The following is a 144,179-nucleotide window of genomic DNA, read 5'->3' on the forward strand; positions in this document are numbered from 1 at the left end:
TTCAGGGCATTCCGTTTCTTAAGAAAAACGTTTAGCAGTGTCAAACACTTGCACGCAGCATTTACTAAGCCTCTGGAGACGGATTAAAAAGAGACTATATTTCTAAAACTTTTTGTTCAGTTCAATAACATTTCGTTGATTGCAGAGGAAATATGTTTTCTCTCTGGCACTCAAGAGATGCATCAGCCAAGATGTGTGATAGGATCACTTCACTCTTTAGCCACTACAAAGCGTGTCAGAGATAGTGTGTGCTCTAACCAGCCCGGATTCACAACCTTGAGTCAATTTGAATTCCGCTGTATGTCGACTAAGAGTCGCTCAGTATTACACAGTAGGGAGAAGTCACCTAATTTTTTGAGTACACACAACTTTTTGACAGTACTAGCTATAGTATGAGCAGATAATCAATTATCCCTCAGTTTGTGCCCTGTGTTTTCCTCCTGACTCTGGTGCGCTGCTTTCATTAAGAATTAGCCACAGAAGCACATTTGCATATGAGACCTTTCATTATGATTCAGTAAGTGTGTGAATATAGTTAAAAATTGAGAGGCGATAATATTTCTAACGTATTACAAGAAGGATTTTCTGAAGTCATAGACAGTATTCTTGACAAAGAATGCTGTGAAGACAGTGTGGTTAAGCCAAGTTGTGTTGAGAAGGAAAAACGATGTACCTTCGTCTGCCGACAAGACTTGGTTGTTTCATGCCCTCGGGAAGGGTGGACTTTGTGTCTGTTGTTAAGACTCCAGCTCGGACGTCATCCCTGTCCTAGTGACAACATCCAGGATATCAGACACCAGTTATTAGTAGGGCGTCATACAGAGTACATGCACTATGTCCCTGCATTTTTATTTTCTTGGTGAATAGTCCTAATCCGCGACTTCGTAAGTGATTTTTGATAAGCAAGGAAAGATACTATACGGCCCAAAGTAGCGCTTTTGTAACCTTCCCGATAGTCCCACTTTCCCCACAGACGTCAATACCTCTAACAAGGTAACTTGCCTGTGCACGCTCAAAATTTTTTTAATAATTTTCATAAAGTTTACATGGCTCTAACTAAAAAAGGTAAGTTCTTAGTAGAACGAAAACTGCGCATCTAGAGGAGTGTTTCCTGCATATTTTGATATACACTTATTCACATTAGTTCTCATATTGACTGTACTACAATTTTTTGTGAAGATCAGCAAATTACATTTTTTGTTTGCCGGTCCGTGCTTGGAATCTATGCACTGTCTATCTTACCTGGATGCTTGAAACTTTGCGTACACATTAACAACACGTCTGTCTAAAAAAGTAGACTACAATCATGACATTTTAGTTACAAATTTTTATCCTAGAAATATTTATACATCATAATTAAAATTTAGGTTAATTTTTGTAGTTATTCAGTGTGTATTATCCTTCCTGCTGGTAGGACGTTAGGACCTGTAGTGTACTTTCCTCCAAACCTTTAGCTTTTTGATATTTTTTAGTTAAAATAAGCATGTCAGAAAATTTAATTCCTGGGACATTCACTTCAAAATTATATTTGATCTATGACTCACCTCTGTTGTTCCCAACACATTTCAGTTTCGTCTTGGTTTACATGTTCCTCATCTTCTCTCTTTGTTTCTCCTTATTATTCAAGCTTTCTAGCTGCCTCAACTACCTCTTTTCAGATCTGGCCACTATGGAATCGATTGCCACAAGTGCTTGCCTAATATTGAAACCAGAATATGTTACTAGCAACTCTACAACTTCACAGCATTACAACAACAATTATTTGGAGGCATAATAACTTTCTAGACTAACAAAATAGCAACACAACAAACTACAGAAAAGCTCATGAGCAAAACAACATTCGAAAACCCAAGATATGCAAGGGAAAACATAACAGCATCGCAAAGTCTGTCTTGTAACAGGGCTGCCAACTCTAAAATAGTAAATCCTTTTCGAAATGGATTCTAATGACAACATCTGACGTGTGAAAGCAGCCGGAACAAAGACGTAGCCACATTTCAAGAGATCTTGAACTTAGTTTTTAAATACCTTCCAGACTACACTTCAGTTATTTTAACTACTATTTCGTTAAAAAGAACTATTAACATCTATTTAACATGAAAAACAAAATATTGATTTTTTTAACGGATTCACAAGCAAGTGACCTTAAAGCTCCTGGGCTGTATCTCATTTCTCAGTACTTGGAGATATAGTCTAATACTAACTTCGAACGGAAAACTCTTCCACGATCAACGATCATCACACGGGTTGCTTCAAAATGTTGTCATCTACGACAAAAATTGAAGTTTGTGGTGCTTCGACAGTTGGAACAGATTTGGTGACAGCACAGCGGTCAGGTAATGAGTACATACTGTTATCCATTGAATACTGTTTGTCGACTTCGGTAACCTCCCCAAGAGGTCGATTCCAATCTGTTCTTGAATTTACAGTAGTCACAAATAATCTCGCGTACAGAGCTTTAGACACATGGCAGCTAGGGGATCGATAGTTCCTTACTCTTTTTCTGCGTAACTCCCGTGAACGTGTTTACCTTCCACGACCACAGGGGGAAAAGGATGTTTAGTCAACCCTATGTTTTGGCCGAGTGGGAAAGTTCTACTTGGCTACTTCTACTTGCGGGTCGTTCCTGCAGCACAGGCCTGGTGGTTAACTTCGAAAAGCCTGAAGAAGGAAGATTGCCAAAGTGGATCAGTTTGGGGCACACGATGTCTAGCATTATGAGACTGTTACTCCAGGACTATCACAAAAAAAAAGATTATTTGACATGAGTTTCATGATAAAAATGTTTCTGCGCGTCTCACCGGAAAACTGCCACTGAATATTCACTTATTGCTGCTTGCCATGGTTAGTATCTTATGTGTGTGTTTTCAGTTTTATTTGTTGTGAGTGATGAATGGTATTCATTTTTATTGTTATTACCTAAGCTGAGGCCGTTTTATAATCATTTTTTTCTTAAGTTACATGATAATTTCGGAAGAGCCAGTGCAGAACATAGCTTCTGCAGCGTTTAACCATAACTTTTTTTGTGTACAAATGTTTCAATCCGTGTAACTGGCTTTTCCTGTGTTTTGGTAACCAGGTTCTTATCACTTATTTAAAATGGCGATAACGTTCTAAATGCTTGTTTTTAAGTCTATTTCTTCTCTCTGATACAGTTTTGCATTACCTGTTAATTGTAATTAGTATTTCAAGGCTCCACTGGGCTGGTTATGTAACGGCCTGTGAACCAGAACCACTTCGTCAACTTTTTAAAGTAAAACTTGTTTAATTAAAAAGTTAATAAAACCGTTTTATTATTTATTAATGTTACAGATATTGTTTACCTTGAATGAAGTAAATATACCTTTTTGATTCAATGGGTACATACATTTCTCAAGAGATTGTGTGTTTATATCTACGATCTAAGACTAAGCTAATAATGACTTGTGCTAATATCCTGGTCAAAACTATTTCTAGCACCTTGTTACTTACCAATTCTCTGCTTATCACTCTGTATTCATTCTTTTCAACAACAATCTTTCTGCATAAACTTCAAGAAGACGGATTTCATATAGCACTGTGTCGAGCCTTAAAGTCTCGTCACGACCGATGAACGTGTGTAATACACTATTTATTTACAGGACAGAATTCCTCACAAAAATCGAAGAATAATGTAACAGGGGAGTGTCACTTCTGAGTTTTGACATGAACAAGTGCGCAGTGATGTATGGGACGCAGTACTGTATCAGGGCTACCGTAGTTCTTAAGAACAAGACTGCCCAAGTGGTCTGGTCAAGCAAGCAGTACAGGAGAACCTCGCTAATCCAGCCTCGGATGTTCCGACCCCCACCTACTCCGACCATCACATTTCCGGTATTTGTTTGCTCTTGTCGATGACACATCGTCTGCGATGTGGATCGGTAGACAGCTGACCGTTGATAGACGTGGGAGTTCGATGAGTTTCAGTGTGAAATAACTTGCTTCTAACTCGATCAGTATGTGTTATTTTGGAACCATAAATTACGGACAGTTTTTTTACATATTAAAGGGTGCAAAACTAAAATATGGCGCGATCTAAACGTAAGCATGCAACGCTGTCTTAGCGGAAAAACTGAAAGCGCACGAAAGATTAGACAAAGGCGGGTCTCTTTAAAACACTGCAATTGGGGCAGGGCTTGAACAATAATTGCTAAAGATTGGAGAGAAGATAGGAGAACTCATGAAAGTCATAAAGTGATAATTGATGATGACAAATGACTGAAAACACGCAGGACTTTGAAGAAGCCTAAAAGTGAAATTTTAGACAATGTTTTGTGTGTGTGGTTTGAGCAGACGAGAAGAAAAGGAAGTTCGTTATTTGGATCAATCATAAAAGAAAAGGCACTGTTTTTTCAGTGAAAAATTAGACGGAGACAATGAAAATCAAAAGATTACAGCGAATGAAAGCTGAATACAACGGTGTAAAAAACGACATGATATTCGAAATGTAATCGTTTTCAGCGAGAAATTGTCTGCTGACGAAACAGCTGCCAATGAATTTGTTCTGAAATTTGAAAACTTGGTTAAAGATCTTAAGCTGATCCATGATCAAGTGTATAACTGGCTTAAACTACGAAATCCTGCCTCCCTACAAGAAATCTCCCTGCACAAAATGAGTCAGTTGTGTATCACTTCCATACTATCATAAGGTACACGCCCAGTTCCCAAAATTTCACTCACAGCAACATCATCTTACCGTTTGATACAGAGGTATTTTACAGTACAGGCATTACAGTACATTAAACTTTCGTGTAACATGCTTTCGTATGTCGAGGTTTTCTTTTAATTTATTTTTTGTTTTAACACGGAAGAATATTTCAGACAATTAGATCCAGGTGAAAATTTAAGCTATACTTTACTGCATTGTGATGTTATGTATTGTGAAGTGTTCGTCTGATAATCCGACCTCTTTGCGTTCAGATCATGCTCCCAGTACCCCAGAGGACGGATTAGCGAGGTTACAGAGTGAAGTAGCATACGGGTGTGGCAATATGGAGGAATAAAGTGAACACAGCCTGTAATGGTTCTTTATTTACGTGACCATTACGGCACTCCAACCCCAGTTCTCGATACCAGTAATATCGTACTACTTTTCTGCGAAGTAACAGACATATTTTTGTGGCAATATTCACATTTGTTTTTATTAATGTGTAGGTACTCCAATGTATCGATATATTACAGTCATATGGTTCTTGTGTGTAATCATTTCTGTGAGACTGTCATAATCTTTGACTTACTTGTAATCGTTTTGGCGCGAATGCGCACAGAGCAGTCTTTGTTTCACTTTGCAGAAGTTAAGTTGTTATTTCGCTTTGTAAAAGAACAGTCAAGTCTTGTGTTTGGTTAAAGTGGAAATTAAATATATGAAGATTGATACCAAACTGTTTTCTTGATGAAGTGACAATTAAGAAGAAGTATACGTGAATTTACAAGAAGTTTAATAAAAATGTGGATCGTGAACACCAAGTCAAACATTATTTCTACCATACCATTGTTCTGATCTGGAATTGTTTGATCATTAAGAATTTCCTGAAAAACGCATTTGTTAGATCTTCAAATAATGCTAAAATACAGATCTGGACTTTCTAGCAGTCAAAGTGGAATCACCCTAGAATCAACAAGATGAGCCATAACAACTTCGACGAAATCTACGTGGAAATCCATTCAAGATAAGTTCGAAAATTAATGACTTTTTTACAGTGACTTCATTATTTCTGACGATACCATCCACAGTCAATAACTTTGTTTTTGCTCCTTAAAGCGAACATATGCTGCGTGAGCAACATTATTAATCTGATTTCTAACCTTCTTTGCAAGTGGTGGTATTGTTAGGAGCCCGATTACTGCGGCGAACACAATTGGCATTTGGGCCCGACCAGTAGCTCGAAAGAGAGCTCCAGCTGTCCATGTGACTTCTTGCGGTTGTTCGCTGACGGAGGAATGCCGACATAAATAATTTCGGTTAGTCGAGTAAATGTTGCCTACATTGACTGACAGCCATTCCTGGATTCGAAAATACTACACATAGATTATTAAAACTATCTGCAGCATCGTTAATACCGTCCTTGGGCTACGTTTATCATCAGAGAATGAATCAAGGCACATTTCCTGACTGGGTAAGTACACAGTAGCAAGGTAAGTAAATCATCTCTTTTCACAGTGCTTGCTCTTTTTTACAGTTTCTTGGAAAATGGTCCACAATAAACAAGATGTTACTTTGCTGGGAAGAACCACGACTCTGCTAGCCTCAAAATACTTAACAAATGGAGCCTTATCAACGTTAATTAATGAGAATATCGCTTTGGTATATTCAGTGACCTAACCAAGACTTAGAAGATTCTGCAATTTTAAACCATTATCGGCAGCCCTCTTATACGTACAGTAGCTTCATACCATGCATCTGAAGATCACATTGACAAAAGAGTGAAACGAAACCTAAAATATTCCTACCGATCACTTGTATAATGATCCCTCAACGAACGATGGACCAGGCATAGTACTCTAGGCTACAAACTGTACCATACCGGACGCTTATCTGACGACAACGGACACCACTACAACTGGTTCATAGTAGACCGCTTGAATACTGTGACAAATACTTGTATTATGCATTGTGATATAACAGGAAGAAACCTGACGGTATCAGGAACAGACGTTAATTGTCACACGGTAGTGAAACTCTCTATGAGCAGCTGGTTAAAAAACTTAAATGGAGTCAGTACATAGATAAACTGGTCTAGAAGCTCCGCTTGACGGATTTTGCAGTTTGACTGTGCTAATTTGAAGATATGGATGTCATATTTGGCTGTTCTTGAACTTCTCAGTTTTTACAGAATTAACTTCATGGACTAGGCAGCTGAAATCGATGATATATTTATTCAGCAGAAGTGATAAGGTATACACACCATAAAGTATATAACTGCACCAGTAGTAGCTCGTTACCAAAACAAATGGTGATGCACTTTGCTCACCAACAAATTCATTAACATAGGAGAGAAAATCAGCGCAGTGTTCAAATTTTTTGTAAATCATTATATAAACAGATCGCTCATTCATGTCATGACAGCATCTACTGGTAAGAACACCAAAACTTGTACACAAAATGAAGTATTATTTAGAGAATAAAATAAATTAAATTTAACTGTAACTCTGTGTGCGCAAAATGTAATAAGTCTGCCTTTTCAGTAGGACCGATATTAACGCTGTTCGATTATTTATCTGCATTTTGATGTGGTGGTGATCACTTTTACAGAAACTCCATTCTTCTTTCATTCGTATTTGGAAAATTTTTAGTCACTCTTTGATTGAAGTTAACAATTTCTAGGATGAGATCTCGTTCAACAGAGAGCACTGCGGTTGCTGATAGTCTTTCTTGGTCCGATACTATTCCGTAATTCAGTTGTGAAAAACAACGTCCTGCTTCTTATATAGCCATTGTAATTTTAATGATCGCTTTCAAGAGTTTCACAGATCGTATTACGGAGTGTTATCTGTTATGTAACAGAGTAAACTCGAAGCTACCCACATACTTTTGAACTCTTACCTTCCATAAGTAACAGAGAGCACCTTTCTAAGTTCCTTTGCTTCCAAAATAGAACAGCATTCAATAGCAGTCTTGAAAGAAGTCTATGGAAAACTGAAAGTAAGCGGAGAATTTTTCTGACAGAAAACGAGAGGCTGCAACTACGTGTTTTTCTTTCGCCTCTTATCTTACAAAATGACATACTTCTTTTGCCTCCTGCAGTAGATTACACATCACTCCTCGATTTACGTTCACCCTCTTTGATTAAATGCTGTGCAAATCTAATTTTCTTTCACTTCACAAATGTTTGTAGTTTAGCCCTCAAAACTGTCAGCTAATTTTCTGCATAAGTTCGGTCAATATCCCTTTTCTGTAACTGACAGATAATTATTTTATGGAAAATCGAGAGCTAGAAAATGAACCTTTCACCTTTTACAATCTTTACTAAGTCACAGGCTTGTATGATAGCGTTTTCTTTACATAGCTCTTATTACTCATGCACTTGATAACATCTTTGCTATATTCGAAAACAATATTGACCCTCATTGACTGGAAATTCCGTCAAGTAAACACTGAACGTGGCAGTCTTTTTTTTCGCGCTATTTCGTCAAGAACTGCTGTCCTTTAGGGGATGGTGAAAAAAAAAGCTGCAAGTCTCTGAAGTTTCACTTGCACATTGTTGTTAACTGAAGTGGTTTTAAGCTTAATTCTGTTAGTTGGTATAAGAACGATGTACCAAGCATCTGGAAATTTTTTCTTAACGAGAGCCTCCACACCAAGAGACGAATCACTCGTGACAACTGCACCATCATAAGGTTGTGCTGCTATTTAGTGTGGACAGCTATCCAAGTTGTGGTTTATCTGCTATCTAAGATGTACGTTCCCAAAAACTGGGCATCACGCATTTCTGGTGATATGAACTTTTTTTTTCACTTGCTGCTCTGTTTTAATGACCCGCCGTCTGATTATCTTACGGTACGTCTTTTTATTTCTTTATTTTATTGTTTCAGCCTCTTGGCCGCTACGACAGGCTGCGAGGTCCGACTGTGGTCCCATTTAGGTTCACGCCGCCTCCTGGCCCTGTCGCACCGTTGCCCGAGCCCGCCATGTGGAGACGGGTTGTTCTCGATTTTATTTTATTTTATTTTATTGCAGCATTTTAAGACTCTAAAATTTAATACAATTGAAATCGGAAAGTGAAATACAAAATATTGATGCTTAAGAAGAATTAAAAAAGAATGTAGGAAAGGGTAGAGTGTAGAGGTTACCACCACCTGGTTGTGGGTGATGGCCACCCTCGATTCCCCTATCTATGCCTACTTCTCTACTACCTACCCGATTTTATAAATATATACAGTTCGGTGCTTGATGCTCATTGGTGTGATTAGCCTTTGCACCTGTCTTGGACTGTTCTGTACTTGTGGGGTGTGCTGAGTTGCAGGGTGCCACTGTCAGTCATCAGCGTGAGACGCCTCAAGTTCCACTTAATTGTCAGAGTCAGTTTCCGTATCAGTGTTAGTGTCTTCGTGACAGGTTATTTCACCGCTGACATCCATCCTGTGGGCACTGTACTGTCTTTCTATACTGGCTCACCTTCCATACGGTCTGTTAGGAAGATATTCTTTATACATCATCTTAGACGTTTCGTCAGCCAGTGTGTAGGCTCCCCGGTGGTCCTGGTCGCCTACGGTGGACTGGAAGCCGAGTGGTGACCTCTCCAGTTGTCAGGATGCTAGGAAATGACTGTGGACGTGTCAGAAACGCCAAAGAAACATTATTAATTCATGACACCTTTATTCCTGCCGAGTACAATGTGGGCGGCGTAACACAGGCTGGCTGAGCTTGGTGATATCAATGATCTTCCCCGAGTCCTCGCTGACTCGGAGCGATGACACCAGCTCCAGCCGCACCAGTCTTGCTAGCGCAGCGCCGCGTGCTGTGACGTAGCGGTGGAATGCCCTTACTTCGGCCGCACGTGGCTGACGGCGCCCGGCTGGCCGGCCGACTAGGCGGCAGACAGCAGGCCGCTGCGTGTATGGAGGCTCTGGGTTGGAGTCCCAGCGCTGTCGGCACGAGAAGCGTTCTCGTAGTGTGGAGTGTACTCTATCCCACCCCGTCTTCTTCCCTGCTCCTCCTGGTGGCTCGTCCGCGGTGGACGAGCGGAACAGGCTGCAGTCCCCCTGATCGTCAGCTCACCCGGTTGTGACGGCAGATGCACAGGGCCTAGGCGCCGCATGATCTCGACGACGGCTCATTGATGTGGTCAGCATTGGCGGCGAGTGAGTCTGCTGCGAGGTCTGCTAATCCTGGGTTGATGATTGACAGCAGCAGCAGAGAGGACCAGAGCTGGTACTGTCCCCTCACGTCGGCTGCTGGATGGGCCGACCTTACTGCGACATCTCCTTACTAAAGATTAACGTGTCTAACACCGAGCTGAGCGCTACGCAGCATCCCAGTACACATCTAACTGCAAGTCTAACTGCGAGTGCCTTGTTGCTGTCAAAGCTGGCGTATTTAAAGGAAGCACGAGCGACGTCCGGACGTCATGCTCGTTTGTAATGAACGCATTCGTTCCACTTATACTGCTGATTCATCTGTCGTACTCGCCCATTAGGTGTTCTTGCGACAGAGTTACGTGTTGTTACGGCAGACTTACGTGAAGTTATGAAATGCAGTACAGTTGACGCTATACCTCTGCCTTACACTCTCCGAAAGTCTCTGTCTAACACAAGCCCGCGTGCTAAGCAATTCTTTCTCGCCTGTTGTGTGTAACCAGGCCACTGCCCCCGCGTGACGACACATTCCGATACATGTGCAATCCTTTTACCTCTTGGCTAACCTACAGCCTCTGGCTCTCAGAATAGGCAATGAAACTTTGACAATATTCAACGTTTCCAACTCTTGAGTATTGCCGGCCGAAGTGGCCGTGCGGTTAAAGGCGCTGCAGTCTGGAACCGCAAGTCCACTACGGTCGCAGTTTCGAATCCTGCCTCGGGCATGGATGTTTGTGATGTCCTTAGGTTAGTTAGGTTTAACTAGTTCTAAGTTCTAGGGGACTAATGACCTCAGCAGTTGAGTCCCATAGTGCTCAGAGCCATTTGAACCATTTTTTTCTTGAGTATTCCGCAACACTACAATTCTGCCCACTGGTCAGTATTGCGTGCAGTGTGTTATTTATGTTACTCTGGTTTACGTGCAGTGTATGTCTTCTTTCTGTGCGCTGCTTGCAGAAAAAGACAGTGTGTTTATGGGGACCTTCTTCTCTGCACATGCAGCTAGTTGTCTGTTGCAGACTCACACGACTCAAGTGCGTGGGATAGGGGCTGTGACCTGTGAGAAAATGCATCATATCGCGTCTGGGAGCGATGTCTTTTCGTTTTAGTATTACCCTGGTATCAGGGAAGAAATTGTGTACTCGGCAGCTCTTATCACTATTGTCCCACTCACCCCGCTCTGAGTTGGCGTGTTGTTTCATGTGGTGCAGCAGTGATCTGCTGAACCCGGTCTGGTCTCCCCATCCTAAGCCAGTATTTTGGTGCACGGTATCTGATAGTTACGTCTATGGGGAAGACCCCTTTCGCAGAGCATCGTGCATCAATCGACGTTGTGCTGAAGGCCCCCCATAGTCGAAGCAGAACTCTTCTTTGCTCACGATGTACGGTAGATCTACTGGTGGACAGACTTAGTCTGTAGGCCCACGTACTAGCAGTGAAGCATAGTACTGACTCGAAGAGAGCGCAATGGTATGTTCGTGCGACTGACAAGGGTAGTCCTTATTGATCCGAATTTAATCTTGCCAGTTTATGAAGTATTTTTTCTGTTTTGTCTGTGCATCTTCTTATGTGTTCATGAAGGATCAAACGTTCGTCGATGCTTACTCCAATGTAGCGAGCTACTGATGATCTTTTGACGCTATGAACTAACAAAATCTTTCAACTCGTCTTCTGTTAGTGATGTACCTTTATGCTATAACCACCTGATAAACACAGGCTGCATCACTGGTTTCGCCAGCTATTGCAGCCAAAACGTCCACACCCTTTATTTCCTTTCTAATTTCCTCTTAACAGTCTTGAAGTATGCGTTGGCATACATTCTGGATGGCTTTTAAACCTGTTCCTTCTTCTATATGTGATTTCAATACAGAGTCTAATTCTGGACTAAAATTAATCGAGGCCCGAAAATGGCAAAGATTCGAAGATGACTCTCTCGTATCCTCTGAGGACAATGCTCCACAGAAACGTATACAGTTAAGAATTATACTTGGTATGTACCTATTATTGTGAACTTTTATTGCGTAATGCCACGGTCGTCCTGTACCCACTGTCTAATTAGGTAGCTATATCTACATTCCCTAGACTTTCCAGATTCAAAATGTAATTCACATGAATTAAAGAGAGGTCATGTTTCCCAATTTTGTCGTGGAGGTGTTGAATGTCACAAATTGTATGTTTAGTCCACGAAAGCTCTCCTCCAGTTAATAAAGAACGAAAACAAAACAAAACGTTTTTCTAATAACATCTACACAGCCACCAATGCTTGCCTGCTGTTCGGTTCGGAGTTGAGTTTTGTGTTAAACAATAATTTTCATTTTGAGTGTCTGTGAAATTCTTGAAGTAAGAATCGCACTACCTAGCTTCATGATTTGTAATTTTTCTTCAAACTCATGTAAATGGAATGGTTCAGAGAGCGAGGAAATTACCAGATTACTTACTTCACATATTCACCTCCTACATAGCACACGCTAAAACTACGGACGCAACGCACTGGAAACAGTTACTTGCCCGCAGCTAAACGTAAACTGGTAAGGAGGTGCGAGAATCCCGCATTGTTCTAAGATCTGACAGGACCGGGTCTCTTCGGAAGAGTCGAGGCCCTCCTTCTTAGGCTGGCAGGTTGGCTCTGGTGGAATGTTTATACCCACAAGAAACGTATACAAGTACAGTGATGCCAAGCACTGCCTCCATTCCACTCAATCTCTCTCCCCTGCCCCTGAGACACCCAAGTCTTCGTTTGCAATCGCAATGCAATTCCAACTCGCCGTCGGCATATTTCCGTCCCACTCGGCTGCGTTCCGCGTTTGGAGCCCGCGCATTTCAAAAGAGATAAATGTTGCACTGCTTGTATAGAAGGCTCAGATATCACAGTTGAACAAAATTACTTTTGGGGGTACCGAAAAAGTGCAAACCTATACAGGAACCGCCCCTGCACTGAACTCCATGCACGGTTTCCTATAAAAGCCTTGTAATACAGAGACTACATTTCTTATACATTTATTCCTTAATGATATTGACTGCTAAAAACAGAAATTAATTTTAAATGAACAGTCTCTGCACCGTCACGATATGTGAAGTAATAAATATTTTTGTGAATTCTTTACCTGTTTGTGTAGAGTTCAGAGAATACTTTGGAACAAAGGTCACCAACAAGATGGTATCATATGTAAATCAAAATACTGAAAATGTATACAAACATGAAATGGTAGGGCGTCCTGAAAAGTAGAGCCTCCGAATTTTCAAACTGAAACTGTTAAAGGCTTTTTAAATAAAACAAGGGTTATTAACATTCTATACGTTTATTTTTCATGTCTTCATATTTGCAGCCCTCAGCCAGTAGAGGGCTCAGAAAAGCGGCACATAACATGGTGATGTGTAACTATGTCGGCGAGAGAGAAACAGCGTGCTGTACTCGAACTTAGAATTCGAAGAGCTTGTCCACACATGAAGCACGCTCTCCATCAGTATGAAAATGGCAGTCCACATATGAGCGCTGCAACATCTGCAACAATTCGATGCCTTGTTTTCAGGGTCATCGATCATTCTCCATAAAGTCCCAACTTGGCCTCATTCGATTTTTGTCTCTTTCCAAAATTTTAAGAACACCTTCGAAGACCTCGCTTTGATAGTGATAAAACGGTGCAAGCAGAGATCAGGTGGCTCTGTCAACAAACTCAAACATTCTACAGTGACGGTACCAACAAACTGATCTCTCTTTGTAAGAAATTTGGCCACCGCCAGAGTGACTATGTTAAGAAATAAAAATGTAGACATGAGGAATAAAGACGTAGACTGTTAATATTGTTTGTTTTATTTAAAAAGTTTTAAGAGTTTACACATAAAACATTCGGACGCATTACTTTTCAGCACACCCTTATAAATAAATTAAGAACACATCTTGTTAGGAATTCTTTCTACAGATTCACTCATTATTTAGATTTAGGGACGGAAAATTACTGAACGCTGCACGACAAATAGCAATATTCAACTTAACTGTTACCTGTGATGAATAACAGTGTGATTATGAGGATACTAAGTTCGTAATAAGAGTTAAATGCAGCTATTTAATATAACTGAGAAAGCATCTTAGTTTTCCAAAGTAAAAATACTCTTGTCAACTTCATGATGTTACATTTAGCCTGAGTACGCACAAATAGTTGATAGTAGTTTAACCACAGGTAATAATTAATGCAGCTTTTTTATGTATACGTCGGCTCTTTGTATTGCAAACTGTCTCACGAATATTACTGTCAGTGAAGAATGACTTCAAGGAAGAACACCAAGATATGTTAATGAGGCAATTAAATAGCAGAAACTTAAAAAAAGACAAAAATTCTTTTAATAAAGTCAGAAACCATGTATTTGAGATTAAATTTAGATTTAAATTTGTGAATAAATAAATTTGTGCTCTTGCTGATACTTTGACCATAATTCTGCACGCAGCCACTGAAAAATATTGTTAGCAGAATCTTTTGTCATTCTGATGGATCTGTCGAGGGCAAGTTCCGTACATATGGCTGCCTGAATAGTTGGTAACTTCTGTGGTTCTGGTCACGATGATTGTGTAATGTTGCAGGAAGGGATCTTCGGTTTGCATGGTGCTGTGGACATGAAACGGCTGCTTTCACTGTTTTTCTCTCCATTAATGACGGAGTTCGTGATGTCTGTCGCAACGACGATGTCGCAGAGCTGCGTCGACCACGTTGGTACTGCAACGAAGAGCATAGGTAGGTAAGTGTATGTGCAACGTTGATATTCAGTGTAGAAGCGCACAGACAGTCAAAACCGTTAGAATAGATTAACAATGATCAAAAAAGTTAAAAATACAGCGCATATTTGTCTGTGACACACCGATGCCTAGACGTTATTATCTATTTGGGAAGTTTTCCGTGTTCTGACGGAGCATGAATATTGTAGTGTGACAGTGCGACAGAAAAGAGGAAACTGGCTCCATAATTTACTCCCTTTTAATAGCATCACAGGAGTCTTAGAGTTTAAAGTCTTCATCCTCTGACCGATTACCATAAAGAGTGTCACAAGTCATTACTTGATCGGTTCAGAAATTTTTGTTACAACCCGACAGTGCAGCTCAATCTGTTGATAACGTGCTATAAAACATCACCTTGCGTTCCTCTACCGGCCACATACTGACGATGAAAGTATTTACTACTTCCGGAGTTAAAACAGCTCTCCCTCCTGGTCCAGATAGGTTATAGAATTATGGAAACCTTTTTATGTTCACTTTATGAACATTTTGGAAATCCTAAATTTCTTCTATAGGAATTCACAAGAATTCGCGAACCGATTTGCTTCGAAAGTTCGCTTTTTCTGTTTATCTGATGGAATTACATTTTTATTGAGACGTATGAGTCTCAACTTTATCTTCGATAACGGTAGAAACTGAAGAAATGAACTAAAATTTGTGCTGTTGCTAGAAATTGAACACAGCTCTTCTCCTACGAGGTACGTGCGCTATCCATTACAACACCAGTCCAGTACGAAAGCCACCCCTGCAACGGCTACCATGGTCTAATGCCCTCCGTAACAAAATCTTCAGTTAATGCCTTCAGCCTATTTTCCTCTTCTCAAATCATCAGTGTTGCTGGAATATCACCCTAATCACCACATAACGGGGAAATGCTGCCTTTACCTCAGGTGTGGGTGATGAACTGATTGATGGAATTACACATTCCTCGAGAAATATGAGTTTCAATTTTATCCTCTGTAATGATAACAGCTGAAGAAACGAATTAAAATTTCTGATAGGGCCGGGACATAAACCCAGCTCGCCTTCATACTATGGAGATGTACTAACCATTACACCACCATAGACGTATGACTGACAAGAACTGAAGTTAGAACGAACACTAGACAAGGGTAGTCCCTATAGCTACGTTCCACGTAGTACTATGGTGATACAAAGGTTAGTATGTCTACCTGGTAAGTAGGAGAACTGGGTTGAAGTCCTGTCTGGGAATAAATTTTAATTCATTTCATCAGCTTCTATCATTATCAGCTTTCTCTGTTCGTCCATGAGATCCAGATGGTCGCACATAACGGTGCGCGAGTTGATGATGTGTTCTTTCATTACCAAAAGGCTTTTGAAATAGATCGATACTGTCGATTAGTGAATAAAATGCAAGCTTACGAAACATCGGACCACCTCTGTGACTGGATTCAGTACTTTCTGGATGGCAGAATGGAGCGAAATTGTCAGATGTAAAAATAACTTTTCGAGTATCCCAAAAGAGTGTTAAACGACCTTTACTGTCCACAATATACGTAAATGATGTGAGGGATAACTGTGGAATCTCCGTTTGACTGTTCATGGATGGCGCTACAACATGTAGTAAAAACGAGACGTTAGAAAATTGTTACGAAATTCAGGAAGACCATTAGAGAACCAATGATTGATGCAGGGACTGGCACAGCACTCTCAAAATAAATACACTTCACATATTGAGCTTAAATAGTACGAATCAGCCACTAATTTTCGCTTTCACTAGTAGTGATAGCTCAAGAAAAACATTAAGAACCTCATAATAGCCGGGAGCAGCTTCTCGGAACGACCTAATGGCGAACGGGCACATAAAACTAGTAAGAAACGCACATGCTAGGGTGAGATGCATTGTAAGAATCACAAGGAAATGTAATTCAACCACCAAGGAAGTGACGCACAAAACAATTTTTCTATCCGTTCTTTTGTACTGCTCACCAGTCTAGGATAGCTATCAGTGGAGATAAAGAAGATCCATTTTGTCCTGTGTCCGCTTTGCAGAGAGCGTTGCAGGGATTAACTTCCAGCGCCAGTAGAAGATAGTGCCAGAGATGCGTACCAAACAGTCAAGCAGCATGTTATTTCCTCCCACACACATTTCTCGAAACGATCACTACGAGCAAATAACACAAATTAGGTCTCATAGGGAGACTTACCGACAATCGATATACTAGCTGATCAGAAATATTAGAACACCGCGAACAGGCGGAATCGACCACCTAAGGACATCACACAACACCCAGTCATCACGAGGCAGAGAAAATCCCTGACCCCGCCGGGAATCGAACCCGGGAACCCGGGCGCGGGAAGCGAGAACGCTACCGCACGACCACGAGCTGCGGACAACAGCAGAATGGGTCGATCAGGAGAGATTAGTGATTTCGAGCTTGGACTAGTCATTCGATGTCACCTGAGTAACAAATACGACGATGACAGTTCAACTCTTCTGCAGCCGCCGTAACCGACTGTTAGTATGTGACTCAAGTGGAAACGCGAAGGAACAACCAACACTTGGCAGACCGATGTACAGACGGACAGAACCATCGAGCATTGCCGAGGACGGTTGTCAAAAATCGCGTGAAATCAGAGGAAGATATCACGTGTGAGTTCCCAACTGTTACTAGCTGTCCAGTTAGCACAATCACAACGAATAAGGAGTTAAAAAGAATTTGGTACAGTGGTCGTGCAGCTCCTCATAAGACACACGTTTCTGTAGTCTGTGCTGAGCGACGCTTGAGATGGTGGAAAGAAAGACGCCGTTGAACAGCGGATGATTCGAAACAAGTGATTTGGAGCTACGAGTCAGGCCGTACACTGTGGAAATCCGGTGGAGGGGTCTGGGTTCGGTGAATGCGTGGGTAACGTCACCTGTCATTTTGTGTAGTGTCAAGAGTGAAGTATAGAAGAGGTGACGCTACGGTAGAGGAGATTTTTCATAGTTAGGTTGTGGTCCACTCATTGCCCTTAACAGTCGCAAATTGTAAACGGATATGCATAACATTTACAGAATTGTGTACTGCGTACAGTATAGTTCGTAATTGATGTTCTATCAGCATGATGATACACCCTCTCATCAAGCAGCATCTGTGAAGCCATTGTTTTGTAGAGAAAACCATACCTCAAGTTTACTGGCCTGCACATATTCCTGACCTCACCCTAAGTGAACACCTTTGGCATGAGTTACAACGTCGAAGTCGCTCCAGACCTTGTCTGGTCTCGGCTTTTGAGGAAGAACAGGCTCCCATTCCCGAACAAACATTCAGACACTTCATCCAAAGCGTCCGCAGCAGAAAGGTGAACACACTCGGTATTAATGTCCACTAATTGATGTCCAGACACTTTTGACGAGATAGTGTAATCTCCAGCACCGTTCACGAAACGAGCAGGAGATGGGAGAATTGCTCGCGCCACCAGAAGAATCTTCCACCACAAACAGTGAGGTCGCTTGCGGGCTACAGACGTAGCTGTAGAGCGATGTAACGTTTGCGTCAGTATCGCACGACGATCGAAAAACTAAGCGACAAGCTTGACCAGTGGTTCTTAACATTTCTCTCCTGGAAAGATGGACAGTCTACCTTAGATGGCCAGCGCATTCGAAGTCTACCTTAAATGCAGAATTTCTGCTGTGTTCGAAATACTGGTGGTATCATTGCTGGAGAAAAGGGACAGTTATTACACACAACAACTTCATAGTAGAGTATCAAATTTTCTTCTGCTCAGAAGAACTTTTAATTATTTGACTGAAATCTCTCAAAATTTAATTTTTTAACACAATATCGTGGATTTCATATGACGAATACATTTTAGTAAAATTTGACATTTTTAACAAATTGTTAATCATTGTGAAAGAAATTAAAGAAGTACTTTAATCAGCTAAATAATTAAGAGGTAAGTGGTAGGCAGAATAATAAATCATAATGTATAGTCTGTGCCGAATCGTTTTGAGGAATGTCTAGTCAGAGCTCTAACTCCCAGCTTGATGACTCCTAGATAGACGTAACGGCTTGTGAATTTTGAAATATTAACCCTTTCAAATTGTTTCTAAAATCATTTTCGTACTTATATGTGTTTCTTAGCCTATTCTGGTCTCATTCTTAAACCAATCAGAAACCTAGGTATGGTTTTTATCGTTTATATGGATATGTATTATCGCACTTTTCACTAGGAAATCATATTCACGTACCACTTTGACTGTTAGTAACTACGGTAAAGTAAACACGGAACGCACAATGCTCGCCTTTTCAGTCCATCGCAGCTTCTAGCAAAGAAAACGAGAGAGAGCCAACGCCCAGGCTGAGAACGACTGGGTTAGACCACATCTGGGTGAAACGCTAAACATTTAAATTGATCAATAGCTACGTAGCATCGTCTACTATGACTTCTCGTGCCTCGGCAGATGAGCTTGTGATCCAGTGTAGATATAGACAAGTAGCACCGTGAGTTACTAATACTGAATATCTGTTTCTGAAGCAGAATTTACAAACGGTTGTAGCTATTTACAAAAAAACGTGGCTGGACATGGTTTTGACAAAGATTAGCAGGAGCAAGAATCTCTGAAACTGTCCCAAGATATTTGCTGGTAGCTCGAGAAACAGCAATAGGAATGTAAGAAATGACGTATAGAAATTATAACGGCTTATGTTACGAAACTAAATTAGCTTGTAATGTGAATCTATGTACCGTAGAATTTGTGTCCATTGAACGGAGCCTAAGGAACGATGGCTTTCAGATGACCTTGCTGCGTCGTATCTCCATCAGCCATCTGTGTTATGCCTTCGTCAAATGCTGTATTCTCGATGCCTTCCTTGCTGTCTGCTTTCTGTGCTCTTTCTGAAACGAAGAGAGATTAGAGGAAGTATAATGAATACGTTTCTTAAACTTAAGTAGGTATGTATTGCTGATATGTATTGCTGACAGTGACAACGTAGAACTTGCAATGACGATGTATAGTGCAGTATATCACGTGAACTTCAACTTTCAGAAAAATCGGTAATAGCACGGGTAACATGTCAAGAGTGGTAAAACAAGAAATTAATTATTTTAAATAAACCAGACATGTTATCAAACTACCTGGATGTCCAAACAAACCGTAATCCTTATTTATAAAATGTGTTTCAGTCTGGAACCGTGTGACCGCTACGGTCGCAGGTTCGAATCCTGCCTCGGGCATGGGTGTGTGTGATGTCCTTAGGTTGGTTAGGTTTAAGTAGTTCTAAGTTCTAGTGGACTGATGACCACAGATGTTAAGTCCCATACTGCTCAGAGCCATCTGAACCATTTTATAAAATGTGTTCATTGGCACAATAGTGTATCTGTAGAACTTTTTAACAACTTATAACGTCATTCGAATTTCTCAATTATATTCTTTTTTTTTTACTTTCAGCGTCTTTATGCTGTCTGAGAGCGGTAAGAGAAAGATTTCATAGCCAAAAGAAACTCTTCTGACATCCGATTCCATGGAGTTTAGTAATAAAACAAAGGCATCGGAGTTGACCCGACATACACTCCTGGAAATGGAAAAAAGAACACATTGACACCGGTGTGTCAGACCCACCATACTTGCTCCGGACACTGCGAGAGGGCTGTACAAGCAATGATCACACGCACGGCACAGCGGACACACCAGGAACCGCGGTGTTGGCCGTCGAATGGCGCTAGCTGCGCAGCATTTGTGCACCGCCACCGTCAGTGTCAGCCAGTTTGCCGTGGCATACCGAGCTCCATCGCAGTCTTTAACACTGGTAGCATGCCGCGACAGCGTGGACGTGAACCGTATGTGCAGTTGACGGACTTTGAGCGAGGGCATATAGTGGGCATGCGGGAGGCCGGGTGGACGTACCGCCGAATTGCTCAACACGTGGGGCGTGAGGTCTCCACAGTACATCGATGTTGTCGCCAGTGGTCGGCGGAAGGTGCACGTGCCCGTCGACCTGGGACCGGACCGCAGCGACGCACGGATGCACGCCAAGACCGTGGGATCCTACGCAGTGCCGTAGGGGACCGCACCGCCACTTCCCAGCAAATTAGGGACACTGTTGCTCCTGGGGTATCGGCGAGGACCATTCGCAACCGTCTCCATGAAGCTGGGCTACGGTCCCGCACACCGTTAGGCCGTCTTCCGCTCACGCCCCAACATCGTGCAGCCCGCCTCCAGTGGTGTCGCGACAGGCGTGAATGGAGGGACTAATGGAGACGTGTCGTCTTCAGCGATGAGAGTCGCTTCTGCCTTGGTGCCAATGATGGTCGTATGCGTGTTTGGCGCCGTGCAGGTGAGCGCCACAATCAGGACTGCATACGACCGAGGCACACAGGGCCAACACCCGGCATCATGGTGTGGGGAGCGATCTCCTACACTGGCCGTACACCACTGGTGATCGTCGAGGGGACACTGAATAGTGCACGGTACATCCAAACCGTCATCGAACCCATCGTTCTACCATTCCTAGACCGGCAAGGGAACTTGCTGTTCCAACAGGACAATGCACGTCCGCATGTATCCCGTGCCACCCAACGTGCTCTAGAAGGTGTAAGTCAACTACCCTGGCCAGCAAGATCTCCGGATCTGTCCCCCATTGAGCATGTTTGGGACTGGATGAAGCGTCGTCTCACGCGGTCTGCACGTCCAGCACGAACGCTGGTCCAACTGAGGTGCCAGGTGGAAATGGCATGGCAAGCCGTTCCACAGGACTACATCCAGCATCTCTACGATCGTCTCCATGGGAGAATAGCAGCCTGCATTGCTGCGAAAGGTGGATATACACTGTACTAGTGCCGACATTGTGCATGCTCTGTTGCCTGTGTCTATGTGCCTGTGGTTCTGTCAGTGTGATCATGTGATGTATCTGACCCCAGGAATGTGTCAATAAAGTTTCCCCTTCCTGGGACAATGAATTCACGGTCTTCTTATTTCAATTTCCAGGAGTGTATTTAAGTTGTGACAAGAATATTTTTGCTTAAAGTACGGTAAGTGACAGTTTTGTAGTTTCGAAAACCACTCTTTCAAGAAGATCATTAATGACACTAAAATTCATAGTGACCGCCGCGCGGTGTAGCCGCGAGGTCTGAGGCGTCTTGTCACGGCCCGCGCGGCTGCCCCCGTCGGAGGTTCGGGTCCTCCCTCGGGCATGGGTGTTTGTGTTGTCCTTAGCGTAAATTGTTTAAGTTAGATTAAGTAGTGCGTAAGCTTAGGGACCGATGACCTCAGCAGACCTTACCACAAATTTCCAAATTTCCATAGTGATCTTTATTCATACTTCGTATGTCCAGTTATTACTGAATACTATAAATCAGAACTATTTAACTACTGAGCAACATTTACTTTCCATAGTAAAGGTATAAATATTTGTTAAAAGTGTATTGCTTGCGTCTGTATTTGGCTTTGATTTGGCGGTCGTATAATCATCCCACTATTGTTTACAGTATTAAAAAATGGTTCAAATGGCTCTGAGTACTATGGGACTTAACATCTGTGGACATCAGTCCCCTAGAACTTAGAACTACTTAAACCTTACTAACCTAAGGACATCACACACATCCATGCCCGAGGCAGGATTCGAACCTACGACCGTAGCAGTCGCGCGGTTCCGGACTGAACGCCTAGAACCGCTAGACCACCGCGGCCGGCGTTTACAGTATACATTCTCCAAATTTTCGTCTTGCAAGTACACTATTTCCGACATACATAATCACCCCCTTCCACTCTATCTCTCTCTCTTTCTTTTACACACACACACACACACACACACACACACACACACACACACACACACACACGCACACACACACATACACACAGTTTTTATGTAGGATGTTAAAGTGGGTTATTCTGATTGAGTCACCCACTGTCACACCTCCAAACGTTCTCCACAAAGGAAGTTCGGCAGTAGTTTGAAACCCGAGACGTCGGCAATATATAGAAGAGCTGCGATGCTGTGAGGTTTCTTACTCAGCAACTAACCACGTGGACTCTTGTTTATTTGTTACTGCTTATGAATAGAATTGTGAAATGCTAGATTTAGATGGGTTATAAGTGTATTGCTCACATTACGTTATTTCTGTTCGCAGCCATTTTTCGTACTTTATCGTATTTAATGGAGGCCTCCGAAATGTTCATAGGACGGAGAGGATGATTCTCGTTCATCGATTACATGGTAAGACGCATTGTTTGTGGTAGCTGTTAATAACATGTGAACACATTGCGTAACTATTGTAGCACTTTTAGCATTTGCAAGAAAGAATTCTCAAGTCACTAAGACTACAAAGCATCCTCATTTATACTCTTGTACATCTGCATCCATACTCTGTAAATCATTGTAAAATTCAGGACACTCACTGGCACGAAACAGCACAGTTCAAAGAGAGTTATAGCTTCCTTCAGTGGAAGATTAATTTTGTTGAATAAAGCTCCTAATATGGATTCATTCATTAAATGCAAGAAAGTACAGAAAATGGATGCAAACAGAAACAAAGAAGAATAAAAGCAATATACTTACAGTGCATTTAAATCGAGCAATTCATACACGAATTTGTAAGTAGTAACAAATATACGTAAGTCTATAGAACACAGTGCTGTGAAACCAGGTTATATTTTATGCTAAACAAAAACAAGTATGGTATCATTTACCCTAACAAGTATTACGGGTGCGGCCAAGTCCGCTACAGTACGAGTAATGTATTGCAATTCAGCGTGCAATACACACAAGAAGTCGCAAACAGAAACACGATGTGATGTAGCCAGCTTCTGTTTATTACGAAAGAAAAACAAATACGGAATACTTTGTAGATCCTTACAGTGAAATACGGTGCGGGTAACAAACAACACGATACGATACAGAAGAATATTATTTTACTGCTCGTTTGAATTGCAATAGTAAATCGCGTGTGCACGATGTACATTCATAGAGCGTACTAACTATAAACACACAGTCAGCTCCTTTTTTTACGTACATGGTCAACACCACAGAGTATAGCCTACTGCACATGTTCTCAACATCAAACCGGGCTAGTCACGTGAGTTTGTGACGACGCCTACAATTTGTGGTAATAGCGAAACTTGAATATTAGACGTATTTGTCTTGTTTAATAGTCATGTCTATATGTTTGAGTTTTATTTATAGCTATGGCATTGTATTTTCGTTCCTACAGATGTAAAGAGAAGTATGTGAAAGGAGAACCAGTTGCTTCTCATAGGTGTGTACAACAAATGTATTGCTGTAAACGTCATACTGATATGAGGCACTTTATATATTTAAAAATATCGAGGCACTGTATTTTAAAGTATTGTAAGGGCGATTTCTGCGTTTACGAGACAAGAACTAAATAAATTTGTAAGAGTGTTTGAGTAAACTGCTTGTCAGTGTATACATATTAATGCTATGTGAATATGCAAGTATAATTTATAGGGTGACAGTCTAGTTAATTTTCTCCAGTTTATGAAGGTTCTCAAACCCTGTGCGTATATAAGTATTTCTGCATTAGACAGTTTCCAAAGTCCTAATCAGTGCCACTCTAACGTAGTTAATTAGAACAGATTCGAGAATGTGAATCAGTACAATAGAAACCGTAAAAAAGAAAAGAAAATTGTTGGCTACCACCTCTTATTTCTCCAAAATTCGAGCTTTGATCTTGTGGTTTTTTTTTTGTTGTTGTTGTTTTTTTGTGCATAGCGTGTCATATTTCTCTTTTCTGATGACGCGGCGAGGAAATGTTATGGATATATTACTTTTCTATAAAAACAGAAGGGTAAATGAAGAAAAACTGAAAATAATAACAGAGGAGTAAGTGGTGCAAATCGCTTACCGTATGTAGTGTAACAATTTCATGGTTACTAATACGTTGCTTTTCCGTGACACTTCGGCAATGTCTGCAGTGTCATTGTTTAGTAATCAATTAGGACAGAAGTTCAGCCCATATAAAACGTAAAAAATACTGTTTGCCTTCACTTCTTATCCCATTACTCAAAAATCGTAAGCCGGCCGGGGTGGCCGAGCGGTTCTAGGCGCTACAGTCTGGAACCGTGCGACCGCTACGGTCGCAGGTTCGAATCCTGCCTCGGGCATGGAAGTGTGCGCTGTCCTTAGGTTAGTTAGGTTTAAGTAATTCTAAGTTTTAGGGGACTGATGACCTCAGAAGTTAAGTCCCATAGTGCTCAGAGCCTTTTGAACCATTTTTGAAAAATCGTTAATAAAGTGCCATGGCACTGTGGCGAAAAGCACAATACTATTGCCTTTCACGTCTTCAAGCGAACTTCAGTTCCAGATATCAGACTGTTAAGATGTCTGTAAAACGTGTGTACAAAGTTTCACGTTACTTCTGATGATCTGTCTGTAGTAGCAAAGTTACAAGACTGAAAATTTGCTAAGCGTTATGTAGGCTAAAATATGCCGTACCAAAATCACGTGACGTGAGCTGCAGGGGATGTTGCAGACAGAATTCTCGTTCTGTGCATCCGAATGCTCGCTCCATAGATACTTATACTCTATGGTCAACGCCAAAGATAGTGCACTGTGGTGCAAGATTGATTGTACGTGGTGTTACGCAATAAGGTTTCCCCCCAACTTTAAATCACTCACTAATAAAACGAGATGGTGAAGGACAGAAGAACTAGCAACACTGCAAGTCACCTGGCAGCCCAGCAAGATCGTGTTACCGGAAATCTCTATATGAATTTCACCCCCACTTTGGAACCTTCTTTCATTTTTTGTCTTACCGAAAGACCGAGGTTAATATTACATTGTTGGTGCTACCGATGTTCGCCAGTCAATGGTTCATGGCACTCGTCTCCCTAAAAATGTATATAAATCGAAAAATGCTCTAAGCCCTCTTAGAGTCTGAAATATATTCTGCAAAACTGTGCGCAACATCATTCGCAGCTGATACTGGACTACCGATGTTCACAACATATTGGGAACACAAAACCACTGTTTCACGGCTGTGACGTTACAGATCAAAAGAACATTGTACCTGCCTTTCTGGCCTGCTACCTGTAAATGCTATTACGCAGCGCTAATATTTGTTTTTGTTCTGTCCGAAGTGTTGCGTGTTGTCTTTTTATGTGCTCCTTTCGGAAATGGAGTGGACAAGAAGCACAGCCTATGAACTTGTCACACTCTATGGGGCAGAGAAGTACCTCTGGAATGTTCGAAGACATAGCTATAAAAATAATAAAACAGAAGCTTGACTCCTTATAAAAATTGGTGCGTTGCTTGGCTCCAGTAGCAATGACTTACATAAAAAATTCTAATTTCTTAATACACTACTGGCCATTAAAATTGCTACACCACGAAGATGACATGCTACAGACGCGAAATCTAACCGACAGGAAGAAGATGCTGTGATATGCAAATGATTAGCTTTTCAGAGCATTCACAAAAGGTTGGCCTGCACCTACAACGTGCTGACATGACGAAAGTTTCCAACCGGCTTCTCATACACAAACAGCAGTTGACCGGCGTTGCCTGGTGAAACGTTGTCGTGATGCCTCGTGTAAGGAGGAGAAATGCGTACCGTCACGTTTCCGACTTTGTCGGATTGTACCCTATCGCGATTGCGGTTTATCGTATTGCAACATTGCTGCTCGCATTGGTCGAGATCCAATGACTGTTAGCATAATATCGAATCGGTGGGTTCAGGAAGGTAATACGGAACGCCGTGCTGCATTCCATCGGCCTCGTATCACTAGCAGTCGAGATGACAGGAACCTTATCTGCATGGCTGTAACGGATCGTGCAGCCACGTCTCGATCCCTGAGTCAACAGACGAGGACGTTTGCAAGACAACAACCATCTGCACCAATAGTTCGACGACGTTTACAGCAGCATGGACTATCAGCTCGGAGACCATGGCTGCGGTTACCCTTGACGCAGCATCACAGACAGGAGCGCCTGCGATGGTGTACTCAACGACGAATCTGGGTGCACGAATGGCAATCCAGGTTCTGTTTACAGCATCATGATGGTCGCATCCATGTTTGGCGACATCGCGGTGAACGCACATTGGAAGCGTACATTCGTCATCAACATACTGGCGTATCACCCGACATGATGGTATGGGGTGTCATTGGTTACACGTCTCGGTCAGCTCTTGTTCGCACTGAAGGCACTCTGAAAAGTGGACGTTACGTTTAAGATGTGTTACGACCCGTGGCTCTACCCTTCATTCGATCCCTGCGAAACCCTACATTTCAGCAGGATAATGCAAGACCGCATGTGGCAGGTACTGTACGGGCCTTTCTGGATACAGAAAATGGTCGGCTGCTGCCCTGGCAAGCACGTTCTCCAGATCTCTCACCAACTGAAAACGTCTGGTCAATGGTGGCCGAGCAACTGGCTCGTCACAATACGCCAGTCACTACTTTTGATGAACTGTGATATCGTGTTGAAGCTGCATGGGCAGTTGTACCTGTATATGCCATCCAAGCTCTGTTTGACTCAATGCCCAGGCGTATCAAGGCCGTTATTACGGCCAGAGGTGGTTGTTCTGGGTACTGATTCCCCAGGATCTATGCACCCAAATTGCGTGAAAATGTAATCACATGTCAGTTCTAGTATAATATATTTGTCCAATGAATACCCGTTTTGTATCTGCATTTCTTCTTGGTGTAGCAATTTTAATGGCCAGTAGTGTATGTAGTGACCCCAAATGATAAGTCGTTTGTGTGGAAACATGTTCTGGAATCGGCCCTGGCTGTTGTTAGCCCCTTCAGTTACGTGTTGGCATCTTGAAATACTACAAAATGGTCGACCGAACAGTTCCTTTCAAACGTTCAAGAGAATAAAACATGATCTCCTACCGGCGTCCACCGTACTCTGACATGACAAGTATGCGATTTCAGCGTTACAATATCACAGCACCTGAAGTTAGCGTTGGAAGTGTTAAAGAGTTAGTAAAACACAATATTTTCTCTATTATCTTTAAAGTTTCCAACCAGAATAATTTGAGAATGCGAGTTATCCGAAAGAGTATCAACTGTCTGTATCTGCCCTCAGTTGATGTATGAAGATGAGAATAAAAGATATTATGTAGTTATGATCTGCATGTGTATCTAATAAAGTTCACAACAAAGTAATCACATAAAAACAAAAACACATGGCATGACTTTAGTTTGGCCCTGTGTTTCAGGTTTCAAGTATCACAGTGATGACATTACAACAATTTACTGGTTTCCTTTCATATACGGTAATGCAAGACATTGAGTTATGGCTAAATGGTAGTTGTGCTGTAAATTCGTAACAATATTTTCTTATCGCGCCATGTGCCATGTGGTGGATGTACAACGTTCTCCGCTTTTCAGAACTCACCTGAGGGTGGCACGTTCCACGGCTGCTCATCAGTGGTGGTGAACACTGCGTAGAGTAAGTACGACACGGTGGCCACTGCAGCCGACAGGTAGAAGACGTTATTCCAAGCTGTCCGCGTTGGCTGTAGGCAGATATTTTTCCTGTTTTATTTTTAGCCGCTGGACACGGGGCCCAAAGAGATCAGATTGCTTCAGAAAGAAGTTATCTCCTTAGTTCCATGTTCTGATTTCGAGATCGTCTCACAGAAAATACAAACATGTGTAAATCAGCAAAGTCTTATGTCATTGCAATTTAACTGGTAACCAGAGTATAAACACAACACTACACTACGTGCACTCATCACATAACATGACTTGTATTTCATGGAAATGTAAGAATTTGAAATCTGAAAAGATTTTTCACCAGCAAATACAGACATTGTCATTAGTAAATCTTCTACACACCTCAAACTACTTAAGCAAGTTGTATTTAGAGGTCTCTTAAACAGATTCACAGAAATTCATACTTAGTGCTGCTGTTACTTAGTGCTGCTGTCTCTGACACATAAATGAATACAATTTTAAAACCCATTTTCAGAAACATAACGACTTTTTCAGATTTGATGAAGCTAAAAAACCAGTTACAGCGAAACATAAACGAAGCAAGATACAGTGCTGGAATAGCTAGCCAGCTTGATGTACTGCATACTTTAGAGAAGAGCTGGAAACTGAACATCTTTGAAGAAATGATAATATTCATCAGTTCCCAGAAGCCTATAAACTAAATCCTAAACCAAATTACAGAGGTCAAGGGCTCATATTTCTTCACTAGCTTCAAATCAATACAGTTAAAAGAGAAAACACAAAAATGAACAATTTGGAATAATCTCTACTCCAGATATCTTTGTAATTCTTTAAAATAATGTTTTTACTGTCATTTTAACGGTAGACTGGCTCAGCCTCTTTTATCGTAACATATTTCGTCGACGAACATCGGAAATGATGACAGAAAAATGAGCAGAAAACATTACAAGTAACTGATATATCGATAGTGAAATCGAAACAAGCTTTGTTTTGACCGCCATCCTATATCTGTTGCCCAGGAGTGTTGAGTGTGGTACGTGTTAACTATCCCTTGCAAACCTAGGAATAGTGGTTAAACAAGCCCCGAGGAGCCATAGCAATGAATATAAATGAACACACAGGAAGACAGCCGTTTCGTGTGAAGATAAAGAGTGATTATTAAAAAATTAACATTTAAAGTGAATATTTCCTGAGATTAGGCTACCCTACTCTTTCTCCACAAGATGGCCACAGCACATGCCAAGACTGTAACAGAACACGTTAAGTATCTATTAGTAATTTTGTTACATGTCTTTATGCCACTGAAGCCTGAAGACGAGCTTTATACCTCGAAACATGTTTCATTAAATATTTTAAGTATCTAACAATTTCTGTAACTAGTAGTACACTCTGAAAAACTTTTCGAAGTGACAGTTTTTAATGCATTTTTTACTTTTTATTGTAGTAGTTTCTCTAAAGATGCTCTTTTATAGAGCAGGAGGAGTTTTCCAAAATGCATTATTTAGTTCTGTCTTAAACTGAAAATCATGTCGTCTGATGCAGAAACAAAATGCGGGTATGATCAAGTGATTGCTTTTGCTACCGCCAGATTACCTCAACAAACGTTACTACGACCTCTCTTCATTGTTCACGAATTTTTTCCCGGTTGTTAGATTAAACGCCAAATCCTTATCGCCCAAGATACCGTCCCATCTTACAGAGACAGAAAGCTGGTATTCCGAAAGTCGACATTTAGGACCACCACTAGAAGGAATTAATTCGAGATATCCAAATCAGTTGCGAACTGTATTCGAAATCGTATGTCACAAAAGCGATCCATGTTTGATAACTGTGAGGTTTTGACTTCAGTTTAGAAATGTAATCAAAAGAAAGAAAACATTCTATTTTATTCTTTTTGTAGCTACTTAGAGAGGCATCAGAATCCCATTACAACTAACTTTGGTCTTAATGTGCAGTTTATTCAGTGGAACCAACTGTTGAACTAATAATAAAACAAATAATAAACCTTTCAAGGCTGCACACAGTTTCGTGTCTAGCCGGAAGTGGTAATAGAATATATATATATATATATATATATATATATATATATATATATATATATATATATATATATATATATATATATATATATATATATATATGGATACAAACTGTCACCTAAATTTATTTTTCTTCGTAGTCATAAATAACAATCATTTAAGATTTAAGTCTCATTAAGACTAAAAGGCCAAAAATCTGCAATTAACGTCGTATGAATTTATTCTCTCACTTCATCGTTTTCTATTGTTTGTGTTAGTTTAGTGAATTTACGCTATCTTACCTTTTATGAAGAATATATCAAGTGTTTTTATAAATGCTTTAGGAAGCATTTGTAATCTTTCCACGCAATTTTTCATCTGGAAACTACAGACTAAATGATATTTTTAGTCTTATCTATTTTGATGATGAAATATTTATCTTTCTTCTTTTTCCTGGCTTGTACCATACCTTCACGGGGTCGGCATGTTATTCTGGATTTGGCTACGTTAGTGGCAGAGCGTAGTCACATTACCTTATCACCAGCCGATCCCCTCTGGGACTGAATTTGTGTACCTCATCTCTTTGCGTCTAGTTTTATTTCATGTGAAAGTGTGATAACGTGTTTGAACTCCTTGCGAGTCATGTGACTGAGGTGAGACGTGGGTACCAGTCTGGTATTCACCTAGTCGGATGTGGGGAAACGCCTAAACATCAGATCTAGGCCAGCCAGTACGCTGGCCCTTGTCGTGAATCTGCCTGACGGATTCGATTTGGGCCAGAATCCCGGAAACTGCGTGCTAACACGCTCAGTTATCCGGGAGGGTATTTATCTTCTCTAAGTGTATCTTTATGCAGGTGTTGTTCATTTAGTGCAGTAACGACATAAAAGTTTCTGAATTTTTATTCCCTGTTGCTAACCATATAATTTAAACTACATATAAAAGCCGATTACACTCATGTACTTTAATGGCAGATGTGTATATGAAAGTAGTTGAAATCTCAATTTCTAAGAGATACACAGTTTTCACTCTCCTCTAAAATTTAGAAAGAACGGAATTCCGTTGTTATTTTAGTTACAGATTCAGTTCTTATCTGCGTGCGGAACGACCTTCCTGGAGTCAAAATGTTTAATTTACTAACTATTTAAAGTCTATTAACTATTTAATTCTACTAACTATTCTATTAACTATTTAAATTCGAGTAGTCGAAGTGTAGGTATTTTGATCACTGTGGATATGTGTAATGTAGACTGGCCCTGTCGCTGACAGTAATCTTTTCTTGCAGATTCGTGAATAATTACATCAACATGTTGCGATCTTTCACCGTTCAAGGTTGCCCTCATTGCTCGTGTAGATTGCTGACACTCTGGTTTCCTTGTCACTTCTCAGACTAAATCTGAGTTTAAACGTGACTTCAATTCTTTGTGTGTACTCTTAAAGAGCGAACATTAACAAGCTATTCTCAGTCAGCTCCAAAACGTCCTGTTGTCTATTGTATCGTAAAAGACAAATCGGAGGTGAGTTCTGTACATTTCTGCCTGTTTCGAGAGCATTTTTTCAACATATAATTCATGTAAGATGTTATAGTATTCCTAGCACAGAACACTATGCTCCAGAAGTTTAAGGAAATCAAATAAAAGAGATGTATACCTCAAAGAATGTTGAGTGGCAGAGATAAGGAATATTATACATGAAATTCGGTCAGTTTCTATCTTAATTGTAATTCGATACTCAATTTGGGATTGTCATATAATGAGCAGAATGTACAGGGTTAAAATTAGGGCAGAGAGCTGTGCCAACTGTCCATGTTCGCCAGCCGGTGTGGCCGAGCGGTTCTAGGCGCTTCAGTCTGGAACAGCGTGACCGCTACGGTCGCAGGTTCGAATCCTGCCGCGGGCATGGATGTGTGTGATGTCCTTAGGTTAGTTAGGTTTAAGTAGTTCTAAGTTCTAGGGGACTGATGACCTCATATATTATGTCCCATAGTGCTCAGAGCCACTTGAACCATTTTTTGTCCATGTTCAGCCAATATAAGCACATCAAGGTGGTTTCCACTCTATTCACCCCGACACTTCTTCAGTGAGCCTGTCGAAAGCAACACTGCCTATGATTCTATATATTCCTGAAGCTGTAAGTAATAAAATAATTTTGTTGAGTGGTCCTGTCAAAATGACACTATTTATGCTTTAATTACACTGCCTGATAAACAAAAATAAGCACCCGTAAGGGAAGGAGGAAACGAAATGAAACTTCGAGAGATGAGAGGGTGCATGATATTATTTCAGTGCTTACAAAGTCGAAGAAAATTTATAAAGATGTTGGCAGTAAGTGCCAACGGATCAGTATAAAGTTAAACAATCTCTGGCCTGGACGCATGCACTGATTCGGTTGGGAGGGGTGACATCAAGTCGTCAAATCCTCTCCCGAATCAAGCAGGCCAACAACTGCTGGAACTGGTCTTTCATACCCCAAATACTGGCAATGGGACATCCATGGTGATCCTACGTGTGTTCTATCGGCGACAGATCTAAGGATCTTACTGGCCATGGGAGTAACACAACATTATGCAGACAGTTCTTAGAGACATGTACCGTATGTCGAAAAACACTGTCCTGTTGACAAATGGCACAACAATAGTATCGCATGAGCGTAAATGCATGAGGATGTAGGGTGTTGGTGATCTACTGTCAGAGTTCCCTCTGTACCATCAACCTTGACCTGATGGATGCCTATCCAATGATGCCAATAGTAACACTGCTGTGCCCCTCCAATGCATGGGAAAAATAGAACCTCTTCCCATTTCGCCGGCATACTCGCTATTGATGCTCATCTGAGGTAGTGCAGAACAGTGACTTATCGTCAAGACAGCTGGTATCCCAATTCTCAGTCAGAGCCTTTTACATAAGCGGAAACATATTCCCACTTTTTGTGCTCCAATTTGTTACAAAAATTTTATGAAAGTGTCGTCTCATGCCAGAGCACTGAACTCATATGATTCCTCGTGGATAAGAACAAAATTGGGTGAGAGGGGGGGGGGGGGCAGGGATTAACTAAGTTGCTTGATTCAACCTCCCTCTACCTCTTATCCCCTCCCTACCTTGTGTGAGCTTGCCACATGCTCAAAAACTGCTGATAGAAGCTGAGTTAGCTATTTTGGCTAGTTCTCTCACTGCCCATCTACATGGGCTGTGGTTGGTGAATGTGGCAGATGCGTGACAGGGCACTGGCACATTCTGTAAAATGTACGACGACACACACAGTACCAGAATGGATGAGTCAAGCAGGGTCTGTACCTCGGCCTCAATACTCTGGATTTTTCTGTCTGGTGTCATCTCAGACAGAACGATAAAGTTGAAGAACGATAAATCTGAAGAACTTCAGCAGTGAACCGTATTCTTGTCAAGATCTATAAAATGGCCTGGGGGGTGTTTGAATGAATTCGTAACTCACTGCAGAGACACAAGTGCAGTATTGAATTCAAATGCAAGAATGACACGACAAACACTTCGTTTAAGAGTTTGGTATCACGTATTGACACCACGCATGGGCGTCGCAAAGTTGGCAACGGAATTGCAAGTCTCCGTTATAAACTAATAACGGTCGCATGAGATTTTGTGGACCCAGTGGTGCGTGCCTACTGAACTGCGCATCTAGTGGCCCCATACAGTGAGTGCCCTATGCTGCCGCGATATAGGACGGCCAGCAGCAACCGCTCAGCCTACTCACACTTGAAGCCTCTTTGCTACATGAAGCCAAACAGACGCCACGTAGTCACAGCTCCAACGCCATCAGCTTCAGGGAGCCTCATACTTGTTGACATGGACATTGCTGCCCTCTGTTTCTTGCTGCATTATCAGTAATGAATCTTCGTGTGCTTGGAGAAATACAAGTTAAGTAAATCTTCTATCTTGTTCACTAATCAATTCTATCCAGCTTTGCTACGACGACAGTTGCTGCACCGCTCTCTAGCCCACCCTTCCTTGCCGTCGTGAATGAAGTCGTACACAACAAACAGGTTCGAGTGTACAGCAAACCGTATCTTGTAGGAAGCTGACTCACTATTGCATTTTTTGATACTGTAGACCATTGCTGAAATTTGAGCCGATATGGGTGCTCAATCGAAAAGTTTGGGTTTAGAATACGTCTGTACTAACTACTGAAGTCACTGAAGGCACTCGTGGCTAGTAACCACACATTCTCGATTATCTCACAAACAGATCTTTTGCTGACTTACAGTCACTGGAACCGTTTTGATTGTGTTATGATCATGTAGCTTCCCCCATGCTTGTATTAACTCTGTATAAATAACGTAAGTTACTACGGCGTCAGTCGCAATACATTCGCAACGGAGCCAGAAGAAAAGAACACGGCCGATTCCATATTCACACTTGTTCAATCCGAGATCGTGCTCCATCTCTCATGAACACGACTCTAGCCTTCCTCTCCCCCCCCCCCCCCCCCCCCCCTCCGAAGCCACAGAAAAGTGCACGATACCGGACAGTGTTTAGCTTTGCCTCCAGTCTAGTCCAAAGACTGTGCAGACTAACGACTTACGTTGGCGTTGGTGAAGGCGCCGACGATGTAAGGGACTGCGATGCCCGTCAGGTTGGCGAACATGTTGATGATGCCGACGATGGTGCCCGCGTAGTTGGGTGCTATTATCTGCATGTTGAGGTAGGAACTCGTGCAGTCAGCGGCGCAGAATCCGCTGAGAGCCAGCATCGCGATGACGGTGGCGGCGTCGCAGCCCACCAACGCCACCACGACCAACGCCGCTCCGGGCACCAGCGTACCTGGCAAAGAGGGAAGCAACTCCTCTGGTAGTCCCTTTCGTGAAGAAGTAAATGCTATATTATGTTATGGTATATCTTGTAAAACAACGTTAGTGAAAATTTCTACACCGGAATGGGCAAATGTGCCTGAAATAAATCATATACGGTCTATTTGGTAAATGAGGCAACTCAGACATGAAGATAACTCCAGAGATAACTCTAGGGGGAGTCGTGGGATAGTTGCTTTTGACAATATACAGGGTGAAGCGAAATTCGCGCACTCGGGCTTCGCAGTGCGACCCCTCACATGCCAGCGATAAAAAAAGTCTGTCGCGGAACTTCGTCTGGCGAGTATATGCGGCAGAAAAAGGATGTTAAAGAGCGGCAATCTGGCAACACTGTAGCAACACGTACGATAACTACCTCCGACTGGACAGTTCAATCGTGCTGCACAGTTGGCGCAGTAGCATGCAGGAGATCGAGGGGTCAACCCTGGGTGGGGGTGCATGTTTTTTATTTGCTAGTTTCATTCTGCTTACTCAATGGAAAAACTGGTAGAAACCGATCCCGGGGAATATCAATTTGGATTCCGTAAAATGTTGGAACAGGCGAGGCAATACTGACCTTAAGACTTATTTTAGAAGAAAGATTAAGGAAAGGCAAACCTACGTTTATACCATTTGTAGACTTAGAGAAAGCTTTTGACAATGTTGACTGGAATACTCTCTTTCAAATTCTAAAGGTGGCAGGGGTAAAATACAGGGAGCGAGAGGCTATTTACAAAAAAATGGCTCTGAGCGCTATGGGACTTAACTTCTGAGGTCATCAGTCCCCTAGAACTTAGAACTACTTAAACCTAACTAACCTAAGGACATCACACACATCCATGCCCGAGGCAGGATTCGAACCTGCGACCGTAACGGTCGCGCGGTTCCAGACTGTAGCGCCTAGAACCGCTCGGCCACTCCGGCCGGCGGCTATTTACAATTTGTACAGAAACTAGATGGCAGTTATCAGTGTCGAGGGGCATAAAAGGGAAGCAATAGTTGGGAAGGGAGTGAGACAGGGTTGTAGCCTTTCCCCGGTGTTATTCAATCTGTGTATTGAGCAGCCGGCCGAAGTGGCCGTGAGGTTAAAGGCGCTGCAGTCTGGAACCGCAAGGCCGCTACGGTCGCAGGTTCGAATCCTGCCTCGGGCTTGGATGTTTGTGATGTCCTTAGGTTAGTTAGGTTTAACTAGTTCTAAGTTCTAGGGGACTAATGACCTCAGCAGTTGAGTCCCATAGTGCTCAGAGCCATTTGAACCATTTTGTATTGAGCAAGCAGTAAAGGAAACAAAAGAAAAGTTCGGAGTAGGTATTAAAATCCATGGAGAAGAAATAAAAACTTTGAGGTTCGCCGATCACATTATAATTCTGTCAGAGACAGCAAAGGACTTGGAAGAGCAGTTGAACGGAATGGACAGTCTCTTGAAGGGAGGATATAAGATGAACATCAACAAAAGCAAAACGAGGGTAATGGAATGTAGTCGAATTATGTTGGGTGATGCTGAGGGAATTAGATAAGGAAATGAGGCACTTAAAGTAGTAAAGGAGTTTTGCTATTTAGGAGCAAAATAACTGATGATGGTCGAAGTAGAGAGGATATAAAATGTAGACTGGCAATGGCAAGGAAAGCGTTTCTGAAGAAGAGAAATTTGCTAACATCGAGTATATATTTAAGTGTCAGGAAGTCGTTTCTGAAAGTATTTGTATTGAGCGTAGCCATCTATGGAAGTGAAACATGGGAGATAAACAGTTTAGATAAGAAGAGTGTAGAAGCTTTCGAAATGTGGTGCTACAGAAGAATGCTGAAGATTAGATGGGTAGATCACATAACTAATGAGGAGGTATTGAATAGAATTGGGGAGAAGATGACTTTGTGGCAAAACTTGACAAGAAAAAGGGACCAGTTGGTAGGACATGTTCTGAGACATCAAGGTATCACCAATTTAGCATTGGAGAGCAGCGTAGTGGGTAAAAATCATAGAGGGAGACGAAGAGATGAATACATTAAACAGATTCAGAAGTATGTAGGTTACAGTAAGTACTGGGAGATGAAGAAGCTTGCACAGGATAGAGTAGCATGGAGAGCTGCATCAAACCAGTCTCAGGACTGAAGACCACAACAACAACAACAGTAACAACAACAATTTCATTCTGACATTTCAGTAATATAAACCGTTTCTTATGTCATATGTACCGTAAATTTACAACATTTTGTAACGCTGAACACAACAAATACGTGGTTAGTCAAATAACAAATAGACAATTGAAACAATTAATGGGATCGTGGTGATAACACAATAATAACCGAGTTTGGTCATTATTCGCAAAGCACGTTGCTAGTCCTACTGGTAACGTAAGCTCCTAACGAAACGTAATGAATCGGAACGTGGCAAGAATAATAGTTGGTACTAATCTATGTGACCATTAGAGGAGGCTACAAAGAAAACGGGTTTCGCTTCTACTAGAGGAAGTGGTACGAATAACTATGAACCCACGACGTGGAAAGGGCATCTTTCAAAGCTGACCAATGTTCCATTTCTACGATTGTCGTATGTAAGTGCAAATGTTTTCCAGAGGACCCGCTGCAATCACTGTTGACGATTAAGATGCAAGATACCATACCACTTGGACTACATTTGTTAAATATAAAACATATTCTTGAACCCAGGGTCGAACCCTCGGCCTCCTGCACGCTAACCCAAAACGCTACCCACGGTACCAACTGTACAGCACAGGCTCACTTGTTGACACAGCTAGTTACTATACTTGTGGTTACAGTGGTGCCACATTGCCACTCTTTAACGTCCTATTTCTGCCGGATGTACTCGCCGGACGACATTTTGTGACAGACATTTTGTGTGGCATGTGAGGAGTGCGCGAATTTCGCTTCACCCTGTGTACAGGGTGAGGCAGCTGAGACAGGTCAACCGACATATGTCCAGAATGAATAAATATATCGAGTTGCGGTTTTCACCGAGTTACAGAGGACAACCTGGCGAATTTCCTGGCGTTTGCAAGTAATTTTTATCGTTTGTAGTCGCCCAATAACGACACCGACTTTACTTTCTTTCAATTGAACTATATGATTTTTTTTCTGTGGCAGCTGAAAGAAGCTTCTAAGAGAACGACATAACATGTGTGGGAGTTGATCAAATAGTAATGAGATAACAGCGCCGCAAACCAATGTCCCGCCGTCAGGAGAAGAGGTTCCACAAACATATGTCCTGTCATGCCAAATACACGCAAGTATGTAACTCAGGTATGGTTCATTTGTTTATTATCAGGGCTGACATACCAAATGCTTAAAATGTTGAGTATTGCTACAAGCCATAAAGCGATTCTAGAGAAACAATACTCGTTTTTGAGTTTCATCAGGAGTTAACGTTAACACAAGCGTGCGTTGTAAGGCATTTCATGCCTTCGGGAGTTGTCGCTGTTTCCTAGTAGAGCTCTTGTTTTAATTTTAGCCATAGTTCAGAGTATATAAGAGTTAAGTCTGGTGAGTAAGAAGACCATTTTGCGTTTCCTGAGCGGACAGATCCAATATTCTCCAAATGTTTTCTTAAGAGGGTCTGTCAGCGCATGCGCGAAATGGGAGGGTCATCCGTCATCCCTTGGTACCATACTGACTGCCTTATGACGAATGAGAGGTCTTCCAGTAACTGCAGCAGCAGCATATCTTACGAACTTGAGATACTTGCGTCTATTTAGATCGCCAGCAATAAAACAGGGATCAGTTGTGCGGGTCTTGAAAAACTCGCACCAAGCACTGACAGACCAAGAACGTTGTTTTTATAGACTTCTTTGAGTTAGCGTGGATTTTCAACTGACGATTAGTACATGTTGCCTATGGCTTCCTTAAACAAAATTTTACATAGATATGGAGCATCACTTTGCACTTTACTCTGATCACATACGGGGAGCTATAAGCAATTTTGGAAGAGATTGCCATGAAGCTGCAGATGCAGCGAAATGTGATGTGAAGTGGCTGACATGCGATGGAATATAGTGTTTGCAGAACACTCGTTTGGTTGATCCCTACTTTCGAGATGCCTCTTAGTGGCATTTGCACTGTGTGTTACTACTGCTAAAATTTCGTTCACCACTTGTTCTCTTTCCTTGTCGTATTTTATTCTCCACACTTCCAGTTTGTAGAACTTTTTTTTTTATAATGACTGCAAAGACATACCGTGAACACGTGGCACGACCTGGATACTCTTCAGCATACAATCGCGCCGCTGCTCTAACAGTTTGGCGACATTCGCCAGAAACGATATTCACTTTTTCTACTGTCGTATACATTGTGAATGTCTCACCAGCTTTGCGAGCAAGTCATCTAAGACAGCAGAACACACACTGATGGACTTCAAAGGTACAGATCAACACAAAAACCATGCGTGAGTTAGGTGTTAGCTTACATTTGGTATAATAGGGCAGACGTTCGTGGAACCTCTTCTCCTGACGGCGGGACAGTGGATTGCGGCACTGATATCTTGATATTGTTTCTCCATATTGCCCTCTATAACTTGGCAAAAACCGCACATCGATATATTTATTCATTCTGGATGTGCTTTAGATGGCCTGCATTAGCTGCCTCACCTCGTATATATTGTGAAAATAATTATCTTACGACATTTCCTTGATTTACACCAGAACTTATCTTCACGTCTGAAGATGTCCATCATACGCCAAATGGGTCGTATATGGTTATTTTCAGCCTTCAGTATCTAGCGGATAACGTCAGAAACTCAGTGGGGTTGTTCGTGAATGACGCTGTAGTGGACAGTGATGTCTCATTACTACAGAATTGTAGCGAAATACCGGAAGATCTGAAGTGGAACGATGTTTGGTACAGAGATCAGCATGTGACCCACAGCACAAACAAATGTAAATTGCGCGTAAATAGACGGAAATACCCGTTATTGTTTGATTGCACGATTTCTGAACAATCACTAGAAGCAGAGACATTCGTCAACTGTCTGGAAGTATGCGTTTGGAGCTATTCAAAGTGGAACAACGAGTTAAAGCTAAAAGTAGGAAAGGCAGATATGAGATGATTGTCTGGAAGATTTCTGAGGAAGTGTAATCATCCCACGGAGGAAGTAGCTTACAAAAACCTATTTATATCTGTAGTTCAGTACTGCCAGTCAGTCTGACAGGACTGATAGAGGACGCAGAAAAAATTCAAAGAAGCGCAGTGCTTTTCGGCACAAATCTGTTGAGCAGGCGCGAAAGCGTCACGCAGTTGCTCATACAATTCCAGCGCCAGACGCCAGAAGAGAGGATTCGTGCACCATGTTGTAATTAACTATTGAAATTACGGGAACTTATGTTTCTAGCAGTGAACCAATATACTGCTTTTTCCTACGTATGTCTCGCGAAAAACTATGAAAGTAAAATTAGAGACAGCCGAGCTTTTCGGAGGCTTATCTACTATCGTTGTTCTAGCACGCCATTCGCTATTGGAACAAGAATGAGAAGAAGCGACAGTGGTAGACAAAGTACCCCCCGACACACACCAGTACGTAGCTTGCAGAGTGTAGACGTAGTTGTAGAGGAGGTTGTAGACTTGTACCTTCAGTCCACTCCTCCGGAATTGTGTCTCAATGGTGATGGCTGGGACTTTCAGGGCCCCATCATCACGACGCAATGGGGAACCGTGTGCTATGTGTTTATTGTCCCTGATTGTTACTATACATTGATAGATCCAGGATAACTAGGAACAAAATTATGAAAGAAAACAGCATTGCTAATATCTTGTCCATACTCCATTACAGCTCTGAACATCGCAATAAAAAGATTATAGAGATATTCTGTTTCGAAAGTTTTGAGTGTTTTAGTAACACAGAACTTACCCAGCGCATTTATTATGCGAAAAGTCCAGATTCTGGATACAAATTCCTTTCGGAGCAGGAAGTTAGTAAACCACACAAATGCCAAACTTCCAGCTGTACCAGTGATGTGGGGAATGGCCGATATGATTCCATTCTGTTAAAAAAAAAAAAAAGAAACAGTCGCACATAAATTCATTTGTAACGTATTTATAGAGGGAACTACGATTATAATTTCCTTTTAGTTAGAAATATTGATCATCAGACAACAGTATATGCTTTATATACTCTGACAATGTGGCCGAAGTGTTTACATATGTGAATGGAGTGGTGTTTTGCAATGATTACATTTCCGTAATTCAGAACAAATAAGTAGTTCTTGTTTTCCTTTTCATGTTTTACAGTACGAAGTTTTATGAATTCAGTAGTCATTTGCTCAGAAACGTCCCAGAATTTATCATAGTACTATCCACAATCAATAATGAATTGTAGGGAATTGTTTAAAATGTAGCCTAGTGTTAGCCTAGTGCTGTCCAATGGAGAACCTTTCAGATTTGAAACCGATAACAATTCAGTTGTGAATAATTCATCTAATAGCAATAGCTAGCTGCCGTTTTAATTACAATAATAAATTACTTATGCTTTTTTGTTATTTTTCAGCCGGCCGAAGTGGCCGTGCGGTTAAAGGCGCTGCAGTCTGGAACCGCAAGACCGCTACGGTCGCAGGTTCGAATCCTGCCTCGGGCATGGATGTTTGTGGTGTCCTTAGGTTAGTTAGGTTTAACTAGTTCTAAGTTTGTAAGGTTGTTGCTTTATTTTGCTATGAAAGCGGTACTGAAAGACAATAAAAGCGGGTTAAAAGCTGTGAGCTGTCTGGGGAAGTTAACCGTGCATTACTGCACAACTGTTTCACCAGGTATCTAGTCTAGGTTTACCAAATTCCCAAACAGACTAACATTAATTATAATCTTTTAATAGTCATACAACAACCGGTAATATATATATAAAAAAGAGAATTTAAATAAAAAGAAAGAAATCAGTTTATATTTGGAAATTTATTTTAAGATTGATCATTGAAATTTCAGCATATTAAACTCGATGCATAACTAAGCTGGTGCCTTATTTAGGATTGTGAAAATGTGAGATTGTAATCTTATGGAACACATCAAATATGGAGCCAAGATTGGGAGACTGCATACAACACTGCATTCATAAAATAACACACGAAGAACGTTGAAACATATGCAAGAGGAAATTAACCACAACCAATCGATTCAATTTTCACCCAAAGAAACTACATTCGTAGCACAATCCTGTCCGTCATGTAATTACCACACACTGGCATACTAAATTCATACTAACTCTCTGTGAAATCTTCCCAAAAAGAATAGCTGAGGGCTACTTTGATGATTACACCACATGCTTCACGTGGTCAACTTGGTTTACACAAAGCGTATAACTCCACAATAATTTTGATAATTAAAATAAATTAGATCGAAAAGCAATTTACAAAAGAAAAACCTCGAACTGGTTACTAACGTCTTACTATTAACCTTATGGGTCAAACAGTTATATAAGCGCGTGGTACTGGTCTCGCAAAGTACACCCCACGTGGGTTGAACATAAAGAAAAGTTGCTATATTGAAAAATATTGTCAAGACGAGACGTTATAATCACACAAGCATTCGCATTTAAGATTGATCTTAGTTAGAATTACTGATCAACAGGTGGTTCCACTTTACTCACAAAGTAGTGACAAGATAACATTAGATATTTTAGAGCTAAACCTGAAATAAAAGTGATTAAATTTTCAGTTAGGCTGAACTTAAGAAATCCATTGTCCTACGGACTTAGCAGACACGCGCTTACCCGGAGATCTTACCACTTCAGACGCTCGCCACGGGCAGACTGACTGGTCCCTTCCTGGGGGGGGGTTCTCAAATACTACAAACGGAAGTGGCCAGAGGGGCAGCTTCCTATACCAACATGACAACGGACGGACAGGACCATACTAAGGATAGAAACCTCTTTGCTTTTAGAAAGCGTAGCTACCTGTTCCGACGTTGGTCCTACTGTTCTCTAGCAGACAGGCTTGTCTGCTACCCTCAAGCATGCAACTAGAAATACATTTGCTCATTCATCCTCTCACACAGAAGGGGAGGGGGATGACAGTATCTTATCATATACAGTATATAAAAGAAAGCTGATGTAGGTTCCGTATGAGACTGTGTGACACGAATTACATATATACTGTGTTTTAAAGTGTAGTAGTGTGACAGATCGTTCTCGTTTATGTGTAAAAGTAACACGTTGCACTACTCAGTCTCCTCCCAGATAGTCAGAAACGCCACAGTAAATTTAGAAGAGGAATTTATGCCGTAAATGGCAACATATTTCAGAAATTAACATGAAAGGAATCCAACAGAGACCTTTCAAGTTCTAGGGGACTAATGACCTCAGCAGTTGAGTCCCATAGTGCTGAGAGCCATTTTTTTGTTATTTTTCGGCTGGGCAGGTGTGATGTACCTTTTGCATTTCTTGGTTTTATGTTTTCGTTTTCTTTAAAGAAAAAGACAAAAGGTGAAGCGGTAGCCCAGCGTACAGCCTGCGTCTACCGTCATGTATTTTTGATTTTCAAAACTTAAAAAAACATGTTTTTCCTGTTCCTCGATAAGAGGAAGGACTCGCTCTCTGCTAATGAACGAAGCTCAGTGGTAGCCATTTTGGGTTGAGAGAATAAGTAAAAAAGTCTGTATTTTTTTATGTGTGTAGAAGAAATAATACATTCATATTTCGTTAGTGAAAAATTGAGTTATTATCCCAAGTAGTACTGTAATATAGAAGAATTCAAGAAACCCACCTGTCTACTTCGGAGCTAACACGTAGATCCGATTACAAAAGGAATGATAGACACGTTCAAGATTTTGTAGGTGGATAGGGCGACCGGACGTAATATTATTAATTGGTAAGCATAAATCTACAGCAATGGAAAGACTATTGCGTCCATGGAGAACTAATATGAACTAATATGAACCCATTTACAGGCATAGCGCAGCTTATTGTGCTTGTCCGAGTGCCGAAAAATTAATCTCATTATTTACATATAGCGAAACATTTATTATGTATTTTTTATTATTTTATGTAGGGCGCTCCAACCAGCTTAGGCTTTTGACGATCTAACCCGCTAAATGTACAAAACTTTGCACAAGATCCCTCAGGAGGAACAAACATCCAAAAGTTCAGTCTGTCAATGTCAGGCCGAATAACTGCTTGCATAAGAGTCAGAGATGAACCAACGCGTTATTGACTCGTTCACTTTTTGAAGCTATTTCTCTTAAATAATAATTTTTTTCTGAAATTGTAATCGGGCTTAGAAGGCTTATTGTTTGGTCTACGATCTGAGCCCGCAACTGGAGTGACTATTGTACGTCATTGCGCTGTGGATCTCGCAGATTTTGTGAGACTATTCACTCTACTAGTTGTCCACATTAATCACGCCTGTGTTCAACTTAAATCCTTTCATTCCTCCATTAGTTTCTAATTGCAGAATGGTATTCTGCATCTCGTTTGCTGTTGCTGTTGACGGTGGCAAGATAGAATGCAGTATGCAGGCAGTTGTTGTTGTTGTCTACCTGCCAAGACAGGCTCTTGCTAGATGCCTCGGTTTGCGGCGTTTAAAATATTTGACGTCACAGAGTGAGCATCGGGCCCCCGAGAAATACGGGGCCTGCAGCGAACTTGTGACGTCACACTAATCGGCTCGTCCGCCGCACTTCACGAAGGCGTTGCTCCCTGCAGTGGCCACGGCAAATCAATATGTAATTGAACAGGTACCCACTAACTTTATCATGTGCTATCGAGAGCTTGTACGCACGTAAACGCGCAGTTAAGAAGTACTAAACTCGTCTGTAATAGTTACTCGCTCCCCCCTAGAGACGGCTACTGGCACTCTTAAGAACTGCTGTGTCACTTGTTGTGACGTACATGCCACGGCCTGTCTTTCTCGTGGGCCTCGGTGGGCAGTGACGTCGTCGACGCCTTGAGCCTCAATCTGTACGTTATGTGGTTGTACTCTCTTTCCTGGTACACGTAAACGACAACGTGGAGGAAACGTTTGGTGGACTTCCGCTCGCTTTGGGACACAGTGACAGAGAACAAAGCATTGCCGTTAGAGCGTGATTATCAGTGATGAGTGCGATGGATCGCTAGCTACCGCACTAACTACTGAAACCCACCCCTTCAGACTACCGGACGATCGGCGCCCGTTAAATCAGAAGATGAGAGGTTAATTGGTTGCCACCAGCTGATTGCAGAACGCAACAGCGACTGTCACTACGAAGAAAGTCATACCACAAATATCATAAGACGTAGCTAGCGTTGATCATGTTACTCAGTGACATTTGGCAATTTTTGGCACATTGCTCATGTTTGGATGAAATTAATCCAACAACCATCGCATTAACTCATCTAACAGGAGCTATATGTAGAATAACATCACGGATTAATGACTGTATACAACACATCACATTGTTTACAGGAAGAAACACGCCGGCCGGAGTGGCCGTGCGGTTCTAGGCGCTACAGTCTGGAACCGAGCGACCGCTACGGTCGCAGGTTCGAATCCTGCCTCGGGCGTGGATGTGTGTGATTTCCTTAGGTTTGTTAGGTTTAATTAGTTCTAAGTGCTAGGCGACTGATGACCTCAGAAGTTAAGTCGCATAGTGCTCAGAGCCATTTTTTGGAAGAAACTCACTTGTTTATTGAGCCTTGTAAGTCAGGGCTGAAAGCTAAGCTCGTTTGCTTTCATTAAATTTGAGAGTATTTGCAAATACATAGGTCTGCTGACCGTAATAGTCAGTCAGCATACCACAAACATCACAAAAGCTCCAGCCACTGGGTCCGGGAGTGGATGCAATTTGTTACTAGGAGACAGTGAAATTGCTCGCTGACGTTCAGTGTCATTTATTGGATTTGCCTTGCAGTGAAGAACAAAACGACGTAAATAAATCTCCCAGCTCTCATTTGCGTCATCGAAGCGAATGACTGAGGGGGAGGCAATCATTCTGCAATTGCAGACTGTTGTACGTTTTCCAGTAGCTATTCTACTGTTGGTATTGTAATTACCAATGCCTTTCTTGCTGCTGCTGCTGTAGCTGTTACTGCTATTGCAGCTGCAACTGTTGCTGCCAGCTCCAGCAATCCATGACTGACGCTTCACGTCGAATAGTTACACGGTGAGAAAGTGCAAGTGATTCAGAGAACGCTAGCACTCGTTGTTAAACAAGGAACTGAATGGCAGTCTGAGTGAGACACTAGAAGCATAGCAAAGTGGGTTTATAGTATACTTCCATGCATTGGAACAGGCTCAAACTGCGCGACATTGCCCCCACTCGAGGCATAGTACTCCTGTTAACAGGTCACGGTCCAAATCCTGAATATTTGAATCGAGTTGGATGCGGTAACACACCAGTCGGTGAATGTGGAGAGGAAAGTTCCGCTGATCATGTCGTTTTCAGTTGCCCTCATTTTCAGGCACAGGGAGACTGCAGACAATCAGACTACCATTTGCAAACAATTGTGATAAAAATATGTGGACTGCAGTTTATGTGATTGCACTTAGAATATCTAACTACTTCCAGTCTGTAAGATCAATTTGGACGCTCTGAATATCAAAATAACGTCAATAGATCACGGGAGAAGCGTTTCCTCCATTATACACTCCTGGAAATTGAAATAAGAACACCGTGAATTCATTGTCCCAGGAAGGGGAAACTTTATTGACACATTCCTGGGGTCAGATACATCACATGATCACACTGACAGAACCACAGGCACATAGACACAGGCAACAGAGCATGCACAATGTCGGCACTAGTACAGTGTATATCCACCTTTCGCAGCAATGCAGGCTGCTATTCTCCCATGGGGACGATCGTAGAGATGCTGGATGTAGTCCTGTGGAACGGCTTGCCATGCCATTTCCACCTGGCGCCTCAGTTGGACCAGCGTTCGTGCTGGACGTGCAGACTGCGTGAGACGACGCTTCATCTAGTCCCAAACATGCTCAATAGGGGACAGATCCGGAGATCTTGCTGGCCAGGGTAGTTGACTTACACCTTCTAGAGCACGTTGGGTGGTACGGGATACATGCGGACGTGCATTGTCCTGTTGGAACAGCAAGTTCCCTTGCCGGTCTAGGAATGGTAGAACGATGGGTTCGATGACGGTTTGGATGTACCGTGCACTATTCAGTGTCCCCTCGACGATCACCAGTGGTGTACGGCCAGTGTAGAAGATCGCTCCCCACACCATGATGCCGGGTGTTGGCCATGTGTGCCTCGGTCGTATGCAGTCCTGACTGTGGCGCTCACCTGCACGGCGCCAAACACGCATACGACCATCATTGGCACCAAGGCAGAAGCGACTCTCATCGCTGAAGACGACACGTCTCCAATCGTCCCTCCATTCACGCCTGTCGCGACACCACTGGAGGCGGGCTGCACGATGTTGGGGCGTGAGCGGAAGACGGCCTAACGGTGTGCGGGACCGTAGCCCAGCTTCATGGAGACGGTTGCGAATGGTCCTCGCCGATACCCCAGGAGCAACAGTGTCCCTAATTTGCTGGGAAGTGGCGGTGCGGTCCCCTACGGCACTGCGTAGGATCCTACGGTCTTGGCGTGCATCCGTGCGTCGCTGCGGTCCGGTCCCAGGTCGACGGGCACGTGCACCTTCCGCCGACCACTGGCGACAACATCGATGTACTGTGGAGACCTCACGCCCCACGTGTTGAGCAATTCGGTGGTACGTCCACTCGGCCTCCCGCATGCCAACTATACGCCCTCGCTCAAAGTCCGTCAACTGCACATACGGTTCACGTCCACGCTGTCGCGGCATGCTACCAGTGTTAAAGACTGCGATGGAGCTCCGTATGCCACGGCAAACTGGCTGACACTGACGGCGGCGGTGCACAAATGCTGCGCAGCTAGCGCCATTCGACGGCCAACACCGCGGTTTCTGGTGTGTCCGCTGTGCCGTGCGTGTGATCATTGCTTGTACAGCCCTCTCGCAGTGTCCGGAGCAAGTATGGTGAGTCTGACACACCGGTGTCAATGTGTTCTTTTTTCCATTTCCAGGAGTGTATATAATGATAGACACATGAAAATTTAATTAAGAGAAACTATATAAAAAGACACACATGCGCACACACTCTACCCATGGGTTTCGTGGAATACGTAATGCTTTCAAATACCAGGAGCGAGATTTTCATATTTTCCCTCTCACAAAGTTATTGCTACGGAAAAAATGAAAAGGACATTATAACATGTAGTTAAATTTGGTACTGGGATGTGAATTTTTCGAATGATTGAAGAAACTGTACAAAAGTGAGCTTCAAATGCTTTTTTCTTGAGTTTTTCCTTGAGTAACCCGAAAACAATGAGCTCCAGCGAAAATGTAACATAGTACAAAATAAAAATACATTACATTTCCTAAAAAAGTTCCTGTTTATTTTTTCTGTAGCATTAATAGTTTGCATGTACTGAGCGAGAGAATATGAAAATGTTGTGTGTGGTTTTGCAAGGGATGGTGGGTTACATAAAACCTATCGGTAGGGGCACCTGTATCACCCCATATATAAGATACATTTAAAAAAAGAAATAAAGAACGAATGCTATGACCACTCACACAGGCGTGCATAGACTCGCGGATGCCGAGGTATGCACATAACAGTTGAGCGATGGAGAATAGTGTAGCAACAATAGGTTTAGAGGTAACTGTATTTGTTTTTTGTCGGCGAAACTTAAGTTATACCGAGGCTGCCAGTAAAATATCTACTAAAAAGAGCTGGAACGTGTTCACTTGGAGCTAAGTTAATTCGTTTTATCTTACGCTATTTTTTAAAGATTCTTATTCTCAGTATTATGTTTTATTTCTACGTTAATATTACCAATGGCTGCTGTTAAAATAATGTATTGTTGTGTACGCAATATAAAACATTGTAGGTCACTATGATAATCTAATAGGTACGATCTATTTAGTTCCCTGATAACAAGTCTAAGATTCGTACCAACAAATTTAATTGAACTGAACTCAACTGAACTGTCTTGGCCACCAAATAAACCCGATGGAACACATTTACCAACTATAAGGTGCCAGCTCCGCACCCACAAATCACCAGCCCGTAACTTACGGGAGTCGTGTGGCGCGTGCATAGGCATCTGGCACTATCCGGAACCTGCTAAGCACTTGTCGAGTGCATGCCGTTCGTAATGTATTCCGTTCCATAGGGTGAATCAACACGATATTAAGCACGTGGTCTCAAAATATTCGGGATCATCAGCATTTTCCAATTGTTTCTGCAAACTGTTGTTCTAAAGGCACGTTCCAAACCACAGCTTTTTATAGAGAATATGATCTACGGAAACTGGAAATAACTATCTTCACTGAAGTATTTAGTTCCGATTTATCACTATATTCCTTGTATAGTTGTGATTTTCTTAGTGTTACCGTAATTATCTTCTTGTCAACTGTATTGAGTTTTTTTTAATTTGATGTGTGTTTTTGCTTTCGCTGGACGCCACTGTCCAAACTCTAAACACATTTAATCACATACTAATACTTAAAATTATTCTCTAAATATATAATAACAGCAATATTTCTAATGCAGCTGTTATTTTCACTACTTTCTCTAAATGCTAGACTCTAAAAAATAATACCTACTGTAGGACAGAAAACGCAATATGTGACATACTTAATATACTGAGATTAATAAACTCCTTTTGAAATAATAAACATTATTTTATAATTCTGCGTTACCCCCTCAACTACCTTTCTTATTTCTTATACGCTACGCATCCACTTCTCGTATTCTGACTTTAAAACGGGTAAATTGGTATAATTCTGCGTAGCAAAACTTGTTTTCTGGTGGTGTGGCTCCTGGCAGAAACCGAGTTCTTTCTTTTTCACCGCAAATATTGATCACATTCTATGTTAGAGCTATTAGTTCACATCTCAACAAAACAATTAATTCAGACTTCTAGAATTTCTTGCTCGATTATAATACCCTTAGCTTTGTTTGTAAATCTTACGGCAAACTTTTTTTGAGAAGGTCAAACGCCCTAGCATTGAATCTTTATTACTATAGCTTACTTTGTGAGCTATGGCAAAAATAGTATGCAGACACTAACGCTTCGGATGTCATAATGCAAGACTTGGGCGAGGTACAGCGGTATCGACGTTATCAGCAAGTAGAAACTCATGTCGGAAGTGACCATGACTGCGATGAGAGCCCAGATAGCTGGAGTCAGCAAAATGCTCTTCCACGGCACGGGAAGATTTGTCTGTAACAGCAAAGAAGAAACATTTTTCAGTTAAAGTAACGAATATGTTTGCTTTGTAAGTAGTGCGGCTATGGCGACTTTGCACGTCTGGTTGCCTGTCTGCCAGTGGTAGTAAAATATATCCCTCTCTCTGACACACACACATATATTTAGATCTCTCAATCGCGACCCATTGATTTGCAAGACATTGAAACGAAACAACCAATATGTACCCAATAGCTGCCATCTTGGCAATGTTCAAAATCATCCAAACGATTTCAAGCATTGGGGGTATGAATTAAACAACGCCTTCAGTCACCAGTTTTTCTTTTTTTATTAACTACACGATGCATTTGCGACCCTCTGGGTCATTGGTCAGGTGTAATTTGTCTTAATACAGGTTTTATTTCTTCTTTTGAATGAGGTGAAATGCATAGTCCTGTCACGAAAAGGTTCAATGTTAGGTTATGAATTTCATAATTCGTACACTGAAAATATGTGCAAAATAGTAAAAAATTAACAGCGTAAACTTACCACATAATCCAAGGAAAGCATATTTAACGTTTTAGCCCCAGCAAACCTTCTTTCCTCTGTCGTTTTAGTACATGTCACTTTAGCCAAGAGGCACATTCGTACACACGTTTATAAACACTTCACAGATGTTTTTGTACATTGCGTTGTCAAAGATGAATTTATTCGTAGTGCTAAAGATATAACTATTAAACAATTAACATATGCAAGATATAGCTTTAGAATAGGTCTTTAAAATTATTGAAATAACTATGGATTGCGAAATCTGTTTGTTCATTGAACATAGATTCTGGTTTCTTTTGGTTTTGTGGAGGTATATCTCCAGTTGTTCTAACAGGCTTAGGGTCTTACCATTGGCTTCGTTATGTAGTATTACCAAATTGTTTTCTAGACTGTTGATGACATGTTTCGTTTCCAAGATATGTTGTGCAATGACTGATTTTTCGAAATTCTTGAGCGTGAAAGCATTTACACGTTCTTGAAAACGGGTCTTGAAGTTTCTGCCTGTTTTCCCTACATAGTTGGCAGGACAACTGGGCCATGATACTTTGTACACTTCTCTGTTGTTGTATGTTTGAGTATTTGATTTTACGTTATGCATGAGTAAGTTTCCTAACTTATTATTGGTTGAGAATGCAACTGTTACATTTGTTTTTCTGAAAACGTTGGCGATTTTTTTGTTATATGGGGCCCAGGAATGAGATGCTGGCGAATATTATCTATTCTTTCTCAGTGCGTCCATTCGTTGTCTTGCTTTTGTGTATTTGTCTGCTTAACTTTTCAGTTGTTTAGGCTGTGTAGCCATTGCTTATGGCAGTGCACTTTGTTGTACCTGTCACATTCTTGGCGGTGCTTTCTTGTAAATCAAGGGAGTGTACTCTGTGTAGCATGGACATAAATGCAGCATGTTTAATTCATACCTCCAATGTTTTGAATACAATCACGTTTTAAGCTGCAAAATATAGATAAAATTAAATTAGATTTCAAATATTTATCAAAAACACACAAACACACACACACACACACACACACACACACACACACACACACACACACACACACCTTTATCCACATTATTTACCAAAAATACACACACACACACACACACACACACACACACACACACACACACACACTTGTATCCACAGATTGTGTATTATTTATAAAAAAAAAATATGCCAGTTTCTTCTAAATTGTGTAAATTGGGATCACGTTCAAAAGTAACCGAATAATCTGAATTTTTGTCATTACGTGCGTAAACATAATACACTGGCGGAAAAAAATCGCAACACCAAGAAGGAGTCGTGCAACAGTATAACGAATGTTGCTAAGCGTGTTTCTACATCTGAAAAATCATGACTATCCAAATTTCAGTCGTGTAAGAGTTGCGCTAGGAGCGGCACTATGAGTATGCAAATCACGTTTACTTTAAATACATGCAGTAACGGTCATGAGCATTAGTTACCTTTGAGGTTGGACGTAGCGAGTTGATGTTAATCAAGAACACGTTTAAGGCGACAAAAATGCTGTTATCAGCGTCTTTACGAGTTTGAGCGAAGTCGTGTAATAGTGCTACGATAAGTTGGATGCTGCCTCTGAGATACTGCAGAAAGGCTTGGCAAGAATGAATTCTGGCAGCGTTGGTCACGAGTATGTACTGTATCAAGATGACCGGGCCCCATACAGCCACATTGGTGGTACCAGGGGTGTGTGTAATATCCCTTGGCCCGTGCTCGCCGAAGGAAGAGATGGGTTCAACGACCTTCCTACAGAGAAAGTTTTCTCTGATAAATAGAACTCATTTCACTCGCAGACAATTATCTAATGACCAAACGCGAATGGCAGTGTTCCAATTCGAGAAAATCCTATAGAAGTTTTCTTTCTCTTATATTTCAAGAATTTCACAGGCAAGTGTTGGAGTCGCCAGCTCCTTCTCCTCCACAGAAGTAACTTGTCTACGTGTACGAAATTACGTACGCTATGGGCATCGTCGACGCCGATAGACATAGCGTTCTTCACAGACATACAAACAGAGACGCTACACATACTAGTTCAGTAACAACGAGTATAACATTACCAGCTTGAATACATTAACTCTTCTTTTGAGCAGTGAAATGATATAAAAATGGATGATCGTCGTGTTAGGCATATGGCTCTGGCGCGCCGTACTGCACCTGCAGCGCCAATTTCAGCGGCAGTTGGCATCACAGTGACACAAAGAACAGTTACAAATCGGTTACTTCAAGGTTAGCTTCAAGCCAGACGCCCTGTAACGTCGATTCCAGTGACCACAGATCACCGTCAATTGCGACTTCAGTAGTGCCAATCAGAGCTCCTTGGAGGGCAGGGTGCAGCTCTATTATGTTTTCTGATGAAACCCGTTCTGCTTCGGTGTCGGTGGTGACCATGTGATGGTCAGGAGACCAGTTGAGGACCTGCAAATAACCACCAACCTGTGTGTGTTAGACACTGGAACAAACACTGGTAGCAGTTACTTCTGTAAAATATCTGGGAGTATGCGTGCGGAACGATTTGAAGTGGAATGATCATATAAAATTAATTGTTGGTAAGGCCGGTACCAGGCTGAGATTCATTTGGAGAGTCCTTAGAAAATGTAGTCCATCAACGAAGGAGGTGGCTTACAAAACACTCGTTCGATCTATACTTGAGTATTGCTCATCAGTGTGGGATCCGTACCAGATCGGTCTGACGGAGGAGATAGAGAAGATCCAAAGAAGAGCGGCGCGTTTCGTCACAGGGTCATTTGCTAAGCGTGATAGCGTTACGGAGATGTTTAATAAACTCAAGTGGCAGACTCTGCAAGAGAGGCGCTCTGCATCGCGGTGTAGCTTGGTGTCCAGGTTTCGAGAGGATGCGTTTCTGGATGAGGTGTCGAATATATTACTTCCCCCTACTTATACCTCCCGTGGAGATCACGAATGTAAAATTAGAGAGATTTGAGCGCACACGGAGGCTTTCCGGCAGTCGTTCTTCCCGCGAACCATACGCGACTGTAACAGGAAATGGAGGTAATGACAGTGGCCCGTAAAGTGCTCTCCGCCACACACCGTTGGGTGTCTTGCGGAGTATAAATGTAGATGTAGATGTAGGACCTACACCTGCAGTTATGGTCTCGGGTACGATTTCGTATGACAGCAGGAGCACTCTCGTAGTTATTCCACGCACCCTGACCGAAAATCAGTACGTAAATCTGGCGACGACGTGTTGTAACGCTCGTCAGCGTTAGTTACCTTTGAGATTGGACGCTGATGTTAGTCAAGAATACATTTAAGACGACAAAGACGCTACTATCCTCACCTCAGTAAGTTTGAACGAGGTCGTATAATAGGGCTGCGTTAAGTTGGAGGCTCCCTCTGCGATACTGCAGAAAGATTTGGCAGGAATGTTGCCATTGTACATGATTGCTTGCAGTGGTGGTCACGAGTACGCATGGTCTCAAGATGACCGTTCCCCAGACGGCCATTCATGAACAGCATACTAAGGATGTTTTCCAACAGGACCACGTACGCTCTCATGCTGCTGTTGTAGCCCAACATGCTCTACAGAGTGTCGTCATGTTGCCTTGGCCTGCTCCATCATCAGATCTGTCTCCAGTCGAGCACATATGGGACATCATCGGACGACAATTCCAGCGTCACCGACAACCAGCACTAACCTCCCTGTATTGACCGACCAAGTGCAGCAGACATGGAACTCCCTGAAACTGACTTGCGGCACCTGGACAACATAATGCTTGCATGTTTGCCTGAGTTTATTAATTACCAAAATTTCACATTTGTAGTGGCTTATCTGTACTTTCATTAACCTCTAATCTCGAGCACACTGGACTCGCATTCTGGAGGACGACGGTTCAATCTCACCTCCGGCCATCCTGATTTAGGTTTTCCGTGATTTCCCTAAACCGCTTCAGGCAAATGCCGGGATGGTTCCTTTGAAAGGGCACGGCCGACTTCCTTCCCCGTCCTTCCGTAATCCAATCAGGCCGATAACCTCACAGTTTTGTCTCCTCCCTCAATCCAACCCAACCCAACTCTAATCTCGCAACGTTAATCGCGTGAATATGTTACCTTGACACATGTATTCCCAGATTTTCATTACTCTGCATTAATTATTTTTGGTAGTGCGATTTTTCCCCGTCTGTGTGTATTGAGAATACTGCTGTAAATTATAGTGTTTTCATGTCAAAGACAGTGTAGGCATGCAAAAGTATTTTATCTCTCACTCTCATTGTTTGTGCCTAATAGTGTCTCAGATTGCAGCAATTGTGAACGCCCATATATCGCTCTCAGAACAATAACGAAAAATGCAAGGAAAAATAAACACTCAAATTAAATATTTCCGTACCTAAATTGTTCTACAAAATACATAATGATTGTAGAGTATCACAGTGTGATTTTCACGACTAATACGTCTACAAAAACGCATTAGCAACACAAAAATGCTATGTTTCTGTCAAGTGGCACAACATTAAGGCCTAGCTGAGGCGATGCACCACAATGAGCCAGACCAACCAAGCCAGTAACTGCACAAAATACACCTTGGCTTGAATACGATGCTAAGCAGACCAGCACATAAATAAATAGGCAGACTGAATTACTGTCAGCTACTGGAAGAATGCAGTTAATGTGTGGCACTAAATGCGTGACTGTGGACTCAGATTAGTTGTCAGAATCCTACTTCCATGTGTAAATTAACTGCATTATTTTTATACTACAGTACAAATCTCATGTGGCTAAATTAAAGCTCTAAGCAGACAGTTAATAGTTCCTCCTAGGCTATAAGCACACATTGAATGGTTATGTCACTGTGATTACCATACACAAATTATTCTACATAACTCATGTCTAACTAAAATAACTTATCAACTACTCAAAGAGTGCAGTCAATGTGCAACCTACCCTTGACGCCTAAAAACATTAACTCTCAAATCAAATGCCACAATACTATTTCCATACCTTAATTGTCTGTAAATATACAGATATTGATATTCCTATCTATGTTACTGATGGTACAGAGAAGGAAGTTTCATTACGTGTTGTTCTTCTGTAAAGCCTCAACTCAGTATCACGATCTTAGGCGATAAAGCATCATATTCTACACTAGATAAATGTAAGTGGCTATATTTCCTGAAACTTCCTGGCAGATTAAAACTGTGTGCCCGACCGAGACTCGAACTTGGGACCTTTGCCTTTCGCGGGCAAGTGCTCTACCAACTGAGCTACCGAAGCACGACTGACGCACGGTACTCACAGCTTTACTTCTGCCAGTACCTCGTCTCCTACCTTCCAAACTTTACAGAAGCTCTCCTGCGAACCTCATTCTGGAAACATCCCCCAGGCTGTGGCTAAGCCATGTCTCCGCAATATCCTTTCTTTGAGGAGTGTTAGTTCTGCAAGGTTCGCAGGAGAGCTTCTGTAAAGTTTGGAAGGTAGGAGACGAGGTACTGGCAGAAGTAAAGCTGTGAGTACCAGGCGTGAGTCGTGCTTCGGTAGCTCAGATGGTAGAGCACTTGCCCGCGAAAGGCAAAGGTCCCGAGTTCGAGTCTCGGTCGGGCACACAGTTTTAATCTGCCAGGAAGTTTCATATCAGCGCACACTCCGCTGCAGAGTGAAATTCTCATTCTGGCTATATTTCCTGTCTATAATACGTTTCCTTGATCCAGAAAAAAGGCTGCATTTATGAACCACTGGTGTCCTACGCACCGATGACACATTTTTCTACACTTCAGCTTCATATCTGTACTAAAAATGATGCACTTTGACGAGATCTTTATTGCATTATAACACCTAAACTACATATGTTGGTAACACGCAGAGACCTTCGTAATGCACGTAATGCGAACGTAAATATAGCCAAATACAATAGTGAAACAAGGCTCCGCACAGAGATGAATCTTCCATATCCGTTTGCACCACAGGTCTCTGAACACGAACGAAAATTTGACCTTTGCAACAAATTAAAATGATCCAGTTTTCTGCTTTGCATGAATGGCCTTAGGCCGAGCTAAATCGAAGTCCCTCGTTCACTTCTATAACAACTTTATACGGTTGCAGTCAGTTTATCGGTGTAGGTGGTACATGGCTAGTAAATCTGCTAGTGTGGTGAAATCTCGTCAAATCGGCCAATACTAAAGGATAGGTAGCGTCGCTGAGAAGCGTCCGTGAGCCTTCTGTCTCTGACGTTGTTCCTCATGATGTGACCTATCGCCCCTATGGCTGAGACAAAGACTTTGTAAAACCCTGTATATGCCAAAAGCCAGCGAGAGGGAACTTCTTAAAAACCTGCCTGGCAAACCCTGCACAAACATGAAATGGCACTTGCCGAAGGGCTGAAAACTGATTGCGTCAGTCAGCATTTCGTTTAGGTTATGTACATTTCATCCTGAACCAAAATTATTATTTACGTATTTTGACGCACTTCCATAAATCCAAGGAGTGTAGTTCCGAGGTACTTGCTGATATTAAGGCGACAAACTCACTGAAACGAGTAGAAACGGTATTTATGTATGAGGCATCCAAACCAAACTGACTCTGTCACCTTGTATCTGGCACCTTCCAAGTGGTATAATGAAGAGCACGCAAATAAAGCTTTTTGGATGACGCGTTAATGTTATCTGCTTATATGCTGATGTAATATTTTCACATATACCATGCAGCTGCTAAGCCATACGAATGTCAATGGGTGAGGATCTATTAGTGAAAACAGTACCTGTCAATTCAAAACGTTGTTAACTGCTTGTATGACGTATTTATGGTGAAAAAATAATTTATTTGTCATTGTAACGGAGTGTGCAAAATCACGGTAAGGGACGTTCCGTTAGGAGATGTGCCCTCCGTTACACCCAGAAGTTGCTGTTAGATGCAGCCTACAGCGCGGATGTAGCTACGATATCTGAGCAGATTGGTTTCTAGTTCGATTCCCCGTCTGCCAGGTATTTTTCTTTGGTACGAGATCTGGAACGGCTCTCAGCCTCATGATGCCAATTCAGAAGCTACTTGAATGAGAAGCAGTGGGTCCACGCCAAGAAAGCCGACAACTAACTGGAGAGCGATGTGCTGCTCCCACACCCCTCCATACTGTATCTGAATGACGTCACTGGCAGAGGATGACACGGCGGTCGGTCTATGCCGGTTGGTATGTGCCAGAATGTCGAGCTGTTACAGACAATTAAGTGATAAACTTGGCAAGTGATAAACTTGATCCACTTTGAAAGTGGGGGCAGTGTATGGGGAGATTACACAAGAATGCAGGTATTCGAGTTCAGCAGGATGGATCTCAATTACACTAGAAACCGTGTTTCCACACGCGTCAACTGCAACATGGCAAGACCACAAGTGCCGATGAATGGACGTCACCTTTGCAGGTACATATGTGGCGATTAATGGTGTACTGTGAATCATATCACCACTGACTTGATGTCGGAGCTTCAGGAACCAATTTATCCTACGACCGTACTGACAAGAAGACCAAACAGAAAAAGTATTTTTATAATTTTTGCTGTATATGGTTTATGAAGCTCGAGAATAAAATACCAATTTTCTAATGTCAGCAAAGTGCATCGATACAACAGACAGCACTGATGTCTCGCTGCAGTTTGCAACAACAAAAACACACCCTCTCTATCAGCTCTGTAGCGCTATAACACGGAATATAGGGCTGAGCATGGACTCACTCTGTTCATGACCTCCAATGGAGCATTCAACATCATCTACCTAAGAGAGCAGTGCTATTCAAGTCTCAGATGGAAGTTTGCTTTCGTAAATGTTGAACTTGTGCTTCAAAATAAGAGTTTGTAACTGAGTGCATCAAGTGATGCTTTAGTGTTCGTAGATAGGTGTATATATTCGACACACTCCTATGTCAATTGATCGTATAAAGTTAAGTAAATCTTTCTATCATTCTTGTAATAAAGTGAACTAACGTTTCTTATGTTATCGTTCCAATCCGCCATCTCCCAGAGGAATCAAAAACCCACAGTTATACCAGACGACTGTAGTTCAGTCAGGGTATAACAGTGAGTTAAGGATAATTCGAAAAAGACATCACGCATCATTCACGCTTGCTATGGTGCCCTATGAGAGGCAAATCAAGACCAGTTGCGAATAAAAAAAATGGCTCTGAGCACTATGGGACTAAACATCAGAGGTCATCAGTCCGCTAGGACTTAGAACTACTTAAACCTAACTAAGCTAAGGACATCACACACATCCATGCCCGAGGCAGGATTCGAACCTGCGACCGTAGCAGCAGCGGGGTTCCGGACTGAAGCGCCTAGAGCCGCTTGGTCAGAGCGGCCGGACGGACGGATCACATCAACAGTGTTATGCCCTCACGCCGTGATGCACCGTGGGAAGGTTTTGGAATCTGATCCAGTACACTGGTATAAAGTCAAGTGATCAAGAACCCTAAGCCGCCTCCCCTGCTACCTTTACTGCCCAAAAACTGGTAGTGAAAATTTCTACCTCCAACAGGATTCAAACTGGTTGCCTCTGAGTCGACAGCCATCTACATCACTGGCATTCATCAGCAAGCTCTGCTAAGGACCGGTCTTATCACACTGAGCTAGCTGATCAGACATACATCGGAAATAATGGGTGGGGTGGGTTTTAACCGTATCAATGGGTTTTGGGCTGTGGGTGAAAAATCAGTGTAGGCCACGCTGCGCGTGTACCCATACTTTGTTCATCCAATAATTGAGAATGAGAGCGCTTAGTGACCTACAACAAACTTTACGTCAAATTTCAAATCATCACGAAGCTTTTTTTTCTCATTGAGAACCCTCACAAAATGGTGAAAGGCAAAAAGTTTATCACTCACTACATTTCTGCTGTTCATGCAGTAACACTGCCATATGAAGCATGACGTTTTAATTTGTTGCTTCTTTACTGCTAACTGTATTCGCCACACATTTTTCAGACAGCATTCATGTATACCACCAGATTTACCTGCAAAATTAAAACATTTTACGACGTATAATTTAGGAGACAGAACGTTTGCTTGAAAAGGAAACTGCAAGGTTAAATTCGATAGAGACAGAGGTGAAATATATGGACAAGTAAACCTGTAATATGTTAAATCTATGTGAAATATGTTTGACATATGTGTAAACGGGTAAAAAGCTTACACTAAATCGCTGGAAATTTGGTAAACATGTTAGTTACCATCGGGAAATAAATACTGTGCGGGCAGGAACGACCAGCCTCCAATTGGGGAGGAGGTGATGACGTGGAAAGTGAAGGAGACAGATGGGGGGGGGGGGCGGGAGGAGGAAATGGGCACAGGTAGGGGAAGATGAGGAGATGGCCAGAGGGAGGGCAGAGGAGGAGGTGGACAAAGAAAAGAAAGAGGAGGAGATGGACAGTGACAGAGGGGAGGAAGATCTGGGCAGAGGTGGGAAGACGAAGAGATGAAGAAAAGAGGAGGAACTGGACAGACCGAGGAGGGAGGAGAGGATGAACACAGAGAGGGGAGCAGGATATAGACAGGGAGAGAGGGAAGGAACAGATGGATAGAGTGAGGGGGGGGGAGGAGGACATGGACCGAATGCGAAGGAGGAAATAGACAGAAGGAGAAGGAGCAGATGGGCAGAGAGAGGGGCGGAAGAGGTGGACAGACAGTGCCGTATTGAGGAGACAGACAGAGAGGGGAAAGAACGAGATGGACAGAGAAAAGGGGAGGGAGGAGATTGACTAATAAAAACCTGGAATAAATCCGTACCCAGGCAATGCTGGGTACTCAGGTAGACATTAGAATAAGACTTAACGTCGTCATAGTAAAATCTGCTCACACGGTCGGAGACCTGCCGTATCTGTGGAACAGCAAATGCCTGTTCATTTGAAGAGTGACAACTGGCTGAGTTCGCCAGAGAGCATAGGGTGCCTTCCTAAACGTTGCTGGTTGGCGTCTCGATGCGCGAGAGGGTATGTTACCGTAGATATTCAATTGTTATTGCCCTAGTTTTGGCTTCATTACATTTCATCGTTTGTACTCTTCTCGCGGTAGAACACGTACCTGCCTGGCATAAACATTAGTAATACTACCAATTTTAGGATCGTATATAGACCACAACTGAAGTTTTCATCGCCCTTTCAGCAAGTGAAGCCTCCTAGCTATCTTCTTTACTTGAAAGAATTATCGTTTCGTCATTGTACATTAATACTGAAATATATAGATGCATATTACAACTCCACAGCGAACAGTAGCGAGAAGCAGAACGGAATATCAGGAACGTCCGGTTCCGTTGAAAGAAAAAGAGATTCATTTTTCTTGGTGGCTGATTTTGCTGCGGACAAGTCTGGATATGATAGAACCTAGGAATTTTTGAGAACCGAAGGCAGTTAACTTCCTGCCTCATGTCCTCACTGTACATGCACATACCGAAATCTTTGCAAAAGATTAGCAGCAGCAGAACAAAAGCAGAAAGAATGCAACAGAGCTGTGACAGACCAATGGATATCTAAGAACACCCTTGTCTGGAAGAAAAAGATGCCAGACTCGCATCCCTCTAGAGAACTCTGCTGAAAAAAGACGTCTGTAAGAGTGGGAAAAGAGGTGGCACATGTCTGAGTAATATACTTGCTGACTTATTTTAGCGTTACCAACACTTTGCAGACTCCTGAATAAGTCTTACTCGTCCTGCCTTTCGGGGTAACTTGTCTTTTGATGAGTTGTGAAAATCAGACGCAGACAATCTGATGTCTTGCGAATCAGATGCTAATTCAGCAAAAGAATGTAGCTGCCAGCCATCATTTGCAGCTGGTCAACAGTTGCAGTGGGTGATTAACGAGGTTCTATTTCCATTAGACGATCATTCAGCTTATGTGCTATGGGACAACCGTTTCCCATTACCGTACCTGAGCTGCTACTGTCTCTTCACACAAACAACATGATGATTTGCAAGCACATTACAATAAGCAGCTTAAATCTCTTCACTAGATGCACAACCATGTTAATTACCACTCTGAAATGGAAGGTTCTTGTATAGGCACACATCTCGTTTCGCTATGTAGTTCACATATATTATACGTATTGTTTGATTATGTCCATGTAGTAAACGCACTTTTTAATTATTTGGTCTCTGATTACATTTTTCATTCATGCAGGAAGTTGTAGATTCAAAACTATGTGTAGTATATTTGCATATGATACTTAGCTCCCAAACAATATCAAAACCTTATTTTAATCCACTACATCTGGTACCCTGTGTAGACCCAATATATTCAATATAGCCCGCATCTCGTGGTCGTGCGGTAGCGTTCTCGGTTCCCGGGTTCGATTCCCGGCGGGGTCAGGGATTTTCTCTGCCTCGTGATGGCTGGGTGTTGTGTGCTGTCGTTAGGTTAGTTATGTTTAATTAGTTCTAAGTTCTAGGCGACTGATGACCTCAGCAGTTGAGTCGCATAGTGCTCAGAGCCATTTGAACCATTTTTTATTCAATATATTATGTCACTACATGTCGGCAAGACACTGCATACTGCATACTGCTGGAAGCTAAATAGCTGCGTAATTCTTCGGTGGCAGTTTATACAGTTACGCAGCTCTCTATGCACCCAATTATCCAGTACCTATGTTAGTAGAAAATTTATGCAGTACGGCACAGATATCACTTTGGAATATAACAGACAGGTATACACAGAAATGTGCATTCTATGGGTGGGAACATATCGCAATTGGCATTTCATTTACTGTCATGGCCGTCTAACTGGTTTCCAATTCAACGCATTCTGTCGGAGCTGAGGAAAATACTTCAATTAAGTTATAGCATGTCGTAACTTAGTCTTAACTGAATATTTTACCAATACTTCCTACTTACTTATCGGCGTGGTACTTCTCGCTACTATCAGCCATCGTTGCCGCCAGCCATCTTGCAGAGGAAGCCTCCAGAGGAGGCAAGGTGGAGTGTCGCCTATTTGAAGGAACGGAAATCTATGGCAGAGTGTGTGCGTTTGTGTTACCTTGGCAGCTGAATTTATCGTAGCCTCGATGTAGCTGCGTTCTACTGGGTCGATGTACGGGTGCTGTGCCGGAGAATCCGCAGCCTGCAGGAACCAAGACACACTCCACAGCAGGCCGGCGGCTCCAAAAATGTAAAAGGAAAGCGGCCAGCCAATCATTGTCTCGCACAGAGCGCCCGTCGCCGCCATGGACACCAGGCTCCCAACAAATAACCCTGTTAGCAGACAAATGTACCAGTAACCAGTAACCGAGGCTAAATCTCACTGATATCACTGTATGATCTCTATAACGGCCTGGTCAGCGTAAGATCCACTAGCCAATTAAAATAAGACAGTAAGTGATATAACAGTGTACCCCGTCGATCCAGAAAGTTTCAGGACTAGATTAATAAGAAAAAGACAAAAGTTAAGACTGCGGTTTCATACTTCTACATAGCCTCCTCTCACTTGAGTACAACGCACAGAATGGTCATAAAATCTAATGAAACCGCCAGAAAAGTTCTTTTGGATGAGGTTCAACTCGTTCATCACAGTGGTTTGAATGACTGTCATATCGTCAAAGCGTTGTCCATTCATGCGAATTTCTGCACTTTGTCGATTTGTGGTAGGTTCTTAATGATAACAGGCAACGGGCTTGCCTTAGTGGATACACCGGTTTCCGTCAGATCATCGAAGTTAAACGCTGTCGGGCGTCGCCAGGACTTAGATGGGCGACCATCCGGGCCGCCATGCGCTGATGCCTCTTTTTCGGGGTGCACTCGGCCTCGTGATGCCAATTGAGGAGCTAATCGATCGAATAGTAGCGGCTCCGGTCAAAGAAAACCATCATAACGACCGAGAGAGTGGTGTGCTGACCATACATCCCTCCTATCCGCATCCCCAGCTGAGGATGATACGGCGGTCGGATGGTCCCGATGGGCCACTTGTGACCTGAAGACAGAGTTCTTATTGATAACACGAAGTCTCTTCGCCACTGAAAATTTATCCAGAAAAGAATTCCAGTGACAAAAGACAGAATGCAGACTATAAGGAACTCTTTACTGGAAGTAATTGTCGCCAATGTAACATGATGCGGCAACTAAATGAACAGACAAGTAGAAAATAGAAGCTATTGAAATGAGGTGCTACAGAAAAAACTGAAAATTCGGTAGGGGATCAAAGGTGCATTTTCGATGACCTGACACTCGAAATGGATCCTAAGGGCAGCAACACACTGGCCCGCCGACCGCCACGGTAGGCGGGCGACGTCGCTGGCTGCAATGCACTAGCCAGCCAGCCGCCATAGAACACGGCGCGCGGTTCTGCGATTTCCACGGGCTACAGCACACTGGGCCGCCGAAGGCCGACGCCGCTTCGATCGAAATACGGCGGACGGACGGAACTGTCATTTTTTTCGGGTTGCTGGAAATAGTGAACCAATATGAAAGCGTCCGCGGAAGGTGCTGTGGCCATTTGACTTTTGGTAGGTCGTCTGAAGAAGAAAAGACGCCGTAGAAGCAGAAAACACATACACTGGGTCATCATTTCCTGCGTAAAAGAAGTAGCAAAGGAACTTTTGTTGCCTTTTACAACGAGTTAAGAAACTATGAGGACAATTCATTTAATTGCATCAAAATGTCAGCATCTTCGTTCGTCGCACAACTTTTCAAAATTAGAGGAACAATAACTGGAATGTCAACAATGTTGCCTTCGTGTATAGGCCCTGAAGGAAGGCTGCTGGTAACGATCAGGTAGGCATGTTACTATTCTATTTAAATACTTTAATATATAAGATGAACATCAACAAAAGCAAAACGAGGATAATGGAATGTAGTCGAATTAAGTCGGGTGATGCTGAGGGAATTAGATTAGGAAATGAGACACATAAAGTATTAAAGGAGTTTTGCTCTTTGGGGAGCAAAATAACTGATGATGGTCGAAGTAGAGAGAATATAAAATGTAGACTGGCAATGGCAAGGAAAGCGTTTCTGAAGAAGAGAAATTTGTTAACATCGAGTATAGATTTAAGTGTCAGGAAGTCGTTTCTGAAAGTATTTGTATGGAGTGTAGCCATGTATGGAAGTGAAACATGGACGATAAATAGTTTGGACAAGAAGAGAATAAAAGCTTTCGAAATGTGGTGCTACAGAAGAATGCTGAAGATTAGATAGGTAGATCACATAACTAATGGGGAAGTATTGAATAGGATTGGTGAGAAGAGAAGTTTGTGGCACAACTTGACCAGAAGAAGATCGGTTGGTAGGACATGTTCTGAGGCTTCAAGGGATCACCAATTTAGTACTGGAGGGCAGCGTGGAGGGTAAAAATCGTAGAGGGAGATTAAGAGATGAATACACTAAGCAGATTCAGAAGGATGTAGGTTGCAGTAGGTACTGGGAGATGAAGAAGCTTGCACAGGATAGAGTAGCATGGAGAGCTGCATCAAACCAGCCTCAGGACTGAAGACCACCACAACAACAACAACAACAACTTTAATATTATAAGGTATCGTTTAATTAAGTACATAGATCAACAATGAGAATGTTTTCATTGAAACTTAATACTGATTGTTCACATTATTACACATGTTAAACTATTCGTAATGTTCACTTGCTTGGGAATGACCCGATATATGAGATGAAGTTGCTGGAAGTCTTACGTCTGTTACATTTTCGTATGTACACACATCAAAAGAAGTTTTGCATCACCTCGGTTCCGAGAGTCCCGGAACCTGTACAGATAATTGTATTAGAGATCAACACAAACATCATTTCTGCCCCTTTTATTGCTAATGAAAACCACATATTGCATTTTGTACCAACATACAGCGAGACCTTCAGAGGTGGTGGTTCAGTTTGATGTACACACCACTACCTCTAATACCCAGTAGCACGTCCTCTTGTACTGATGCATGCCTGTATTCGTCGTGGCATACTATCCACAAGTTCATCAAGGAACTGTTGGTCCAGATTGTCCCACCCATCAACGGCGATTCGGTGTAGATCCCTCAGAGCGGTTGAGGGTCACATCGTCCATAAACAGCCCTTTTAATCTATCCCAGGCATGTTCTATAGGGTTCATATCTGGAGAACATACTGACCACTCTAGTCGAGCGATGTCTTCATCCTGGATAAGTGATTCACAAGATGTGCACGATAGGGACCCGAATTATCGTCCATGAAGACGAATGCCTCGCCATTACGCTGCCGATATGGTTGCACTATCGGTCGGAGGATGGCATTCACATATCGTACAGCCGTTATGGCGCCTTCCATGACCACCAGCGGCGTACGTCGGCCTCACATAATGCCGCCCCAAAACAGCAGGGAATCTCCACCTTCCTGCACTCGCTGGACAGTGTGTCTATCGCGTTCAGCCTGACCAGGTTGCCTCCAAACACATCTCCGACGATAGTCTGGTTGAAGGCACATGCGACACTCATCGGTGAATAACGTGATGCCAACCCTGAGCGGCCCATTCGGCACGTTGTTGGGCCCATCTGTACCGCACTGCTTGGTGTCGTGGTTGCAAAGATGGACGTCGGGAGTGAAGTTTCGCATTATGCAGCCTATTGTGCGCAGTTTGAGTCATAAACACGACGTCCTGTGCCTGCACAAAAGGTATTATTAAACATGTTGGCGTTGCTCTCAAGGTCCCTCCGAGCCATAATTCATAGGTAGCGGTCATCCGCTGCAGTAGTAGCCCTTGAGTGGCCTGAGCGAGGCATGTCATCGATAGTTCCTGTCTCTCTGTGTCTCCTCCACGTGCGAACAAACATCGGTTTGGTTCATTACGAGACGCCTGGGCACTTCCCTTGTTAAGAGCCCTTCCTCGCACAAAATAACAACACGGACGCGGTAGAACCGCGATATTGACCGTCTAGGTATGGTTGAACCACACACAACACGAACCGTGTACCTCCTTCCTGTACCTCCTTCCTGGCGAAATGTCTGAAACTGATCGGCTGTCGGATCCCTCCGTCTAATAGGCGCTGCTCATGCTTGGTTGTTTATATCTTTCCGCGGGTTTCGTGACATCTCTGAATAGTCACAGGGACTGTATCTGTGGTACAGTATCCACAGTCAACTTCTATCTTCAGGAGTTCTGGGAAACGGGGTGATGCTAAACTTTTTATGATGTGTGTATTTGTGTAGGTAGTTGACGGCTGCGCAGTATTTATGAAGTTGGTATTCCGTAGACAGTTCTGTGGCGACGAGTTCTGTTGATAAGGAGTATCCATGATCACTTTCATATACTGATTTTGGTTATTGCCTTTAAATGCTCAGGTACTTGTTTAAAATCATTCAACAATGGCAAGGGAAAATGGCGGTGAAGATAATCGCCATTTTTTGGTAGAATTTCCTTCAGTATCTCTATGTTCTCAGTTTCTGTGTATTTAGCCATTTCCTTTTACGGTCTTGATGACTGCACTCTGATGTCTCAAGTGGTTCTCCAGTCGGCTCAACTTCTGTGTCCATCTGTCCTACTTTAGTTGAACTGAAACTGTCAGCATATTACTTCGTGCAACAACGTATGCAAGAAACATGGCCTGGTTGCAGTAGAGCTATATGGATTCAGTGTAGCACCAGTTCGACTTTTCAGATTGCTGACTTTCCGATATTCTCTCCAAAACTAACTCGCAGATATTTCCATTTCTTTTGCAGCGACAGACCTGGAAAGTTATGTTTTAGGTGCTTGGGTTCTGGATGCTCTTTCGCTGACATTCACTTCATTTATCGCTATTGAAGATCTATAGTCCGCGAAATCTTACAACAAGTTTCTCAAGCGATATGGATCAAGGTGCCTTCCCTAAACGACGACAGAAATTTGGTTGGATATAGCTGAAAACTTTGAATCCAGAGCAAATTTTCCTCATGTAGCAGGAGCTATAGACGGGAAACATCTCCGTGTAATACAACCAGGCAACACACGATCGCTTTATTACAGTTAAAAAATAAACGTTTTTGTAATAGCTTTAATGGTACTGTATCACAGAAATTATAAATTCATACGTATAAGGAAAAAATAGCGATTCGTCGGTTTTGAAAGTTTCGTCCTTGTTCAAACAACAAATGAATGGAAGTTTAGGATTACCTAACGATTAGGAAACAGAAAGGCATTCGAGACGAAATTCTGTATTTCTTTGTTAGTGACGAGGCATTCAGCCTATCAGAACATGTTTTATGACGCTGTGCAGGAAGTAATTTAAATAAAAGAATATTTAATTATGTGCTAGCAGAGCACATAGATACATTGAAAGCACTTTTAGCACTTGTGCTCAAAAATGGTGAACGTTACATCGACCTCTAAATGTTAACATAAACTTGACAAACATACTTCGTTCTTAACATTCTGCAGAAGTTTACACCGAAAGGAACAGTGTTAATTTCGAGCAAATTTATACTTGCCATAAGAAGGTTTGGAGGATATTGAAAAACAGCTCAGAGAGGAAACCGATCGGTTATTCACATCAGAGATGAACTACCAGATTACTTTGTAAATGTCAATCCACTGCCGTGGCAAGATCGATATGCTTAACATCTGATGTAGCAGGTTCAAATACATGTAAAGTAATATAATGATGTTGCAATAATGAAGGTTGATCAACTTACCTAGCTTTTTCTTTTCATCTTGTGACAAATACCGGGTGATCAAAAAGTCGGTATAAATTTGAAAATTTAAAAACCACGGAATAATGTAGATAGAGAGGTAAAAATTGACACCCATGCTTGGAATGACATGGGGTTTTATCAGAACAAAAAAAAGTATTGCTAGACGCGTGAAAGATCTCTTGCGCCCGTCGTTTCGTGATGATCGTGTGCTCAGCCGTCACTTTCGTCATGCTTGGCCTCCCAGGTTCCCAGACCTCAGTCCGCACGATTATTGGCTTTGGGGTTACCTGAAGTCGCAAGTGTATCGTGATCGACCGACATCTCTAGGGATGCTGAAAGACAACATCCGATGCCAATGCCTCACCATAACTCCGGACATGCTTTACAGTGCTGTTCACAACATTATTCCTCGACTACAGTTATTGTTGAGGAATGATGGTGGACATATTGAGCATTTCCTGTAAAGAACATCATCTTTGCTTTGTCTTACTTTGTTATGCTAATTATCGCTCTTCTTGATCAGATGAAGCGCCATCTGTCGGACATTTTTTTGAACTTTTGTATTTTTTTGGTTCTAATAAAACCCCATGTCATTCCAAGCATGTGTGTCAATTTGTACCTCTCTATCTACATTATTCCGTGATTTATTCAGTTTTCAAATTTATACTGACATTTTGATCACCCGGTATTTTCCTCCAAACATGTCTACTATCTCTTCCCACAGTTTATACTATGAAATTCTGCCACTGTATTTGTTCACTTTCATACTCCAGATAGCTGGATGATTTTCCACTTCGAAAACAGTTTCTCTGCGTCAAAATGCATCACAGCGCGATCGTGGCAGAAGTCAGGCGCGAAACGAGGCAACGTGTGTTGTCTCCTGTGCGCATCCATCGAAGCCGAGAGAGGCGCCACCGTGTGGCAACGCGTCTGTCGAGTTAGCACCGCCCGCGCGTTTAAACGGCAACCAGTGCTGCCTTTCCTGTTACACTACAGAAATCGACAGCCGCTTACCCGCCAGCCGACGCGGCATGCGGCCAGTGCTCAAAAAATGGCTCTGAGCACTATGGGACTTAACTTCTAAGGTCATTAGTCCCCTAGAACTTACAACTACTTAAACCTAACTAACCTAGGGACATCACACACATCCATGCCCGAGGCAGGATTCGAACCTGCGACCGTAGCGGTCGCGCGGTCCCAGACTGTAGCGCCTTTAACCGCTTGGCCACCCCGGCCGGCGGCCAGTGCGTTGTTGACCTAAGGATAAAACCATCACGACAGATGAGACTGGATCAGACGACCTATGAAACCAATCAGACAACTTGATTAAAAGAAGAGATCGTTTGACAGGAGATCAAGGCATCTAGGAATAGTTAATTTGTTAATTAGGGTAATTTCGCGTTTAGGGATGGGGGAGAGGATATATTATATCTGTAGACCAAGGATTGACTACAGAAATCAGTTTCAATTTGATTTAGGGCACGGAAAAGAAGAGAACTGAACAAGGTAGTTTTGTGTGGAGAGTTGCATAAAACCAGTGTTTGGACTGAAGAACATATCACCAACGCAGCACATGAACAGGCTGAAAAATATCCTTTGAACGGCAATGTTAAGCGTCTGTTGCTGATGAGATAATAATTGTCATGCGATACCTTTGCGAATCTCTCTCTCCGTTAGACACACTCGAGAGAAACCATCTGCTGTTGAGATACGACTGTCCTATTGAGGACATACTCCATAAAAAAAAGCCCGCAGGTTAAAATAGCATAATATTTACTGAAAGCAACTTACATAACAATTCTGTGACACTTACCTAGGAAAATAATGGAAAACAAGCTCCTTTCGTGGTCTGGTGCCCACCTGCAAACAGTCGTCTGTATAGCTGGTATTATGCCACCCTTGAAATCAAAAAACGTTTTTTATGTTCGATATCAGAGACGGATAAAAATAAGTAAGTGTAAAACAAATTGTTGGTGATAAAGTGGCAGGATATCGAAATACTTTATTATGTAACAGCTATATGTAAATGGAACTACAATAAACCCAAGACCAATCTGTTTCTCAAAAACGGTCATAAGGGATAGTCTTGAAGTTTTCATTATCGTCTCTAAAAAACTAAGTTTCATCATCTAGAACGAGTCGTAATTAGAGTTAAATAATTTAAATTCACGTGTCTACAAATATAACTTTCCCATTCGAATCTTCTTTTGTGGTTGCATGCTAATGAAGTTGTATATTTTTTGTAAGGAATCTCTCATTTGTCTTCATGGTTAGAAGGGAGAACGTTAGACATCTTCCCTGCCCAGATAACTGTAATCGTTTCTGGCCGTCAATAATGGAACTTCTTCCTTAGTATTCAGCAACGCTATCAACTTGGTCGGTGAGGTAGTTGTAACCAGAATGAAACTGCACTAGGTGGTTAGACGTGATTAGTTGTAGACTAACGATATTTGCATTCCTAGATGCATGGGGGTTAGTATGCCTCTGTTATCAGCAAAAATCACAGATCTGAAAAGGAAAATTTTTAAATTTTATCATTACTACTGAAATGGATGTTATCTTCGTTGATGGTGAACTTCACGTGGACAGAAATAACGAAGTATTTCTTTTGTTACAAATGTCCCTCTTAGGGACTAGCTCCAACATTACGAATAATCGAAAAAGAAAAGAATCAGTTAACCTTCCATTAGCCTGTGGTCCAAAATGGATGACAGGCTAATGGTTATCCTGTCCCCGCATTCATAAAGTGATACACAGACGTGCACAAAGTAATCCTTCCAGCTGTTCGCATGATTTGCTTCGAACATTGATCCTGAAAACACCGGCCTACGCTGGTCCATATTGATAGTACTCCAGTCGTTCCGCAAGGTATGACCGATCAGGCAGTGACCCTCACCATTACGCCACTCATCATTGTGACACGATTTTGCTATTTATACCATGCACTGCTAACAAAATATCTTGGCAACTGAAAAAATGTATTTGCTGATCGACATCGTAAAAGTGTTGCATATAATATCTAAGAAAATGTCGAACGCCTCTCTTATTTACTTCTTCTGTCTAGGTCTTCCTAACATCAGGTTAACGTTAGGAAATACTGGTTGATAATCCAAGATATACAGAGAGTTTTGAAAAATAACTCATTCAAATTCCTGCAAGATGTAGTATTGGTCAAAACAAGAGGAAAACTTCCTACAATGATATGTCCAGAAACCCATATCTGTTGAGACATGGGTCAGTCTGCCCCCTCATTCTCTTCTGTCTGTTGCGCAGAATTAGACGCTGTAGGCAGTAAGGTTTGGAGCCGCCACGCATCCTGACACCTGCTTCGCAGTAAATCATTCACTCCTTCAAATACATTTGGTTCCATGCAGACTGCGTCACGTATCTTGATCGCATGTCTTGTAAGGCCATTACTCTGTCAATGGGTTGCGTACACATCGATGCCTTTAAATGTCGCCATAGCCAGGAACCCAACAGGTCCAGGTCCAGCGAACGGGAAGGCCGAGCTTCCAGACCTTCCTGACCAGCTCATCGTCCACGAAACGGTGATGTGCGAAAACACGATCCGTAAAAAATGAGGTGATGACTTGTCGCGCACAAATCACAGTCGTTGTCTTTCTGTAAGAGCAACGTTCTCTAATAACGCTGGTTATTCATCAAGCAGAAATCGGTGATACACAGCACATGTTAATCTGTTTGGTAAAGTGTATGGTCTAATAAGTCTTTCATCGACACTTTCTGTCCATACATTGATACTGAAGCAGTCCTGATGCCTCACCTAATCCACTGGATTTATGGCAAGGGGAACATTTAAAGGTGCTGGTGTATGTCCAACTCATCGACAATATGCTGACGTTACAGGAGCGTGCGACGCAATGTGAGTGGAACCAAGGGTATCTCAAAGACTTGGTAACTCACTGCAAAGAAGGGCTGCGAGACGTATGAGAACCACATGCAGCCTGCAGTGTCAGATTCTACGTCATAGACAGATGGGAAGGAGAGAACAGAGTGGTGCATATCTCATGACCTAATGGTTTCCGGACTTACAATTGCAGGAACTTTTTTCCAGTTTTGACGAATACTACCTCGTGTAGAAATGTATAACATTTTTTAAACATGTAGGACATTTAATTGTAATTTAGATCACGTGATTTTTGCTACTATTGTTTTGAAATTGTATATCAGTATATTCTAATAAATAACTAGGTCTATAATCAACGACGTAATTGGTATATACGGCGTTCATCAAGTAAACTAATATAGAGAAGGAAAAAGTACAAATACCTGAGCGAGTCCCTGGCAGAGCCTGTTAAAAAACAGTACATAGTAGCCAGCCCACGCTGACTGCGGTGTCAGAACCGCCAGCAGAGACGAGACAAAAATGCCGACCAGCAGGACGACCTTACCACCGAAACGGTCAGCGAGCACACCTCCTGGGATGTGACCAATCGTGTATCCGTAGTAGAAGCCTGCGAGGATCTCTCCTTGCATCTGCTTGTCCCAGATGAATTCCCCATCCTGCAATTGGGATATGATATCTGAAATGCGCATTTCGTAATATCAATGAGAACTCTACTGGCGTTTGACACGATGTGAACCTACATAAAATATGTTTATTTTGCGTCGCAGCCAGAAACAACAAGGCCGGTAACTGCGGCGAACCAAGTAGCGCGTGCTTACCAAGAGCGACGCAAAGTCGACCGCCGAAAACACGTTAGAGAGCCAACGTTATGACTACATGCAACGTCAGCTCACATTAGTACTGATGTGCACAGCCGCAATCGTCTTAAGCAACAACACACACAATCATAAATCAAAATTTAAAATCCAAATCCAGAAAGTGATGTTATAGTCGTATTTGGGTATCATCCTAATTACTAGAGATGAAAAGCTTGTAAGTCTATTTAGTTATCATCTGAGGTATGTCTTATAAGTCTGAGTATGGGACTGTAATTACCATATTTGTGTCAACAGCAAACACTAACTTTTCAACCATTCTTCAAAGACCTAGGAAGAATTTTTTGTCGATTAAAAATGGGCTCAGATGTGAGCATATTAGGACCCACCAGTTATGTTCCCCCTCTCTGATATTAGTTTCATGCCTGTGAAACAGCCTGTAGTGAGACCATCTGCTTTCAGTTTTGAAGATCAGACTCCATTCATGAAGAGAGACATCTATAAATGCACTGATTTTTTATTTTGTCAAGCAGAATTTGTGGTCCTACATCCATGAAAAGTGATATCTATAAATGCATTAATTTTTTTTGACAAGCAACATTTGTGGTCTACACAATTACAGTTTTGGACAAGATCACTAAATATAAAAAAAGGGTTCTGCATCCTGTTTGACTCTTCTAGGACTTCATTCCTGATATCTTGTGTTGTCTGTGGTGAACCCTTCACGAAAGGCAGACTGAGAGGCAGTTAACAAGTTCTGCTCAGTTAAGTGGGTCAGTATTCTGTCACAGCCTATCCCAATTATATAGTGCGATAGGTATATGCAATACAAAGGTGATTTGCTTATCTTCAGTTTACTGAATGAATATTTAAGTCTATTGGTATGTATGCACTGAGTTTTTGATTCCTTGAAGGTAATCCTAGGCACCGACAAAAACATGGAAACATTAACGTATGTTGCACTGTAGATAGATATTTACATGGTTGTCAATATGTATAGTATTACATTGTATTGATTCTTGTTTTATAGCACTCGCTATGGGATAACGTAGGCCCAAGATATATCGTGTTTGTTACATCACACCTTTGACAGTGGTGTGATAACATTCTCAGCGGTGATTCATGGGAGAGTTGTGCGGTGGCTTCACAACAGATGAATGACACAGTTTCGGCCTTTCCGAAAACATCGATAATGATGATGAAATTACGTTATTAGTGTCTCACCAGACAATGAAAGTAATAGACATGTTCAAAAACACGATAATGGAACTTTTCAAAATGATTAAATACATAAAATTCAACAAAGAATGTAGGCAGTTAGTGCTGATACCTTCTTTTTTTCTGCTTTCCTTGCGCCTTTGACCCGCATTGGCGCTAGGTCTGCATGGTTATTAAAGGGTTTGGCATGGTTAGTTCAAGGCGTGGCCGCTCGTCCTATCTGTCGTTACCCCGTTGCAACCCAGGACGGAATATTTGTACCTCACGTGCCTGTGTGGAGTGCTATTCATGTGAAAGTGGGTGAAAATTTTCTAAATGTTTGTGAATCATGTAACTAAGATGGGATTAAGGCACCAACACAGTATTCACCTAGTGGGGGGGGGGGGGGGGGGTGAGAAACTGTGTAAAAACCACATCCAGGCTGGCCGGCACACAGACCCTCGTGGTTAAATCGGCAGGCGGATTCTGCCTGCGGCCAGTTCGCCACCTCTTCACATAAGCGGCACTTTAACACACGTGGCTATTCAGGTGAGGTCGGCAGTTACTTGTGATTCCAAACTACATCAACGTCAAACTAGGATACTGAAGTAACTGTACAAGGATGTGGAACGAAAAACGGAAACAGTGTGGTTACATACAGAAATAAAGCCGTTATATAAGAGGAAATACGTTTTAAACAGCTAACTTTTCTTTTACATAATTTTACAAATTGCCCACAGGAAGAACCTTAACACATCAAACCTTGAGTGGGAGAAAATTCATGGCATAGTTTGTAAGGAGCACCGCAACATCTGTACAAAACTAAACAGCAATGAAAAATCTGCCACAGGTCACAAACCAAACAAACTCCTAGACAAGGAACTAGTGACATATGAACGTAACTACACATGCATAACTCTAAAGAATAAGCTATATGACTCAAAAGAATAAGCAGTATAAAAAGGAAACTGTCAGAAAACTGGGAAATAAACAGAGGCAAATAAAAGTCACACAGGTTTCATTAAAAAATGAATGCATTGAAGAGAACTCTTCAAATTTTCACAGAAAACAACATTGCACAACTGAACAAAGACCCAAGAAACAATTCCACAACAAAATGAATGGACAGTTAAAGAGGACACATTTCTTACTGCCAGAATATGAAAAGAAATACGTACATCACCTGTGCCGCACGGAGTGGCCCCGCAGTTTTAGGCACCATGTCACGGATTGCGCGGCCCCTCCCGCCAGAGGTTCGAGTCCTCCCTCGGGCATGGATGTGTGTGTGTGTGTGTGTGTGTGTGTGTGTGTGCGCGCGTGTGTGTGTGTGCGTGTGTTGTTCTTAGTATAAGTTAGTTTAGTTTAGTTTAAGTAGTGTGTAAGTCTAGGGACCGATGACCTCAGAAGTTCCCTTAGCAATTCACACACACATTTGGACATTTGAATATCACCTGTATGAACTGCAAACCCCCATATTAAGATCCCAACTTACAGCGAACAAGGAAGATGTTCAGTGACACCTTTAGTTAACATTGTCAACAGCCTTGCATACAAACTATCTCACAAAGTCAGTCAGTTTCTAAAAGAGTATTTCCTATAGGGGACAAATTGTACTGTGAGAAAGAGTGCCATACTAGTCACCGACATAAGTGATATAAACATTACAGATGATGTCCGTTTTTTATCACTAGACATCAGAACCCTATATTCCAAAATAACTATTAAAGAAGCCATTGCAGTAATAAAGAAGCAATTGCAGTAATAAAGAACGATTTAGTCAAGGACAAAAAGTCTCCATAAGCTGAAGTTATTCAATTTATAGAATTACTAGAGCTAATACTCAACTTCAGTTACTTTGCATTCAGTGGTAATATTTATCAACAACCACATGGGCTAGGGCCTCTGTACTACGAAAGATTATAAAAGTGATACCTTAATATTAATCAAATGCGTCTCCAATAACACCAATAACATCATAAATTTGTTGAATACTGTACACAAAAAAATTTAAGTGTCGAACACAAAAAATAATAACATTAATTATCTAGATTTTCGCATAGGCGATCACAATAGGCCCAATTTCAAGATACACAGAAAAAACACAGATTTCAGTATCACGATTCCTGCCACATCCTGTCATCCACATATACACAAAAAACTGCATACAAAACAACGGTACGTAGATCAAACAAAATTACATTGAATGAGGACGACAGTTTGTTTCGTATTCTGTGGATGATTTGCCAAATTAATAATAATATAGAATGAGTCGTTTTACATTCACGTTACATTTTCAAATGTAACTATGGCTACATACTTGCAATCTACGATCTTTTGACATCATTAAGCAAATTTCAATGGCTAATGACTTTACCAGACGAATGATAAATGAAATGCAGAAGCAAACAGAAAAAATTAAATAAAAATCGTTGAAAGGAATCAGTAATACAATCAGATGTATGGCGTGCATACATATGTAGCGATAATTTTTTAAAACATAGCTAACCTACTTAGGTCACAAAGTAAAAGTAGCTTTCTTCACGAAAACCATATTACAACAAAAGTATTGTACACCTTGAACAATAAAAGAGGTAAGTTTTTTGACACAGGAACATACAAAATCACATGTAGAAGTTGTTCAACCTGCTACATAAGGCAAACTGGTAAGAATTGTCGCATTATATGTAATGAACACATCAACTGCTACATACATAACCGGTTCACCAAACCCTCAATAGCAACAGATACAAAAAACCTGTAGGCACATTCAAAAACATAGAAGAAGGGCTTAAAATCCTACACCACTCCCAGAAATCGTATATAATGGATTTAATTGACGAGCCGCGATTTTTGCACGCGACAAAATGCAGGGGGGGGGGGGGGGGGGGGGGGGGGAAGGCGGATACAATCCTCAGTGACAAAGTAGATAGTGAACAGTCAATATTTTCAAATGTTTCTCTTGTGTATAATAACAGCAGTAAATTCAATAAATATTTTCATTTCTTTATAGACTCTAAACATTTACAACAAAATACAATATAAAGCACGTAATACAATAAATTTATGGTTATGTAAATAATGTAACCCACATTCACTGTAACACCGCTAATGTATCCGAACTCTCTGTGATTTTTTTTTCTTTTGTCATCAGTCTACTGACTGGTTTGATGCGGCCCGCCACGAATTCCTTTCCTGTGCTAACCTCTTCATCTCGGAGTAGCACTTGCAACCTACGTCCTCAATTATTTGCTTGACGTATTCCAATCTCTGTCTTCCTCTACAGTTTTTGCCCTCTACAGCTCCCTCTAGTACAATGGAAGTCATTCCCTCATGTCTTAGCAGATGTCCTATAAACCTGTCCCCTCTCCTTATCAGTGTTTTCCACATATTCCTTTCCTCTCCGATTCTGCGTAGAACCTCCTCATTCCTTACCTTATCAGTCCACCTAATTTTCAACATTCGTCTATAGCACCACATCTCAAATGTTTCGATTCTCTTCTGTTCCGGTTTTCCCACAGTCCATGTTTCACTACCATAAAATGCAGTATTCCAGACGTATATCCTCAGAAATTTCTTCCTCAAATTAAGGCCGGTATTTTTGCCATAGCGAGTCTGCTTTTGATGTCCTCCTTGCTCCGTCCGTCATTGGTTATTTTACTGCCTAGGTAGCAGAATTCCTTAACTTCATTGACTTCGTGACCATCAATCCTGATGTTAAGTTTCTCGGTGTTCTCATTTCTACTACTTCTCATTACCTTCGTCTTTCTGCGACTTACTCTCAAACCATACTGTGTACTCATTAGACTGTTCATTCCGTTCAGCAGATCATTTAATTCTTCTTCACTTTCACTCAGGATAGCAATGTCATCAGCGAATCGTATCATTGATATCCTTTCACCTTGTATTTTAATTCCACTCCTGAACCTTTCTTTCATTTCCGTCATTGCTTCCTCGATGTACAGATTGAAGAGTAGGGGCGAAAGGCTACAGCCTTGTCTTACACCCTTCTTAATACGACCACTTCGTTCTTGATCGTCCACTCTTATTATTCCCTCTTGGTTGTTGTACATATGTATACGACCCGTCTCTCCCTATAGCTTACCCCTACTTTTTTCAGAATCTCGAACAGCTTGCACCATTTTATATTGTCGAACGCTTTTTCCAGGTCGACAAATCCTATGAAAGTGTCTTGATTTTTCTTTAGCCTTGCTTCCATTATTAGCCGTAACGTTAGAATTGCCTCTCTCGTCCCTTTACTTTTCCTAAAGCCAAACTGATCGTCACTTAGCGCATTCTCAATTTTCTTTTCCATTCTTCTGTATATTACTGTTGTAAGCAGCTTCGATGCATGAGCTGTTAAGCTGATTGTGCCATAATTCTCGCACTTGTCAGCTCTTGCCGTCTTTGGAATTGTGTGGATGATGCTTTTCCGAAAGTCAGATGGTATATCTCCAGATTGATATATTCTACACACCAATGTGAATAGTCGTTTTGTTGCCACTTCCCCCAATGATTTTAGAAATTCTGATGGAATGTTATCTATCCCTTCTGCCTTATTTGATCGTAAGTTCTCCAAAGCTCTTTTAAATTCTGATTCTAATACTGCATCCCCTATCTCTTCTAAATCGACTCCTGTTTCTTCTTCTATCACATCAGACAAATCTTCACCCTCATAGAGGTTTTCAATGTATTCTTTCCACCTATCTGCTCTCTCTTCTGCATTTAACAGTGGAATTCCCGTTGCACTCTTAATGTTACCACCGTCGCTTTTAATGTCACCAAAGGTTGTTTTGACTTTCCTGTATGCTGAGTCTGTCCTTCCGACAATCATATCTTTTTCTTCACATTTTTCCTGCAGCCATATCGTCTTAGCTTCCCTGCACTTCCTATTTATTTAATTCCTCAGCGACTTGTATTTCTGTATTCCTGATTTTCCCGGAACATGTTTGTACTTCCTCCTTTCATCAATCAACTGAAGTATTTCTTCTGGTACCCATGGTTTCTTCGCAGCTACCTTCTTTGTACCTATGTTTTCCTTCCCAACTTCTGTGATGGCCCTTTTTAGAGATGCCCATTCCTCTTCAACAGTACTGCGTACTGCGCTATTCCTTATTGCTGTATCTATAGCGTTAGAGAACTTCAAACGTATCTCGTCATTCCTTAGTACTTCCGTATCCCACTTCTTTGCGTATTGATTCTTCCTGACTAATGTCTTGAACTTCAGCCTACTCTTCATCACTACTATATTGTGATCTGAGTCTTTATCTGCTCCTGGGTACGCCTTACAATCCAGTATCTGATTTCGGAATCTCTGTCTGACCATGATGTAATTTAATTGAAATCTTCCCGTATCTCCCGGCCTTTTCCAAGTATACCTCCTCCTCTTGTGATTCTTGAACAGAGTATTCGCTATTACTAGCTGAAACTTGTTACAGAACTCAATTAGTCTTTCTCCTCTTTCATTCCTTGTCCCAAGCCCATATTCTCCTGTAACCTTTTCTTCTACTCCCTCCCCTACAACTGCATTCCAGTCGCCCATGACTATTAGATTTTCGTCTCGCTTTACATACTGCATTACCCTTTCAATATCCTCATTCACTTTATCTGTTCATCTTCAGCTTGCGACGTCGGTATGTATACCTGAACTATCGTTGTCGGTGTTGGTCTGCTGTCGATTCTGATTAGAACAACCCGGTCACTGAACTGTTCACAGTAACACACCCTCTGCCCTACCTTCCTATTCATAATTAATCCTACACCTGTTATACCATTTTCTGCTGCTGTTGATATTACCCGATACTCATCTGACCAGAAATCCTTGTCTTCCTTCCACTTCACTTCACTGACCCATACTATATCTAGATTGAGCCTTTTCATTTCCCTTTTCATATTTTCTAGTTTCCCTACCACGTTGAAGCTTCTGACATTCCACGCCCCGACTCGTAGAACGTTATTCTTTCGTTGATTATTCAATCTTTTTCTCATGGTAACCTCCCCCTTGGCAGTCCCCTCCCGGAGATCCGAATGGGGGACTATTCCGGAATCTTGTGCCAATGGAGAGATCATGATGACACTTCTTCAATTACAGGCCACATGTCCTGTGGATACACGTTACGTGTCTTTAATGCAGTAGTTTCCATCGCCTTCTGCATCCTCATGTCGTTGATCATTGCTGATTCTTCCGCATTTAGGGGCAATTTCCCAACCCTAGGACAAGAGAGTGCCCTGAACCTCTACCCACTCCTCCGCCCTCTTTGACAAGGCCATTGGCAGAATGAGGCTGACTTCTTATGCCGGAAGTCTTCGGCTGCCAATGCTGATTATTTATCAAAATTTAGGCAGTGGCGGGGATCGAACCCGGGACCGGAGACGTTTTGTTTATGAATCAAAGACGCTACCCATGGACCACGGACGTAAACCATTTCGTCGTAATGTCTCTGTAACATATTTTGATTTCAGAAAGAAACAATGTAAGTAATAGTTTACACACTTGTGGCATTCTGCGTAACAGAGGAGGCACAGTAACTGCAATTAAACAGACAACTACACTATTCCCAACATTAGCACGTAAAAGAACATCCCAAGATTTTGTGATGTCAGTACAACTCAAACAGACGATTACAGTGCAACAGAGGCAGAAAAACACGCTTGCAGATATCACACAAATGACTTAGGTCAACAAATGCACTCGACAATCTGAATAAATTCTCGAAATGCATAGTACTGAGCATGAACAAGTATGTAACTGGTGCAGTGTTTTATTATTTAGATACTTAACATGGTTACAGAATTTCCAAAAACATCGATTATAATGAATGAAATTAAGCTATTATGTCTGAATATGATTGTTTCTTAGTGGATGGAATATTTTCTGTCACTGTGAAGATGTAATCAGTGTATTTGGCGCCCAGTGATCTGATTTCTATCAGACCAACATTCTGAGGCCCCAGTTTCATTTGGGTTGCTATCTTTGTTTGTTGTTTGTTTAATAATGTTCCAAACTGTTTTGGCCTAATTGGTGAAATGTTTTATTTTTTTTATCATAGGGCACGAGTTTTGCTTTTCGAATGACAGGCTGGAGGATTCTGCAGTTCCTGTGTTAATGGAGTTTCAAATCCTGGCTGCGGGTTGTCCTCTGAATTAGACAGAGCGCTCGCTTCTTACCCTTCATATTTTAATCCCAGAAGTTACTCGTCTCTGGTCCTTGCCTTCTTACAGTTTTGTCCTTACTTGTTCGGAGTGGAACAGAATTCTGAGTGTTATAGGAAAATGTTAAGATATATTTTAATTTTCAATGCACATTTTCTACTTCAGAAATGTCTCCCCAGTATTCTCCCTGTAATTTCTCTACCAAATCATAGTTTATGATTATGTGATACAGTTCTTTTCTTCTATGATTTGACATTTGAAAATAAAGTAACTGAATAGTATTTTTATGACTAAATCACTAAATGACGTTGGGTCTAAAACCAAGCTGTCGATCAACACTTCACAGCGTCATACCATTGTAAGGTTGAGCCAGATAGTAGGGGATTCTATCGTTATTTCGAAAGGTTAATTTCATTCTCTTGTTATGGTCAAGCATTAGCCAGCAGCTTCGGCTGCCTGCAGTTTTCTCATCCCGCGGTCTGACAACAGCAAGTCAGCACCGAGGTGGGCAATCTCAATCACGCGCCTCCCTCGTGTGCTGATCATGTAACGCCACCTAGGCTATGCTGATCAGGTCACGCTTCGGAACTTTCCATGCCGCCCCCGCGGGTGTCTCCGCTTCTGACCAATCAGGGCGGAGGAAGCAGTGTGGCTGTACTGCATGTACCCTGCCTCCCGTCGGCGAGACACTCTCTCTCCGGGCGCCTTGTAGCTGTGAACACCACCTGCCTCTCCCGGTGCTGAGGTGCTGTGGACTTCGTTTCTGTTGCTACCACGCCATACAAACTTGTCCGAATGGCAGCCACCACTTTTCAATAACTTCACCCAAGTTTGATGTGAACTATACATCGCCTAGCACTACACTCTGGCTCACCCTCACCTCCCTATGCCTGACTCATGTTGCCCATTTGAATGCATTTTCTGCCAATAAATGGCCTCGTCACAAAAATTGTCCAAATGATTTATTTCCGCCCACCGCCTTAGCTGCTCCAGCGATCCTGAACACAATCATCGTAGGGAATTTTACAGTGAATAATTATTCATATATGATTCAGAAACCTGGAGTATAGCTAAACGTAGAGAGGGAAACTACACTTCTGGAAATGGAAAAAAGAACACATTGACACCGGTGTGTCAGACCCACCATACTTGCTCCGGACACTGCGAGAGGGCTGTACAAGCAATGATCACACGCACGGCACAGCGGACACACCAGGAACCGCGGTGTTGGCCGTCGAATGGCGCTAGCTGCGCAGCATTTGTGCACCGCCGCCGTCAGTGTCAGCCAGTTTGCCGTGGCATACGGAGCTCCATCGCAGTCTTTAACACTGGTAGCATGCCGCGACAGCGTGGACGTGAACCGTATGTGCAGTTGACGGACGTTGAGCGAGGGCGTATAGTGGGCATGCGGGAGGCCGGGTGGACGTACCGCCGAATTGCTCAACACGTGGGGCGTGAGGTCTCCACAGTACATCGATGTTGTCGCCAGTGGTCGGCGGAAGGTGCACGTGCCCGTCGACCTGGGACCGGACCGCAGCGACGCACGGATGCACGCCAAGACCGTAGGATCCTACGCAGTGCCGTAGGGGACTGCACCGCCACTTCCCAGCAAATTAAGGACACTGTTGCTCCTGGGGTATCGGCGAGGACCATTCGCAACCGTCTCCATGAAGCTGGGCTACGGTCCCGCACACCGTTAGGCCGTCTTCCGCTCACGCCCCAACATCGTGCAGCCCGCCTCCAGTGGTGTCGCGACAGGCGTGAATGGAGGGACGAATGGAGACGTGTCGTCTTCAGCGATGAGAGTCGCTTCTGCCTTGGTGCCAATGATGGTCGTATGCCTGTTTGGCGCCGTGCAGGTGAGCGCCACAATCAGGACTGCATACGACCGAGGCACACAGGGCCAACACCCGGCATCATGGTGTGGGGAGCGATCTCCTACACTGGCCGTACACCACTGGTGATCGTCGAGGGGACACTGAATAGTGCACGGTACATCCAAACCGTCATCGAACCCATCGTTCTACCATTCCTAGACCGGCAAGGGAACTTGCTGTTCCAACAGGACAATGCACGTCCGCATGTATCCCGTGCCATCCAACGTGCTCTAGAAGGTGTAAGTCAACTACCCTGGCCAGCAAGATCTCCGGATCTGTCTCCCATTGAGCATGTTTGGGACTGGATGAAGCGTCGTCTCACGCGGTCTGCACGTCCAGCACGAACGCTGGTCCAACTGAGGCGCCAGGTGGAAATGGAATGGCAAGCCGTTCCACAGGACTACATCCAGCATCTCTACGATCGTCTCCATGGGAGAATAGCAGCCTGCATTGCTGCGAAAGGTGGATATACACTGTACTAGTGCCGACATTGTGCATGCTCTGTTGCCTGTGTCTATGTGCCTGTGGTTCTGTCAATGTGATCATGTGATGTATCTGACCCCAGGAATGTGTCAATAAAGTTTCCCCTTCCTGGGACAATGAATTCACGGTGTTCTTATTTCAATTTCCAGGAGTGTATTAACATTTGAAAGAAGAGCAATGAGGAAGATATGGGAATCGGTCTTAGATAAAGGAGAATAGAAGAGAACGAGGAAATCTACCTCTTGATGCAAAAACCAACAATCCTACAGAACTATAGAGCATTAGAATCCAGTGGGTGGGCCGTATCGCACTTACATCAAATGGAAGGTAGCAGAAGAAGGCACTTGAGGGGAAACCGAACACCAACGCTCCATATGACGCAAAGGAAGGGCTGGATGGACGACCTGGCAAAGGAACTGTCAGCCCAAGGGTTGAAGAGAAATCGAGCACAAAACAGAAACGAATGGAGGCAGTTTGTTGTAGCGGCGCATAGTCTGCAGGGCTCGTTATCGCTGGATATGTATGTATGTTTAGTAATCCAAAACTGGATTTGGACAACAATGGTGCCCTCGATAAATACTATCAGACAGAAAATCAATATTAAACTCTCCATAAATAATAATTGCTTAGGTAAGTTATTAAAAGTGTAAATAGTTCCTTTTTGAAGCTTCAATACATCTTGTGGGACTGGATTTGAACAACAAAGGTGCCCTCAATAAATACCGTCCGATAGAAAATCAACATTAAAGTCTCCACAAATAATAATTGCTTAGTTAAGTTATTAAAACTGTAAATAGCTGTTTTATGAAGCTTAAAAACATCCTGTGTGTACCCCGTAAACTGCTGCTGCTGCTACAGGCTTATGCGTCTCTTGGTCCATCATTGTGGCACAGCATTCAGAGAGTTGTTAAACACAATGTTCATTAATCTTCAAGGGTTGGGACATAACTCAGTTTTATATCGTATGCTATTGCCACCCCTTTCTTATTTCTAGTTGTGCAATAGCACGATATCAGCTTGTATCAAGGGTGTGGACATGATACGGGAAACAGCAAGTAAAGCGTTTCTGGAAACGAGAAGTCTTAACATCTAACAAATGTGTTCCCTGAATTTTTTTTCTGGAGTAAGGTATTACATGGTAGCGAAAAGTGGACGATAAACAGTACAGAAGCTCTTGAAACACGGTGCTATGGAAAAATGCTGAAGAATATATGGATTAATAGGATAACTAATGAAGACCTAGAAAATCGAATTGGGTGAAAAGAAATTTAAGGTACAACTTCAGTGGAAGATAGGATCGACAGATAATCCTGATGTATTGAGGAATAGTCATGTTGGTGACGGAATAGTGAATGGTGAAGGGAGGAGATGGGGGGAAGGGTCAAAAATTGTAGAGGTAGCCCAAGGTTTGACTATAGTAATCAGGATGAGGCAGATGTAGGCTGCAGTTCCTATGAACAGATGAAGGAGCTTACAAGGATGGACTACCATGGAGAACTGCATCAAACCAGTCTTTGGACTGAAGACCACAACAATGACATCCATTAATACGTGTCTGCTCAACTTCAGTGATTCCGTCTGATGTCCTGATACGCACAAAAAGTACGCTGTGCTTCCAGTTAGGCATTCGTTTTTCTGTATGTATGAGAGAAGTTCACCTTTCTTGTTAACGATGCTTCTAAGTTTCCGGTAGAAGATAATAAATGCATTTTCTTTAATGCGTGTGGCTTTCTGCAAGCTGCAGTATTTTTCGTTTTTGCTAGAAACTATTTCAGCTTTAACTCCGCCTATACTGAATCTCTTTCTTTCGGATAAAATAAGTCGAAACTTAGAGTAAGTTGAAACTTATTCTAACAGCCACTAACATGCTTCCGGAAACGAGTGGAAAACAAACTATACAAGATGCCCAATGACTAGCTGCTAGATTCTATATGTGCTTTGCGAACCGCCTCTTAATTGTGACTAATAGAAGACAATAACAGCGCAGATTGAATACGAGTATCTAAGATGTGACTACCCCTGCAAAATAACAGAAACCGTTGGAGATATGTAAGTTCCCTTTGACTCATCAAACCCCAGAAACGTAGGTGTTACAACGCTGGCATAGATTAGAGAGGTGTTGGTCGTGTGGGTGGAACATTTTTCTGCACTCTACTGAATTTGTAGTGTCTCGAACTGTCTGTGAATTTGCTGCCGCTGCTGTTGTTGTTACTGCTGTTGTAGTTGTTGGTGTTCCAATATTAGTTGTTGTTCCGACAATTCAGTAATTAAACACGCTCGGGCAGGAGTTGCTCGTCGCCATGTTTGTATCGGAGCCTGACACAAATTAAGATGGTCACTGCCTCCAACCATGTAGCTTGTGGATATCAAGACCGATGCAAAGCTGATGGCCGGAAATAACGTATAGAGCAAACGTTATAACTGCAACTAATGCGTTCTCAAATCAGTGGCTACGCACAATGGCAGAAACGTCTTAGGCAGCTCAGGGTTCAGATACAGAAAATAAGGTTGAGGATAATAGTTCAACTTCAGAACACAAAAGGGGGGGGGGGGGGGGCTGTTACATTGTTACTAACCCATCGTAAACTTTACTACTTCATATTTTACTCAAAGGGCATTTTAAGTTACAGTTTATGCACCAGTTAATTTCAATGTCTACAGTGGTACTTCAAATAGAAAATAAGTTCAAAATTTCCTGGTTTATACCATATACAGACGATACTAGATTGGAGAGAAACTCGAGTTGGTACCAACTGCGAGGGCTTAGTAATCTAGGGTTAACATAAGGTCAGTGGCGAGGTACGGACTGCGGATCCGACTGCCACGCAGGATATTTTATTACCTGCAGTGTATCAAATGCAAACCGGTTGCGACTCTTCGCAGCGACCTACGGCCTCGTGGCTGCCACAGGCGGAATTATCTGTTACGCAGATGCTATCCCCGCTACTGTCTGAGTCAATTTTCACGTTGTTGAAGTGGATGGCTGTTAATCTGTATGGCCACATTTCGCGCCCAAAATAGCCTAGGGGACTGACCGCCTTCCGTAATGAAAAAAAAAAAAAAGAAAAGGAATTTCCGAGTGAATTTTTCACGGAGACGATTGGATAGGTGTGTTGCCACACATGAAAAAAAACACTGACGTCATAACGATGTAGAAACAGATCGAGAGGAAAAGAAATAAGAAGTGGTCATTGTTTCTGGCTGCTATGCAGGCCCCCGGGTTCGATTCCCGATACTACTGGGTATTCTTTCTTGACCTCGTGATGCCAACTGAGGAGCTGCTGGAGTGAGAAGTAGCAGATTCAATGTCTGAGAAACTTACAACGGCCGGGAGAGCCGCGCCCCTCCATATGGTACCCGAAGGACGACTTTGGTACAGACTGGCTGAATATCCCGATAGGGCCAGTAGATGGAGCTCTAGCTTTAGTTTTACATTCAACATAAATATCCGAATTCTCTGAAAGATGTTGCAGGAGTATGATAGCTTCTGAAAGCATCTGAAAGCGCGATTCGATGAAACGGTATTTTGAAAATATCTTACAAATGCAAAACAAGATCAATGGAACACAGCCGGATTAAATTAGGCGGTGCTGCGGGAATTAGAGTATAAATGAGTCACTGGGAATAATAGACAAGTTAGCAGTAAAATAACTGATGATAGAAGTAGAGAAGATTTAGAATGCAGATTAGCAACAGACAGAAAATAATTTTTGAAAAGGTGAATCTGTTAACAGTGAATAAAAATTTAACTGTTAGGAAGTGATTGGACAAGGTATTTATTCAAAGTGTAGCCTTAGGGAAGAAAATTTTGAAATGTTATGGCGTACAACAATGACGAAGACTGGATCGAATAGAGAGGTATTTTATTGAATTGAGGCAAAAAGAAAATTACGGCACGACTTCTCTAAAATAAAAGAACGGTTGATGCGACATATGCTGCGGTATCGAGAAATCGTCAGTTTGGTAAGGGAGGAATTTTGGAGAACAATAACTGTAAAGGAAGATCAACGCTTGAATCCAGAAAGCAGATGCATATGGATGTAGATTGCAGTTGTTACACAGAGATGAGGAGACCTGCATAGGATGGAATAGCGTGGAGAGCTGCATCAAATCGGTCTTATGACACAAGATCGCAGCAAAAACTACCTCTTAATTGTTTTCCAACACAGGTTAAAATCACGCACTAATGTGCTAACCTAAATTTTAAAGGTCAAAGAAGAGAAGGTCTTTCATGCACATGTTCACCAAACTATTTTGGATTTTTTCAGCTGTTTCGGTAGATCCACTGTCATTGTGAGAAGTACAGTTTCTTCCAAAAAACAAGGTCTACACATCAATGCAGTAATGAGATTCTCTGGGAACTGAGATGTGGTAGCCTGACTTCACTGAAGAAGCTTTCTACACAATGGGACGAATATAGGCTCAATCGTATGAACCCCCTTTTCTTATCCATATGTAGGCAGAATGTATTCGTGATGATCATACAACATTTCAGGTATTATGGAGAGGGGGAAATGTGCCCCTTTGAGAAGAAGAATTCAGATCCGAAAACGGTTTAGTTGCGGGTTAACTTTTGTAGTAGAATACAAAAACTACAAATCACTGTTTGTACGACGCAGTTACATGATTGATTATAAACGTTGTTGCCAACATTTGAGGGAAGGAACCCCGTTAATATATCATGAGGGATGGCTGCAACCCCATGAACGTCCTGCGGCTGTGAATGCAGGCCCATCTCTTTAACACGGCTCACTGACTTCTATGCACAGCACACATGCGACTGCGAGGTTCTCCAACCACAGCCCCCTCCCACTCCCAGGACTCAATCATATGTGCTCATAACCCCTCTTTACCGCAAATGCGAAATTAGGTGCTAGGAAAGATATAAGCAGATTAACTGCTTTGTAAAACAAATACTTTAAGTTGTGAATCACAGCGTACTTGGATATTATAATTTTATTGGAAACTGTATGATATAAAAATGTGATGTACATTATGTGGGAGAACCCATATGAATGTACTCCTACGGTGAAACCGCAACTGCCTGGAATGCAACTCGTCTCCCTCTGCTTGCAAACATTGTGTCCATTTCTGAAAAGTTCTAAATATTTCATTAGTCTGTTTATACAAGTTGGACACCAGAATAATCTAAATCCAGCCATAATACTGCTCAAAGGCCGAATATTACATGTACATAACGCTTCTACAACATGCTAATGTTAGTAAAATCGTCTTGTCTCGTCGCAAATCCAATTGCTTCCAGTAACTTCTGCTCCTATCTGTATTGTTTGGTTTGCACAGGGTATAGACGGAAAAGTCAAAATATTACGCTCGGCATCTTGACCGTCTAGGCTTACCAGCTTCTGTCCTACAAAACACAGAATATGTTTTGCAACATATGAATTTCAACATAATAATTCCATCTTCTTCCTTCGGCATAGGAATGGGCCGTTCACGTTTCTGTCGATATACAGAATGCGGGACGTAAAACCGCCTCGTCGTACGCAACGATAATGTTCCAGTTCGTGCGTGCAAGTCAATAATAATGGAAAACCAGAAACGTTGTGCGAACAGTCGCGTACGAACTAACCATTTTCTTCTGATGTACGGACACTGTACGGAACTTTTTTGCTGTGTAAGACAGCTGCAGCCGCAGCCAGTGAAACTTGTCGAAACTAGTTGAGAAAAAGGCCTCGTTGTGAGAAGTCAGGTTAGTGTGAGTGTGTGATAATGCTCTATTCGTTAGACCACCACCTGCCTGCATGCCAGAATTAGAGAGGTAGGTGCAGGAGATAATGACAAGAAGTCCTCGTAAGTCAACCAGGAGATTGATTCATCAGGTTCATGTGAGTGAGAGAAGCCGCAGACGTGCTTTGAGGGGACTGTGCAAGAACTGAAGGAGTCTGCTCTACAGAACAGTGTGCATTTCTGTTCATGGCTGTTGATAAATGTTGCCAGTGGTGTCTTGGACCCACTAAGGCTCATCATGAGTGACGAGGCGTCGTTCCATCTGTCTGGGTACATAAATTCCCAAAACAACCGATATTGGTCGACAGAAAATCCAAACGTGATCCACCAGATATCCTAGCATGACGAGAAGATTGGTGTTTGGTGTGCCATTTTGTGCTATTTCCGCCATACGCGTTATGGGACCCATAGTCTTTGAGACGACAGTGAAGAGTATCGAGTATTTGGGAATCCTGGACGAGTTTTATTCGCACATGACAGAAGAGGACCGCCAGTTGTGTTACTCCCAGCAGATCGGTGCAACATGCCACACAGCAGCTGCTTCATTGCCTCGTATGCATGAGACGTTTACGCCAGACGGACAATCAGCAAAGACTTGTGACCTCCTCAGTCATCAAACTTGTCCACTTCTAACTTTTACTTGGGGGAGTGTTAAAGGGAAGAGTATACGAAACAAATCCACACACAATTTAAGAACTCAAGACCAGGATCCAGGATGTCATCAATAGCATCACAACACAAAAACTGATAAAGGTATATATGAATCTCCTCAAGAGTGGCCACATGTGTGCTGAAGGACACTCTCAGTACCTACTTTGATGGTGAGTAATCATATTCAATATATTACATTTCATTTTGTGTTCATGTGTTGACTTTACGGGCCAGTTTTACGTACTAAGCTATTCGTCTCAGATAATTCCTGGAGCATTTAGTATTTCGTAATTCTGTTTTCACTCAAATAAACTGTGGAACAGTCCTCACGAAATAAGGTATAATCTACATAGCTATAATAATTACAGCCTTCTCTGAGCCACGGATGTTATGGAGATGGGTTGGCTTGCGTGGCTCCTTGACACAGATAACCGTACCGTAGGCGGAACCGCAGCTGAGGAGTTGCTATGGTTCCTGAAGAGGGACACAGCCTTTTCATTAGTTACAGGGCCAACAGTCTGGATAATTGAGTGATTTGGCCATCTAACATCAGCCAACATGGCCCTGCTATGCTAGTACTGCGAACGGCTGAAAGCAAGGGAAAACGTCTGCCGTTATTTTTCGCGAGGACATGCTGCTCTACTGTACAGTCAAATGATGGTGGAATCCTCTTGAATAAAATACACCGGAGGTAAAATAGCGTTCCGTTCGGATCTCCCAGTGAGGGCAATCACGAGGGTGTCGTCATCAGAAAAAGCAAAACTGGAATTCTATGGGTTGGAACATGGGAGGCTCGATAATTTAATAAGGGAAATGGATAGACTGAAGTTAGATATAGAGGTAATTAGCGAGAGAATTAGCGATGTGTATGGGAAGGGAATTGGGTACAGGTTTACAAATACAAAATCCAACAGGAGTATTGCAGGAGTAGGTCTAATAATGAATAGGAAAGTAGAACTGTCGGTAATCTTCCATAAACAACACAGTGAATGCATTATCGTAGCCACCACTGGCACTAAGCCAATACGTACCACAATAGGACAAGATTATACAGGGTTCAAATGGTTCAAATGGCTCTGAGCTCTATGGGACTTAACATCTGAAATCACCAGTTCCCTAGAACTTAGAACTACTTAAACCTAACTAACCTAAGGACGTCATACACATCCATACCCGAGGAAGGATTCGAACTTGCAACCGTAGCGATGGCGCGGTTCCAGACTGAAGCTCCCAGAACCGCTCGGCCACACCGGCCGGCTTACACAGGGTGTCCCAGGAGAAATGGTCAATATTAAAGAACGACCATTCGAAGAGAATATGTCTAATAAACAAGGGCTCTAAAACGCGTATGTTAAGAATTATATCCACTTGTTCATCTTTGCTACTGTGAAACACTTCTCTTCTATTGGACAAGTGCTCGTAGCTCTTAGCGTATGCATTTTCTAGCCCATGTTTACTAGGCTTTTTGCTTCCAACGGTCATTCCTAGGATATCCCTGTATACTGATCATTCCTCCTGGAACACCCTTTATGCCTCCTGGAACACGCTTTATGCCTACTAGGTGATGAACTGTAAGAATATATGATGAGATAAAAGAAATTACTGAGAGAGACGGAAATTGAATTGTGTTGAAAGAATGAAACTCTACAGTAGGAACGGGAAGAGAAGGAAAAAATAAAAGAACATAGATTGGAGGAAAGCAATAAAAGAGGAAGCCACCTTGTAGAATTCTGCATAGAGAATAATTTAATCATCCATAGCACTTGGCTTAAAAATCACAAAATGTACGTGGAAGAGGCCTGGAGGTACAGAAAGGTTTCAGGTAGACTAGTAATGGTAAGGTTCCGAAACCAGCTTTTAAACTACAAAACATTTCCAGGAGCACATTTGGACTCTGAACATAAATTACTGGTTTTAGAACGGCAGGTGGAAATCAAGGCGATGTGACCTGGACAGGGTGCAAGAGGTAGAGGTTGTTTGGAATTCCAGAGCGAGCATTAGGGCATCAGGCAACGACTGACTGGAAAGAAAGTAAGAAACATAAAACATAATGAATGGGGAGAGCCAGGAGAGATGAAGTACTGAAGATGGCTGATCAAGAGGCGAAAGTACAAAATCCAGTAGAAATTCTTGGATAACGTACGAGATACTGGATCTAATTGACGAGGGGAGATAGTAAAAAAATGTTGTCAATGAAGCGGGCAAAACTGTGTGAAGACTTCTAAAAAATGAGGCTGACATGAAGTGCACAATGGCAAAGATAGACTGGCTGTACGGGAAATACAAGGATGTAGAAGCATACATAGCTAGGGAAAAGATAGATGATGCCTGTAGGAAAATTAAAGAGACTTTCTGAGAAAAGAGAAGCTTTCAACCGTCTCCTTCTTTCCTGCTGGTCAAGTGGCACATGAAAGAGTTTGCATACAAAATGCGAACAATGCTGGGATAACTTATTCCAGAGGTTTTTGCAGTTTCTGTGGAGCCACATATGGGCTACAAGCAACAGCTGCCAGAACAGGTACGAGGAGCGTTCAATGGGTAACGCATCACTTTTTTTTCTGAAAGCAGACTGATTTCATTCAGAATTACAGTACAGCATACTATTCCCCACTCTTTTGGCTACGAAAGACCAGTTTCAACGTAATCACCATCAGGGAGGTAATTGGGCTAGGATAGTCTGTGCAGCTGTGATTGCCACAATACTATGTTGATATAGTGGTCAGCACATCTGCCTAGTAAGCAGGAGACCTGGGTTTATGTCCCATCTGGAGTACAAATTTTAATTCATTGCTTCAGCTTCTACCCTCACGGAAGATAAAGTTCTGACTCATAAGTCTCCAGCAAAATGTAATTCAATTACAATCTCCGTTTAATGCGACAGGCTTACCCCACCTTACTAGCAGTGCCTGTATGCCTGCATGGTACGACTCTGGTGGCCGACGTTGGAGACAACGTCCTACTACATCAGAACCTCCACACCTGTCAGGTACTGCTTCCCACAGAGTGTATCCTTCATTGGGCGAAGCAGATGGATGTAATAATGTGCGAGATACGGGCTGTATGGTGGACTGGGAAGAACAGTTCAATGTTTTGTGAGTTCCTCTTGGATGGGAAGACTAGTGAGGGGCCTTGCATTGTCACGGAGAAAGAGAAGTTCATTTGGATTTTTGTGACTATGAACACTCTGAATCGTTTCTTGAACTTCCTGCGGGCAGCAAAATAGACTTCAGACATAATCATTGCACTGGTGGACGAGAATGTCAGCACCACCAACAGAGACGTCCAGTTGTGCAGCGAGGTGTTGTTCCATTGTGATTCGGCGATCATCTCGAATGAGAATGTCCGCACGTTCCAACATTGTAGAGTCACAAATGTGTGCGGCCGGTCCGCATGCGGGAGATTGACATGTCTGCTCGACCTGGTTATAATTATGGTAGGCGCCTCGCCCATCGACTCGCCATGCTTCCGCTCACTACCAGGTCTCTGTAAGCATTCGCGAAAGCCTATGAATATCTGCGATGTTCTAGTTTTCTGCCAAAAGGAACTCAATGAAAGCTCTCTCCTTGAAACCCACCTCCGTTACAGGGGCCATTTTGAAAGCGGAATATAGCTTCGCTACCAAACGGAAGTTCTTGAAACTATAGGAGCTGAAGCGGGAATATTCCACGATATCCCACAGCAAATTCCGCCTTTTTCAGTCGAAATTGCCCGAGAAAAACATATGTTGCATTTCTTACTGAACGCCCCTCGTAATTCGTTCGCAGCGCTCGTTGCAGGCTTGCACCTTACCTAGCATTCCAGTAAACTTCCAATAATTATTCTTTGCACGTTGGATGAACTGTCGCTTTTGATCGATATCATCTGCTGGGACACTTTTTTGCGTGCAACTTAGCTGTTCTCATAGAGGTCCTTCTACGTCTACCTTAAATAAATAATGCATCTAGTTTCTGTTGGTTTGGAAGACTTTTTTTAACTATCCAGCTCTCGCCGCGCGAAGTGGACTCGCGGTTTGAGGCGCCATGCCACGGATTACACGGCCCCTTTCGTCGGAGGCTCGAGCCCTGCCGGGCATGGGCGTGTCTGTTGTTCTTAGCATAAGTTAGTTTAAGTTTAAGTAGTGTATAAGTCTAGGGACCGATAACCTCAGTAGTTCGGTCCCTTAGGAATTCACACACACACACATACAGCACTCGACGCATGTGAATGACACAGACTGAATGTGAGCTATAGTTCCTCTGATGAAATAGTTCGCGGGTGAGCTGCCGGATTTTAGCGTCCAACGGGCTCAATACATCAGTAAACGACCAAGTTGCCTTTATACAGTTCCTCTGTGCCCCTTTTCAAGCCGCTATTATTTCGGTGTAAATATGATTCCTGCTTATCCGACGTAACGATTTCCTTATTTGGGTATCGAGTCAAGAATTTAGGCGTAAGACAGCAATCGGTTTGATGTTCAGAACAGATAAATCCACAGTTCTAATTATTAAAGCTATTACTAAAGCTACTCCGAAACTAGTAATCAGATTTTCAAGCGTGAACCGCCATTGGATTCGTATCTGTTATAACTACGATACTATCAGCAGAAATTACTATAATTCCATTTGAAACGACGAAGTTGATACCGATGTCTCTTTATTTAATATACAGTATACGTTCAAAAGTATCCGGACACCTTTAGCTGCTTCAGTTCGGAACCGCGCTGCTGCTACGGCTGCAGGTCCGAATCCTGCCTCGGGCATGGATGTGTGTGATGTCCTTAGGTTAGTTTGGCTTAAGTAGTTATCAGTCTAGGGGACTGATGACGTCATATGTTAAGTTCCATAGTGCTTAGAGCCATTTGAACGATTTTGAACACCTTTACGTAATGCGGAATAGATCACGTCACGAGCAAACCCGGTATAATAAAAGGTTGTCAGACATATACATTTATAAAGTCTGGAAACAAGTAATGGCATGCATACGTAAAGACGAATTATAAACTCAAGCAAGAAGATTGAACGTAAAACATCAAGTGTTAAGACTTCATCCAAAATTGAAACCTAAGAGTATCCGGTACTGAAGCTCAATGGAGGACCAGTAACAGCAAAATGGAGAGCTCACTGATTTCCAATGCGGGCTATTCATCGGATGGCAGCTGAATAACAAATCAGTCAGGTACGTCTCAAGTCTTCCATACCTACCCAAGTCGACTGTTGATGATGTTACTGTGTAGTGAAAACTTAAAGAACGAGCACAGCTAAACCAAGACCGGCAGACTTTATTCACTGATGTAGAAAGGCCGTTGAGCATTGCGTAGGGTTGTTGCAAGACATCGCATGGCATCAGCAGAAGACACTACTCACGAGCTCGCGTGAGCTTCCAGCGGTCCGTCTAGTGCTTTGACTGTGCGTAGGGAGATAAACCGAATGGGATACATTGGCAGAGCACTCCTCATAAGCCACACAAGTCTGTAGTCAGTGCTAAACGATGCTTTTGGTAGCGCCAAGACCGTCACCGCTGGCCAGTATATCACTGGAAACGAGTGATTTGGAGTGATGAATCGCCAGTACCCTTTGGAAATCTGATGTAAGGGTCTGGGTTTGGCAAAAGCCTGAAGAACGTTACATCTAATGCCAACAGTCATATACGGAGAAAGTGATGTTATGGTATCGGGATGTTTATCTTTGTTAGGGTGTGGACTCCATATTGCGCTTAAGGAAACGCTAAATGAGGACGTATATGGACACAGTTTACAGCACACTGTACTGCATATAGTAGAGGAAAGGCTCGGAGCCGATGGTTGATTGCATCAGCACGACAGTGCAAACTATTAATATCCACAACCTATCAATGTCCACTAATACGTCTCCAAATACTCCTCATCAGACAGTGCAGCAATGAAAAGGAATTACGTACTTCTGGCACTTCTTCTGGGAGAAAACAGAATCACACCATAAACTGTCCAGCAAATAATTCCTCCTAACCACTGCGCACCCTGTTTCACAGCTGCTTGCTGTTCCATAAGGCATCCTGCCCTCAACACGTATTTATTTCCCTGACCTAATCTTTCCACAGAACGCGGGCTCGTTACATACCTGTGCAAACGCTTGCTTCCTAATTTCCAAACTCTATTACATCCACGACTCTCATTACAACAGCACTGTAAGAAACAACGTCAAGTTGCTGATAACCTCCCAAAAACATGACCTTCCATCTTTTTCAACCATACTTCAACTTTTTTATACCATGAACAGATGAATATTGCGACACACAACTCTCTTTCACCATAAACAGCGGTACCAGTCTTACTTTCTCAAACAAAACTTATTTGTATATGTTTTCAGTCCTGTATGTCAATCTCTCAATCTTACGAGGGTTGTCCAGAAAGTAAGTTCCGATCGGTCGCGAAATGGGAACCACAGTGAAAACCAGAAACGTTTCATTTGGAATTGTTAGGTTCACCTTCCACCTACTTCTCTAAATAGTCGCCGCACCAAGTTCGAGTGGTGTCGTAGTGTTGTACTGATTTTCCAATATCCTCGTCATAGAAAGCAGCCGCCTGTGCTTTCCGCCAGTTATCTGCACTGGTCTGCAGCCCATTGTCTGTGGAAAATTTTTCTCTTGGCAGCCAGCGGTTCTTGTGAGCAGAGATGAGACTCAGGGGGAGCCAACTACGGACTGTATTGTGGGTGATCAAGCACTTTTCATCGGAAACTCTGCAGGAGAGTCTTCACTGCCCCTGTAGTGTGCGGCCGAGAATTAGCATGTAAAAGGAATTGCTCAACAGTTGTGTTATGTGGGCTACATGACACAGGCGAAATCTCTAACCAGGCCCTCAAACTTGGCGGGAGACGCTATTCCCACGCATCTTTAAGCGCTCACTGTTCACTCAAAACTGAAAAGAGCGACGCCACACGTTCGACGCTCATACTAGAGTCACTGCCCAACACACCTGTGCAAAGATGTACCGAATTTTTCCAGTGGTTTCCATTTCGCGACCGATCGGAATTTACTTTCTGGACAACCCTCGTACTTTAGTTCAATTTTTAAACACTGAAGAAAAGTACGACTATGAACTAGACCTGTAAAATATTTGAGATGTAAAACAGTCCTGCATTTGGATATCCATGTGGGATCTACTGAGGAGGAAGTTATTCATTAAGAGAGCCGAAGGTTTGATGGCTATCAGATACCTAATAAAGAACTTTTTTTCTGAGTCATCGGTCTTCTGGTTGGTTTTATGCGACCCGCTACGAATTCCTCTTCTGTGCCACCCTCTTCATCTGAGAGTAAGACTTGCAACCTAAATCTTCAACCATTTGCTCCATGTATTCTACTCTGTCTTCGTTTACAGTCTCTACCCTCTGCAGCTCCCTCTGGTACCATGGAAGTTTTTCCATGATGTTTTACCATATGTCCCACCATTTACCCCTTTCTTCTTATCAGTGTTTCCGTATATTGCTTTCTCGCTGACTGTGCGGAGAACCTCCTCATTCCTTATCAGTCCACCTAAGTTTCAGCATTCTTCTGTAGAACCACATCTTAAACGCTTCGATTCTCTTCCGTCCCGATATCCCAATAGTCCACGTTTCACTACCATGCAATGCTGCGCTCGAAACGTACACTCTCTGAAGTTTCTTCCTCAAATGAAGCACTATGTCTCATGATAGTAGATTTACCTTGGCCACGAATGGCCATTTTGCCTATACTAATCTGCTTGTTATGTACTTATAGCAGGGAGGACATAAAACCTAAGATAAACAAAATCTAATCGCGGAGAAGAGAAACTTATGGCAAAACTTGAGGGATAAATTGTTAGGTAATAAGAAGTGGTCAGTGTGGTAATGGGAAGAAGCGAGGGTCGGTAAAAATTGTAGAGGGATAGAGGGAGGCCAAGCGTTGTCATAGCGAGCAGATGCAAATAGGTCTAGGTTTCACTAGTTAATTAGAGAACAAGAGACTTGTACAAGCAGTATCAAATCACTCTTCAGACTGGAGCACCAACAACAACACGAATAAAAAGCGAAATTTGCCTACCAATTAACAAGATATTCTGGGTGGGGGTGGAGGGTGGTGGGTAGTCCTTCCTCCTGTCGACGAAGACGATAAAATATGTACAGAGATAAAGTATTTGTGTGGAACTGGCACAGCCTGGGGTCAGAAATTTGTCGTCAAACCATATACACTACTGGCCATTAAAATTGCTACACCAAGAAGAAGCACAAATGATAAACGGATACTCATTGGACAAATATATTATACTAGAACTGACATGTGATTACATTTTCACGCAATTTGGGTGCATAGACCCTGAGAAATCAGTACCCAGAACAACCACCTCCGGCCGTAATAACGGCCTTGATACGCCTGGGCATTGAGTCAAACAGACCTTGGATGGCGTGTACAGGTACAGCTACAATGCAGCTACGACACGATACCACAGTTCATCAAGAGTAGTGACTGGCGTATTGTGACGAGCCAGTTGCACGGCGTCCGCAGCACGGATTTTCTCTGCCTCGTGATGGCTGGGTGTTGTGTGATGTCCTTAAGTTAGTTAGGTTTAAGTAGTTCTAAGTTCTAGGGGACTGATGACCATAGATGTTAAGTCCCATAGTGCTCAGAGCCATTTGAACCATTTTTGAACCAGTTGCTCGGCCACCATTTACCAGAAGTTTTCAATTGGTGAGAGAACTGGAGAATGTGCAGGGAAGGGCAGCGTTAGAACATTTCCTGTATCCAGAAAGGCCCGTACAGCACCAGCAACATGTGGTCGTGCATTATACTGCTGAAATGTAGGGTTTCGCAGGGATCGAATGAAGGGTAGAGCCACGGGTCGTAACACATGTGAAATGTAACGTCCACTGTTCAAAGTGCCGTCAATGCGAGCAAGAGGTGACCGAGACGTGTAACCAATGTCACCGCATACCATCATGCCGGATGATACGCCAGTATTGCGATGACGACCACACGCTTCCAATGTGCGTTCACAGCGATGTCGCCGGAACCTGGGTTCATCCGAAAAAATGACGTTTTGCCATTGGTGCACCCAGGTTCGTCGTTGAGTACACCATCGCAGGCGCTCCTGTCTGTGATGCAGCGTCAAGGGTAACCGCAGCCATGGTCTCCGAGCTGATAGTCCATGCTGCTGCAAACGTTGTCGAACTGTTCGTGCAGATGGTTCTTGTCTTGCAAACGTCCCCATCTGTTGACTCAGGGATCGAGACGTGGCTGCACGATCCGTTACAGCCATGCGGATAAGATGCCTGTCATCTCGACTGCTAGTGATACGAGGCCGTTGGGATCCAGCACGGCGTTCCGTATTACCCTCCTGAACCCACCGATTCCATATTCTGCTAGCAGTCATTGGATCTCGACCAACGCGAGCAGCAATATCGCGATACGATAAACCGCAATCGCGATAGGCTACAATCCGACCTTTATGAAAGTCGGAAACGTGATGGTACGCATTTCTCCTCCTTACACGAGGCATCACAACAACGTTCAAGAGGCAACGCCGGTCAGCTGCCGTAAGTGTATGAGAAATCGGTTGGGAACTTTCCTCATGTCAGCACGTTGTAGGTGTCGCCACCGGCGCCAACCTTGTGTGAATGCTCTGAAAAGCTAATCATTTGCATATCGCAGCATCTTCTTCCTGTCGGTTAAATTTCGCGTCTGTAGCACGTCATCTTCGTGGTGTAGCAATTTTAATGGCCAGTACTGTAAAAAAGAACGGATTTCAGTCCCTGGTGCTGGTCCAGCAACGGAGATTCAGCATCCTACTCACCTTGCGGCCAGTGGGATCCTCGAGCACCACCTGCTCTCCTGGACAGGCGTCCGGATCACGGACCAGCTGGGTCCCTTCAGCGGCCTCTCTCTCCCGCAGCGCCGTCCCGTTGACCATGTCGACAATGGCCACCGAGATGTTGACGCGCGTCGCGTAGCTGATGCCCATGGCCAGCGTGCTCAGCACCAGTATCGTGTAGCGCGTCTTCCAGAACCCTAAAGCATATACCATTCCGACTTTGATCGAAATGAGTCGCTGTTCTGCAGTACTTCTGCATTGCTTAGTCTTTCACAAAGCTCGAATCATTCAAGCCAGACTACTGCCAATTAAAATTGTTTACCAGTAGATCGTGTTATGCCTCGTGTAAGAACGAAAAACAATTCGAAAGCGAAAGAATCGAGATTTCCCAAGATAGCGGTTTGCTATTTCACAATATTCTTGCAGTAGCAGTAATTCAAGCCTACATATTCTCCATTTTAAAAGCGTTTACGCAAGGCAGTTATATTATGCTTATGGTGACAACTCACTCAAATGACCAATTTTACCTAATGTATTGGTTCAAATGGCTCTGAGCACTATGGCACTTAACTTCTAAGGTCATCAGCCCCCTAGAACTTAGAACTACTTAAATCTAACTAACCTAAGGACATCACACACATCCATGCCCGAGGCAGGATTCGAACCTGCGACCGTAACAGTCGCGCGGTTCCGGACTGAAGCGCCTAGAACCACTCGGCCACCGCGGCCGGCCCTAGTGTATTATAGGCGTAGCCTATTAACAGGAACAATTGGGGCCATAGTGCTAGTGTCAGTACTAGCTAATTGATTTCACTTGTTTAATATTAATATAAACTCCGTCCACAGGGCCATCTAGAACCCATTGGTACTGACTAAATCTCTTGCAGTAAGACAGTCTTGTCTGCAAATTTTTTATCTCTTTATTGCCATTGACGCGTTTCGCTCTTGTGGGGCACCTTCAAATTAACCTTTTTTTTTTGGTCATCAGTCTACTGACTGGTTTGATGCGACCCGCCACGAATTCCTTTCCTGTGTTAACATCTTCATCTCAGAGTAGCACTTGCAACCTACGTCCTCAATTATTTGCCTGACGTATTCAAATCTCTGTCTTCCTCTACAGTTTTTGCCCTCTACAGCTCCCTCTAGTACAATGGAAATAATTCCCTCATGTCTTAGCAGATGTCCTATCATCCTGTCCCTTCTCCTTATCAGTGTTTTCCACATATTCCTTTCCTCTCCGATTGTGCGTAGAACCTCCTCATTCCTTACCTTATCAGTCCACCTAATTTTCAACATTCGTCTATAGCACCACATCTCAAATGCTTCGATTCTCTTCTGTTCCAGTTTTCCCACAGTCCATGTTTCACTACAATATAATGCTGTACTCCAGACGTACATCCTCAGAAATTTCTTCCTCAAATTAAGGCCGGTATTTGATATTAGTAGACTTCTCTTGTCCAGAAATGTCTTTTTTGCCATAGCGAGTCTACTTTTGATGTCCTCCTTGCTCCGTCCGTCATTGGTTATTTTACTGCCTAGGTAGCAGAATTCCTTAACTTCATTGACTTCGTGACCATCAATCCTGATGTTAAGTTTCTTGCTGTTCTCATTTCTACTACTTCTCATTACATTCGTCTTTCTCCGATTTACTCTCAAACCATACTGTGTACTCATTAGACTGTTCATTCCGTTCAGCAGATCATTTAATTCTTCTTCACTTTCACTCAGGATAGCAATCATCAGCGAATCGTATCATTGATATCCTTTCACCTTGTATTTTAATTCCACTCCTGAGCCTTTCATTTATTTCCGTCATTGCTTCCTTCCTCGATGTACAGATTGAAGAGTAGGGGCGAAAGGCTACAGCCTTGTCTTACACCCTTCTTAATACGACCACTTCGTTCTTGATCGTCCACTCTTATTATTCCCTCTTGGTTGTTGTACATATTGTATATGACCCGTCTCTCCCTATAGCTTACCCCTACTTTTTTCAGGATCTCGAACAGCTTGCACCATATTATATTGTCGAACGCTTTTTCCAGGTCGACAAATCCTATGAAAGTGTCTTGATTTTCCTTTAGCCTTTCTTCCATTATTAGCCGTAACGTTAGAATTGCCTCTCTCGTCCCTTTAATTTTCCTAAAGCCAAACTGATCGTCACTTAGCGCATTCTCAATTTTCTTTTCCATTCTTCTGTATGTTATTCTTGTAAGCAGCTTCGATGCATGAGCTGTTACGCTGATTGTGCGATAATTCTCGCACTTGTCAGCCCTTGCCGTCTTCGGAATTGTGTGGATGATGCTTTTCCGAAAGTCAGATGGTATATCGCCAGACTCATATTCTACACACCAACGTGAATAGTCGTTTTGTTGCCACTTCCCCCAATGATTTTAGAAATTCTGATGGAATGTTATCTATCCCTTCTGCCTTATTTGACCGTAAGACCTCCAAAGCTCTTTTAAATTCCGATTCTAATACTGCATACCCTATCTCTTCTAAATCGACTCTTGTTTCTTCTTCTATCACATCAGACAAATGTTCACCCTCATAGAGGCTTTCAATGTATTCTTTCCACCTATCTGCTCTCTCCTCTGCATTTAACAGTGGAATTCCCGTTGCACCCTTAATGTTACCACCGTTGCTTTTAATGTCACCAAAGGTTGTTTTGACTTTCATGTATGCTGAGTCTGTCCTTCTGACAATCATATCTTTCTCGATGTCTTCACATTTTTCCTGCAGCCATTTCGTCTTAGCTTCCCTGCACTTCCTATTTATTTCATTCCTCAGCGACTTGTATTTCTGTATTCCTGATTTTCCCGGAACATGTTTGTACTTCCTCCTTTCATCAATCAACTGAAGTATTTCTTCTGTTACCCATGGTTTCATCGCAGCTACCTTCTTTGTACCTATGTTTTCCTTCCCAACTTCTGTGATGGCCCTTTTTAGAGATGTCCATTCCTCTTCAACTGTACTGCCTACTGCGCTATCCTTTATTGCTGTATCTATAGCGTTAGAGAACTTCAAACGTATCTCGTCATTCCTTAGTACTTCCGTAGCCCACTCCTTTGCGTATTGATTCTTCCTGACTAATGTCTTGAACTTCAGCCTACTCTTCATCACTACTATATTGTGATCTGAGTCTATATCTGCTCCTGGGAACGCCTTACAATCCAGTATCTGATTTCGGAATCTCTGTCTGACCATGATGTAATCTAATTGAAATCTTCCCGTATCTCCTGGCCTTTTCCAAGTATACCTCCTCCTCTTGTGATTCTTGAACAGTGTATTCGCTATTACTAGCTGAAACTTGTTACAGAACTCAATTAGTCTTTCTCCTCTTTCATTCCTTGTCCCAAGCCCATATTCTCCTGTAACCTTTTCTTCTACTCCTTCCCCTACAACTGCATTCCAGTCGCCCATGACTATTAGATTTTCGTCCCCCTTTACATACTGCATTACCCTTTCAATATCCTCATGCACTTTCTCTATCTGTTCATGTTCAGCTTGCGACGTCGGGATGTATACCTGAACTATCGTTGTCGGTGTTGGTCTGCTGTCGATTCTGATTAGGACAATCCGGTCACTGAACTATTCACAGTAACACACCCTCTGCCCTACCTTCCTATTCTTAACGAATCCTACACCTGTTATACCATTTTCTGCTGCTGTTGATATTACCCGATACTCATCTGACCAGAAATCCTTGTCTTCCTTCCACTTCACTTCACTGACCCATACTATATCTAGATTGAGCCTTTGCATTTCCCTTTTCAGATTTTCTAGTTTCCCTACCACGTTCAAGCTTCTGACATTCCACGCCCCGACTCGTAGAACGTTATTCTTTCGTTGATTATTCAATCTTTTTCTCATGGTAACCTCCCCCTTGGCAGTCCCCTCCCGGACATCCGAATGGGGGACTATTCCGGAATCTTTTGCCAATGGAGAGATCATCATGACACTTCTTCAATTATAGGCCACATTCCCTGCGGATATACGTTACGTGTCTTTAATGCAGTGGTTTCCATTGCCTTCTGCATCCTCATGTCGTTGATCATTGCTGATTCTTCCGCCTTTAGGCACAATTTCCCACCCCTAGGACAAGAGAGTGCCCTGAACCTCTATCCGCTCCTCCGCCCTCTTTGACAAGGCCGTTGGCAGAATGGGGCTGACTTCTTATGCCGGAAGTCTTCGGCTGCCAATGCTGATTATTTATCAAAATTTAGGCAGTGGCGGGTATCGAACCCGGAACCGAAAACGTTTTGATTATGAATCAAAGACGCTACCCCTAGAGCACGCCTATTTTCATTCTCTGCTTTCGTATGGCATCATATTCTGGGGTAACTCATCATTGAGTAAAAGATTGTTCAGTGCACAAAAGCGTGTAATCAGAATAATTGCTGGAGTTCATCCAATATCATCCTGCAAACACTTATTTAAAGAGCTAGAAATCTTCACTGTAGCCTCACAATATATATATTCTCTTATGAAATTTGTTATTAACAATCCAAACGAAATCAAAGGTAATAGCAGTGTACATGGCTACAACACTAGGAGAAAGGATGATCTTCACTACTCAAGGTTAAATCTAACTGACTCAGAAGGGGGTAAATTATGCTGCCACAAAAGTCTTTGGTCACTTACCTAATAGCATCAAAAGTGTGACAGATAGCCATATAGCATTTAAAAGGAAATTAAAAGAATTTCTTAATGGCAACTCCTTCTACTCATTAGATGAATTTTTGGATATAGTAAGTGGGTAATTTCCCAACCTCCACAAAAAAATTATTGAGTGTCATGTAATATTTTGTGTCATGTAATATTTTGTCTAATTTAATAACTTGTATAGACACCTTTTATTAACCTGACACGTTCCACCTCATTACGAAGTGTCGTATTGATGATCTATGGAACAAGTACTAATCTAATCTAATCAGATCTAGTGTAATTTTAGATTCATCAGGATTGGTTTTTTGTTGCGAAAGATCATCTATAAATTAGGGTTGTATTCATCGCTGATTGCAATATATCTAAGATTTGCTAATTTATCGACAAATTGAGAAAAGAACCGTGGATTAGAGATCATGAAATCATTATAGCAACTATGGTTGCGAGAGGTAATAAACCAGTTCAGAAGGCTAGAAGAGTGTATCTGCTAGAAAGAGCAGGTAAGCAATTGTTAGCATCTCAGTTACAAGGAGGGGACGCCTACTCATCATCGCCGAATTCATCCAGATTAATGGTACATGTAGGATATGGTGAGACATGAAAGTTCCCTAAGTGGGAACTTCAGATGGCCAAGCGTTTAGGAAATAAAAGGAATTTTCATACAGATCTACCACCATCTACCACCATATCCACCTTATCAATTGTTCCTGTGACAATGTGTTAAGGATGAGGTCTTTGGCTGTAAAACATATTAGGGAGTATTATCTTGAGCTAAGATATCTCAGCAAAAAGCTTTTAAACTCCAAAAACGTTACAGCAAAGGCGATTTTAGCTGAAAGGCGGAAACATGAAAGGAAAAATAACACAGAAACTAAATATGCTGGAATAGCATGGAATGTTGTCTGGGAAAACATCAGTAGTGATATTCTTTCGTCTGACTTGGGAACAGCGTGGTACGAGGTAGTCAGTAACATCATCAGCACTAACGAGCGTCTCTTTGCCGTCGGTTTAAGTGACACTAACCTTTGCAGCAAATGCAACCTCGTTGATAGTGTGCCTCATCGTTACATATGTGGAGATCGGATTATCAACTGGAGGTGGACCAGGGAAAAAATTGCTCAGATAACGAGAACTTCATCAAACAATGTACCGACTAACATTTTCTTCAGTCCAGAAGACAGTTACTACCCTCAGGCAAAAAAAAAAACGCAGTGATTTGGTTAATGGGAAAATATACAAGTTACATTTTTAATAATATTGGAAGCGATGAACATATTGATTACAAGATGTATATCGAAAATGAGTTCGAGAAAACACTTAAGTATCAGAATCACAATAATAAATACGGTAACATGTTCCGAGTTGTCTTCAAAAGAATGGGTATAGGTTAGCAACACGTGGATTGCTCGTGAAGAGGGGACGGATTGGGTCACGTTCCCGACCCTAACATCACCTGCAAGTCACACATGAAAAATAAATCAGTAGTACAGCAGATACAAGAATATGACAGCAAACATCTGGTGTCTGATATAAAGGAAGATCTTGAACTCTCTAAGGATGCGCTTAGAAGGCTGGAACTGACAAAAAATTACAGGGCATTGAAGTACTTTGCGATGGCTCTGTTCGGGACTGCTCTTCTGTCCATGTAATTTACCCTGGAAGGAACACACATCAAGGATTTACTGAATGATTAATTTCGGTCTGGGAAATGATGATGAGGAACTGGCTGCAGAAGAAGAAAATGTGCATGCTGAACTGCCACCAGTTGAAGGTGACAGTGAAGGTGCTAAATGTGTGCTGCTGCTAAAGACTGAATATCATTCCTCATTCTATGAATGCTGTAAATTATGACCGCAATTATCTGTCACCTTATTTATGTCATTTTATTGTAAGCTAGCCATTTTTGTCAATTTTTTTGTGGAAAAAAATGAAAAGCACTAAGAGAATGGATTGGTATTGGAGGAGTCACGGGTTCGACTCCACCCTGCGGCAAATATTTTTGTGCTCCTTGGCAAATGTACGACGAACTGTTCCAAGATGAAGACGGATTACCAACGTGCAGTATCAAAGTAATTCCCCCCAAATGTATGCCACCAGTGCAACTCTGCGATGTATGTTTTCCCGTCAGGTAAAAAAACCTACTAAAAATGTCAAAACTGCACTTACCTCATCGAGAGTGAAGAAATCACTTCCCGAGAAGCTTGCATCAAACTACATTCCATTATACATCCTTGCACGTATTCAGCGACATGCTGCGTTACGCGTGGTTCGCTGCTGGACTGTGCGATGAAAGAAGCTTTTTCAGAATGTCAATTAAGTTTGTTTTTCCATGGAGACATTAAAAAAACCATGTCACTGCGAAAAGATGACGTTTATAACGTGCGCAAGATATGCTCAAAATTATTGCTCTCCCTGTTTCTTTGATGACTATCAGCCCGGTACATGTAATTGATCAGTTGCAAAAGAATAGAAGCATCTATTTACAGATATGACGTTCCTGTGTACGCGTTAACTGCAAATTCTTTTTAAATGTTTGCAGCCCGCATTTCATCCTATGCCTATACTTTTTGTGCTTATATAAGTTAATAAAATAACCTATATCATGTTGCATTTAATTGTGATGTCATTAGTGTAGGCATTGCCAAGGAGCACAAAAGTATTTACCACCGAGTGGAGTCGAACCTGCGACCCTTTCAGTGCGAATCTGATCTCTTACCGCTTTTTCTTTTTTAATCTCATTCTGTTCGTTAATGATCACTGTATTTGTTAGCGGCGGACGTCCAATGACGCTTGTTCAAGTTGATCCATTACCTCAGTTTTTTTTATTACAGAGAGCAGCTAACCCTCTGACCGAACATGCTGAGCTACCCTTCCGGCTACTTCAGAGCCAAACACCGCTTCCTGAACACACAGGCACGGGGACAATTGATAAGATGCACATGGTGATAGATCCGCATCATAATTCCTTTTTTATTTTCTAAATGCTTGGCCATCTGAAGTTCTTACTTGGGACACTTTCATGTCTCACCGCGCCCTAAGTGTACCATAAATTTGGACGAATTCGGCGATGATGAGTAGGCGTCTTCTTTTTAGACAGTGAACTGACATATCCTAGTTCCAGTAAGATGGGCAAAGTTTAAGGAGACTGTAAATTTCCACAAACCCAAATAAAAAGAGAAGAAATCATATCAAGTAAGTAAAATATATATGTAATTAAAAATCATCCAGTAAATAGATGAAATTCATAAGCATACCTATAAAATAATTCTAGCACACTGTACTAAAAAAATTTAAATAAAACAGTCAGCACCATATTCAACATTAAACCCCGAAACATTTCAGAATGCTCTTCAGGAAAATCTATATCATTGTTTTCAGCAAGAAACAGCAAAACAAGTTAAACCTAAAGGAAAATAACAACAAACCAGAAATAAAGTTGATGAAACATGAAATCAAATATATTAGAGGTACTATTTAAAATAATTAAAGACAATAAAATTGAAGCTAATCTAACATCATATGAAATAGTTCAAGCAACAGAATATAAAGAATTTAACAAAAATTAGTTTCTATTTCATGACTAGCAAGCAGTTATTACTAATCTAGTGAAACAGAGATAAAAGTGTAAGAAAAAACATATAAAAGTTAAATATCGAAAAATTGATCAGATAGCTAAAGATATTATCAAATTAAAAAAAATAAAGTAAATAATTTGATAATATATAAATCTATCACACCTGGGACAAAAATTAAATTGCATCACTAAATGGTTCAACAACGCTCACATTATTAGCCCTCACACAAATCTGAATATTACCTAAAACCATTTGTTCCAATAGAGTTAAAAAAGTCTACACTAATATAAGCACAAATAATGAACTCAGGTTATGTAAGTATGAAAGTCAAATAGCTGTAATTACTGTGTACCTCCACCCAAAATTCAACTCAATCCTACACCATGACTGCTATCTGCTTTGTTGATATGAGCTGCGTGAAATGGATGTCCATGTGAAATCAGTGTTGGGGCAGGTGAATGGAAGACGTAAAAGTATACAGAAACCAAGTCTGGCAATGTCGTCATCAGAATGTAGAACTAACACAATAGCAGAAAGCTACTATTTTCGGTGGTATGTGCCACGGTATAAATCAAGAAATATTCTCAGTGTACATACAATGGACCAAATCCATCAGCAGTATCAGTTCACGAACTTCATGTTGGTCGCTGTTCTAGTGTCTAGGGATTCTAACAGCATCATACAGTATTCGCATTCTTTTATGCAACTTACATTTAATAATGTGAACTCATTCAAAATGAACTGTTACATTTACTCACCAAACATCACTTGCAACAAAGGTTGGTAATTTGTAATGCTATTATAATGCTGTTGTAAAGTGTGCTCCAGTCCGCAGATTAAATTTTCAGAAGCCTTTTCACAGAAGTTAAAATGGTTCAAATGGCTCTGAGCACTATGGGACTTATTATCTGTGGTCATCAGTCCCCTAGAACGTAGAGCCGGCCGGAGTGACCGAGCGGTTCTAGGCGCAAAGTCCGGAACCGCGCGACCGCTACGGTCGCAGGTTCGAATCCTGCCTCGGGCATGGATGTGTGTGATGTCTTTAGGTTACATAGGTTTAAGTAGTTCTAAGTTCTAGGGGACTGATGACCTCAGAAGTTAAGTCCCATAGTGCTCAGAGCCATTTGAACCATTTTTAGAATGTAGAACTACTTAAACCTAACTAACCTAAGCACAGCACACACATCCATGCCCAAGGCAGGATTCGAACCTACGATAGTAGCAGTCGTGCGGTTCCGGACTGAGCTCCTAGAACCGCTCGGCCACCGCGACCGGCAAAATTTAAAAAGTAGATGGTAAATCACTGATATTGAAACACATCTGGAAAGGATTGTCTTCAACGCTTTCAACTCATTATGAGTAAGAGTCCCTAACAGTAGCTTGGAAAGTTTCATTAAACTGCCACAAATCTTTTTCGTGAGCTATTTTTCAGGTCCTCATTTTTTTACTGTATACAGGGTAAGCTACCTAGGTTAGCCCATCCTCACATACTTTCTGCAAACAGTATTAAATAATTAAAGGACCTGGAAGTTTGAGGAAAAAATACACCAATGGAAAAGTATAGCAGCTGAGAGAGATGCAACTATCATTTTAGCAATAGTCGAATACACTCGCTATTACTATATGAGTATGAGTAGCCAGAGAACGGTTCCTCAAATACTACAATAAATGCATTCAATCCTTTCCGTAGTTTGCTCCACGATCTGCTTTATGACAGTGGCTTTCACAATCAATTATAGCTGTCCACATTTGTTCTACCAAAACAGCAAAGTAATGCGACACTTCTGTGCAGGATCTGGTTTACCAATGAAGCATCGTTTACAAACCACAGCAAATCAATCTTAGAAATATGCACTACTTTTCAACTGAAAATCTATGCTGGCTGCAAACATTGGATAAACAATGACTTTGGTCTGCTACCGTGTAGTGTGGGCTTTTCAAGAATAATATCAATGGCCCCATTTTATTGATAGAATGTTAAATAGCCACTGGTATAAACAGTTCGCAACAAATAAGCTGCAGTGTTTACTGGAATACGTCCCACTAGAAATTCCCATTCTGCCTATATAATACTAGACCTTCTTACTATATCTGGAGATCAACTGGATCGGTCGTTTGAGGAACATAAAATGTCTTTCTCACTCACCGCACTTAATATCTCTCGACCTTTGTACGTGGAGGTCTACAACGAAGCATCGACGACCGCTGTACAAACGAAACACGGTGTAATACGGTAATGTTTCTGTGATAAGTCGAGATAAAACTCGTAGAACTGTCATCCTAGAACCACTTTATATCACGTATAGATGTTCAGGGTCAATATTTTAAGCATTTCATGTGCAATCATCATAATAAACACACGAACCTCAAACTGAGTTATTTTTCTCACACTTAGCTGGCCTCTTTGGCCGAGCGGTTCTAGGCGCTTCAGTCCGGAACCGCGCTGCTGCTATGGTCATAGGTTCGAATCCTGCCTCGGGCATGGATGTGTGTGATGTCCTTAGGTTAGTTGGTTCAAGTAGTTCTAAATCTAGGGGACTGATGACCTAAGATGTTAAGTCCCATAGTGCTTAGAGTTATTTGAGCTATTTTTTTCTCACACTTGGTGGAGCAAGGAAGCCATTTGTGGGACCTCTTCTCCTGACCTTGGGACTGTAGTTTATGTCACTGTTACCTTGTACTGTTTGATCAATTTTTTCTTAAAATCGCTTATGAAGACTTTTCCGATGTCACAAAAAACATGTGCTTCACTTTTAAAAGAAGTCGATGTCCGAATTCGGAAACTACAAATGCTTAGGCACATCAGAGAACACCCCACATTGTTGTATGTAATTTAGAAAAACCCGCACTTCATATATTTACTCATGTCTCAATGTAGTTTGGGTGGCCTGCCTAGCTATCTCACTCTGTGCATATTGACTCGTATCTTAATCTTATACTTTGCGCTAAAATGGTTCTTTGGAATCTAGTAATGTAAACAAAAGTAAAATGAAAATGCGTGATGAACAAAAGCCTGCAAATTTATGTGAGATCTTCCTCAAGAATAAAATAGCCAGCTATCGGCTTTTTTTATTTTATCCATAATGAATTTTTAGAATTCTGAGTTAGCTTCTGGAATAGGTAATGCTATAAAGACAGTAATCAGTAAGTAGTTATTAATTATTTTATTTTGTCACACCAGTTTCGGGTGTGACGCCCATCTTCAGTCACACATACGTGTACAGTTCATTTCTTATTACACAATACTTAGTATCTAATCAAAAATTTATTATCGTAATGGGCATTTCCATTGTATTCTGGTGGGGGCAACAAATACATTTGATGTTTCAACATAAGTAGTTTATCGAAATGGGCATTTCCATTGTGTTCTGGTAGGGCAACAAATACATTTGATGTTTCAACATAAGTAATTTATCGATTTAGATCATATATCGCCAAAGTATATAAGACACTAAATGGCTTGAATAGGTCTGCCGACGCGTATCGGTAGGTTATGTGTTATTTTATGCGTAGCACGTTTGTTCCTAAAACATGCATGTATACAAAACGTGGTGCATTGATTAGAGTGCAAGTAAAACGATTAGTATATTGTGCCATTAAGATTGGTACTTAAACATGTACCTCAATGCTGTGCTCCTGTAAGCATTAACCAATACAATCCTTATGTTCACACAGGTTCAGTTATCTTCTTTTGAGTCGACTCGTTTTCTTCGTTGTTCAGAGTTCATTATATTTCATCATAACTGCTCTCCTGCGGACGACATTACGCCACAATTTTAAAAATCGTTATCACTGCACCACATGAAATATACTAAATGAATGTAAAATTTTTTGACGTTCATCCCAGCCAGTGACGAGACACGCCGCATATCATTTGAGCGAGACGCCCGAATGATCACGTCAGCTATATGACTTCACTGTAAAGGGAAAATAATGCCTGTCTGACAGCACTGCAAGGTGCAGTAACAACATATAAATCTTACAAAAGAATGCCTTCCAGCCACTGACATTGCAGAGAGTGCCAAGTTGAAGAGCTGAAAGCCACAGTTCAGACGCTGAACTGCAGTGAAGACCGCTGATGAATCCAGAAAATCAGGCCATATTCAGTCATGCTTACCAAAGAATAATGTCGTTGCCGCCGCGCGGGGTAGCCACGCGGTCTATGGCGCCTTGTCACGATTAGCGCTGCTCCGACCGTCTGAGGTTCGAGTCTTCCGTCGGGCATGGGTGTGTGTGTGTGTTGTCCTTAGCGTATGTTAGTTAAAGTTACATTAAGTAGTATTTACGCTCAGGGATCGATAACATCAGCAGTTTGATCCCATAGAACTGAACACAAATTCCCCCCAAAAAATGTCGTTGCCGTTCATGAACCACTATAAATACTAGGGCTCCCAAGACCTTCTATTGACTGCATTTGCAGCTGGCCAGCTTTTATGGAGAATCTGTGGTGTGCTGACTACTTCGAGACTGCATCCAGTCTAGTCTGCTGATGTGAAGACTTGATGCCTTGTATCACCAGATCACTGTGGCCCAAGCTGATGGTACCTGGTGCCCTATCACACTGTCTTTATACCGGTAGCTGCTGCTGTCCCTAACTGTGAACTAATGCTGGTGTCCATGGCCTTCCTCTGTTGGAGAGCCCATGATGTAATTCTGCACCATCATCGCCGTCCCATGTAGAAACGCTGGAAGCTTACTAGGGCATTTCCTTCGACGTCCAGAAGTGTGCTCGAGTAAAAAGTGCTGTCCCACTGTCGAGAAACGCTGCTGGGCGAGTAACGTCTGCTGCCGGCCGGACCACCTATTCCTGTTGATGCTGTGACCTTGCTCACAGCCTCAAGAGACTGTTGCGCTGAATGAATCACCGTGTTATACTCCTGCATGCTGCGTTCGCTGTTCTCCTCGCTGCTATCACAACAGAGAATTGATTCCATTTTTAAACCAAAGCTGCTAAACGTATAATTACCTAATCCTGTCTCATTAGCATATGGTGCTCCACGATTCATTATCCTGCATCCATAACGCTCACAGCCAGCCGAACATTAAACCTATTTGTGACAGAATTTGCTGTCACCTCAGGACTTCGGTGGCAATGTAACCACGTCTGCAGCGTCAGCCATTGTCACTGTCTGTACTTCAAGCCAGGGACAGTTCGGTTCAAATATCTCTGAGCACTATGCGACTTAACTTCTGAGGTCACCAGTCGCCTAGAACTTAGAACTAATTTAACCTAACGACATCACATCCATGCCGGAGGCAAGATTCGAACCTGCGACCGTAGCGGTCTCTCGGCTCCAGACTGTAGCGCCTAGAACCGCACGGCCACTCCGGCCGGCCCAGGGACAGTGCTGTGTGATACGCGAGCGTTGTTCTTTTCGCCTTTGTGTTTATTTTTGTGCGGCCATTTCGAGTCGTAGGGCATCAGCAGCATTCTCAGAGTGTCATTTGTTTAACTGCACGGGCCTGCAGACTTGACATAGATTAGAGCTTATTGCTGGACAACATATTTGACGTCAGTGAGGTGGAGGTGTAAATTTTGTAATGTCGTAGGCCATGACGGGGTGGCCGAGCGGTTCTAGGCGCTTCAGTCTGGAACCGTGCGATCGCTACGGTCGCAGGTTCAAATCCTGCCTCGGGCATGGATGTTTGTGATGTCCTTAGGTTAGTTAGGTTTAAGTAGTTCTAAATTCTAGGGGACTGATGATCTCAGATGTTAAGTCCCATAGTGCTCAGGGCCATTTGAACCATTAGGCCATGAGATGCTATGCCAATTATATCTGACATTTGTTCATTTAGCACAGGACTATCGTGATTCATGTTGGGCCATGAACCGGAGTAGTGTTATAATTGTAGTTTTCTCCCATTACTTCTGTTATTGTAATGCAAGTTGTAGAAAAGGCAAAATACCAGACATACGTGCAGCCACTGCAGGTGGGTCTGTTGCTGCTTTATCCGAACAAATGACTAAGTTATTAGCAGTAAATGCTCAGCAGAAGCCATACAATGAGGGATTATGTAGTCAGGTAGAAGTGCTACAAGCTATTCAGCAGCAGATTCGGTCAGAATCGGGAGAAGTAAAATCAGTGTTGAGTGTACCCTGTCCCTCTGTGAATCTGTTAGCAGCCACCTTGATAACGCCTTTTCCAGAAAATCAGTGGAGGATTTAATTGTACTCATTAATGATGTAATAGCTACAGCGAAATTAAGCAACTGGGCAGATGAAACATATTTGCGTATGGATAAGTTACGGGCAAGGCTGAAACACATGTGATGTGTCATTTACTAAGGCAGAAATGTTCAAGCGGCTACCTAATGCCCTGGCCAGCGCTACTGGAAACAGAATAGCATGGGGTTCTTCAGGGAAAAACTAAATTATTTGGTGCAGAACCACATCAGTCGGTAGAATCCTTCTCTGGTACAATCCGAAAGATCGATGCGCAAAGGTATGAGATGATGCAGAGTGCAGAGGCTGATGCAGTCACATGAAGCTGACAATAGGGCTCTCGGTATCTTCTTACGGGGTATCTCGGCTGACATGCCACACAGAGTCAGGATGGAGAATTCATCCGATCTGGCCGCAGCTATTAGGATCGCCACATAGGTAGTATAAAACAATATTGCTACAAAAGGACGTAATGGCCGTCGGGACTTCGTGTCCGAAGTGAACTCTTTACAGATTCGGACGTAAGGGGCATCTGTAAAAGCAGTGTCGTCAACCGGGGTGCTACGAGCGGGAGTGAGTCAGTTACAAGGCACGAGAATACAGGAGTAATAAGCGAGGAAAACAGCAACCGAAAAAGCGTCCATTAAATACAAATGGGAAGGCATCGCCCGTCGTGAGCCATTCCCCGTAGGACATAATATTCCACGGATGTATGCAGAGACGGAATGCTGCTTGTTCAGCTTAACGCAGGTTAAGGAACATACTTTTAGTGGACACACGTGGGCATGTGTCAATCGTTAGTCTGGACCTCTTACTCAGGAAGATCTCAACGTTACGGGTTAGGTGGCGTAGGTGACAATGACTGAAATCATTAGCCACAATACTTCTCGACTTTAGCATTGGGTCTAAAGAGCTTTCGTGAGAACACGTAAGTGTTCTCAAATATTGGTGGAAGTTATTCTACAATTCTCGGACTGAACTTCCATGATAAACATCGTGCTAAAATCGATCTTTTGCGGTGTATAATTGAGGTTGTTGGAACTTTTTTTCCGTAATGAAGAACAACCGCAGGCGAGGTAATTTCGCAAGTTGCACTGATTGTGAAGGTCTTGCTAACTGAACTACGAACACGTATGCTAAGAACTGGTTCCCGTGATGATGTACCACCCAGGAAAGTTAGTTTTGATTTCTGTAGGTACCGATTTACCACAGAAGGCATTGTATGTTGTAGAGCCACTTTTGAGTAATTAAGAATCTGATGAAATGCATTGCTGTGAGCACAATATCACGGCGTGTATTACCAATATAAAAGCCATGAGTTTATACCTCCTATTAACCTGGATAATTTTGGCGTGGCCGAGGTCAGTCTACCAAACGAGTTAATGATTGCCACTTTAGATGTTCTGGATGAAAAAGATATTGATAGTTTATGAGATGAGCAGAGTAACCAACAAACCGTTAGCGCATCTGCATTGTTTAAAAATGTGAATCATTTGCAAGGGGGTGATGGACAAACGATGGCAGCTTTATTACTACAATTCATGGATTTGTTCGATAGAAACGATCCGTTAGCAGCGACACCAGTTACACGGCATTATATAGCTACTGGTAGTAATACTTCACTCTACGGTAACCCATACCACGAGACGAAGCACCTGTAATCATTAATGGAGGAATTTATTAACCACCAACTGACAGAAGGCGTAACAGAACGTAGTGTTATTAGCCCATGGAGGGCAAGTGTCGTCATTGCCCCGTAAAAATCACCAGATAGTACCAAGAAATACAGATTCTTCTGCGATTACCGATACCAGAACGTAACTGACATATATCCCATCTAAAACATTACTGAGGCGTTGGATAATTTAGGCCAATCCAGGTGTGTTGAGCTATGGATTTAAGATGCCGATATGTCGCTGACCACATTACTGTTCGTTGATAACAGCCAGCTATGTTTTATGGAAAAATAATACCTAACACCGATTAGATGTACATTTTAAGGTGCACCTGAAGAAGGTATTAGCTTTGTCGAAATCGATCATGCATTACAGATATTATAAAACCATCATTGGAGATAGAGCCCGTTCTATTTACAATTGCGAACTGACAACTTTGGATACATTCTCAGCTGTGAGAGAGACAGATCGTTTTTAGCACTTCAGGAGAATTTAGAGCGCACACTGAACACTATAAAAATGATCTGTCACACTTTCTCATATACAATACCAAAAGTGAAATACCATGTTGAAATTTCTGACACTAAAGAAACTTGTACGACAACGGAGATAATGGGTGAAGGGACAAAGAAACAGTGATGATTCTGATACGAATTCTGTGTCAAATGCATCGCCTCTCACAGAAAAACTACGCAAGTTAGCGCCCAAGGCAGACCTGTAGATTTCTAACGAAAAGACCTACTGTGTGTGTAATCTTCGTCTATACCACAAAAAAACTGAATTACAAGTGGAATATGAAACAATTTCACGGGCATCCTCCGCCAAAAGTTTTGCAACGTCATACTGCTAATAAGCGGACCGTGAGCCAACATAGGAAGAACTGCCATATTACAAAATAAATTAATGAATCAAAAAAAAGTATCACACATCTCAAAATCGTGACTTTAAAAGCCGCCAGTTGGTTCGCTTAACATCTGTATGCATAATAAATATATATTGTATTTGGTGACACCGTAACGTTGCAGAAAAAAGAAAGAGGGGGGAATTATAAGTAAAACATAAAACATCTGGTTCTACACACAAAAAAATGAATTTGAATGGAGATGAGAATACAACTATATCTATACATATTGCGCAAGCCACCTTACGGTACTGGCGGGGGGGGAGAGTTGGGGGTACCCTGTACCGCTACCAGTCATTTCCTTTCCTGTTTCACTCTCCAACAGAGCGAAAAGGAAAACGACTATCTATATGCCTCCGTATGAGCCCTCATTTATCGTATTCTCCTCGTCCTTGCGCGAAGTGTACGTCAACGGCAGTAAAAGTCGTTCTGCAGTCAGCTTCAGCTTTCTTAATGGCGTTCCTCAAAACAACGTCGCCTTCCCTCCAGGGATTTCCATTTGAATTCCCGAAGCGTCTCCGTAAAGCTTACGTCTTATTCGAATCTATCAGTAACAAATCTAGCAGCCAGCGTCTGAACTGCTTCGATGTCTACCTTTAATCAGAGTTGGTTGAGATCTCAAACACTCAGCCAGTACTCCAGAATAGGTCACACTAATGTCCTACATTTCCTAAAATTTCCCCAATAAACCGAAGTCGACTAATCACTCTCTCTACTACAATACTTACATGCTCGTTCCATTTCATATTTTTTCGCAACGTTACGCCCAGATATTTAAAGGAAGTGATCGTGTCACGCAGTGCATTACTAACATGTATTCTAACATTACAGGTTTTGTTTTGCTACTCATTTGCATTAATTTACATTTTTCTGCATTGAAATTTAGTTGCCATTCATCATATCGAGTAGAATTTTTTCTAAGTCATCTTGCATCTTCTTACAGTTACTGATATGATACGCGAGTTGGGGTGGCAGTCACTGAAACAAAGGCGGTTTTCTTTGCAGCGAGATTTATTTACGATATTTCAATCACCAACTTTCTCTTCCGAACGCGAAAATATTTTGTTGACACCCACCAACGTAGTGAGAAATGATCATCATAATAAAGTAAGAGAAATGAGAGCTCGAACGAAAAGATTTAGGTGTTCCTTTCTCCCACGCGCCATTCGAGAGTGGAATGGTAGAGTAGTAGTATGAAAATGGTTCGATGAACCCTCTGCCAGGCACTTAAGTGAGAATTGCTGAGTAACCATGTAGATGTACATGTAGATGAACGATAACATCTTCCAATATGCCATAGCATCATCAGCAGACAGCCGCAGATTGCTTTCCACCCTGCCCGCCATATCATTTTTGCATGATACTACACCCTAACAAACAAGTGTCACACTGTCGAGAGACCTTCGGCGCTCTGTGGACGTATTTACAGAATGGGCATCAACAGACTCATCATAACCTTGCGATATTATCAGTCGAAACAAGGTCTGATTAACTGGTTAGAAAACTGAAGGAAGTCTTACAAGAAATGAATAGCACGAAAGATATGAGAAATCTTGTAGCTTTTGATACACTGGTAATAGTGCACAGATTCACGGTGAAACTTAAAAAGAAAGCTACCACTAAATGATCAGAAGAACGTGAGGAAACGACGGTACTTCCATGAGAAACGTCTGAACTGATGAGAAGGCATGAACACCGAGTGCGGCTGATTAACGAACTAAAAAGCACTGATTAAACGGACAAAACAAAGGAACAAAGAAGGAAGCAAAAATTTGCGATCTGAACATAATGTAAACAACGGCTCACCTTCGCTATCCTGCGGCGGCTTCGTTACATCTGTGGACATTCTGTTGCTAAAATAAACCACTCGCCTGCTGAAGAGTTCTTGCGCGAATGGCGTGCCCCTGACTGCACGGCGCTTGCGCCTTTTCCGTGTCTCTCGTTCTATTCGTTTTGTCGACTGCGGCAGGTGTTTAGGAGAGGAGCGAAGGGGAAGCGCAAGAGGTATGTTTCCATATCGTGTTTTGTGTTTCAGCAGCAGATGAGGCGCTGGGAGTTATTACCTGGTACCTCTATCGCTGCCAGGAATCGTGTAACTGTCACTTTGCGCCCTTTTGCAACTGACACTTCATTCTTGGTAATGGCGAAGAAATTCGTGTTCTTTTGTTGGCGAAACAAGGGACGGCGAAACAAGATGCCACTGGTGGTTTGCGTGTCGTAAGAAAGGAGCGTACATCTGCATCCACAAGCCTCTACTTGGGGGTTTCAGTTTTCATCTCGACGGAAAGAAAATTTATCAGCAAGATGATGTCGGGTTACACGCATAAATAGTAGTACACGTCCAAATCAAGCGTGATGCAGAGCAGTAGCAAGATACCTGTTACAGAAAGTTATTACCGAACTTCAGCGTTTATGAATTTGTATGTACAAAAAGGATTTCATTGTTGCTTAAAGACACCTTCATTAAAAGCGCAGTGGCAAAACTTCCATGAAGGAACAATAAGCTTAAGTATCTGACAGTTCCCCGTATTTTGCCGACGAAGAAAATAGTATGAGCTGTAACATCTATGTTGACACGAAGGCGCACTGCAGACCGAATCTCGTACGTTAAATCACTTAGCGTTACCGGTCTACGTGTCTGCAGTATGCCGTGCAGAATAAGAAAGCAATCTTTCGTTCTAATTTCGCGAGTTTCCAGTCAGTTGTGTCTAATGAGAATGATGGTGTCTGGAAAAAAGTGAGTTTTAAGCATTTTGCACTATTATAAGAAACACTCGTTAATATTTCCCGTAACAGACTGTAAATGAACGAAGCAGTAGTGACACGTATGGTTCAGTCTTCCATGAGATCTATTTTGAACTAAAATTAGCAGCATATCACAAGGAAGACACATGCTCTCACCCGTCGTTACGTAAAGGGTATCCCACGTAATGATTATATTCCTAATAATTCATGAATGGTTCAGTACACTGAAATATCAGGAGACCTGATGGGCAGATCAAGACAGAATTTTTGGAACTTCGTGGATAGTGAAGTATGCCCTAAAAACACAAGATGTTATCTTGATCTTTAGTCTGAAGAGTGCTTAGGTGCTGTTGGGAACTGATCTATACAAAGACGTTTATATCTTAGATTTGCTGTAGATAAAGTCTCAGACATACACTATTAAACTGGCAAAGACGTAGCTTTTACTGAATCTTGACGTCTGGTGAGGTAAGATACAGCGTCATTAAGTTCGTGGGTGATGCTAACTCGATTTTCTGAAACGAAATGGCATTGTAAGCTTTAGTAGGAAGTTTAAAGAATTTCTGTAGTTGAGCAAATATTTGCGTAGTAGTTGAGTTTAACAAGTACACTGTAGAATGGTGTTATGAGAAGAGCATCAAGTTGCATATATACTCGTTTAAAGCAGACTAATTTTCGTAAGACCGCTCAAATGAATAAAGACACTTGTTATCAACGGCAAATAGCACGTTCTGCTTATAGGAGCACTTTCATAACGAGCATACTATTCGAAGGTACTGGAACCTCAGTCTGTCAGCAAATGCAGGGCACAAGAAATCACACAACAAGTAATCTGAAAACCCTTAGCATTAGCAACTGAGACAGCTGTGCCTTCTATAAGCAACAGAAGTTATCACAGATGCAACTGTCCAGGACACAGGCACATTACTTCTAACATACAAAATCCAACAAGCCCCGCAGTCGCTGAACACATTACCCTATTCAGGCTCTGTAGGACTGCAAAATATCCATAATGTATTGTGGATCCCTGTGAAGATAAATAATTACTAACTCAGTTTATCAACGTAGTTGTAACATAGAACAAACATAAAATAACGTTAATCCTCTTGGGCAAACCAAATTAGTAACATAAATTATCAACATACTTGTGACAGACAGCTGTCGACTTAGAACCTGTATTTGTATAAGGAGCATAGGATTATAAAACACCCAAAAAATTGTGGGAGACCTCGGTGTACAGAATACATTATTAAGCACTATATTGATCCACTGGCTAGGTCTTAACTACTTGCGGTATTGTCTCTAAAAAGATTGGAGTTCCTGTTCAAACTGAAGATTCATCGCCACATGTACACACACATCATGGCCACAATATAATTTCGTGTATCAGATATAGAACAAACATAGCCACACAATCAAGAAATTCATCAGCCAAACGTTACCACATCTCGAAACTTCTGAACTAACAGACTCACAATAATTCCATGTATGGAAGCAGCCACATAAACAATCCACTCTCAACTCACAGGCCAACCATTGAGCATAACACCTCCCTCAAAGCTCTACTCACTTTCTCTAATAGGTCCATAATAACTCCAAGCATGCAAACAGCCAAGCAGCTGCAAACCCGCTTTCCACTCACAAGCAGACTGCTATGCACAACTTCGTTCCCTTGTTATGGCCCAGTACTACCAACCTGGTCTCAACTCGTGGGCAGACTGCCAAGCACAACCACTTCCTTCTTAGTGGCTGCTATGAGAGTCACTGTCCTCTAAGTGCACTGCCTGCGCACATGATGAACACTCGCTATCCAGAGAGACAAACTACACTCACTGACAGCTAGGTACAAGCCAACTCAGAAAGGCTAATCGATATAGTGATAAACACGGTACAAAACACACACGTACACACACACAAACACACAAACACACACACACACACACACACACACACACACACACACACACACACACACACCATCCCACACACACACACACACACACACACAGCAAGAGAGACAGAGACAACTTTGTCCCACAAACACACATATTTTGCCCTCCCAATCACAGTCCAGTATTTTACGAGCGATTAAAACGAAACATCCAGTCAGCATGTACCACATCTTGTTTCCTGTACACCAGTTGGCAACGTGTTAAGTTCAGTACTTATACCCCACTTGATGTAAGGCACAATAGTTCTTACAATTAAACACAACATTGTATTTCTATGCTTAAATTATTTGTATTATTGTGCTGCAAGAGTCTAAATTGCTTGTGGCACTACTGATGTAGCTTAAAGTTTAGGGCACTCTTGGCAACAAGTTAAGTCGATCTTTGTGCCCCACCTGGTGCAAGACACATAAACCCTCAAATTAAGTATCACAATGTTGTTTCCATCTGTAATTGCTTGTATTATTTGTTACAGGAATACAAAATACATGTGGTATTACTGATTAACTTACTGGTTAAGGAGCACTTGGCAATGAGCAAAATTCGATCTGTGTATGCTTCTTAGTGCAAAACACAATAAACCCTTAGACTGTCACAATGTTTTCACAGCTCTTAATTGTCCACAATATTTAGAAAATTATGCAAAGATTCATGCTACAACAAAACAAAACACATATGTCTAGTTTATCGGCACTACTGATCTAACTTGGAGGTTGAGGTGTACTTACCAACGATAACAGATCGATTTTTGTACCAAAGTAAAATAGCACCATAAGGGAACCAAAAAGTTTCTGTATTATTTAATACACAAAGATTTCTTCTGCTGCACTGCAAAACACATGAGGCTACCTTATGCGCACTACTGATCTAACTTACAAATTAAGGTGCATTAATCGATGACAACATTTCCATCTTTGTACCAAAGTAAAACAGCATTTTAAAGGAACCAGCAAGTTCTGCACTATGTCAGTTATTAGCTATTCTTCCAGTACAAATTCTACTTTTAGAAACAGAACTCACACAAACCCATTCAAGGATATCATCAATGATCTTAATATGCTTTGCAAAGCACAGGCACTGTCCCATGCGATACACATCCACCCCTTTCTCCTCACCATCTATGTGTGATGATGAGGGGGGGGGGGGGGGGGGGAGGGGCACAGTACTCTGCAAATGCGTGTTATAATCATAATAGTATTCTTGAACATATTTGTGTGGGTTGTGCATTTAAAATATTTAAAAGTCGAATATGCACTGGTGTAATAACTAGTAGCTGACATGGTGCAGAACTCAAATAATATTCTAACAGAAGTAGCTGACAGCGTGTCATGCTAGAATACTATTTGAGCTCTGCACCATGTCAACTGCTAGATAACTAGTATAAATTAAACCCTAGTAGCTAGCACCCTTCATCATGCCACATACACTGTCCGCTTCAGTTAGAATACTACCTGAGTTCTGTACCATGTCAGCTACAAGAAAAATGGTGTGCTTTACTACCCATTAGGGGACACGCTCTATCAGGTTATGGCACACATATTTTGAGCTTCTGGTACTAGCTTGATGACGTCTGTGCATGTGCATTGACATACTTTCAAATGTGCCAAATTTCTTTTTGCTCACACAAGTAGAGACTTGCGCAATCTCCATGCATGTCATATTTCGCTGAGTCGATATAAATGCATTTGTGAGTCAGTTCTTGCTTTCTCTTCCAGGACATCGTTCATCAAGTATAGATGTAGCCAAAGTAGGAATGACTCCCAAGAACAGTTATATTATGCACGCCTTAAGAACTAGAAGCACTGTATCAAACAGACTTAAACCATTTCCTATTACAGAAATTACACCTTCAGTGCACTTAATGTATTATGTGTACATAAAAGGAAAACTGAAATCGGAAGAAGTCGAAGACAGAAAACGTGAACTTAAGCAATGGGTGAAAACAATTGCTGGGAAGGAAGAGTGGTTTGTAGAAAGCTTGGAAACACTCGCTTCTTACTTATAGAAATGTGAGTTAAATAATGTTGACAAAGCGACTGTTCAGTGCGTTATTTCATTGAAATGACATTTATTTCCCACAGTGTGGCAGCGTAAGTCAGCCCTCGCCAAGTGTACCATATCCTGAAAATTAGACCAACAGTAACAATAGCAAGCTAAGTGTGTTTCGAACTTCTATAGAACAATAATACAGACAATTTAGATGTCGAAAATAACACTGTGATATTTAATTTGGGGGTCATTGTACACTGAACCACTTGGGGTACAGAGATAGAACTACTGTCATCGACAAATGCACCTTAACATATAAGTTGGGTCAGTAGTGACAATAAGTGAGCCACGAGTGTTTTTTACTGTTATACAAGAAATCATTTGATTTGGTTTGATGAATAATACAAAATGTTCAAATGGTTCTGAGCACTATGCGACGTAACTTCTGAGGTCATCAGTCGCCTAGAACTTAGAACTAATTAAACCTAACTAACCTAAGGACATCACACACATCCATTCCCGAGGCAGGATTCGAACCTGCGACCGTATCGGTCGCTCGGCTCCAGACTGTAGCGCCTAGAACCGCACGGCCACTCCGGCCCGGTGAATAATACAGACTTTTATTTTAGTGAAAACACCGACTTTTCGTTCCCACTTAGAGATAGAATATTCCTCTGTGTCGAAGCCTGTCCATCGTTGCCTTTGACAGAAGTAAACAGAAGATGCCATGTTGATCGAAGTGTCTACAGAGCTAACATATACTATGTGATCAAAAATATCCGGACACCCCCAGTAACATACGTTTTCCATATTAGGTGGATTGTGCTGCTACATACTGCCAGGTACTCCATGTCAGCGAACTCAGTAGTCATTAGACATCGTGAGAGAGCAGAATGGGATGCTCTGCGGAACTCACGGATTTCTAAAGTCGTCAGGTAATTGGGTGTCACTTGTGTCATACGTCTGTATGCGAGATTTCCACACTCCTAATCACCCCTAGGGCCACTGTTTCCGATGTGACGGTGAAGTGGAAAAGTGAAAGGGCACGTACAGCACAAAACCGTTCAGGCTGACCTCGTCTGTTGACTGACAAAGACCGCCGACAGTTGAAAAGGGTCGTAATGTGTAATAGGCAGACTTCTTCTCAGACCATCGCACAGGAATTCCAGACTGTATCAGGATCCACTGAAAGTACTATGAGAGTTAGGCGGGAGGTGAGAAAAGTTGAATTTCATGGTCGAGCGGCTGCTCATAAGCCACACATCACGCCGGTAAATTCCACACGACGCCTCGCTCGGTGTAAGGAGCGTAAAAGTTGGACGATTGAACAATGGAAAAAAGTGAAAGAAGTTGTGTGGAGTGACGAATCACGGTACACAATGTGGCGATCCAATGCCAGGGTGTTGGTATGGCGAATGCAAGGTGAACGTCATCTGCCAGCGAGTGTAGTGCCAACAGTAAAATTCAGAGGCAGTGGTGTTATGGTGTGGTCGTGTTTTTCGTGGATGGGGCTTGCACCCTTTGTTGTTTTGCGTGGCACTATCACAGCACAGGCCTACATTGATGTTTTAAGCATCTTCTTGCTTCCAACTGTTGAAGAGCAATTCGGGGATGGCGATTGCATCTTTCAACACGATCGAGCACCTGTTCGTAATGCACGGTCTGTGGCGGAGTGGTCACACGACAATAACAACACTGGTCTGCACAGAGACCTGACCTGTATCTTACATAACACCTTTGGGATGTCTTTGAACGCCGACTTTGTGCCAGCCCTCACCGACCGACATCGATATTTCTCCTCAGTGCAGCACTCCATGAAGAATGGCTCCCAGTCCCCAAGAAACCTTCCAGCACCTGATTGAACGTATTCCTGTGAGAGTGGAAGCTGTCATCAAGGCTAAGAATGGTTCAACACCATATTGAATTCCAGCATTACCGATGGAGGGTGCCACGAACTTGTAAGTCATTGTCAGCCAGGTGTCCTCATACTTTTGACCACATAGTGTATCTAATTTGGCACTTTTCATAATTATATTCGCGAATTAAAAAAAATACTACTTCAGTGTTTCACTACATTGTAGATCTCTGAAAAGCGCATCACTTTTAGTAAGCTTCGTTGTACTTAAGTGTTGGAAATTGTGATCTAGTTGGATAAACACTCTGTACACCTTGGTATTAGTAATTAGTTGATTATGAAAAGGAAAGGAGATAACACATTAATTTTCGAAAGGGTAAATGTCACAGCCTTCCGGAAATTTCGTTTTTGTAGAACTCGTGGGACATAGCATAAGATTAAAATCAATAATAATGCCGTAGTAACCAGTAAATAATGTCAGTTATATTTTTGTAAGTTAGCTTTTGTACCAGCAGCGACCTGCGAGGTTAGCCGACAGCGCTTCCTGGACTCAGATAGGCGCGCTGGCCTCAGACTGAATCCGACGAGGGCCGATGTGCTAGCCAGCCTGGATGTGGTTTTTAGGCGGTTTTCCACTTCCTTCTAGGTGAATACTGGGCTGGTTCCCACGTCCCGCCTCAGTTACACGACTCACAAATATCTGAACATGTTCGCACTGTTCCATGGCTTACACTAAACGCAGACAGCTGGGGTCCACAAATTCCGTCCAGGGGGCTACGGGGTGGTGATAGGAAGGGCATCTGGCCACCATCAGACACTAACAACGCCAAATATACAGTAACAAAGCCGACCCCGCGTTGAAGTGGACAAAGGCACGAGGAAATGATGAGCTTTTGTACCACCAGTAACCCAGAGATAAGTAAGCCTAAGACGACCTGTCAACTATTATTGCCCGGCCAATTTAGCATAATATTTTAGCCATATGTGTTTGGTATAATTGTATAGTAATGAAACAGACGATTTATATGTGGGAACGAAATTGTGGCATTTAATTCGAATGTTAATTGTGTCTTGGACCAAGTGGGTACCAATATCGAACTCAAATTATTGGCAAGTGGAGTACAGTGAACATGACAGCTAACTGTTGTGCACATATGGTTCTCTCCAATGATCGGTAGAATACTGAGCTATGATTGGAAGATACATATATATTTGTGTGAGTGTGTGAGTTCTGCTCACAAAAGTGTGTCAGGTATTTTGCGATGTCAGCAATGCCTCAGATATGTCGATATTTCATAAAGCTGTGTGTTTGTTTGCTGACAAAGCTACGTGAATGGTGGAAAGTTGTTGTGCCAGAGGTACACATTGTCTGTCTCGTTTTAATGACAAGTTAAATACAAGTATGTTATTGGAGGGGAGCAAAAGATGTCAGTTTTGACTTAGAAGTTCTCTGATTGGCCTATTTCCCATGAAGTGGCGTTGATTAAGAGATAGCTGAAATTGTTATTTGACAACAAAATACCACCTTGTATTTGAGATATCTAAATATGCATGCTTTGGCTTAGAAGCTCCCTGACTGGCCATTTTCAAGGAAGGAGAGTGGCTTGGGTGTGGGGAGGGCCATGATGATTTCATCGTGCCATCACCACTGCAACCCTGAACTCGCCTCCACCTGCCTCGTTCATATATCGCTTGGTCTCCCACACCTGCCACTCTCTTCACAACTGAGCCTGTCTGTGGCAAGCTTTGGTGGATCACACAAACGTTTTTGCACAACGTAACTGCCTCCCAGGGTAACGTTAAGCATAAAATTGAGGTGCTGCGTCCGCATTCCCACCTGCTACGCCGGATGTGCAATGCATGACATCGTTGTGATACATTGTGATGGAAGTATCTCTAAAGCAGAACAAACGACAATCAGACAAAACAAAAGAAATTCCGTGAGCAAATGTAAAGAAGAAAGCGAGTAAAAATACAAATTTGCGGTAAATTACTCAGCCACGTGTCTCAACAGGGAATTCGTTTCATACTACATTTACGAAGGATTTTCAGACCCATCTTCATAATGAACTTTTTGTGTGTTTTTAGGCCAAGAATAAACTTCTTAAGTTTCTAACATATCTTTTTATACACAATTTCTATCATTGTATCAAGCAACAGAAGGGAGTACAACTTCTCTGGGTCAAAGGGGGATCCATAAAAACAGACAAACAAATAATCAACCTGTCAACAGAAAGTTACTTCACGGATAGGATGCTTCTACTTGAATTTGTATGCCTACCTTATTCAGACTTCGAGCTACGATAAAGAATAAGGTGTTCGCTTAATGGTACCGATTATGGGAAATCCCTCAGATGACGAGAGGATGACGCTTTGCGAGGATTAAACCAGTTCAACCAGTTCAAGTTGTCTCGACATCATATAACGACAACTAGAATATTGTTCGTGGCAGTTTGAAAAGTCTTTCATGTAAAGGATTTAATTCACCAGTGTATCAAGTACGTGCCTTTCGTACCTACACAGAATCAAAATTTTAATCTCTCCGTACTGCGAAGACCAGATCTGGCAGACCTATATCTCCTACTGCCGGGCGTTCCTCAGCAGAGAAAGCACCATAAGGAATTCGTCAAAAAGGGGATTACTCTATTCACATATGTCACGGACAATGCTCAGCATCTGATAATCTATATCAACATCGCACAAAAATTTCAAAAAAAGGTCATTCGACAGTAAATTCCAAGATGTGAAGGCTCTGTACTATTTCGTTGCCTCCAAGACAAGTCAACTGATGCCAAAGGAACAAACCGCCTATAGTCATTTATACATTAAATGGTTGTTTGTATTCACACATTTAATCCCTAATCTTTATTAGTTAATTATCTCTAGTGATTTAACTCACAAAAGTAACCACAGGTGAGCGGAATTATCAGTTCTGAACAGCCACAGCACAAGATGTTTTTTGGCTTGTTACAGTAAACGTATGAAAGTATGTATGTCTCTGCTATTCGAAGTATCATTGTTTAATTAAGAGCAATGTATCTAAAACTGTGCAAACTTGTCAAATAATTATGTAGTTATTAGATACAAGAAAATAATGTAGCTGACTAAGTAGCTTTCAGGAAGAAACCATTTAAAAGTAAATAAATAGACAAAACGGTCAATAGTGCGACACGCTCTGTGAAACGTAGAAAAAAGTCTGAGATTTAATACAGAAACTGACTTATAATCTCGTGACCAAGACCAGCGTGTCTCCTCCTCTCTGCGGTCGCAACTAAAATGAAACTTTATTGTAGTGCCGTGCTGGAAGTGACTAAGTTCTGGTTGAGTGACACAGCGCTATCGTAAGCTGGCGACCTCGGTCGAGGAAGTGCTCTGCTAGTGCTGCATCCCGACGAGGAAAAGTCAGAACGGTTATTGCACGCTATGTTCAATATTTTCCCGCACTACGACCACCACGACATCTTTCCTGGTTGCTCTATCAGTTGAACCACACGGTACTGCATTTTGCGTCACACTGGTTTCTGCGACGTTACACTGGAGTATTTAAAACGTAAAAATTATTTAGCAACAAATAGCTTTAAAATTTGTAAGCATGGTTCTAATTATTCAAGATAGTATTTTTACACACGAAAGAAACAATCTGAAAGTACATCAAACAACAAGGTGTTTTCTCTGAATTGTTGTGGTAGTAGAGCTCAAGTTGTGACAGTGTGCGTGTTGTAGGAAAGCTGTACTCGTCCAAAAGTTGCGCATTATCGCCTAGAATTTCACAGACTGCACGGTGTGTGGTATTGGATACAGGCTGAGGCAGTTAAGACAGGCCAACCCATATATATCCAGAATGATTAAATATAACAGGTATGGTTTTTGTCAAGTTATAGCGGATAATATGGTGAATTTCCTGACGTTCGCAAGTATTTTTTATCGTTAATGCTCGCCGGTTTACGACAACGACTTCGTTTCAAAATGTTAGTATGTGTGTGAAATCATATGGGACTTAACTGCTGAGGTCATCAGTCCCTAAGCTTACATACTACTTAACCTAAACTATCCTTAGGACAAACACACACACCCATGCCCGAGGGAGGACTCGAACCTCCGCCGGGACCAGCCGTGCAGTCCATGACTGTAGCGCCCCAGACCGCTCGGCTAATCCCGCGCAGCGACTTCGTTTTCTTCTGATGCATCTTTATACTTCTTCCTGTGGCTTTTGAAAGAGCTTTTAAGAGAACTTCAACAATATAACTTTCATGAGACTTGATTAAACAGCATCAAGATTAAAGCGTCGCGAACCACCGTCCCACCAACAGGAGAAGAGGTTCCACAAATGTCTGCTCTATTATACCAAATGCAAGTAAACCCGTAACTCAGGCACGGTTCGCGTGTCCGTTATCATAGCTGTCATACCCAGTGCTGAAAACGTTGACTTTGAGCATTGCTACACACTGTAAAGTGATTCTGGAAAAACAATGCCGGCCGAAGTGGCCGAGCGGTTCTAGGCGCTACAGTCTGGAACCGCGCGACCGCTACGGTCGCAGGTTCGAATCCTGCCTCGGGAATGGATGTGTGTGATGTCCTTAGGTTAGTTAGGTTTAAGTACAGGGCTATTACAAATGATTGAAGCGATTTCATAAATTCACTGTAGCTCCATTCATTGACATATGGTCACGACACACTACAGATACGTAGAAAAACTCATAAAGTTTTGTTCGGCTGAAGCCGCACTTCAGGTTTCTGCCACCAGAGCGCTCGAGAGCGTAGTGAGAAAAAATCGTGACAGGAGCCGAGAAAGCGTATGTCGTGCTTGAAATGCACTCTCATCAGTCAGTCATAACAGTGCAACGACACTTCAGGACGAAGTTCAACAAAGATCCACCAACTGCTTAATCCATTCGGCGATGGTATGCGCAGTTTAAAGCTTCTGGATGCCTCTGTAAGGGGAAATCAACGGGTCGGCCTGCAGTGAGCGAAGAAACGGTTGAACGCGTGCGGGCAAGTTTCACGCGTAGCCCGCGGAAGACGACGAATGAAGCAAGCAGGGAGTTAAACGTACCACAGCCGACGGTTTGGAAAATCTTACGGGAAAGGCTAAAGCAGAAGCCTTACCGTTTACAATTGCTACAAGCCCTGACACCCGATGACAAAGTTAAACGCTTTGAATTTTCGGCGCGGTTGCAACAGCTTATGGAAGAGGATGCGTTCAGTGCGAAACTTGTTTTCAGTGATGAAGCAACATTTTTTCTTAATGGTGAAGTGAACAGACACAATGTGCGAATCTGGGCGGTAGAGAATCCTCACGCATTCGTGCAGCAAATTCGCAATTCACCAAAAGTTAACGTGTTTTGTGCAATCTCACGGTTTAAAGTTTACGGCCCCTTTTTCCTCTGCGAAAAAAACGTTACAGGACACGTGTATCTGGCCATGCTGGAAAATTGGCTCATGCCACAACTGGAGACCGACAGCGCCGACTTCATCTTTCAACAGGATGGCGCTCCACCGCACTTCCATCATGATGTTCGGCATTTCTTAAACAGGAGATTGGAAAACCGATGGATCGGTCGTGGTGGAGATCATGATCAGCAATTCATGTCATGGCCTCCACGCTCTCCCGACTTAACTCCATGCGATTTCTTTCTGTGGGGTTATGTAAAAGATTCAGTGTTTAAACCTCCTCTACCAAGAAACGTGCCAGAACTGCGAGCTCGCATCAACGATGCTTTCGAACTCATTGATGGGGACATGCTGCGCCGAGTGTGGGAGGAACTTGATTATCGGCTTGATGTCTGCCGAATCACTAAAGGGGCACATATCGAACAGTTGAGAATGCCTAAAAAAAGCTTTTTGAGTTTTTGTATGTGTGTGCAAAGCGTTGTCAAAATATCTCAAATAATAAAGTTATTGTAGAGCTGTGAAATCGCTTCAATCATTTGTAATAACCCTGTAGTTCTAAGTTCTAGGGGACTGATGACCTTAGAAGTTAAGTCCCATAGTGCTCAGAGCCATTTGAACCATTTTTGAAAAACAATACTGTTTGTTGAATTTCAGATGGAGTTAACGGCAGCACAGGTCAGTGTTATAAGGCATTCCACGTCATCGGGAATCGTACGTGTTTCTTAATAGACCTATCGTTCCAATTCCCACTACAGATAAAAGTATAGAAGTGTTAAGTTTTGTGAGTGTACGGACCATTTTGCATTTCCTGAATGACCATCCCAGTGCTCTCCAAATGTTGTCTTTAGATGGCCTGTCATGATATGTGCGGACTGTGAGGGACATTCATCATGTCGGGGCACACTGACTGCCTCGTGTCCAGTGGGATGCCTTCTAATGACTGCAGCAGCATCATATCTTAGGAATATCTTAGGAACTCGAGATACTTGACTGTATTTAGATTCCCACCAATGAAAGAGGGGCTGAAGATGTCAGTCTTGAAAAACTTCGCACCAAACATTCAGAGACCAAGGGCTTTGTTTTTATCCACTTCTTTGAGTTAACGTGGTTTTTCAGCTGATTAGTGGATATTGCATAGATTGACTTGCACATTGTTTGTAAACATGCTCGTTCCATAAACAGCGTTTTGCATTGATATGCTGCATCACATTGCACTTTTCGTGGATAACATACGGAGAACTATAACCAATTTTGGAAATCACTAGCATGAAGCTGTATTTGCAGCGGAACATAAAGAGGATGATATGCGATGGAATACAGTGTCCGCAGAACATTCGTTTGGTTGATCCCTCCCGTACTTCCGAGATGCCTCTTAGTGACATTTGCACTGTGTGTTACTGCTCCTAAAATGTTGGTTTCATTTCTTTCATCTGTGGTTCTTCTTTTGCCTTGGATTATTTTGCTCTCCACAATTCCAGTTTTTAGAACTCTTTTTAAAAATGTTTGCAAAGACTCGTCAGCCTACAACTGCACCACTGTTCTGATACGCACAAGTGAACACCAGAATCATAAGTTACGTGTTCGCTTGTATTTGGTATACAAGCGCAGACGTTTTTGAACTTTTTGTCTGAAAGCGGGACAATGTTCTGCGGCGCTGGTGTCTCGATACTATTTGATACCAGCTAAGTCGATGAATTTCTCTTACAAGCTTCTTTCGAAAGCCACTGGAAAAAGTATATACTTCCGTTTTACAAGAAAAAGTTGGTGTTGTAATTCGCGACTATAAACAATAAAAATTATTTTGAACGTCAAGAAATCCTTTATAGTCTCTGCTATAACTTGGCAGAAACCGTACCTGGACGTATTTAATCATTTTGGATGTATTTGGGGTGGCCTTTCTTAGCTACCTCACCCTATGTAATTAATTTCAAAATTTTATTATAATAAAACTTGTGCTTAATGAAAAGTATAAATTATTTTGTTTGCTTCTTAAATTTTTACAAGTACGTCATGGAGATCTTTAGAGCTCTGAAGGCTGTTGTTTTCGGTGCTAGTATTTAAAACATCGCCTCATTCAGTACTAAACTGGTCGAGAATCGTCCATTGCAACCCAGAAGCCTGACGGTGTACTCTCTCTCCAGCGGCGATTATCATCATATAACGAAATAACTGAATAACTAATGGATGTAATGGATATCTTTAATATTATACGCAGTCTTTTCTCGGTCACTCTAGAATTGAGTTAATTTTTAAGGAAATGAAATTTTTAATGTGTGACATACTATTGTTAGTTCTAGTGAAAATAAACCCAGGAGATGTGTTGGTACAACAATTAATAGTCATTGGGTCACCCGTATTACCTGATGTGTCTACGAAACAGTATACTTTAGTTGTACCTGCTGTGAAAATTGTAATCAAATGATTATATATATTTGACAAAGTCTTAAACTATGAGATGTGCTACAAGAACGCAATCATATCTTTGTTTCTAAAGCACTTCGCCGACATGCATTTGCACAACCATATTTTAGTGTTTAAAAGAACGAAATGAACTAAAAACAGTATGTGGATGAAACACATTTATTCCGATTACTTGCAAGTAACCCTAAAGTGTGTTAACGAGGAAAGTTTTCAGTTTCAAGTGTAGCTGCTAGTGGAAAACCGAGCGATTCAGTTTTTGAACTAGTGCCTGGTTAACCATCACGGAATGAGAAGAATCAACATCTATATCACAGCTGTTTCAGGGACAGCGTATGGAATAGATTCTTTCTTATCATATTCTTCCTTAAATGAGGTGAATCTGCAAAAATTGACGACATTAACGGTATACAGGCAGAAAATGTTAAATATCAGAAATTGTACTGGAAGTGGGACAGCAAAAGGTCGATTCATAAACTATGATCTAAGCAACGTTTAATGCGTCAAAGAGAGACCAGTTCAACCGAAAACTGTCATGGTTAAGTTGTATCCATTATCATTTATGAGGAATACGAGTCCATCCGGCTTCATTGTTTCGAGAACCTATTACAGTCTCATCTAAACTTGTCCCAAATTTCTACGACCGTAAAGTTTCTTCTTGACGTATTTACCATCAGAGCTGACAGAGTGTTAATAGATGTGCTTTAGCGACACGAGCGCAAGTTTTCGCTGTTTACATTTTGATACAAGGTTCGCACATATTCCCGTAATGTACCTACTATACCATCACTTGTCATGTCGAATCCTCTTAATAAAAGAAGCGCATCCGAACAGTTTCACTGAGTCCTCTGCAAGCTTTAATTTTAGGCAGTGGATACCAGCACTACAAGCTTTAATTTCCCATAGTGAGTCTTAACAATAACTCCACTAATGGATATCATCAATATTTTAAATTACTTAAATCACAGCTGACGATATTTGTTTTCTTCTTATTTGCTAACAGTTAGGTATAACGCATCAAAAGCGTTCATTGAATCTGCTTTGTAATATTTAAAGAAGATTTACTTCTTGTAAGTAAGACCATATAAACAGAGGAAATATTTGTTACATGTTTATAGTTTATTACAGTCAAGACGCTTTCCTCAATATGGTATGCGTAACGAAATTCGTCGTTTTTAGTGCGTTAGTAAAGGACTCTTCTATCGCTGGAATATAAGTTAATGGTTGAGAGAATTTTCTTAGTCTATTTAATGAAGGTTGGTTTTACGTGTTGTGCTCCTGCATTTGTATTTTTCACACTAGACAGTTGACAGTACTTCATAGAGAAGAACAGTTCAAAAACTTCCTGCACATGCAGGACATTCTGTTTCCCAGTTAAATCGTTTTAAGTGTGTTAAACGCTTGCAGCCTGCTTTTACTGATCTTCCAGAGACGAATAAACAGAAAACAGTTATTACTAAATGTTTTATTCTACTCAGTGAAGTTTCGCTGACGTCAGCGTAATTATGATTTCCCCGTAGCGTTGAAGAGATGCCAGCTGCAGCAGACAAGGTCATCCGTATATGTACGGACCGCTTTAGTCTTTTTCCATAATGAAGCGTCTCAGAGGTAGTGCGTGCTCTATTAGCCCTGTTTCGCAACCATGTCTCAATTTTACTTCCGCTGTATTTCGAACACTTTTACACAACAGTGAGAAACAGTCTAATTTCCTGAGTACACTCTAGCTTCTCACAATACTAACTGTAGTGTGAGCAGGCTACCAATTATTCCTCAGTTCATGCTCCATCCTTTTTATGTGGAGTCTGATAGGTCACTTTGACTCTAGATTGGTTACTGAGACACATGCGCATGAGTCAGTGAATGTGGTGTACTTGAAAAGTGTGGTTAATCCATGTTTCGTTGAGAAAGATAAATAATGTGATAAGTAACATTCTAAAGTATTAATACCAGATCACTCCTGGGTAAAAGATCTCTTCTGCTGCCGCGGCCCCACCCTCCGTATAAGGCCCTGACAATAATACGAGGGCAGTTCAATAAGTAATGCAACACATTTTTTTTCTCGGCCAATTTTGGTTGAAAAAACCGGAAATTTCTTGTGGAATATTTTCAAACATTCCCGCTTCGTCTCGTATAGTTTCATTGACTTCCGACAGGTGGCAGCGCTGTACGGAGTTGTTAAAATGGCGTCTTGCAAACAACGGGCAGTGATCGAGTTTCTTTTGGCGGAAAACCAGGGCATCTCAGATATTCATAGGCGCTTGCAGAATGTCTACGGTGATCTGGCAGTGGACAAAAGCACGGTGAGTCGTTGGGCAAAGCGTGTGTCATCATCGCCGCAAGGTCAAGCAAGACTGTCTGATCTCCCGCGTGCGGGCCGGGCGTGCACAGCTGTGACTCCTGCAATGGCGGAGCGTGCGAACACACTCGTTCGAGATGATCGACGGATCACCATCATACAACTCAGTGCTCAACTTGACATCTCTGTCGGTAGTGCTGTCACAATTGTTCACCAGTTGGGATATTCAAAGGTTTGTTCCCGTTGGGTCCCTCATTGTCTAACCGAACACCATAAAGAGCAAAGGAGAACCATCTATGCGGAATTGCTTGCTCGTCATGTGGCTGAGGGTGACAATTTCTTATCAAAGATTGTTACAGGCGATGAAACATGGGTTCATCACTTCGAATCTGAAAGAAAACGGCAATCAATGGAGTGGCGCCACACCCACTCCCCTACCAAGAAAAAGTTTAAAGCCATACCCTCAGCCGGTAAAATCATGGTTACAGTCTTCTGGGACGCTGAAGGGGTTATTCTGTTAGATGTCCTTCCCCACGGTCAAACGATCAACTCTGAAGTGTATTGTGCTACTCTTCAGAAATTGAAGAAACGACTGCAGCGTGTTCGTAGGCACAAAAATCTGAACGAACTTCTCCTTCTTCATGACAACGCAAGACCTCACACAAGTCTTCGCACCCGAGAGGAGCTCACAAAACTTCAGTGGACTGTTCTTCCTCATGCACCCTACAGCCCCGATCTCGCACCGTCGGATTTCCATATGTTTGGCCCAATGAAGGACGCAATCCGTGGGAGGCACTACGCGGATGATGAAGAAGTTATTGATGCAGTACGACGTTGGCTCCGACATCGACCAGTGGAATGGTACCGTGCAAGCATACAGGCCCTCATTTCAAGGTGGCGTAAGGCCGTAGCATTGAATGGAGATTACGTTGAAAAATAGTGTTGTGTAGCTAAAAGATTGGGGAATAACCTGGTGTATTTTAATGCTGAATAAAACAACCCCTGTTTCAAAAAAAAAATGTGTTGCATTACTTATTGAACTGCCCTCGTATATCAACAACGATAGACGTACATTCGTCTGCCAGAAATATCTCTAGTTCAAAGATACATGCCTTCATTTATAGATATCGTTCCTTAGAACCCATCAAGAAAGAGAACCTTCAAGAATATGAAACGAGTCAAGGCATTCATTAACAAAACACAATCAACTTATATTATGCACGACATTAATAATAATAACATATCACTATACTGCTTAAGGCTATTTGCAACTACGCCAGCTATAACATAATAAATTAGAAGGAAAGCCGCAGTCTGCAGACTAGTTCAATGCAGCTCTCTTAGTCTGTCCTGTGCAAATCATCTCTGTACAGCCAGTACAACCTACATTCTCTTGAATTTACTGACTCAATTAAAATCTTGGACTCCCGATAAAACCTTTACTCCTTGCCCCTCCCCACTTCACTATCCTTCTTTTCTAAAGTTACTATGAATATACGTTCTCCCTAATTAAATTCATTAACTCTTCATTAGTTATACGATCTATCCATCTGATCTACAGTATTCTTCAGTAACATCGTATTTCAAAAGTTTCTATTCTTTCCTTGTCTGATATGTTTATCGTACACGTCATATTTCCGTACAAGGCTTCACTGCAAACAACTGTCATTAAGAAATGCCTTCTAACACTTCATATTCGATGTTACCAAATTTCTGTTTTTCGCCAACGCTTTTTATAGTCTAAATTTTATGCCCTTTCTTACGTGCAGTCTGGTTTCTGACTTGGAAAATCGCTATTTTGAAAAAATCTTGCACTTCCTCTTTAACATTTAGTACCTGCTGTTAATATTTTGTCGACAGCTTAATATGTAAGGGATTAGATTTGTGTTTTACAAATAAAATAGATACATACATCCGCAGCAACAGATGCTCCTTTATGAAATTCTGCTATTTATCATGTAGCTTTATTATCATATTTGTTACTTGCCCTGTGGCATTCAAGAATATTTAAACCTTGTATTAGTTGGTAGGAAGTCCCGATTTCTCGCTTTACGTTACATAGGATTTATGTTTTCATAATTTTTTGTAGTAGTATGTTTTTCCATCTTCAAGTGTAAACCTAATGCTGTCTTTCCACAGACATGTGTATTATATTTTGTAACGTACCAAAAAATTTCTCTCCTTCTGGCCGACGTAACGTTTCTTACCATTATTGCACGTAATACCGTAAACGCAGGAGTTGATATTTACGGTCTTGTTGCCATGTCAAAGACAAAATTTTGAATTTTCTATAGTTCTGACCACAATCTTTATTTCTTTTTTCGAAATATGAGCACAGTTTTATCGGATGCAGTACAATTCATTTTATAATAACATATTTTGTTAGTAGTCATTATTTTGTTTGTTACTGCTCTAGTGTATATATGCTTCACTTTCTTATATGTTCATTCTACTACGTTTGGTTCAAATTCATTCTCGTTTGCTACTCATTTTAGAACTGTGAGCCATTCCTTAGTTACCGTATCGTCAGCGACAAAGGCGTTACTCTATGTAAGAGAGAGGAGAATACACATATTCGTAGCGTCAAGATGAGAATTCGATTTGGCGTTAATAATAAGGCCCATATTATTTGGCATCCAGTGTACACGGAAAATATGTTTTACATTATTACACTATAGGGAATACTGCAGCCACTAAGCACTCACAAAAACTTTGATATACTTTAGAACGAAAATGCAAAACCTGTTGTAAAATATGCAATCACGAAACCTTTGTTATATTTTAGGTCACAAATGTAAAACTTGCGAAGAAGCCAACGTTAACGTCTGGCGATAGGCTCAGGTGCAGAAACAGTAGCAGTACAATAAAATCATTTCAAAAAACTCGTGGCTGTTTGCAGTATTTCCTGCAGTGTAATTTACGAAAACAGCTGCGGAGTTCTCCAACCAAAACAGATAAAATAATTTTACATTATTTATCTAAATAAATCAGTTAGCTCAAAAAATGACTACAATATATATAAAACGATTTAATTTATTGAGGAATTTGAAGCAGAAAACTGGGCAGACTCCCTAAATTTTACGATCACGAAAAATCAAGTAAAACACTATTTTTCTTTTATTTTTCGACTGTGCCAGTAAAGCACTTTGTAACTCAGTCAGAGCACATGGCCTTCCGGTGCTGGACGTTGCGTTGAAAATTTTTCTAAGGATGTTAAGGAAACCATCTTTATTATTATCTATTTCGTTTGACTTACGTCAAATTACTGGCAAAATGCCTTCTGACTTCAAGAAGAATGCATTAGTTCAAATTCCAAAGAAGGCTTATGTGTGAATATTACGAAACTAGCAGTTTAATAAGCCGTGGATTGAAAATACTATCACGAATTATTTAGAGAAGAAAATTTGTTTTAGTCCGTAGGTGCAATTTATTTATTTTACCTCCTGGCTACCGGTTTCGGTACACCGTACCATTCTCAGGCCTCACTTGACACACAGTCGTCACACTCGCTTCCCAAGTAGGTGTGTCAAATGGGAAACTAGAAGAAGTCTACCTCAGCGAAGATAAGTTTGGGTTCTGGATACTGATCCTATGCTTTACCTTATAAGATGGGTTATCGAAAGGCATTTTTTATAGCGTCTGTGCATTTGGAAAAAGCTTTTGACAATGTTGACGGGAATAAAAACGAGGTCCTCGTTCAGGCCATGAAGGCCATGCGTTTGGAAAAAGCTTTTGACAGTGCTGACGGGAATAAAAACGAGGTCCTCGTTCAGGCCATGAAGGCCGTTTCACCGACTTCCCAGACCTTCGAGCCGTTCCTCGCCTGGATTTACGAGATAAATTCACCCCGTATCAGTCCTCCCATCAAAGAAAATTTCCTTAGCAGTACCGGGAATCGAACCCATGTTCTCGGCATGGCAGCTAAATACACTGGCCGATCAGCTGTAGAGGCGAACGTCAGTTGAAATACACTATTGGAATTCTGAAGGTAACAGACATAAAATATAGGACGCGAAATATTATTTACAACTTTTACAGGGCCACACTGCTCTGATGAAGAGTCGAAGGTCATGGCACGGAAGTGATACAGTGGTGTAGCCTGCTCGTGATGTTATTCAATCTGTACATTGTGCAAACAGCAAAGGCAATCAAGAAGGACCTGCAAATTATAGTTCAGGGAGAACAAATAAAACCTCTGAGGTATGTCGACGACATTTTAATTCTATGAGAGACAGCAAAGGACTTGGAAGAGCAGGAAAACGGAATCGACAGTGTCTTGAGAAGAGGTCCAATACGAATGCTAGCAAAACTGTAGCAAGGTTAATGGAATGTAGCAGAAATAAACCAGGCAGTGATGGGGGAATTAGGTAAAAAATGGGACAGAGAAGTAGTAGGAGAGTTTTGATGTTTGGGCAGGGAAATAAGTTATGATGGCCGAAGCATAGAGGATATAAAATGTAGAGTGGCAAAACCAATGAAAGCGTTTCTGAAAAATGGAACTTTGTTAACTTAGAATACAAGTTTAAACGTTAGGAAGTATATTATGAAGATATTTGTCTGGAGTTCAGCCTTTTACGGGAGCAAAAGTAGATAATAAACGGTTCAGATAAGAAGAAAGTAGACGTTTTTGAAATCTGGTGCTACGGAAGATTAGAAGGGTATATCGTGTAACTAATGAGGAAGTACTGAATCAGGCCGCGGAAAAACAAAATTTATCGGGCTAAAAGAAGAGATTGTTTGGTAGAAAACGTCGTGAGGCTTCAAGAAACCGTCAGTTTCTTAATAGAGAGAAGTGAGGGGGGGGGGGGGGGGGCAGTAGAAGCAAAAATTGTAGACGGTGACCAAGGACTTAGTACAAAAAGCAGATTGAAGTGAAATGCATGTAGGTTGCAGTAGATGTGGAGAGATGAAGAGGCTTGCCCAGGACAGTCTAACGTGAAGAGATGCATCAACCAGTTCTCCGTCTGAAGACAGCGAAACGTTTTAATTTTCTAGTTCTGCTGACATCTGTCTGACGCCGTCTAAATTGATAATCAAATAATTTAAATCTACAGTATCTGACCAAAATCTGAAATACTTGGTAGGGATGTAGGAAATGAAATGGAACTTTCTAGTTAGAGACGGTATGTGACGTTATTTCAGTGATTACAACATTGAGCTCACTTGTCAGTATGGCGTTCCTCCCTCTCTGAAATGAATGCATGCACTGATTCGATGTGGAATGGTATCATAAATACGTTTTGTCCTTTTGCGAGGCAAGATGGCCCACAGCCCTTACAACTGTACCTTGATATCATGGATACTGGTTCTGGAACGGAGTTGACGTCCGTTCTGTTCCCATAGGTGTTCTGTCGCGGCTGGCCACGGAAGTACGAGTACTTCGAAATCACGCGGTCTCTTTATAGAGAAAGGTGACATATGTGGACAAGCATGTGCCTGTGCCTATTGAGAAATGGCAATATGAGATATTTGCATGAGAAGAACATATGAGGACGCAGGATGTCTGTGACGTTTCGTTGTGCCATCACGGTCCCCTTTCATGGGATCCCGGGTTCGATTCCCGGTGGGGTTGGAGATTTTCTCTGCCCAGAGACTGGATGTTTGTGCTGTCCTCATCATTTAATCATCATTCGTGACAGTAGCTCAATTGGACTGTGTAAAGAATTGGACTGTGTAAAAATTGGGACTTTGTACGGACACTGATGACTGCGCAGTTGAGTTCCCCACAAACCAAACATCACGGTTCCCTTAAACGCTACCAACCTGGCCTCAAGTAATACCCGATGTATCCTCACACTATGACGCCAGGAATAACGCCACTGTCTCTCTCTAAAAAGTTAAAAGAATGGAAAATCTCCCCAAGTCGTGGCTGTACTTGGCGATGATGGTCATTTTGGGTAGTGGAGAACAGCGATTCATCGCTGAACCCCCATGTCATTCATCAGCAAGCCATCCATACTTCCTGGTCACGACACCATTCCATACCATTATTGGTATATCTGAACACTTCTTAAATAAGGAGATAATTCAGAGGCTTCCTTTACCAGGATACAGGTTGGCTGGCAGCTTTTCTAGGAGCTCTTTGCGGTGTGGGGGAGTAGCCATGTATGTGAAAAACGGTATCCCATTTGAGTCAATTGATGTTTCAAAGTACTGCACTGAAAAGGTGTTTGAATGTTGTGCAGGTGTGGTTAAATTTAGTGGAGCTAAACTTCTTACTGTTGTTATTTATAGATCCCCAGACTCCGATTTCACAACATTTTTGCTAAAGCTAGAGGAGGTTCTTGGTTCACTTTATAGGAAATACAAAAAGTTAGTTATATGTGGTGACTTCAATATTAATTGTATAAGTGATTGTGCAAGGAAAAGGATGCTGGTAGACCTCCTTAATTCATATAATCTTATGCAAACCGTATTCTTTCCAACGAGAGTGCAAGGGAACAGTAGAACAACCATAGACAATATTTTTGTTCATTCGTCATTATTAGAAGGGCATTCTGTTAGCAAAAAGGTGAATGGCCTTTCAGATCATGATGCACAAATTTTAAGTCTAAAAGATTTTTGTGCTTCAACACATGTTAAATATAGTTACCAACTTTTTAGGAAAGCTGATCCAGTTGCTGTACAGACTTTTGTAAACCTTATCAAGGAACAAGATTGGCAAGATGTTTATAGTGCTGATACAGTAGACGATAAATATAATGCTTTCCTCAAGACTTTTCTCGTGCTCTTTGAAAGTTGCTTTCCGTTAGAACGTTTAAAACAGGGTACTAGCACAAACAGGCAGCCTGGGTGGCTGACTAAAGGGATAAGAATATCTTGTAGAACAAAGTGGCAATTATATCAAAACGTTAGAAACAGTCAAAATCTAAATGCAGCAGCCCATTACAAACAGTATTGTAAGGTGCTTAAAAAAGTTATTAGGAAGGCAAAAAGTATGTGGTATGCAGATAGAATAGCTAAGTCTCAGGATAAAATTAAAACCATATGGTCAGTCGTAAAGGAAGTGGCTGGTCTGCAGAGACAGGTCGAGGATATAGAATCAGTGCGTAGTGGGGATGTCCGTGTTGCTGATAAGTCGCATATATGTACAGTACTTAATAATCACTTTCTGAATATAGCAGGTGAACTAAATAGAAACCTAGTCCCAACAGGGAATCATATAGCGCTCTTAGAAAAAAGTGTTCCGAGACTGTTACCTGAAATGCTCCTCCATGATACTGACAAGAGGGAGATTGAGTTAATAATTAAATCACTAAAAACCAAGAACTCTCATGGATATGACGGGGTATCTAGCAGAATACTGAAGTATTGTTCCACGTATATTAGCTCAGTACTTAGCCATATCTGTAACTTTTCCTTTAGCAGTGGTCGGTTTCCTGACCGATTAAAGTACTCGGTAGTGAAGCCACTTTTTAAAAAGGGAGACAGGGATAATGTTGACAATTATAGACCTATTTCTATGCCATCGGTGTTTGCTAAAGTTATCGAGAGGCTTGTATATACAAGGTTACTGCAGCATTTAAATTCACATAATTTGCTGTCAAATGTACAGTTTGGTTTTAGAAATGGCTTAACAACTGAAAATGCTATATTCTCTTTTCTCTGTGAGGTTTTGGACGGATTAAATAAAAGGTTGAGAACGTTAGGTGTTTTCTTTGATTTAACGAAGGCTTTTGACTGTGTTGACCACAAAATATTACTGCAGAAGTTGGAACATTATGGAGTAAGGGGAGTAGCTTACAATTGGTTCGCCTCCTACTTTAAGAACAGAAAGCAGAAGGTAATCCTCCGCAATATTGAGAGTGGTAATGATGTTCAGTCCCAATGGGGCACTGTTAAATGGGGCGTTCCCCAAGGGTCGGTGCTGGGGCCACTGCTGTTCCTTATTTATGTAAATGATATGCCTTCTAGTATTACAGGTGATTCAAAAATATTTCTGTTTGCTGATGACACCACCTTGGTAGTGAAGGATCTTGTGTGTAATATTGAAACATTATCAAATAATGTAGTTCATGAAGTAAGTTCGTGGCTTGTGGAAAATAATTTGATGCTAAATCACAGTAAGACTCAGTTTTTACAGTTTCTAACCCACAATTCAACAAGAACTGACATTTTAATCAGACAGAATGGGCATGTTATAAGCGAGACGGAACAGTTCAAGTTCCTAGGCGTACGGATAGATAGTAAGCTGTTGTGGAAAGCCCATGTTCAGGATCTTGTTCAGAAACTAAATGCCGCTTTATTTACCATTAGAACAGTATCTGAAATAAGTGACATTTCAACACGAAAAGTAGTATACTTCGCATATTTTCATACGCTTATGTCATATGGTATTATTTTTTGGGGTAATTCTTCTGATTCAAAAAGGGTATTTTTGGCTCAAAAACGGGCTGTTCGAGCTATGTATGGTGTAAGTTCGAAAACCTCTTGTCGACCCCTATTCAATAGTCTGGGAATTTTGACATTGCCCTCACAGTATGTATTTTCTTTACTGTCGTTTGTTGTTAGCAATATTAGCTTATTCCCAAGAGTTAGCAGCTTTCACTCAGTTAATACTAGGCAGAAATCAAATCTGCATGTGGAATGCACTTCCTTGACTCTTGTGCAGAAAGGAGTGCAGTATTCTGCTGCATCCATTTTCAATAAGCTACCACAAGAACTCAAAAATCTTAGCAGTAGCCCAAACACTTTTAAGTCTAAACTGAAGAGTTTCCTCATGGCTCACTCCTTCTATTCTGTCGAGGAGCTCCTGGAAGAGATAAAAAATTAAGCAAATTCCAGTGTTACATTCTTGATTTTCTTTATTTAAACTAACGACTTGTTTCATTTTATGTGTTTCTACAATCGTGTTATAATTTCATGTATTGACTCGTTCCATGACCATGGAGACTTCTCCTAAATGTGGTCCCACGGAACAATAAATAAATAAATAAATAAATAAAACGTAGCCGTTTAG

General features: G+C 41.9%; 1 protein-coding gene across 1 annotated transcript; it reads right to left on the minus strand.

The window, feature by feature from the left end:
* Positions 1-14,209: 14,209 nt before the first annotated feature.
* LOC124790001 (sialin-like) lies at positions 14,210-118,470 on the minus strand. Its single transcript, XM_047257542.1, has 11 exons — positions 118,384-118,470; positions 99,580-99,794; positions 72,319-72,552; positions 69,845-69,929; positions 62,441-62,655; positions 49,803-49,955; positions 40,642-40,774; positions 34,523-34,761; positions 27,889-28,009; positions 19,271-19,420; positions 14,210-14,522 (listed from the first exon to the last, which is right to left on the minus strand). The coding sequence occupies exons 1-10, from the start codon at positions 118,421-118,423 to the stop codon at positions 19,299-19,301; spliced, it is 1,557 nt and encodes a 518-aa protein (XP_047113498.1). The 5' UTR covers positions 118,424-118,470; the 3' UTR covers positions 14,210-14,522; positions 19,271-19,298.
* Positions 118,471-144,179: the final 25,709 nt, after the last annotated feature.

The sequence above is a fragment of the Schistocerca piceifrons genome, chromosome 3 (assembly GCF_021461385.2).
Source record: "Schistocerca piceifrons isolate TAMUIC-IGC-003096 chromosome 3, iqSchPice1.1, whole genome shotgun sequence".
Lineage (NCBI taxonomy): Eukaryota > Metazoa > Arthropoda > Insecta > Orthoptera > Acrididae > Schistocerca > Schistocerca piceifrons.

Coding starts and splice junctions, on each gene's coding strand:
- LOC124790001 (XM_047257542.1), bottom strand. CDS start 118,423: ATGTCCACAGATGTAACGAAGCCGCCGCAGGATAGCGAAG. Junction 49,956..62,440: donor CGATAAATTCAGCTGCCAAG/GTAACACAAACG, acceptor TTGCTGTTACAG/ACAAATCTTCCCGTGCCGTG. Junction 34,762..40,641: donor TCGCATAATAAATGCGCTGG/GTAAGTTCTGTG, acceptor CCTCTTTGCCAG/GTACGCTGGTGCCCGGAGCG.